The sequence below is a fragment of the Lepus europaeus genome, chromosome 2, assembly GCF_033115175.1.
Source record: "Lepus europaeus isolate LE1 chromosome 2, mLepTim1.pri, whole genome shotgun sequence".
Classification (NCBI taxonomy): Eukaryota; Metazoa; Chordata; class Mammalia; order Lagomorpha; family Leporidae; genus Lepus; species Lepus europaeus.
Window position 1 is genome coordinate 3474719 of NC_084828.1, and position 136221 is coordinate 3610939.

At 61.6% G+C, this 136221-nt stretch overlaps 3 protein-coding genes across 4 annotated transcripts; 2 read left to right on the top strand and 1 right to left on the bottom strand.

Annotated features, from left to right (window-relative positions):
• The first annotated feature begins 15769 nt into the window (after window positions 1-15769).
• Window positions 15770-28075, top strand: TFF2 (trefoil factor 2). The gene is made up of 4 exons (XM_062174758.1): window positions 15770-15848; window positions 16413-16562; window positions 17475-17621; window positions 27960-28075. Exons 1-4 carry the CDS (start codon window positions 15770-15772, stop codon window positions 28073-28075), a joined length of 492 nt encoding a protein of 163 aa, XP_062030742.1.
• Window positions 28076-33174: 5099 nt separating this feature from the next.
• On the top strand, window positions 33175-34798 carry TFF3 (trefoil factor 3). Its single transcript, XM_062174766.1, has 3 exons — window positions 33175-33256; window positions 34287-34433; window positions 34794-34798. The coding sequence occupies exons 1-3, from the start codon at window positions 33175-33177 to the stop codon at window positions 34796-34798; spliced, it is 234 nt and encodes a 77-aa protein (XP_062030750.1).
• Window positions 34799-43660: 8862 nt separating this feature from the next.
• ABCG1 (ATP binding cassette subfamily G member 1) lies at window positions 43661-96432 on the bottom strand. Of its 2 annotated transcripts, none has more exons than XM_062175160.1 (15): window positions 96350-96432; window positions 89145-89388; window positions 66549-66666; window positions 64545-64677; window positions 63503-63553; window positions 60146-60291; window positions 58822-58945; window positions 58170-58284; window positions 57046-57194; window positions 56840-56941; window positions 55515-55683; window positions 53687-53787; window positions 53424-53582; window positions 50975-51093; window positions 43661-44886 (listed from the first exon to the last, which is right to left on the bottom strand). In XM_062175160.1, exons 1-15 carry the CDS (start codon window positions 96389-96391, stop codon window positions 44658-44660), a joined length of 2001 nt encoding a protein of 666 aa, XP_062031144.1. In that variant the 5' UTR covers window positions 96392-96432; the 3' UTR covers window positions 43661-44657. The 2 variants fall into 2 exon arrangements, with proteins under 2 accessions (XP_062031144.1, XP_062031142.1); XM_062175158.1 differs by having other exon boundaries at window positions 57025-57194.
• Window positions 96433-136221: the final 39789 nt, after the last annotated feature.

A 136221-nucleotide genomic window follows, 5' to 3' on the forward strand; every position in this document is an offset into this window, starting at 1 on the left:
CAGACCCGGGACATGCTTCTGAGTCTCCCCCTGGCCTCCGGGGAGATCGGCGGCTCTGATTCTCAGTCCCCACAATTGGCCTCAAAGATTAAAAGAGACGAACGTTACTCTGTGGCTTTCGCTCTTGAGCGGCGAAGGGCGAGGTTCTCACCCCGTTTCCTGCCCTGGGACCGGAGCTGTGTCAGCCAAGGGGCACAGGAGAGGGTGGGGAGCGTGCTCAGTGCTGTGCAGGGCCTCGGCCCGCTGAGCTGGCGGCGGTGGCACACAGGGGTGGGGGACGGCGGGCTCATTCAGGGACTGGGGACGGCGGGCTCATTCTGGGCAAGCCCTGGTCTTCAGCCCGCGAGTGCCAGCCGCACTCTTGTCCCACTGTGAAGTCACTGTGGGTGCCCAGGGACCCAAGGGTTAAAAAATATTATCCCTTTCCTTCCCCAAATGGGAGCCGCCCTGGGAGATGGAATCCTGGCAGGGTCTGAATACATTAGTGACAAGGATCACAGGGGTGGGGTGAGCTCCCCTCGACCTGGGGGAGGGAGGGGAGCCGAAATGTCACCCTATCACCGTTGTGGGCGAGGCAGAGGACAAGGAGCCCATTGAAGCCGCCAGCTCCGGCCCGGTGTCAAACAGACACCTGCAGGTGCAGCCCTCTGGGAGGAGGCACGGGCACCCTCTGGGCAGGCAGCGCCAGCCCTGCACCCCCGCCTGTGGGCCAGGAGCTCTGGTCCGGACCAAGAAGAAGGCAGGTGCTGAGTGGGGTGGGACCGGGTCTTGGCAAATTAACCGGCCACACAAACTGTCCCTTAAACCTGGGGCCTCCAGGGTCAGGAGCTGGGAGGCACGAGAGGCCGGGGGGTACCCCAGGCACGAGGAGAAACTTAGGAATGGCGATCCCCCGGGCTGTGATGACATGGGTTACGTTACACGAGGTTCGTGGAGGTGCACCCGATGGGAAACCCGCGCAGGGGTCTCACGACCTCCGTGGTTCCAGGGACGCCCTCCCCGAGGGATCTGGGGCGCCCTCTGCTCTGCTGAGTATCTGAGCCCGCGCTGTCTGTCTGCCAAAGCTGAGGACGCACCGACTGCGTTCAGTCCAGGCTGGGTGCCCATGGCCGGGGGGAGCGGCCACCCTGGCTGTCCCAGGAAATGCTGGCTGGCCGGCCCCAGTGACCACCAAGCTCCCTGCTCCCCCACCCCGGGCCACACCCCCTTTCTTCCCCTCCCCCACATCATGTCCACTGTGGGTGTCCCCTAGCAGTGACCGAGCTGTCTCTGGGGAGGCCCTGCTGGTCTCAGAGGTTCGGGGACCTTCCAGGAAACTGACCAGGTGTAAGGTCCCTCAGCCCCACCCCCTGGAGTGGAATTCAGTGGCCAGACGGAGGGGGGCGGCCAGGGATCAGTGAGACCAGACCCAGTGAGGAGCATCATGGGGGAGGGGGTGTTAGCTGGGGGTGATGGGGTTAGTGCTGCAGTGCCCGGGGGCTAGCCGTGCAGGTACCCGGCATGAACGCCCTGCACACGGAGCCCTCAGCAGCTGAGCCCTCCCTCTGCCCAGCCCTGGGGAAGCCGGGTTCCAGCTCTGTATGTGCTGTGATTTGGTGCCAGAGCCCCCGGCTCCTCCAGCCGGCCAGGCTTCTGTCAGGGAAGGGCAGCCTCACTTGGGACCGTCCCACTTGTGCACGTGGCTGGGAGGATGGAGCAGCTGGACTGTCCACTTGTGCACGTGGCTGGGAGGATGGAGCAGCTGGACTGTCCACTTGTGCACGTGACTGGGGGTGGGGGAGAGGGGATGGACTGTCCCATTTCTGCACGTGGCTGGGGGCATGGGGGAGAGGGGATGGACTGCCCCACTTCTGACGTGGCTGGGGGAAGAGCAGCTGGACTGTCCACTTGTGCATGGGGCCCTGGGGGAGACGCTGGTTGGTGGAGTTGCATGTCAGTCCACGCTCTGCTCACCAGACATGACGTCTGGATGCCCGTCTGGCCAGCTCAGGATCAGCCAGCGACAAACAGCCCTTGACCCCCCTCCCCACCATGCACACCCTGCCCTTAACCACCAGCCTAGGAACATTCTAGAACTCCCATGTCCTTGAAGTGTTCTTCGGCGATCGTCCCCTGCAGACAGAAGCTCAGGAAGTCTCCCGGGAGAGAGCTTCACTTTGGGGCAGTGCGGGGTTTTCTGGGTGCGGGAGAGATGGGGTGTGCCTGCCTCGGCCTGGGCGAGCAAGGTGGTCCTGTCCCCGGGGGCTGAGGCTGGCTGTGCTGATGCCCGGGCTCTCAGGACACGCTCTCCCGTCTCTGTGGCTGGTTGGCATCGGCCAGCTTGGGACCTCGGACAGGTGCCACCCCAGACAGAGTCTCCTGGTGCTGGGGCTGGAGGTTCAAGGCCGAGGAGGTCGGGGCTGGTCTCCCTGGGCCCCTCCTCAGCGGGCTGCCCTCCACCCCGCTGCCCCTCCGCAGCTCTCCTGTCTGCAGATTGGCGGGGGCCTCACACGACCTGAGGAGCTGCAAACGCCGGCTGGTGCTCAGGCCCCAGGCCAGGACGTGGTCTCAGACCCCGAGGGCCCACAGCTCAGCCTGGGACCCCAGCCCAGGAGCCCTCCTCCTGGGTGCAAGCTGCTGTCCGAGACCAGCCACTTCCACTGTGGCTGGGAAGGAAAGGGTGGAAGTGCAGATGTACCAGGCACGGGGGGGGGGGGGGGTTAGGCACAGAGAGGGGGGAGAGGGCCAGACACAGAGGGGGGAGAGGGCCAGACACAGAGGGGGGAGGGCCAGGCACAGAGAGGGGGAGGGCCAGACACAGAGGGGGGGAGGGCCAGGCACGGGGGGGGGGAGAGGGCCAGGCACGGGGGGGGGAGGGCAGGCACAGAGAGGGGGGAGGGCCAGGCACAGAGGGGGGAGGGCCAGGCACGGAGGGGGGGAGGGCAGGCACAGAGGGGGGAGAGAGCCAGGCACAGAGGGGGAGGGGAGGGCAGGCACAGAGAGGGGGGAGGGCAGGGCCAGGCACGGGGGGGGGAGAGCCAGGCACAGAGGGGGGAGGGCCAGGCACGGGGGGGCCAGGCACAGAGAGGGGAGAGCCAGGCACAGAGAGGGGAGAGCCAGGCACAGAGGGGGGAGGGCCAGGCACAGAGGGGGGAGGGCCAGGCACAGAGAGGGGGAGGGCCAGACACAGAGGGGGGAGGGCCAGGCACAGAGGGGGGAGGGCCAGGCACAGAGAGGGGGAGGGCCAGACACAGAGGGGGGAGGGCCAGGCACAGAGAGGGGGAGGGCCAGACACAGAGGGGGGGAGGGCCAGGCACGGGGGGGGAGAGGGCCAGGCACGGGGGGGGGAGGGCAGGCACACAGAGGGGGGAGGGCCAGGCACGGGGGGGGGAGAGGGCCAGGCACGGGGGGGGGAGGGCAGGCACAGAGAGGGGGGAGGGCCAGGCACAGAGGGGGGAGGGCCAGGCACGGAGGGGGGGAGGGCAGGCACAGAGGGGGAGGGGAGGGCAGGCACAGAGAGGGGGGAGGGCAGGGCCAGGCACGGGGGGAGAGAGCCAGGCACAGAGAGGGGAGAGCCAGGCACGGGGGGGCCAGGCACAGAGAGGGGAGAGCCAGGCACAGAGAGGGGAGAGCCAGGCACAGAGGGGGGAGGGCCAGGCACAGAGGGGGAGGGCCAGGCACGGGGGGGGGAGAGCCAGGCACAGAGGGGGGAGGGTCAGGCATGGGGGGGGAGGGCCAGGCACAGTTGGGGAGGGTCAGGCACAGTGGGGGAGGGTCAGGCACGGGGGGGGAGGGTCAGGCACAGAGGGGGGAGGGCCTGGCACGGGGGGGGAGGGCCTGGCACAGGGGGGGAGGGTCAGGCACAGTGGGGGAGGGTCAGGCACAGTGGGGGAGGGTCAGGCACGGGAGGGAGGGTCAGGCACCTCTATGCCCACAGCTCCGTCCCCCCAAGCCCGCAGTGACCCCATCGCGGCCCCAGGGCGGCCACGCATCCAGGACCCTCGTCATGGCGCAGCTGGAGCCCTGTATGCTCAGCCCCAGAAATGCAGAGTGCACGGCTGGAGGCTCCGTGGCTGTTCTTGGGGTCACAGGCCTTGGCCCCCAAGTGCCTGGGCCTGGAGCGAGAGAGGCCTCCAGCAGCCTCCTTCTCCTGGCCCCGGCTCACAGCTCGATGCTGGTGGTCCCGTCAGCAGCCGCCGGTGGGGAGGGCAGAGAGAGAGCAGGACCTGGGACGGTTTCACGGCCCCTCCACGCCCCGTACCCCGCACATAGTGTCCGCCCCTGCAGCTCTCGCGCCTCTGCTCCCACCGCGCTGTGAGCTCATTTAACACCGTCCGGGCCGAGCACCGTCCGCCCGAGCACTGCCACGTGGTCTGTCCGGCGTCCGCTCTGCAGCCGGGCGTGCCTGTGGGGTCACGGTGGCTTCCAGTCGTTCCCGCACAACAACAGAGCTCTGTTCAGAGCAGGAACTAAGTCTCCACGCGAAGGGTCAGTGGGAAGGTCGCTGCTGGCCCTTCCGTTGGGAGCGCGAGACGCTTCCAAGGTCCGGTGCCCGTGAGGCCGATGGAAACCCTGAGCTAACAAGAAAGGGGCATTGGCAGATGCCTGTGCGCGCAGCTCACTGGCAGGGACGCGGGAGGGGAGTGCTCGCGGCCGAAAGGCCCAGGCAGACAGAGGACTGCTGGTGACAGCAGGATGAGCGCCGTCACGGCGCAGGCGTCTGTCCGTCATTCTTAGCCTAGCTCCGCGCTGGACACGTCCGCCAGGCAAAGCCGCAACGCGTGCTCGTGTGTGCACCACCACAGGGTGAGGCAGAGAGGGTGGATGGGTCGACAGGTGCGGGGCAGCTGTCCTACCCATCAGAAGGGGTTCCTGCATCCTGGCTGGTCTCGCTCACCAGGGCTGAGCCGGCCAGTCTAACTCACCAGGGCCGAGCACAGGGTGGCGCTGAGGTTTTACCCTCCGTGCAGGCTCACCCGCCGTCCAGCACAGCGTCCTGGGAGCTCCCCGGGTCAGAGATGCAGGACTGTGCAGCTCCCAGGGCGCTGTGGGGCTTCCCTGCAGGGCTGTGCGGAGAGAGCGCCCCTGACCTCGTGGGCTCAAGGTGCTGTTCCCTGTGGCAGAGCTGTCATGCCCGGTGTTTGCTGCACAAACATCCCGGGAGACAGCCTGGAAGAAGGGACTGTTTTCACTGCCTCCCACACTTCCCATTGGTGAGGGCCAGGAGAACAATGGCTGTGTGTGCGTGGTGTTTGCTTAGAGCCGGGAGGGAGGACAGGCCATGCACACCCCAGGGGAGCGGGCCAAGGCTGCTGCGGTGGCTTTGTAGCCCCGAGGGGGGTCCAGGGGGCCGTGGTTCCTGCAGGAGGATGTGGCCCACTGTGTAAACAGGGCTGTGGGCTGGCAGGGAGCTGGGATCCGCCACACAGGGACCAGCAGGCACTGTGCCTGCTCCTGGGTGAGAAGGACTGTCTGGCCAGGGGACTTTCTCCACGGGGAGCGGGGGAGGGTGTTACCGGTGAATGGCAGGGTTCTTGTCTTCGCACAAAAAAGAATTCAGGCGTGAGGCAGAGAGTAGTGGAAAATAAAATAGCAAGGTTTATTAGGGCAGGGACATCCGAAGAATGGATGGGCACCTCTCCAGACAGAGCCTGAGAGAGTGCGCAGTCGCAGTCGCTCAGACTTGGGGGGGTGGCGAGCGGGGTTACATGGCTGAGTGGAGAGAGTACACCTGGACAGGCCAGGCGGGGGTCAGCAGAGAGCAGAGGGCTGAGCGCGCCGTCTGGTTGAAGCTGAGGGTTCTTAAGGGGATGGGCCTTGCCTGCCCACCTCTGCTCCTCTTGGAACAAAGGACTTCTTTGATGTAAATAGAAAAACTCCTATCTGAGTTTTCCCCTGAAGTTATCAGAGAGGAGGAAACCTGGCTGGCGCTGCCCTGGTAGAGGAAGGATGGGCAGGACCCACTGGAGGATTGCAGATATCGGGCAGAAGGGGTGGGGACCCCCACCTGGCAGGTTATCGGGTAGAAGGGGCAGGGCAGGACGCAAACACTGGGCTGCCCCTGAAACGTTATGGGGATGACTTTGAGATGCAGATGCTGGACCCAAATGTCTCCTTAGGCCTTGGTCACGCACACATAAGCTCATATCTGACTTCCTACCTAACATTCCCCCCTCAAGAGGGAATACCCAAAATTCTTCTTTGGGATTATGGATGGAGTTCCGTTTTCTGTAACTTCTTTGAAGCTGGCTAGAGGCGTCGAGGGGGATTTGGGTATTTCCTCTTGCTATCTGTCTTATGGTGTGCAACAGTGGCCTTGGAAAGACCGTCTTGCTCGGTCCAGAGGGCTGCTCAGGTCATCCAATGGGATGGGCTGGAAGCTTTGTCTGATGACCATTTGGAGTTTGACAGCTTTTAGTCTGTTAGAGACAAAACAAACAAGGGCATTAAAAACACATGGTCCAAAGATAAGCAGCAAGATTACAGACGTTATTGGGCCAAGGAGAGGAAATAGGCAGGATTTCCATGACCAGATGTCAGGCCAGAAATCCCAGCCCTGCTTGGCCTGGTCCTGGAGCTGTTTGGCTTTGTCCAGGAAAAGTACGAATTTGGATTTGTACCTGTCCAGTCTGATTGACCCAGAGACAACATTCTTCCTGGAGCATGGCACAGATACCCCCCGGAGCAGCAGTTAGCATGTCCAATATTTCTTTCTTTCATAATCTTTTGTGACTTTCATACACCCTCTTCAACTTACTTGAAACATTCCATCATTTCCATTCCAGTCTAGAGTAAACTAGCCATCAGGATGAAGTCATTCTTACAAACCATGTCCTTTCCTTATTAAAAAAACTCTTTCCTTCTGACCTTCCTTACCAAGAAGACTCTTTTCTTTTTAACCTTCCTTACCAAGCACACATTTCTATACTTGTGATGTTTTCCATAGAGCCTGGTTGGCTCTTTCTACCTTACCGGAAGACTGAGGTCTCCATGCAGAGTGAAGGGGCCAGGTTATTCCTAGGGCCTTACAGATCCCTTGTGTAACCTGGGAGATGAAGGAAGGCCCATTGCCACTTTGTAAAGATTTTGGAAGACCAAAGCGTGGAATAACTTCCTTCAGGAGAGTTTTGGTCGCTTCCTGAGTTCTCTCGGTTCTGGTCGGGAAGGCGTCTAGCCATCCAGTGAAGGTGTCTGTAAGCACCAGCAGGTACCTATAGCCTTGAGAGGCTGTGTAAAATCTGTTTGCCAGCCTTCCCCGGGGTAAGTTCCCTTTTGTTGCATCGGTTTAATTAAAGGTGGAGGTTGAGACCCCTGGGAGTTATTTTCTCGTGTCCTTACCCAGTTCTAGAGCTCTGGTTAGGGTGATGAGTTCTGCTAACTGAGCAGAAGTTCCTGGGGGCGGAGCACGCTTCACTAACGTGCTGTGCCGTATGACTTTGCACACCTGAGAAGCTGACAAAGCTGCTTCCGTCTGTGAACCAGACCTCATCTGCGTTAGTAGGGGGCTGTCTTTTGGGTCCCTTCTGCTGGCATAGATCAAGTCTATAGTCTCAGTACAGGAGTGGAGGGGACCACTTTCCCTTGGATCTGGCATTAAAGTAGCTGGGTTTAGAGTAGAGCAATGCCTTATTTTTACCTGAGGGTTTTCTAGAAGGAGGACCTGATATTTTAGTATTCTACTATCTGTGAGCCAGTGAGAGCCCTTTTGCTCTAATAGAGAATTTATTGATGTGAGGTATAAAGGGCGATATCTTTCCCCAGTGTAATTCTAGATACCTCCTCTGTCAGCAAGGCAGCTGCTGCCATTGTCTTTAGGCAATGAGGCCATCCTTGTGCAGCCATGTCTAGGTTTTAGAATGGTTGCCCACAGGTCGCGTAACAGGTCCCAGATCCTGAGTTAACCCTCCTAAGGTGACTCCCTGCCTCCCAGTGAAGTACAGCTGGGAGGGTTTCTCTGGGCTTGGCAGTCCTAGCACAGGGGCTTTAGTCATAGCATCCTTTAGCTGAGCAGAGGCTGTGGTTTGCTCTTTCTCCCAGAGGAGGGGGCTCTGCTTTGGCTGCCTGTCGAGAGCCTGGTTTAGGAAGTGTGCTATTTCCCTGTATCAGGAACCTGTAACCTGATAGAGAAAAGCTGGGACTGCCTGAAGTTTGCAGAAGTAGGAATCTGCTGCATGGCCCGTATCCTCTCTGGGGCTGGTTTTCTCTCCCCAGGGGTGAGGATAAGGGTTAAATAATTAACACTCTGATGGACTAGCAATGCTTTGTTTTCCTCCAGATACCTAGTAGCTAGTTTTGCTAGGAAGTTAAGCCAATGTACAAGACTAGAGTCTCAGGCTGGGAAAGGAGACAGACTAACAAATTGTTTACAATTAATCATCTACATTATGGATTATTGTGCACCCCCCTCAAGAGATAGGCCCTTTAAGTCCTCAGTGAGGACCTGTCCAAATAGGTGCAGGACTACCTGAGTTAGCTGTTACTGAAAGCCCTGTTTTTAGGAACTGGCAGGGAGGACTTTCTCTAAGCTTAATACTATTGGATAGATGTCTAAGGCCTGGCTGGGTGTGTGAGGCCCAGACCTATCCAGGGGGTGCTGGAAGAGAATTGAAAGAGACGCGAATCTCCTTTAAGGGAGGCACCCTGTTGACTTGCATTACCTGGCTGGACTAGGAGGAGAGCTTTAATAGGAGGCTGGTAGAAATAGGCAACTTGCGTTTCACTGACCCTAGGCCATCCCCTCAATAGCAGTGGCTGGAGCTGGAAGCTGGGCAGAGGCTGGGCAGAGCCAAAGGCTTTTTAGCTCGGGGGCCACAGGGTCTGCGGTTCTGAACCAGGAGTCCTTCGACACCCTGGGCAGTTCCGTGTCCAGTGGCCATGCTCTTGGCAGAGCTGACAGAAGGCAGTTTCTGTTGCGGCAGCTGCTTGCCCAATGCCCTGGCTCCTCATATCAGCAACAGGTGCTGTTTGGGGTGCACTGGCCTTGCTGGGTCTCCTTGACGGTAGATCACCGTGCAGAAAGCCATAGATTGGCCTGTTGCCTATCCTCTGCTAGCTTGCTCCTCGTTCTCCTGGTCTCTAATAAAGTAGACCAAGGAGGCAGCCTCTATGATGTCAGTCAAGGGGGTGCTCAACCCATCCCTGATTTCTGAAGATTTCTTTAATATTACCAGGGTGAGCTAGAAAACCTATGGTCATGGGCAAATTCTGACACTTAGTATTTCCCTGCGAGTTAAAACTGTGCCCATGAGGAGAGCTATGACCTTTTGGGTAAGACCCACTGTGGTGACCCGCTTGCATACTTTGAGGTCATCAGTACAACTTCCTATCTATCCCTCAATTTGGTTTAAAAGGGGAGTTCTGCCCATTTACCACGTACACTGGAAAATCAATCTAGCTGTCACGTTATTTCATAGTTTAACCTCTTTTTCCAGCTATGCTATTTGGTGCCCTATACTGTGGCCAGACATTGTTACAGAAAATGTCAGGCATCCCTTACATGAGGTCTGGGGATCAAACCGTACATCACAGTGGAGAGTCCTGCAGAACTGTAGTGACTTCCCTTCTGGAAGAGAAAAGAGGAGAAGTGAGACATCGAGTCGGGTCTCTAGCCTGACTCCCTGGGCCTTCAGATTTAACCGGCGTTTAACCTGCATAGCCTGACTTAGAGGAGAAGTTGTGGCAGACGTCTCTGCCATCCTTTGGCTTCCGGATTATTTACCGTGTAGCCAGTGGGTTATGGGCCTGGGTTTCCGGGTTTAACTAGTCTTACCGTGTAACCCATAAGTTTTTGGGCTTCCAGGCTTTCACCGTGTAGCCTGTGGACACTAGAGCTTTCTTGGGCTCCTGGAACCCAGTTCTCTAGCATCTGCCACATAACCATCTCCCGTTGTCTCTAAGTCTCTTTTGGAGCACTTTCTCCCTTTTGGCTAGACCTCCATTTGATCCACATTTAAACTAGCAATACATTTGAACTAGCAATGCCTGGTTGTTCAGCGTTAGCTGGACAGAGACTCTGTCAGTCCCTCTTTAAAGGATCTGGCTTCTGAGCCAGAGACTGGAGCAGCTAGAAAGAAACACGTTTATAGCTGAAGTTTAGCATCATTTCACATCTTGGCACCACTTTTTATCTAAACAGCCGATTGGTTATTATCTCTGCAAGATGAGAGAGATCTCTTTTGACATCTCCAGGGGCCCTCTGGGGATGTCAAAAGTCCGGAGAATTTAGAACTTTGATTTTCAGAACGTCTGTTAAAGGTGCCAAGAGAACTTAGAGTATCTGGTCAGAATAGAATTCCCTAACATCCTGAAATGACAGCCATTCACTAGTCAGGGTGATTTTAACACTTTCAGACCAGATCTAATCATGATATGTAACAAAGCTTTTCATCAATATGAACAGAGACAGTAGAGCACACAATAGATTACTTGGGCAGAACATGAATTCTATGTCTCTTATTGTTGACTTAACCAGAAATAAAAACCTTGAACATAGGAGTTAGCACACAAAATCATCACATAACTCAGAACTATTTAACAGATTCAAAAAGAGCTCACACGACATAACTTTAGGAATGGCAGAGCAACCGATTAAGCAGACACTGTTAAAAAGAGACATTGCAGTTTTTGCAAAAACAGATTAAGATTTACGATTGAGACCATTTCCAGATATTTACTAACATTAGTACACATTAAAAAACAAAACAAAACCATAGTTGCAACAGAAGATCAGACTTCAACTGTAGGTCAGAGTAATTTCAGCATTAACACTCAACTTATAGAAAACTCTGTAAACAATACTTTACAATCGTAAACTTTTCTTAAACTTTTTGTGCCTTGCTCACACCTTCTGAAACTTAACTCCCGTAGTTACTTTTACATAGTCTTGAATTGTCATGTATGGACAACCTATGAGTATACATGCTAACACACTCAGTCTCTCTTATCGAATTTAAGATGTGAAAAGTACATCCTTTGCCTGCCATGCTCGTATTAATCGGGTTTTGATGGCTACCGTGAAACACCTGGGACAAGGAAAGCGAGGTCTCCCGGGCGCTGGGTTGTGAGGGTTCCCAGGCCCCGGCTGGGGTGGGGGAGGGGCTGCATGGGGAGCCCGGAGGCAGACAGGGGCTGGGCCAACTCCTCTGTAACCAACCCTCTGGTGAGCACGACCTCCTCCAAGGGCAAGCTCCCAGGGCCCAAGCTCTTCCCACAGCTCAGCCCTAAGCTCCCACCTCTGAGTGCCGGTAACTTCCGCAGCTCTAAGGTCCTCCCTGGAGTGGTGGGAAGGGCAGGAATTTGTCATTTGTTTACCCTCCACGTTTAGGGACACCGAGTGTGACACAGCTGACGCCAGGCTCCTCCCCTCCCTCCCGCCCCATGATGCGGTTCCAATGAGGCAGCAGAGCCCTGAGGTTCTCGGAGGCGGAGGCGAGCTGATGCCGAGAGTTTGGCGCAGATGAGAGTCATCCGAGATGGGGAGATGGGGATGTTACCGGAGAAGCTAGAGTCCTTGTCTTTGCACAAGAAAGAATTCAGGCGTGAGACGGAGAGCAGGGGAGAGCAAACAGCAAGGTTTATTAGGGCAGGGACATCCGTAAGAACGGAGGGCACCTCTCCAGACAGGACCTGAGAGAGTGCCCAGTCGCTCAGACTGGGGGGAGCGAGGTTACATGGTCGAGTGGAGAGAACACCCCTGGGCAGGCAGGCGGGCGGGCAGCAGAGAGGCAGAGAGAGCACGCTGTTGAGGCCGGAGTTTTTATGAGGATGGACCTTGCCTTCCCCTCTTCTCCTCCTGGAACAAAGGACTTTTTGGATGTCAATACGAAAAATTCCTTTCTGAGTTTCCCCCTGAAGTTATCAGACAGGGGAAGCCTGGATAGCGTTGCCGGGTTAGAGGAGGGACGGTTATCTAGAGGAAGGATGGTTATGGGGTAGAAGGGGCGGGGCGTTTCAAGTGCAGATGCTGGGCTGCACCTGGGAGGTTACCGGGATGACTTTGAGATGCGGATGCTGGACCTGGATGTCAGCTCCTTAGGCCTCTGTCGCACACACAAGCTCATTTCTGTCTTGCTACCTAGCAGGGAGGGGCTCGCCTTTCTCATGGGCTCGGACCCACATCTTCTATGTGCGGATACCACCTTGTCAATTTCCAACGGTACTTTGGGTGAGGGGCATCCCTAGGTGGGCAATCTCATTCCCCTAAGTCCCGGGGTGCCCACCACCCCCTCCTCCACTCCACTCCTCCTCAATAGGTCACACTGCTGGAGACCACACTAAACGGAGTCCCCGAGACGCAGTGTGAGCGGGGCGCAGGCCTGGCTCCAGCGTCCGCGCTGCAGTTCCCTGCTGTGTGACTGGCACAGTATGTCATTTGTTTAGACCATTAAATGGGGGGTGGTCATGGCAGCCCCTCTGTTGGGCTCTCGTGAGGACTGAGTGAGGTGCAACACGTGGAGTCCTCAGACTGTTGCCTGACACAAGGAAGCCTGCAGCTGCTAGGTAGGAAGCCAGGCGCCGTCTGTTGCACTCCTAGAACTCTCCCTTGGTTCACGTTTAGTGTCCGTCTCTCTGCTGAGGTTCCTTTTCACACCTTCTTTCTATTTTTTTTTTTAAATCTTCGTGAACACTTTTCACAGGCCTGTTTCCACTCATAGACATTTCTGATGGTTGTCGGACGTGCCTGCCGGCTGCTCCGGGCGCCTAGAAGCCGGCGACTTTATGCGGAGCACCCGGCCGCTGTGTCGTCGCCGGGTCTTGTCTGTCGCCCGATCTTGTCTCCCCTGGTGCAGTGCTACCCTTCGTTCTGTCCACGGTGCTGCCGGCTAAGCCCTGTCCCTGCAAACTCACGAGCTGAACCCTAACCTCCGGCCCTCGGAGTGGGCCTGTGTTCGGAGACAGAGGCTCCAAAGGGGTTTGAGTGACACCGGGGCTGACTGCTGTCCTACAGGGGGCACTGCACACAGAGGGACGGCTGTGCGAGGACACAGGGAGAAGACGCCATCTGCAAGCCCGGGGTGGGGTGGGGGGCCTCGGGAGGAGCCAGCTGCCTACACCTCCGTCCCCGGTGCCTGCACTCAGAGCCGGGAGAAAATGCCCTGGGCCGGGCGGCCCTGGGGGGCGCCCGCAGATGGACAGAGGCAGGGACGGTGCCTGGTCACCTTGGTCCTCAGGACCTGCTCCACAGCCTCCCGGGCAGGGGTCACGGGCGCCTTCCCTCCACACCCGAGGTGGTTGGCCAGCCTCCCCCACCGGCCGCTCAGGATCCCGGGGATCCCAGCCGAGCCGCTGGGTTCCATGCAAGCGATCTTTCTTCCCCCTGGGAACGGTTTGGCCCACCTGGAGGGCCTGGGGAACTCTGTATTTGACTAAAAACTCAAGGGGCTACTATTCACATTTCTGGAACTCCCTTCTCTTCCCATAAAACTCCAGCCACCCCAGTTGCTTCCAACTCACGGCTCTGTGTCTCCTCTCCACACTGTCCCCTGAAGGGTGTCTCCAGGTGGCAAACCAGGGCGGGCAGGGGACCCTCCTCGCTCAGTTCCTTCTCAACACTGTGGGCACTCAGGGTGAGGGTGCCGCTGTGGCCGCAGGGACTCCGCAGTCAGACACAGAGGCGACACAGCGGGCTGTGAATGGATGGACAGCGCCACCGCAGAGTGGGCACCATGGCAGCGGGAAGGGGGGAGGAAGGAGAGAAACACACAGTGCCTCCACGGAGGGCGGGTGATGGAGGGCAGGTGATGGAGGGCGGGTGATGGAGGACGGGTGGGTCCCGCACCTGCACTCATGGCGAGGGGACTAGTGGTGGGCATTAGTCACCCTGGGCAGCGGGTGGAGGAGCAGACGTAGGAAGTGGGCAGCCCGGCTGCTGGGAGAAGTGGACACTGTGGAAGTCAGGCAGGACAAGGAGCCAGCGGCAAGGACAGAGGCGCAGGCTGGTGCTCAGCGGGGGATCGTGGTGGAGCAACAGGGAATGCGTGGTGCTCACAGCGTCCTGGGCAGAAGGACGGAGCTCGAGCCCTGAACGGGGCCGTCTGCCAGGAGTGGCGGGATGCAGCGGGAACGGACGCTCCGGGACACGCGAGCGCGGCTGTGGATCAGGGGAGACGCTCTCTGGAGTGCTGAGGTTGCCTGGGCACCAGAGGGGCGCAGTGCGAAGATGGCACCTCCAGGGCGCGGAGGTGTTAGGGCAGCAGGGAGGCCAAGGCCCAGCCAGGCTCAGCCGTGGAGGGTTTGCACTGTGCACAGCTCTGCGTTGCGGCAGGGTGCTGCTCACGTGGTGACGTTGTAGGAGGCGACTTCAGAGGGTGCCTGGGAAACCTGGACATTAAAAGATGCTTTTATTTTGGTTCAAACGCTTTTGAAATCCGTGCAGGCAGGGAGCCTCCGGAAACTCCTGCAGGTGGAGCATCCTGGGAAACCCGCACGGTTTAAGGAATGCTTTCGCCCAAACAGGCGCCTCTTCGGTTCCAGTCTTCCTTGGACTTCTAGAGGACCGTGTGCCACAGTGACCTCCCGGCGGGCAGAAGCCACTTCCCCTGAAGTTCCTCGAATCTCCACAAACGCCCAGGGCGAGTGTGGTGGGAGCCGGAGCACCCCCCCCCCCCCGGCCACGTATGAGCAGAGCATCTCCAAGAACGCAGCTTCTGCCGAGGCCAGGGAGGGTGCGGGGGCCCTGGGCGGGACCAGGAAACCCTGGTGGGGCAAGCGTGAGCTCTCAGACCAAGGGGGGAGCAAGAGGGGAACAGGGGAGAGAACGGAGGGCTGGGCCACCTGGCGCTTGGTGGCACTGAGAGTGACAGGGGTGCAGGACGGGAAACCGGCCGCCTCGAGGCTGCCCTGTGGGGTCTACAGGGGACCGCACAGAGCCCGCTCTCTTGATCCCACCAATGGCGCTTGCTGGCGGACCAGGGGTTTGGGTCCTGTGCCTCTTTGGGTCACTGCTCCACTCCGCGGCGACAGCCGGGCAGCTCTGCGGGGTTTCCTGGTGGCAGAAGTCTTAGGATCCTTAGCGTCTCCCTTTTCCTCTCCGGGGCGTCTGCCCTGGCTCCCGTCCCCTCTCTGTCCAGGGCGTCCCTGCCTGGGCAGGGCTAGAGGCCGAGGCCATGCCTGAGGAGATGCAAAGACTCTCCCCGGGGGGACACTGACCGATCTCGGGGTTGCTGCCCGTGCGCTGATTCAACACGGCCATCACGGGCTGCCCAGGTACCTCGTCCACCTGGTCCCTGTGAGACGGGACGGGGGGACACACGGGGTCTCTGCACTGCTGACCCAGCACCTGGGGGAGCTCTCCTGCCCTCCCCCTCTGGGGAGGGGTCTCCTCTGTGCTGCCCTCTAACTGCTCATTACCCCCAGAAGTCTCAGCGGTAACATGTAAAAACATTCCTGCGGTAGCCACGTAAAGTCCCGGGACAAACACACAGCTAATCCCTTCCTGGGTGTGACCCGGGGTGTGCCCAGCGCCAGCCGCGCACGTGGCCCTCTGCCCACGTCAGCAGCCCGGCACCTCCCGGCTCCCGGCTCGGGGCTGGGGGCAGCCATGCCGCGTGGCCACCCGGCCCCCAGCCGAGGGCCTCGCCCGCCTGCACCGGGCACAGCAGCCGCCGGCTCCTCTTCTCCATGTGGACCTAGCTCGGCTCCTTCCCCTAACAAAGGGTCCCGGGCGGGGGCCATGGGTGGGGCGGGGGAAGCCATCTGGGCTCGCTGGGCAAACAGGGAAGATTATAAGAGCACCCCCGGCAGAGGGAGCCACGCATTCTCCAGGTCGCCCTTGGCGCAGCCGGCCACGGACATGGACACCCGCGGCCCCTGGCTCCTGGCGATGCTTCTCCTCCCAGGGCTGTGTGCCCTGGCCAGCGCCGAGAAGCCTTGTAAGTGGACCTCCGGGCCGCGTCTCCCGTCTCCGCAACGGGGCATGCGGGCCAGGGAGCCTGGAGTGTGTGCCCGGGTGTGAGGGTGGGAATGAGGCTCTCGCCTTCTGCAGCCCCCAACCCAAGCTGGTGTCTGCTCCCTCCGGTCTCCTCGGAAGGGAAAAGGCAGGTGCACCTTCGGGGTGGGGGGCAGGTGGGGAGTAGCTACAGCAGCATCCTGAGATTGGAGATGGGGTGGGGTCTTCATCTCCAGTGGCTGGGAGTGGGTGGAGAAGGGCAGCAAGGCTCTGTGCAGGGCCAAGGGTCAGCCCCACCCAGGCCCTCGGAGAGGCCGTTTGCCAGCTTCACCTTGGACTTTGCCTGCACCCATCTGTACCCTTTTTCCCCCATTAAAGGAATCAGATGTTTAGCAAAGGCCAGTGAGCTCCTCGGGAGGAAACAGCACACGCAAACACAGCCAGATAAGGCTCTGGGTGGCCCTGGTGGCAACAGGACAAGGATGGGGTCCCTTGGATCCCCTGAGCCCAGGGGCTCTGAGCAGGGCTGAGGGAGGTCTCCCCACAGCTGCCTGCCGCTGCTCGAGGCTGGAGCCCAAGAACAGGAAGAACTGCGGCTACCCCGGCATCACCAGTGAGCAGTGCTTCGAAGGCGGCTGCTGCTTCGACTCCAGCGTCCTCGGGGTCCCCTGGTGCTTCCACCCCCTCCCAGTGCAAGGTAACCTTTGGGGGAAGCTGGGCCCTCCTCCTGGGCTGATGGTCAGGAGCCCGGGACCTACTCCACAGGAAGAAGCCAGAGCAGGTTCTCGGCCACTGGGCCAGAGCGAGCCCAGGGCTGGTCTGGAGCGAGCCCGGCCAGCAGAGAGGAGGCGATGCCCCCAGCTGCACGCCCACAGACGTGCTCCCCAGACTTGTGTGAACCCTCGGGCTTGCTGTCTGTGAAAGAGGGAACCCCAGGGCCCCTCTAGCTTCCGATGTGGGGCTGAAGGAGGCTCCTGGGGCGCGGGCAGGGCCTTGGCGACATCACGGCTGGCCGTCCCCAAAGGAGAAGGAAGTGAGCTAGCACCCCGAGGTCCTCTGGAGGGTGGGCTTCATCCCAAGGTGCAGCACCTTGATGCCTGGAGTGTGCACAGACCTTGGCCGGATCCTCCCGGCCACGCTCCCCCCCGGGAGCCATCTCTGCCCCGCACGTGGCTCAGCAGCTCCTGGGCTCTGACGGGCAGCTAGGAAGGACTTAGCGAGGGCCGTCCACTGAGACGCCATCTGGGCATCAGCACGTCGACGAAATGCTTCATGGCCTTAAAACTGTTCTCGAACCTCTTCTCCTGCGAGAGCATCGAGTCCGGAGAGGGACAGAGCGAACTTTCCAGGGCCCCGCCCAGCGGATCTGACTGGTGGTGACCCCAGCCGCTGGGTCACTCCTCCGGGGAGGGCTGGCCAGCTGACCACAGGCGCCGGCCCTTAGCAGCCTCGGGGTGTCTTAGTCCCAAGCAATGCCACCTCCATGCAGCCCCCCAGGATACACCGAGGCTGGGAGCCCAGCACGTTCCCGGCGGGAGGCTGGGAATGAGGGTGTTCTTGAGGCTGCTGGCCTAACGGAGTCTCCTTGTCACTCCTTTCCCGCGGCCAGATTCGGAGCAGTGTGTCATGGAAGTCTCAGCTCGCAAGAACTGCGGCTACCCGGGCATCAGCGCCGCAGACTGCGCCTCCCGGAACTGCTGCTTCTCCAACACCACCCCGCAGGTGCCCTGGTGTTTCTTCCCGCAATCCGTGGAAGGTAAAGTCCGCTCAGGACGGGCCCTGCTGGCTCCCGCACACAGCCGGTGTCTCGGAGGTGGCGGCGCGGGGCCCTCAACGCGGGGGATAAGCGTGTGCTGTGTGGCCAGCCCAGAAAGCAGGGTCAGCACGTGGCCCACAGCGACAGCAGCCTCCCGCCTGTGCGCTGCGCCCGCACTGCCTGCCTCGGCGTCTGAGGGTGTGGACGCAGCAGCGTCTCCACAGCCCCGCCCCGGTCTCTGCAGAGCCGGGGGCGTTGCCTATGTTGTTGCAACTTCATTACCATATCTGGATGCCGCCGAGTGCGCTGGCTGTGCCAGGCTCCAGGGCTGGGCTGGAAAGAAGCAGGCTTGGTCCTGCCGCTCTGGCCTCACCCCCTCCCCCAGGTGCACACGTGTCACCTGGAGTGGATCTTGGGAGAGCCCCGTCCCCAGGTGTGCACCTGTCCACCTGCCCGTCCCTTAGTAGTCGTGGGTTCCCGACACAGTTTGGCAATGGAAGGAGAAGACCAGTCACCTCCAAAATGCAGGCAGAGCGTGTGCCTGTGCGTGGTGGGCGCCACGCCCCGTCTGTGGGATCCCGGTGCCCCCAAGGCACCGCAGGAATCGTGGGAGTTCCTGGGACCTGAAGGTCCCCCTGGGAAACAGCCACCTTTTGGGGGAGTGGCCTCACAGAGCACCCTCCGGCTGGGGCCTCTGTCCCCGCACCTGGTGGGGCTGAGCTGTTAGGGCAGGGACCCAGCCCCTCCCCTCCGTGCTGACCTCATTGCTCTCCACCCTAGACTGCCATTACTGAGGCCGGGCTGCCGAGACCCCGACCGGCTCTCAATGTCCCGAGACACTGGAGCAAACCCCGCGTCCTGTCGGCTCCACGGCTCGTGAACCCCTTTTCTGTCTTATGCTTTTCAGTGGTATGACGTCTTCAAATAGAGACAAAGTTTAAAATCTGCTACATTTCACTCTGGTTTCATTGGCACCGAGGTGATGGTAGTGTGTGTGCATCCGTGTAAATGTGTACACGTGTGCACATGTAAGTGTGTGTGCATCTCTAACTGCGTGTGCATCTGTGTGTGTATGAGTGTCCATCTCTGTGAGTGCACGGTGTGTACTTGGGCCCCTGTGCACACATTAGGAATCTCAGTGGCCGAAGGCTCCAAGTGCCCCGTGGGGCTCCGGGTTCCTGGTTGCAATGCGGAGGTCCCTGAGGCTGCTGGAGACAGCGGTGACCGCAGTGCAGGCTGTGGGCGACCAACGCCCGGAGACCCTGTGAGGCCATGGGGCCTGGTCCAGCTCAGGGCTGGGGCGTAGCGTCGACCCGGCCCGAGGTCCCCAAGTCCACACCTGCAAGCCGCTGCCACAAAGGCTCGTCCCGTGGCCACATCAGAAAGCCCCAGCCTCCTCCCAGGGCGCGGAGGGCCGGAGCTGACCTGGCCTGGGGGCTGAAACCAAGGGCGGGTGGGGCTGCCTCCTTCCCGGTCCCTCGCTCTGAGAGGGCTGCAGCCAGCACAGGTGCCCACTGCGTCTTCACCCAGCTGGCGGGAGGCAGGGGCTCCAGGGGACTCAGCCCACTGCGGGCGGGCCCGCGCGCCCACCCTTTGCTCCTCCACGCCCGCAAGGGTCCGGCCCGGGGTCGCTCAGCGTGTTGGGTGGCTCGGGGCGCCCTCTCACCTGGGCTCCCAGCGACGCCCCTCCTCCTCCTCCTCGGAGACTCCGCCCCCTCCTCCCGCCCCGGGAGCCCCCTGGGACCGAGGGCGGCAGCGCGGGACGCGGGCTGGGGGCTGGGGGGCTGTCTTGCCTGGACTCAGGGGCTCTCGGGAGATGCCGTCCCCTCCCCTTCTCCTTCGGGGGTTTCCGGAGGCTTAAACCCACCCCCCTCTGGCTCCTCACCTCGCGTTCCGTTTCCTCTTCCTCCCTGGCCGGGGCCTCCCCTGCCCGCGGTGCCCCCAGAGGCACCCACGGTCCCCACACAGGGTCCCAGGCTCGGTGGTGTGTGTGGGTGTGTGGGGGGGCGGAGCCCTCAATCCACCTGCGCCGGTCTCTGCCACGTGAGCTCAGGTGACAAAGGCGCCTTGAGCGATCTCCGGACAGGGTGAGGGGACGACAGGGCGGAACTTGGGGTGGACCTTGGGCAAAGTCTTTCCTGGCGGGTCCGGTGGGAACTGGGGACGGCGCAGGTGCGGTGCCCGGTGCACGCGGCCGCCACCAGGGGGCGCTGCTGCCGCGCGGGCCTCCGCCTCCCGTGGGCCTCCCGCGGGCAGGTGGGGACGTTGACCCACCCCGCACGGCTGCTCCCCGTGACCCCTGGCTCGGTTCCGCAGAGCCGCTGCCGGCCCTAAATCCCGCACGCACATGGCTGGCGCCTGGAGGGGGTCGCCGTCAGGTGCCTGCGGGCGCCGGCCGCACCTGCGCCCACCGCGACGAAGTGCGGGCTGCTCGGGTTCCCAGTCGACCCACCCAGCGGCTCTCCCCGTGGGTCTCCGGCCAACAGCGCGGCCCAGACAGCCTCCTGCTGCGAGGCCGGAGGACGCGCCTTGCACCCCGGGGTCACCCCGCGCACGCCGGGCGCAGCTCAGCCTGGCCACGGCGGGGGACGGCGGGGCCACACTCAGCTGCGGGGCACAGACCGGGCGCCGGGGGCTGCGGCTCGCCGCTCCTCTCGGCCTGGGAGCTGCACCGCTTCGGCTCTTGGCTCTGGCGGCTGCACACCCAGGTCAGCCCGATGTCCACCCGTGTCCACGCAGTAGAGCTGTCTGCCACCCACCCCACCCACCTTCACGCGCGTCTCCCTCCTACGCACCCCCGGGGGGTCCCCGGCTCCAGGAGCGCCGGAGGGGCCGCCCAGCCCCTGCCCACTCCTGCCCAGCCCCTGGACGCTTGGGCCGGATCTGCTGACCGCCAGGAGCGCTCTGGGCTCGGCGGTTGGCGGGCTCCGCGGTTGACGGGCTCTGCGGTTGACGGGCTCCGCGGTCATTTCCTGCGATCCCAGGCGTCACGGGCGGGAGTGCGGCTTGGGGAGGACGGACCCTAGGTGGACCCCGAACCTCCGCGGGGATCGCTCTCCGGCGCCCTCTGCCGGCCTACCTGGGCACACACACACCACCGCACCACCACCTGCAGCCTGGGTGCTGGGTGGTGGGCGTGCGTCTCCCTGGTACTTCGCACACCGAGCGGGGCGGGGGTCGCAGCCCTGTGCTCTGGGGCAGCTCCCTGCTGCACACAGGGAACGCGGCCAGCGGTGACGGGCACGCTTGAGATGTTTGAAAACCAGCGTGCATAGGGCTACCCATGTAAACAGCTCAGTTCAGCCAGGTGTGACAGGCGCGCGGTTTGGCCAGCGTGAAGTTCTAGGTCTTGGGTCTCCCCACCGCCGCCCCCGAACAAGGATCCCCTTGTGGGGCAGATGTCCGGCCCGCAGTGAGGAGGCCAGGAGAGCATCCCGCTGTGTCCGGGGACCTGGGTCCACTGAGCTCCATCCCCTGGCGCTGGCTCCCTGCCACGGCAGTGGGGGGGGGGGGGGGAGAGTCACATGAACACGAGTGACGGCTGGAGTGGGAGATCTCTACCCATCTACCTCCCCTCCATCCATCCAGTGATCTATCATCCACCTGTCATCAATCATCTATCTATCATCTCTGTCATCCAGCCAGCGACCTGTCATCTGTCTGCTTGTCTACTCCCATCCATCCAGCCAGCGATCTGTCACCTAGCCATCATGTATCTGTTTATCACCAATCATCTCCGTCATCCATCCAGTGACTGTCACCTACCTGTCTGTCACTATGTATCGTCTACCACCATCTATCACCTGTCTCTCTGTCTGTGTATCCATCTGTCATCTACCCATCGTCCATCCATCTGTGCACCATCTGTCCGTCACGTCCATCTCAATCTCTCTCAGCAAAGCCCCTCGGTGCCCTTTGGCCTCCAGCGCCTCCCCCGCAGAGCTGCAGGTCTGGTTTCCTTCACCTCCCGCAGACCTCGCGGGTTTTATTTATTTATTTATTTATTTTTTATTTTTTGACAGGCAGAGTGGACAGTAGAGGGAGACAGAGAGAAAGGTCTTCCTTTGCCTTTGGTTCACCCTCCAATGGCTGCCGCGGCTGGCGCGCTGCGGCTGGCGCACCGCGCTGATCCGATGGCAGGAGCCAGGTGCTTCTCCTGGTCTCCCACGGGGTACAGGGCCCAAACACTTGGGCCATCCTCCACTGCACTCCCTGGCCACAGCAGAGAGCTGGCCTGGAAGAGGGGCAACCGGGACAGGATCGGTGCCCCGACCGGGACTAGAACCCGGTGTGCCGGCACCGCAAGGCGGAGGTTTAGCCTAGTGAGCTGCGGCGCCGGCCTGACCTCGCGGGTTTAACCACACAGCGTAGAGCAGAGCCCTGCCCCTTCACTGGGCGGGCAGCTCAGGCTGGGAACGGGGCTAGAACTGGACGGGAACAGGACGGGACCTCACTCCTTCCCACTGCCGAGTCAGTCCTCCCGTGATGCGTCCACTCACCAGCTGCTGGGGTCTGGGCTGTGTCCAGTGCTTGTCCCATGCAGGGTGCTGCCACAAGCAGCCGTGTGTGGTCTTCGAGTGGATGTGGGCAGATCCATGTGCAAATAGCTTCTCCATAGTGGAGTGCAGGGTAGTGGGCAGGGGGCACACTCGCTTCCTAGGACATCAGGGCTCTTTTACTTCACAACCCCCAGTGGGTGAGAAGCACAGGTCTGTGCACACCTGCTCCAGGGGAGACCACAGGGTGTGCACACCTGCTCTAGGGGAGACCACAGGGTGTGCACACCTGCTCCAGGAGAGACCACGGGGTGTGCACACCTGCTCCAGGGGAGACCCCGGGGTGTGCACACCTGCTCCAGGGGAGACCCTGGGGTGTGCACACCTGCTCCAGGGGAGACCACGGGGTGTGCACACCTGCTCCAGGGGAGACCACGGGGTGTGCACACCTGCTCCAGGGGAGACCACGGGGTGTGCACACCTGCTCCAGGGGAGACCACGGGGTGTGCACACCTGCTCCAGGGGAGACCACGGGGTGTGCACACCTGCTCCAGGGGAGACCACAGGGTGTGCACACCTGCTGTAGGGGAGACCACGGGGTGTGCACACCTGCTCCAGGGGAGACCACAGGGTGTGCACAGCTGCTCCAGGGGAGACCACAGGGTGTGCACACCTGCTCCAGGGGAGAGCACGGAGTGTGCACACCTGCTCCAGGGGAGACCACAGGGTGTGCACACCTGCTCCAGGGGAGACCACAGGGTGTGCACAGCTGCTCCAGGGGAGACCACAGGGTGTGCACACCTGCTCCAGGGGAGAAGTGTGGGTGTTTTAAATAAAATAAATAAATAAATCTTTAATAAATAAATAAATCTTTAAAAAATAAGTAAATATTTCACATTTAACAGAAGAACTGGTATTGTATTTGTCCCTGCGCTGCATTTCTCGCACCTGCTTCGTTAATTCTCCCTTTGCTGCATTTCCCTGCTGTCCGTCTCCCCCAGCTCAGAGCCGGCTCCCTTCCTGTTCCACTGACGAGTCTGGGCTCTCGGCTTCTTCCAGCCAGGATTTAATATCCCCACAGAATCCAAAATGTGGGCTTTGATTATCTGTTGTTCAGACTCCACAGTTTGGATTGTAGTTTATCCCTTAGCCACAGTATTTAATAGGAGATATTTGGGCCGGCGCCGCAGCTCAATAGGCTAATCCTCCACCTGTGGCGCCAGCACACCGGGTTCTAGTCCCAGTCGGGGCGCCGGATTCTGTCCCGGTTGCCCCTCTTCCAGGCCAGCTCTCTGCTGTGGCCAGGGAGTGCAGTGGAAGATGGCCCAAGTGTTTGGGCCCTGCACCCCATGGGAGACCAGGAGAAGCACCTGGCTCCTGGCTTCGGATCAGTGCGGTGCGCCGGCCGCAGCACGCCAGCCGCGGCGGCCATTGGAGGGTGAACCAAAGGCAAAGGAAGACCTTTCTCTCTCTCTCTCTCTCTCTCACTGTCCACTCTGCCTGTCAAAAAATAAATAAAAAATAAAAAAAAAAGGAGATATTTGGATTTCCGTGTTCGAGTCTTTCTAAAACGTCAGTATCTTCTAGCTTGATTACGGGGTGACTGTAACGTTGCTGCTCTGTGGGACCTGCTGCTTCCTTGTGACCACGCGTGAATTCTGTGAGTCTTTCGTGTGCACCTGAGAAGTTGTGTTATTGTCAGGATTTAAGGTGTGACGTGCGTATGCCTGTGTGTTCGCCGTAGGAGCTGCCTTACTGACTACATTTAATTCTGTTTTCTTACTTTTTTGTTCACTTGTCCTATATTCAGCATAGCGTTCCTGTTAGCAGGAGGGCTTGGTTTTCCCTTCCTGCCTGGGTCATAGGTGGGCACGCTTGCCCGTCCCCTGTTGGCAGGAAGATTATTGTCACAGTCACAGCTTTGCTGAGAAGGCTCCTCCCTCGTGCTGATGCACAGGTCTGGATGCCACTCTGTCGTCAAGGTCACAGCCCCCGCCCTGGCTCGCATCCCAGCGGCTTTAAAGTCTATTTAACCAATACACCGACTCATTCTCTCAATGGCTGCTGGTCGGATGCAGAGAGCAGGGAGTGTGGACAGGCGTGGAAGGAGCTGGTGACAACAGCGCTCACAGGAGGGCGGTGCAAATCGCCTTCTTCTCCAACAGGAAAACAGCTGGCTGCATTAGCGATCTTACAGGGCGCCACTGCCTGCGACGCCAGCATCCCATATGGGTGCTGGTTCCAGTACCACCTGCTCCACTTCCGATCCAGCTCCCTGCTGTGGCCTGGGAAAGCAGTGGAAGATGGCCCAAGTCCTTGTGCCCCTGCACCCACGTGGAAGACCCGGAAGAAGCTCCTGGCTCCTGGCCTGGCCCAGCCCCAGTCATTGTGGCTATTTGGAGAGTGAACCAAGAGATAGAAGACCTCTCTCTCTCTCTCTCTCTCTCTCTCTCTGTCTCTGTCTCTGTAACTGTGCCTTTATGATAAGTCAGTAAGTCTTTAAGAAAAATCTTACAGAGCACATCAAAATCTCTCCAAGAATTAAAAACAAGTTAGAGTAAAAAATATGGCTAGTGCAGAAACACCTAAAATAAAACCTGCTTGTAGGACCTCACTGTACAACTTCCTACCAATGGCGTTTAGAGGCGTCTGGGGTTTGAGCTGTGTTGTTGCTGTCTACATGGTGAAGGGGCTCACCCCTGCCTGCTCCCCCACCCTCAGCTCATGCGCCTCGGGATAACCCAGGGGTGCTGGGTGCTTTTATGGCTGCCTTGTTCCGCGCACAGAGTACACTAGATCGCGATCAGATAACACACTAAATAAAGCCAGCCCGGGCCCTGCCTTCTGCCTGCCTCACCTGCCTGCTTTAGTGGGGGCCCATAAAAGAGAGATAAATGCCCGGCCAGCCTCTGGGCTGATGGTTCTCATCATCGAGTGGCCCTTGGACGCCAGCCCAGAGCTGTGCAATTTGCTGGAGGACCAACTTCCGGCCCCTGAGTGCTGCAGGGTCCCGCACAGTCACAACACCTTTATCCGTCCCCTTCCACATGCACCTGCTGCCGAGACCCCATCCCTGTGTAGTCGGCGTGCCGGGGAGGCGAGCAGCAAGTGTCAGCCCAAGCCGAGGAGCCACGCACATGCTCCAGGGAGGGACCGTGGGGCGGGGCAGGCGCCCAGAGTGGATCAACAGTCAGGGAACATCCAAGACCCAGAACGTCCCCGAGGAGCATCTTGGGGTGGCCAGAGCTGCCTGAGGCCAGCAGTGGTGCAGGTCTCCTAGACTGGCAGCTGCAACATTGTTGCAGGTCCACAAGGGGAGGGGGGCACGTGAGCCCCTGGGCCGCACTGTGCAGCTCTCTCGGCCATCTCCAAGGACACCCTTTCCTGTCGCTAACCCCTGGGGCCCTCCCTGTCCATCTCCCTCACGTCAGCAAAGACGGAGGCGCCATGCCCAGCCGCGCCGCTGGCATAAGGATGGTTTTGCGCTGAGCTCGGCTGAGCGGCACCAAAGGCGGAGTGCGCTCTGTCTCCCCACCTGACTCAGCAGGACAGCAGCTCTCCTTCCGGGAGGGATCCCCGTCCCTGTCCTGTACCAGCAGGACAGCAGCCCTGAACGACCCCCGATGAGATAAGCTCCATCGCAGCAGCCCTGGTGCTCCCCAGCCTAGAGGCCCCATCCCTTTCTCTTTATCTTATTATCTCCCCCGTCTGATGCCTTTCGCTGAGATGACTCCTGGCGGCCCATCTGATGCCCTGTGAGTCATCCCTCTCTACGAAGGCCCCCGTGCATGCAAAAATGAGAATATTAACACTCAAAGTGGATCCTCCTTCCCCCTGGTTAGTTTGCAGTCCCCGGCTTCAAAACACAAGGCAGGGGCCCGGCACTGTGGCGCAGCGGGTTAACGCCCTGGCCTGAAGGGCCAGCATCCCATATGGGTGCCGGTTCTAGTCCCGGCTGCTCCTCTTCTGATCCAGCTCTCTGCTGTGGCCTGGAAAAGCAGTGGAGGATAACCCGAGTGCTTGGGCCCCTGCACCTGCGTAGGAGACCCGGAGGAAGCTCCTGGCTCCTGGCTTTGGATCGGCGCAGCTCCAGCCACTGTGGACCTCTGGGGAGTGAACCAGCAGATGGAAGACCTCTCTCTCTGTCTCTCTCTCTCTCTCTCTCTCTGTCTCTACCTCTCTCTGTAACTCTGGCTTTCAATAAATACAATAAATCTTAGGAAAAAAAATAAAACACAAGGTGTGGGGGGGAGTATAACGGCCACTGTGCCATGTGAAGCCCAGACCCTGGGGTAGCAGCCTGGGCACCGCACAGGGGTCTCCTCCCCTCCCTCAGCTATCGACCTCGGGGCTGTGGGTGCTGCCTGTGATGAGCTGCCGGAAGGCACTTCCTTGCTGTCTCTCCTTGTCCCCAGTCCCGGCTCACACGTCCGCATGGACCCAGGGCCACCCCGGCTCAGAATCGCCCTTTTCTTTGAGATGCTGTGCCGGGGTCCAGACACCCACACTTTTTCCTCCCGGACACCTGCGTCCGGCTCGGTGAGCTTACTGGGGGGAGGACTTTCTCCACGTCTCATTGCTTCTTGGTGTGGTCAGCCACGGAGGCCAGCTGCCCTGCCAGTGTGAGGTCCACCACACCCGGCGATGACGGTGAGCACGTGGTCTCACCTGGGGCCGGCCCACAGCGCCGGGCTGAAGGTGGTGCATGCAGTGGCTGCTTCATAAATATTGACCGACTGCTCCCCTTTCACTTCCACCCTTAAGACCTCAACAAATATTAGCTCTGGTGGACTCACAACGCAGAGAAACAGGGCAGCACCTGCTGGCTCCGTAGGGATGAGCTATTGATTAATGCACCTTGGAAATCAGCCCGTGATAACGCAGGGCGGGGTTGTCATGGCCGTGAGCCCGGAGTGGCCTTGGTGTGGAGGCAGGCCCTTGCCCGGGGGTGTTCCCCGCTTGGCGATCTCACCCTCTGCCTTCGGTGCTCCGGGGTTGACTTTGGAAAAGCTGATAGGGCGGAGAGAAGCGTCAGCTGGGACATGCACCTGGTTCAAGCCCAGCCGCTGTCCCCGCCGTGGCACCTTAGCGCAGCCCACCGGGACCTGGGGGCAGCAGCCTGGAGAGGCGGCCAGCGGGCAGCGCTCCCCTCCACACAGACGCCTGCCTGACCCCAGATGGGTGCTCCGTGCCTCGCCTGCCAGGGCTGGGGTGCCACGGACAGGCGGCGGGTTGTTCCGAGTCATCTCACGCATCTCTGCAGGCTTGATGTCCCCGGTACATTTTTGGGTTTTGCAACAACATATTTGTAACAGATTTATTTACTCACTTATTGGAAAGACAGAGGGATAGAGAGGGAGAAAAGGAAGGAAGAAGGAAGGAGAGAATTGATCTTCCGGTCACTGGTTCACTCCCCAGGTGTCTGTAACAAACAAGGCTGGACCAGGTGAGGCCAGGAGCCAGCTCCCTGCTGTGGCCCGGGAAAGCAGCCGCAGACGGCCCAAGTGTTTAAGCCCCTCACCCACGTGGGAGACCCGGATGGAGCTCCTGGCTCCTGGCTTCCGCCTGGCCCAGCCCTGGCCCTTGAAGCCGTCCGGGGAGTGAACCAGCAGTTGGAAGATCAACCTCTCTCCCTCTCTCTATGTTTCCCTGACTTTCAAATAAAATAAATACATTTTTAATTAACAACAGAGGCTCTGGCAGCCCGGGCTGCAGCGCTCGGCCGGCTGCTCCCAGGCCCCTGCACCGTCTCAGCCCGGCTCCCTCCTTCCCACACCACCTCACCTTGTGTGAAAGGTGCAAACAGCCAGATTGCAAAACCCCTTCCTGCTCTTATCCCCAGCCCCCAGCGGGGGGCTGTCCACCTCGGCCCCCGCCTGCAGCCTGCACGACCGCCGCTCCCTGACCACCGCGCGGCACTGCCCTGCAGGCGGCGCCTCGTCCCACGGGGATTCCTGAGCAAGCCGCCGTGGCGTGTGCTCGGCGCTTGCCGGGTGATCAGCCGCGATGCCCTAGCGCGCACCCTTCCCTTGGGTTGTGCGTGTAACTGCTGAGGCGCGTCCACCCCAGGGAACCAGACCTGGGGCTTCTGATTCACACGTGTGTCCGAGCCCTGGTGAGGCAGGGAGCTGTCATGCCCAGCCGCTCCCGGGCCCAGCGCAGAGACTTCTCCCGCTGCCCAGGCGCTGCCGGCTGCCACGGGGGCTGTGCCGGGACCCCTGGCCGCCCTGTGTGAGGGCTCTGGTTCCTCCACCCTTGCCAACCTGTGCTCTCAGGGCGGCCTGGGGTCTCTCTCAGTGAGGTTGGGGCTCTGTCATGTCTTTTGGCTCAGCTGTCGCGTCTTAGGGACAGACCCGTTCACTGTGGTTGAGCCGGGTTTACCGACCGTGCCTTTTTGATTGAAGCTCAAGTGTCAGAGAAAGTGCCAGCGGTGTCTGCCTCACGCAGTCTGAGAAGCCTCGCGGTTTGGGCAATGCCTTGCCCTCGGCCTCTCTCCTGGGCTCCGCCTGGACCTGGGCTATGAGCCCAGCCCTCCAGCCCCATCAGGAGGGGAGAGGACTGCACCTGCCACCCTCCCAGTGTCGTCTCAGCCTCCCCGACACAGGAAATGGGAGTAAAACACGCGTGGGGATTAGGCTGGTGACGTGCGGGGGCATGGGAAGAGATGCAGCAAATACGGTGATGGCTCAGAGCCGGGGAGTCTCATGTCGACAGTCACATGGGTCCAGGGTTGGAGGCCAGGGAGCAGTGAGGAGCCCGGGCATCCCCGAGGAGGGGATGGCAGGCAGGGTGACCTTAGCTTAACTGATTAATCCACCAGGACCCCACACAGGGCCGCGTTCTGAGGTCCTAGGAAGGCTTGGATTCCAGGGAGCCGGAATTCGCTTGGTGACAATGACGTGGTTGTTCCCCGTGGCTGTGGGGGGACCTGGTCCCCGGGGGCCCCCGTGCCGTCTAGGGCCAGCTCTCACCCCTGGCTTCGGGAGCAGCAGGTGCGCGTCCCAGGTCTGGCCAGGGCGGGGCTGCAGCCTGGAGCTCCTTGTGGGAGGGCGAGGCAGAGTCTGGCCTCTATGGTGCCAGCGCCAGGAACCGTCCCCGTGCCAAAGGCAGGGCTGCCGGGGGGGGGGGGAGGCGGCCGGGTCCCAGCTGCCAGCTGTGCCTGGGTGACCCACCCCGCTCGTCAGCTGCTCCCGGGGCCCTGCCTGGCAGCAGCAGCCCCACAGATACCACCCAGAAGCTCCGCCCCTCGCGGTCACTGTGGCTGCCTCTCAAGACCCACGGCTGAAATGCCCCGTGGCATTCCTTCAGCGCCCATTGTCCTGCTGCCCGCCGCCCCTCCCCCAGCTCCCAGGGCTGCCATGGGGCCTCCCTGGGTGGGGCAGGTGGCAGCTGGCCCAGTGCTCAGGGCTGGAGGCCCCGGGCACTCTCCATCCTGCGCTCACGGGGACCCCTGGCTGCCAACCCTCCCCTTCCGTGCACCGAGCCCCAGAAGATGGCACCGCCCAGCCCCGCTGTGTTTGCCTCCTTAATCAGCCAGGCCCTGATGGCTCCGGGAGGTAGCGAGAATGCTGAGTGCAGGGAGGCGCCGCGCCCGGGGCAGCTGCAGAGCGAGCGACAGCTGGCCAGCAGCACCCTGGCCCTGGGGAGGCTTCAGCTGCGACTGGCCACCTCCCTCCTCCACGGGACTCTGAGTGACAGTGCGAGGGACGGAGATGCACACCGGCTGTTCCCTGTGGGTGCTGAGGGGTCGAGCGCTTGGCAGCGCAATGCATTTCTGAGCCCGCTCCTCTGGTGAGCTCCTATTCCCGCTCAAAACCCTGCTGGACTTGAGCCCGTTCTGCCAGGTCTCACCCCGCTGAACGGCAGCCCGTGCCTTGAGGCTGATCCTTTGTCCGGCCATGGGCTGTCCCGAGGCCCCGGGATCCACAGGCTGAACGCCTGGCCAGGGTCCCTGCACAGCCTGTGCCTCTGACCACACACCCTGGAGCTAGAAGGCCGCAGCCCGCCGACTCGGGCCCACTCCAGCCCAGGCTGCCGGCTTCCTGGGGCTGTGCAGGAGGCCCTGCCCTACCACACCGGCCCACCAAGCCCAGGGCAAGAGGGATGTGCAGGGGACAGCGGGCAGAGGTGTGTCCAGGACAGGCCACACTGCACGTGGCTGCGGCCACCACAGCGGGGATGTGGCCGGCCACTGAGGAGGGAGAGAGCCTCCGGCAGAGCCGCTCTGCCCTCCCTCGGGGCTCAGGACCCCCACGGCAGCGACCTGTTGAGGGAAGCCTAGGCCCAGGGACCCTCGTGCCTGTAGCCCTCGGCCAGAGAGGGAGGCCAGGGGAGGCCGCGGGATGGCAGGCTCTGGGGGCAGGGTGGGTGCTCCTGTCCCACGCTCTGCTCCTGCGCCCAGGGCTCCTGGGCAGGGCCGCGCTAGAATAGAAGGAAGGGGGTCCACAGTGAGGTCTTCCTCTCCCCCCCCAGCATGAGCTCCAGGGCTTCCTCCTCCAAAGGCCCTCCCCTGGCCCCCTCTCCCCGGGGAGCCCATGCTGTGTCCACCAGGGCGAGTCCGGCTCTGCCCCCACCCCTCCCATGAGAGCCCTGGGACCTGCGGATCTGGCTCCTTGGCTGCACCACGCCTGGCGGGCACCTTGGGGCAGGTGAAGAAACCGAACCACGGGGAGCGTGATTTGCACAGAGCCACGCAGCCCAGGGCTTGGGCCAGGTGTCCTGGCGTCCCCATGTTGGCATGACCGCTGGCCTCCCGGGGCCTTCCCACGCGGGCAGCACCGTGACCCCGAGCAGCCGTGGTAGGCGTGTGGTGCACGCTCACTCTGTCCAATGGAAGGCTACACCAGCCGGGCAGTGGGACGCCTGCCTGGGGAGGGCCTGGACGTCACTGTTTCCAGCTCTGCAGGTGACTCTGGGTGTGGCTGGGTGGGGACCACAGCACTGGCAGGTGCTTCTTCCCAGGCAGCCTGCAGAAAACCACCCCCCCCCCATTCAGGCCACAGAGTGAGGGCCACAGCTGGTTCCTGGGGTGTCTGCAGGTCCCTGGAACCCAGCCCAGCTCCAGCCCAGCCTGGCCCCTGGGGGCTGTGACCATCTGTCCCCTAACATGAACCCCCAGTGTCCCTGGTGAGCCTCGGTGCCCTCTCTCTCCCTCAGCCCAGCGAGGGCCCTGGGACGGAGCAGGCAGGGCTCCGCCTCTCTCACTCACCCACAGGGGGCCACCCAGCTGCCCACGGAGGGCTCTCTGGGCACGAGGAGGTTCCTGGCTGACTCCCATAAGTCTCTTGGTGAGGGACAGCTCTGCCAAGGCATCAGGGCCCTGTCCAGTCCCTCAGGTGTCCCACCTGCAGGCTAAGTTTGAGCAGGGACGGTACACAGAGTGCCCCCACCCCAGAGGTCCCTACAAGACCCCTAACTAGCCCAAGATGCCCCTGCCATCAGCCGGCGCCAACCGCACGAGAGTGGCCGGATCCCGATTGCTCGAAGCAGCCACTGGCTGCAGGGGTGGGAGCACCAGGAACAAACACGAGGGGCTGAAGGGGGTCCCCTGGATATGGGTCCCCAGCTGCTGCAGCCACCCTGGGCAGGAGTCTCGAAGGTGGAGCCTCGGTTTCTCTCTCTGGAAAATGGGTACAATTTTCTGTCTTATCCAGCCCGGCTGTTGGATCAACTTCCAATACACGCCGTCCAGTGAGGACGGCCGGGCAGGCAGAGGGCGTTCTCAGCCAGAGGACCGCCTGCAAGGGTGCGGATTTAAAAATTCGGACGCATAAGGGCCGGCACCTGGTGCAGTGGGTTAAGCCGCAGCCAGTGACAGACATCCCACATCACAGCGAGATTCAAGCCCCAGCTGCTCCACTTCCCATCCAGCTCCCTGCTAAGGCACCTGGACAAGTGGTGGGAAGCACCTGGGCCCCTGCCACCCACGTGGGAGATCTGGATGGGGCTGCAGGCTTCTGGCCTGGCCCAGCCCTGACCTGGCGGCCACTCGGGGAGTGAACCAGCGGATGGGAGATCTCGCTCCCTCTTTCTCTCTCTCAGTAACTCTGCCTTTCAAATAAATAAATCTTTAAAAAATATTCTAAAAATCAAATGCATTCTATTTTTATTAAAATGTGTTGAATAAATTTATTTCATACATTTTATTGAAGTGCAATTAATTAAAGCATTTCTGCTGGGAAGAAAGACACAAGAGGGGCCTGCGCTGTGGCATAGTGGATACAGCTGCTGCCTGCAGTGCCGGCATCCCATGTGGGCGCCAGTTCAAGTCCCGGCTGTTCCACTTCCAATCCAGCTCTCTCCTGTGGCCTGGGAAAGCAGTAGAAGATGGCCCAAGTCCTTGGGCCCCTGCACCCACATGGGAGACCCGGAAGAAGCTCCTGGCTCCCTGGCTTTGGATCGGCAGAGCTCCAGCTGTTGCAGCCATCTGGGGAGTGAACCAGCAGATGGAAGACTTCTCTCTCTCTCTCTGCCTCTCCTTCTCTCTCTGCATAACTCAGCCTTTCAAATAAATAAATAAATCTTTAAAAAATAAAAGAAGAAGGAAAGAAAGCCAGACGAGAGAAAGGGCTTTGTGTCTTTCCGGAGTCCAGTGAGAGGCAGAGGAGGCTGGGTCTGGACTCAGTGGCCTGGGGCCAGGGTCTCCGCTCTGCTCCAGGGGTGGGAGGGGCTGAGCATGGCCCCACTGATGTCCTTGTAGGAGCCATAGCCCCACGCTGAGCCCCCATCCTTTCCTGCAGCCAGGCTGGTGTGGGGTAACACAGCCCTGCTGCCTGTGCAGACACAGCCTGGGGCAGGGAACCCACTGTGCTGCTGCTCCTGGGGCAGTGGGGGCTGGGACACACACACACACACACACACCACACACACCACACACACACACACACCTCACGGGCTTCTGGGGGCTTCCAATGGCATGCAAGAGAGAAACAGGCGGGGCTCTGGCGGGACTCCGCCCAGAGCAAACAGAGTCCCAGTGGCTGTGTCAACACAGGGGTACAAATGGGCCCGGCGGCGGGCACCGGCACTCCTCTGTGCCCACGGCCGGAGCGGTTACCATGGAGATCCGAGCGCTCTGGCTGCTGCTGCTTATCCTGGCCTTGGGGTCCTCGGGCTCTGTCGGGGAGGACCTGGGCCTGTGTGAGTACTGGCTCCCGGGGGAGGTGGACAAGCTCCGGGCCAGCGGGTGGGATCCAGGCCGAGGGCGCCGTCCTGGGCTCAGAGCGGCGAAGGTGGACACATGGCATCCGCTGTGCCGTTGGTCACAGACGGGCTTTCTCTTGCAAAAGTCCTGCCAGGAACCTGAGGCCCAGAGCAAGGGCAGGGCTGAGCCCAGGCTACGGGGCTCGTCCCTGCCCCCACCACCCAGCGCCGTCCTACCAGGGATTTCTGGATTACTCTTTGCTTTGGTGCAATTGCAAAACAAACGGGAAAGGCAGGAGGGAAACCAACCTCCCAGAACACTTTTACTTTTTTAAAGATTTATTTATTTATTTGGAAGAGTTGCAGAGAGAGAGAGAGGATCTTTCAACTGCAACAGCCAGGGCTGGGCTAGGAGCTTCTTCCAGGTCTCGCACGTGGGTGCGGGGACCCAAGCGCTTGGGCCATCTTCTGCTGCTCTCCCTGGCACCTTAGGAGGGAGCTGGGTCTGAAGTGGAGCAGCCAGGATTCCAGCCGTACCCATGTGGGATGCCAGCGCTGCAGGTGGCGGCTTAACACACGGCAAACACCGCCCAGGAGGCCTCTTTTTAGGCGTTGATGTGGAAAGCCCCTCTCCTAGGGACAGAGCCACCACTTGCAAAATGGAGCACACAGAGGCTGGGGCTGTGGCCCAGTGGGTTAAGCTGCATCTGTGACGCCGGCATCCCATGTGAGCACCTGTTCCAGTCCTGGCTGCTCCACTTCCGATCCAGCTCCCTGCTGTGGCCTGGGAAAGCAGCGGAAGATGGCCCAAGTCCTCGGGCCCCTGCACCCGCATGGGAGATCCGGAGGAAGCTCCTGGATCCTGGCTTCAGATTGTCCAGCCCCAGCTGTTGGGGCTATTTAGGGAATGAACCAATGAATGGATACTCTCTCTGTGTCTCTTCTGTAACTCTGCCTTTCAAAAAAAAATGAAGCAAGAACACGCCAGCAGGGGCTCTAGCAGCTAACTGGGCTTTGTCTGGGACAGCGGCCAGCCAGTGTGTCGTCCCGGCCCAAGAGAGGGTGGACTGCGGCTACCCCCAGGTCACCGAGGAGGAGTGTAAGAGCAGGGGCTGCTGCTTTGACTCCAGCATCACGGGGGTGCCCTGGTGCTTCAAGCCTCTGCAGGACACAGGTGAGCCCCAGCGCGGCCCCGCGTATGACCCAGGTCCCCAGGCAGCTGCCCACAGGCCTGGGTCCTCAGCCGGAGGCCCAGCTCCGGCGCCGTCCACTGGAGGAGGCCTCCCGGTACCGGCCACGCCCAGGGCATCCGCGGCCGGTGGCTGTCCCCTTTCTGTATTATGTCAAAGCCATGGCTTCACAGACGTGCTCCGAGCGAAGGCTTCAGGCGGAGGGGCCCAGGGTAACAGGCGTCCCAGGACAGGGCGGGCACGGAGGCCTGGCCGCCGGGAGATGGCAGCAGTGGCTGAGCGGGTAGCAGCCCTGGAGCTGCCCCACCGTGACGGTGTGGCTCTTCCCTCCCTTGGTGCTGCAGGCTGAGCAGGGCAGTGCCCCTGGGGACCCCTCCTGGGAGGGGTAGTGGGCCCCGGCCCCACCCACCCACCTTGAGTATGGCTGATGGCCCTCAGCCAGGTGCCATTCCCACAGAGGACGTTCCCAGGGGGACATCTCTGGCCACCAGCATCGTGAGGGGCCACCCTTGGTCTTTGTGCTGGGATAACAGTGAGAGGCCGAGTCCCAGCCCACCCCGATCCCACGCACTGAGGGTGGCCCCAGCCCCTGCGCCCTGCCAACAACTCTGGGGAGAAGGCGAGACCAGGTTGCCTCTTCCCCGGCTGTCCCCTGTCTCCTGCTATCCCTGCTGGAAGCCCCTTCTCCCCTGAGCACTGGCCGGTGGCCCCGCCCACTATCACCTGCGCTGGCCACCTGCATGCAGGGACCTTAGCGACCCCGAGGTGGGTTGCGAGGCCACCCCCTACGAGCTCCCCACTTCCTTGGGGACCTGGGGGCAGACGACCCAGCTCTAGGCATGGTCTGGGAGCCTGCTCTGCCTTGAGGAGCCAGGCGGCTGTGCGCGGAGACCAGCCACTCAGCACACTGTCTCCACGTTCCTTCCAGAATGCACGTTCTGAAGCGAGCGCAGCTGCTGCCGGACCCCCGGGGTGTGAGGCCCCGAACCGCCGGCTCCCTCCCACCCTGCTCACCCCGCTTCTCTCTGCCCTCCTCCTGCCCGCTGCGATCGCCAGACCTACTGCCCGGAGCCTGATGTCTTAGACAATAAAGAACCCGTGCCCGGCACGGACCCTTCATCACCCCGCGAGTTTCCTTTCTCCCACGGCACTCGGGGGCAAGGAGGGTGGGAGGGGCTTCCACTGCCTGGGAGAGGGGCAGGGAGGGCGGGAGGGGCTTCCACTGCCCGGGAGAGGGGCAAGGAGGGCGGGAGGGGCTTCCACTGCCCGGGAGAGGGGCAAGGAGGGCGGGAGGGGCTTCCACTGCCCGGGAGAGGGGCAAGGAGGGCGGGAGGGGCTTCCACTGCCCGGGAGAGGGGCAGGGAGGGCGGGAGGGGCTTCCACTGCCCGGGAGAGGGGCTGCTCCACGCCACGGGGCAGGAGAGCTGGTGTGGCGTGCAGGGACCCCTCTGGGGCTGCTTCCTCACGCAGGTTGAGAAGAAAACATTTCAAGTGGGAGTCCTACCAGTCACCGCGGATGTCAGCGTAGGTGTTAGCCAGAGGTTAAGACACGTGGGCCCCACAAGTTCCGGTTCTGGCTCCTGGCTTCAGTTTCCTGCCCCTGCAGACCCACAGCAGGTGACAGCTCAGGGGTTGGCTTCCTGCCAGCCAGGCGGGAGACCCGGATGGAGTTCCCAGCTGCTGGCTTTGACCTTGGGACGGCCCCCGGAAGCTTCATGGGCTTGGGGAGTGGGCCAGTGGGTGGGAGCGCTCTCTGTCTGTCTGTCTGTCTCTCTGCTTCACAAATAAATAAGGTTTGTAAAACCGCTTTAAGGATTCATTCTGTGTTGGTGAAGAGAGTGGGCGAGCAGCAGCCTTGGACAAACCCTGCTGTGTGTTTGCAAGTCGGGGTCACACCTGCCCCCCGGAAGCCCCCACTTTCATCCTCTTGATAGATGAACCAGGGCCACCGAGCTTCAGACGGGGACTCAGAACCAGCTCCGTGGGTGCCTGGTGCCTGGAGAAGGAGGCAGCACCACGCGGGCAGCCCAGTTCCCACCACAAGGCCCCGCCCAGCCCGACAACCTCCAGGGGGTCCCAGCCTCCCCCAAGAAGGCGCCCAGGAGAGTCCTCCCTGCCCGGGGGGCCAGGTGGGCTCCAGCCTGACAACCTGGGCACTGAAACTGTGGGGGGGGATTTTCCCCATTCCACACCGAGCAGACACTGTCCAGGGGAAGGGGCGGGGCGGGAAGAGCTGGACCCCTCCCCGTGGGAGCCCAGGCTGAATTTCCTGGTCTGAGCCGCTTCTCCCCTCCTGGGAGTGAGTCGCGGGCTCCCCTAGACAGCAGCCTTCGCTTTTGGACTTGCACTTGGTGGCCGGCCGACGGCTCCCAGCACCCACCAGCGAGGTAGCCTTGCCTTCTTACGGAACAGAGAAAACCCTTGTTAAGCAAGGCGTCCTGAGGCCCGGACAGCACGGCCAGGACGTCCTGGGCTCGGGGTCTGACGCCCTGGGTGTCCTCCTGCTGCCCATCACGCCGTCTGCCAGACCACGAGCACCTGCCCAGGTCCCTCCGGCCCAGGAGCATGCGCGACCCTGACAGAGCTCCGGCCTCCGATCCCTCTCCCCCATCACAGCCCACGGCCAGCCCGAGAGGCCGGCCTGACCCCAGCGGCTGGAGAGACCTAAGTGCCACCCCTGCTGCCACCTGTGCCTGGCTCAGGCCTGCAACTCAGCTCTGTCACCCCGCCCTGCTCCCCTGTACGGAGGCCTGACCTGGGACAAGGGGACGGGGACAGGGGCTTGGCTGCCTTCCTACAGCGAGAGCCGCTCATACGTCTCCAGAGAATTCCTCTGCCCCCACCCCAGCCTCCCCTCCCACCCCCAGCAATGGCCGCCTCTGCGGGGCAGGCACAGGGGAAAGGGAGGCGGGGCCCCCCGCAGGCAGTCACCCCTGCAGCCAGGGTTCGGCTGGGAACCAGGAGCCTTGGTGAAAACCTGCAGGAGCCACTGGAAGCTGTAGTTCACTCACCGCCCCCCCCCCCCCCCCCCCGCCGGGGCCATGGGGCAAGAAGACCAGATGCCGGGGGCGTCTGCCGGGTTATGGCCCCCGCCGGGCTCGGCGGCAGGGATGAGTGAGGGTGTGCCAGCACGCAAGGTGTGGACCAGGTGCGGGCTGCTGGGAGGGCAGCCTGAGGGGCCGTGCTGGGGACAGGCAGGGCCAGGTGAGGCAGGGCGGGGGGGGGGGGGGGGCGCAGGTGCAATGTTTAGGGGTTTTCCATCGGCTCAGCCGTAGAGAGAGGCTGCATTAAATACAGAATTTCTAAACTCAAGTCTCAAGCCCCCCTGTAGCCTGACCCACTCGTTTTTATAAGCAAAGTTTTATGGAAACGAGGGCCAGGGTTAGGGTGAGTGAACAAGGCAGAACTGTGCAAGTGCAGGACCTTGTCTGTAGTTCAGTCCGATATTTTGTTCATCATAGTTTTGTATTATTTTTGATTTTTAAACATCATGTTGGGAATATTTATCTTGATGATGGAGTTGTCCAGTAACCCTTGGGAATCTGGGCTGGTGTCGTGAATCGGGGGTAAGCTGCTGCTGCACCCGGCATCCCGTATAGGAGCGCTGGTTCAAGTCCCACTGCCTCCCTTCCGACCCAGCTCCCTGCTACTCTCCTGGGAAAAGCGGCAGAAGCAGCCCAAGGGCTCGGACCCCTTCCACACACGTAGGGGACTGGGATTGAGTCCTAGGATCCTGGCTGTGGCCTGGCACAGTCCTGGCCGTTGTAGCCAACGGCAGTGAACCAGTAGGTGGAAGATTCATGTTCTCTCTCACTCCGCCTTTCAAATAAATAATTTTTAGAGTTTGCATCCGAGGTGAATGCCTCACTGGCCTCCCCTAGCTGACCCTTTGAGCTGGGGATGTACAGTGCGTCCGGCGGTGGAGCCCTGGCTGCACCTGCCCTGGCTGTGCCTACCCTGGCTATACCTGTCTTTGACTTCACCTGCGTTCCATTAAATGAGGTCATCAGCCCTGTCTTGGCCGAGGCAATGATGTCACCGAGGTCAGTGCCCTGTGGGGGTGGCATCCACTCTCACAGATGCTGCTGGGTCAGGGGCAACACTTGTTGGGGCCCCTTGCTCTAGCTGCTCACAGCCTCACAGGTGCCTGTAATCGGATTTGCACCGGACAGGGAGGCGTGGAGTGCGTGCCCTGGAGGCCCTGAGAGTGGGAAGCCCCCTCCCCACCTGCTTCCTCTGTCTGTGTCCTCCCTGTGAGTTTCCAGTGGCTTGAACCATAGGCTGTAGGGACGTAGGTGTGAGGATGGAGGGACGGCCTCTGTGTCCGTCCAGAGGGAAGGGGTGAATTCTGGAACACTCTGTGACCTCGTGCCACTCCGGTCTGGAGTGGGAGGGGCACTGCAGGTGATGGCAGGGTGGATCTACTTTGAGAAGGGGTGGGTGACAGCCCTCTGGCTGCCCACGGGAATGACCCAGGGTTGCCTCACGGGGCAGGGGGTGGGGTGAGGCCATTAGCTTTTCTACTCTGCTTCATTAACTGGTAGAACATTTGAAGTTTTAAAATTATAAGAGAGCTTTGGAAGAGGTGGAGGGATGGGGAAGATGGCAGATGGGTGTGGGGCACAGGAGCAGAGACCTGGGCAGGGGCAGGGGTGGGGAGTGCAGGGCAGGAGCAGAGACCTGGGCGGGGGTGGGGGTGGGGGCAGGGGTGCAAGGCAGGAACAGGGACCTGGGCAGGGGCAGGGGTGGGGAGTGCAGGGCAGGAGCAGAGACCTGGGCGGGGGTGGGGGTGGGGGCAGGGGTGCAAGGCAGGAACAGGGACCTGGGCAGGGGTGGGGAGTGCAGGGCAGGAGCAGAGACCTGGGCAGGGGTGGGGGCAGGGCGGGGGGTGCAGGGCAGCAGTGGGGACAGTCGGCTGCTTGTCTTCAGCTGGTGACAGACAGGTAAAGGGGTGGGGCCACGTGCCAGGGGCCAGGGCAGCGGCCTGCCACCTGTCCCGTTCCCACACTCACAGCTTCCTCTGTTCCTGCAAGGACAGCACCAGTCCTCCTTCCCTCCCGGAGTGAGCCCTGGGCCAGCCAGCAGAAGGACCCCTGGGGCCGACCCTGGACACACAGCATCCCAGCCCTTAGCAAAGTGAGGACATGAGCTGGGCTGCGGCCCCGGCTCCTGGGGCACGGTTGAGGACGGAACGCCGCCTCCAGCAGAGCTGGCCGGGAGGCCCCAGAGCCCTGTGTGCTCCTCGCCTATGATCGGAGGTCACGGCTGCGGGGACCACGGCGGTGTTCGTCAGCCTTGCGTTGCTACGAGTGCCGTAGCCGGGGCGGGCTGCTCTATAAGGAAGACGGGTTTATTGTGGTTCCCAGTCCTGGCAGGCTCTGGCGAGGCCCCGTGGCCTGAGACCCCCGTGGCGGGAGTGGCTGTGTCTGAGTGTCTGTGTCCTTAGAAAGCAGCCAGGATTCTAGCCTGGGGCCCCGCTCCAATGCCCCAACCCCACGTAGTCATCTCCCTGGGCTCCACCTGACCACGGTCGGCTGATGAGGTTTGGGGGCTACCCCCCGGCACGAGGCTGGGGAACAAGTCACATTCAGACCACAGCAGCGGACAAGCGAGGAGCCGCAGGGACAGCCCCTAACACCGTGCTCTCTCCCAACAGGTGCTCAGGAGACGCTGGGTCCTCGGGCACCTCCAAGGCCACCCGGCCTTTCCTCCCACTCACCCATGACACGTGCGTGGGAGCCAGAGAGCGCACCAGGCCTCGTCCTCCCCGCAAGTCTCAGAGCCGGGGCTGCTGAAAGCAAAAGCAGAGAGAAGTGGAAATCTGAAAATAACGATGCTTTATTTATTTCCCATCCCCACACAACATAGCTAATTTAAGAAACAAAGTTCAAGTCTGCAAAAATCTAAGGAGCGAACTCTGCAGACGTCGACACGCGGCCCGGGCTCTGCAGGGCGGAGTTAGGAAGCTCACAGGCGGCCCTGTCCAGGCTCAGTCTCCAGGGGAGTGACGCAGCCGCAGGAGCGAGGCCCCGGGCGCTGATGGGATTTCTGCATGTATGTCCATGTATGTTCACCTACAGCCGTGCACCTCTCCCAGCGCGCAAGCAGCAGCGGCTCCTACAGCGACACGGCTGCCCTGGTGGAAGGTTGCCCACACGGTATTATAAAAAACAGACGCTGTATAATCACACAGTAGACATACAGGTAGACGCAGTGTGCACGCTGATTAAAGTTACTTGCATTGACGTTTGCTTTGGAAGAATAACAAAGGGGACACCCTGGAGAATCCTCGCCAAATAAAAGGTAGCGCCTGGTGACGGGTTCGAGTGTGGTCGGCCATGGCACCGCTGTCTGTCCACGGAGGGGAAACTCGAGTGGGGAGAGCGGCGGGTTGGGTGATGCCATTCATTTTCAACACGCACCAGCCCCGTGGAGAACTGGTTCCCGTTCAGCGCCTTCCAGGAGGAGCTTCAGACCACAAAGCAAAAAGCCCGTTGTATGTGTGGTGGGCTATTCTAATCGCAACCTTTCACCGGCCAAGGACTTAACAATGGGGACACTGGACGAAGCCCAGAATGTTCCCAGCGTCATGGACAAGGCACCCAGGTGCAACAGGACCGAGCCTACAAAATGCAAAGGAATGAAAGCCAACCCGTGCTCCCCCGACAGCAGGGGCCACCCTGGGACCACCAGGCACCCAGCACTGTGGATGCTCTGCCTTAAACTCTCATCCTGTGCGACTTCCCAGCCCTTCCCTGCAAGGCCTGAAACATCCAGCCCCAGCAGAGGGGACACCCAGGGCAGCCCCGGGAGGGGAGAGTGTTCTGGAAACTTCCCCAGAGGGGGAGGAGCCTTCTGTTCCCGTGGCTGTAGCTCCCTCCAGCTGGGCAGGCCCCGCCAGGCAGAAGGGCCTTGGGTGCGCACTGCATGGAGCAGGTAAAAGGCCGGGTGAGGGCCCGCCCAGTGCAGGCAGTGAGGGCTTGGCAAGGCCTCCTGCAGGGGAGACTCCTGGGGCAGGGGACTAAGAGCTGCCACACCCGGGCCATTAGGGCTCCTGTCCTCACTGCCAGATGACAGGCAGGGCAGCAGGTGCTTAGAGATCGGATCTGTCAACGCCAGTGAACTTGAGGCAAACAGAACTTCTAACCGTACATAGATGTGTTCAAATCCACGCACAAGCTCCGGCCTCGGCAGCTCAGTCTCATGATTGTTGGGTGCAGCCTCACAGCAGAGGAGGGAGCCCAGGCCCAGTGGGACATCACTCCTGCCCCGCAGGGAAGCAGACCCACAGGGGCCCATGGCCATGGCCTTGACGTGCACCTCACAGGCGGTGGCTGTGGGGGCGGCTCCCTGGCAGAGGGGAGCTCATTGGATGAGCTCCCTGGCTGGCGGATCCTGGCCCCTGCCGCAGTCCTGCCCATGGCGTGGGCCAGACCGGAGCGCTCTGTGCCTTCCTCGTGTGCCTGCAACCTCACAAGCGTCACTGAGGGGATGCGCCCCAGAGCAGGGCTGCTGCCAGTGGGCCCTCAGCCGGCAGCTCCGGGCTGGCCCAGTGCACACGGGCGCTTTTCTCGTTCTGATGCCAGGCACAGGGAGTGTTTCTGAGGCCGGGGAGGCATCGGCTCCACAGGCCAGGCCCACGCTCACACGCGTTGCACACACAAACCTCATGCTGCTCCCATCTGAGGCTCCACTCCACCCTGACCTGGGGACAGTGAGCCTGAGGACAGGGTGATGCCCGCCTGCCACCTGTCACGAGACCGTGGGCCACTTCTGTGGCCCCCCCACAGCCACTCCTTGCTTGAGCCCTGGAGGTGGCAGGGAGGCCCAGTTGGACAGCTGGACCCTGGGGAGCCGGTGAGCACATGTAGCATCCGATGCACAGCCCTTTCTCACCCTGCCCATGCCAGCTTTGGGTGACACGGACCTGGTGAGGGGCTGTGTCCCCCATTAGCAGCTGCCTGGCCTGAGCAAATTTCCAGCAAAACCAAGCAACGAGCAAGGGCTGTCCCCTGCTGGGGCTGCTGCCCGAGTGCCCGCGTCCATGGCGACCACTGGAAGGCAGGGGAGGCTGGGCTGGCCCCTGCGAGCCTCGTCTGGGCCCTTTGGGAGGTCTCTCATGGCTGAGAGAATGGAGGAAGAGACAAAGCGTGGGTGTCCTTGAGAGAGCGGGCGGAGGTGGCTTATAGCCAGGAGTTGACCCATGTGCCGGGCACCGGTGCACAGATCCGCCCCTGGCACCCTACTCCGCCTGGCTTAGCAAACTCACACAGGTTGCTCGAAGCATCTGACACCGGACGCAAGTGCGAGGTTTTATATGAAATATTTATTAGCGGGCTCGATTTCGGAGGAGTGCCTGGCTCCAGATTCGCACGCTCTGCACCTCCCCGGCCGCCTTGGCTGCTGGCTGTCCTGAGCAACTTTTGCTGGCGTTTGGCTACAGCCTCGATGGGTTTTGACCATGTTTGTTCCCTCGGCACCATGGGCACAGAGAGCTTTTTTCTCCCTTCTTGTTGAGGAGGGTGATTGAGGTCTGCTACGGAGATGGAAGAAATCCGGGCACAGGCACACGTGTGTGTGTGTGTGTGTGTCTAAGACACAGCTGTGTGTGCCAGCCCCCCTGCACCTGGGCTAGCTCAGACCACCCAGCGGCCCAGGGACAGCCTTGTCCTCTGAGACCACGGTGAGACCCAGGCCAGCCGCCCCCACCTGGCAGGATGCAGGCTCAGCGCTCCACCTTACTAAACCCTAGCGTGTTTACTAAAAACGATCTTGAAGTGCAAAAAGAATCTCTAAGCATTTGCAAACAAAATCCATGTAGAATGGGGACTTTTCCTTCTCTGAGAACAGGGAGAGACAGCCCCGGAGACACAGCCGGGGCACTGAGGAATCTCAGACGGCCGGCTTCGGCTCTGGTCCGTGTGCGACGCCTGCCAGGCGAGAAAGCACGGCCCCCAAACCGCAGTCTTTCATTGGGGACCCTCTGCTGGGTAGTGACACCGGGGAGGCAGAGGTTGCGTTTTCCTTACAGGTGGGCTCCTTTGGCCGGGAGCACCACCCATCCTAGCCCGGAAGCTGCCCCTGGGAGCCAGCAGGTTCGGAAGGGCAGAAGTTGCTTAACGCTGCGCAGTCGCTCACTCCTAATGGCGCTGTCGGACCAAGCAGCAACCCCCCCCCCCAACACCCCCCCCCCCGCGCGCCTGCCCTGGTCATCTCTGCTACCTGCAGACAAAGCTCCCAGATGCCACCGATCCCTCAATCCCTCGACATCTCGTGGGCGTCCCAGCCCCTCGCTCGGCGGCTGCTCTGTAGACCCCACCCTCCAAGGCCACACCTGACGCTTCTGAACAGGCACTCGGCTTCCCAGGCTCAGTGGAGGTAGCTGATGTGATATGCGACAAAAGATTTAAAAAAAAAAAATCAACAGAGCTGACCTAGACACTTTGGGCAGAATGAAGGTGGGCAGGAAGCCGGGGACACAGACACATTTTGTTTAAAACTAAAAGCAACAAGCCAGCAGAAAGACAAAAGCTGGAAGCTCTGGCCGATTCTGTTGCGTGACTCTGAGTCCCCTCCAGCCACAGCCTGCACGGGACGCTCCCAAGCTCGGCCTGGCAGTGAGGCCAGCTCAGTGGTCAGGCTGCGAACCGCCCAGGCTCCTGACGAAGTCGGTGCTGAGCCTGCAACCAACAGGTACTCAACAGTTACAAACAGATACAATGTATCAACTCTCGGCTTGGAAAAGTGACTTCTGGGGAGAGAGACAACCCTCACAAAGATGGAGCTAGCAAAAGTCATCAGAGGGGATCGCTCCACACGGGGGCCTTCTGCTCCAGACCCCTACCCACACAATGGCCAACTGAGAGATGGCACGGAACGCCCGGTCCAGGACAGGCGCCCCCTGGTCCCGGGGAGAATCTCGAAGCCTCCTGTCCATCACCAGCCAGGTTGCATGGTGGCCCCAGGTGTGGTACGCCTAGAAAACCCTGCCTGCAGCTTCCTAGTTAAAGCTAGAGAGGGAACCGGAGAGGGTATCTGACCTCGCTGGGCACAGAAGCAGGGCTCCAGGGCCCCACAGACCACACGCAGAGTCCAGGGTGGGTCGGGAGGGTCTCCGTGTCAGCAGGGGCGTGGGCTGGCCGCCGCCATTCCAGGAGCACCCTTGGCCGAGCAACATCTACTCATCCCGTGTGCTGGCCCCCGGGCTTCTACCTCTCGGCCCGGATCTTGTACCTCAGGACGAGGTAGGCAATGAGGCGCAGGGAGACGAAGAAGACGCCCAGCACCAGGAAGTCCAGGTGCAGCTTGGCGTTCTCCACGTCCAGCTCCCGCAAGATGGCTTCCGACTTCTGAAAGTGGCACGTCTCGTCCGTGTCACAGTGCAGGTCTTCCCGGTCCAGGCCGTAGATGGACAGGATGACCCCCTCGAACCCATACCTGGGGCGGAAGGCACAGGCGTCGTGAGGAGGTCCCGCGGTGGCCGCTGCTCGGGCCCTGGCTCGAGGACGGGGTCGCCCACGGTGCCCGGCCTGGCTCCCTCCCTTCTCCCCAGCACAGGCGAACCTTGCACCCAGAGCTCGGCCGCAGGCTCCCCAGCCTTCCTTCCCCCAGGAGACCCCACAGTAGGCGCTCAGAGTGGGGGAACTGGATCTGAATGCTCTGCATCCTGCCCACAGGGCCACGCGCCTGTTGGTGGCCAGAGATAAGGGCGAGACCGACGGCTAGGGAGCATTTAGGTGACACGTGTCCATGGCCCCTGTCCTCCCAACCCAGGACAAAGCACGCTGGGGTTTTGAAGACCACACATGCTGGCTTCTGACTGCTCAGTGTGGGCGGGCACAGGTGTTTGGAACCCCGGGCAGGCGCCTTGCTGGCTCCTAAACAATGTACCTGGGTCTGATACAGTGTAGACCAGGGCTCCTGCCCCTGTGTATCTGGTCTGACACAGTGTAGACAGAGCTCCTGCCCTGTGTACCTGGTCTGATACAGTGTAGACCAGGGCTCCTGCCCCTGTGCACCTGGGTCTGATACAGTGTAGACAGAGCTCCTGCCCCTGTGTACCTGGTCTGATACAGTGTAGACAGAGCTCCTGCCCTGTGTACCTGGTCTGATACAGTGTAGACAGAGCACCTGCCCTGTGTACCTGGGTCTGATACAGTGTAGACAGAGCTCCTGCCCTGTGTACCTGGTCTGATACAGTGTAGACAGAGCTCCTGCCCTGTGTACCTGGTCTGATACAGTGTAGACCGAGCTCCTGCCCCTGTGTACCTGGTCTGATACAGTGTAGACAGAGCTCCTGCCCCTGTGTACCTGGGTCTGATACAGTGTAGACAGAGCTCCTGCCCTGTGTACCTGGTCTGATACAGTGTAGACAGAGCTCCTGCCCTGTGTACCTGGTCTGATACAGTGTAGACAGAGCTCCTGCCCTGTGTACCTGGTCTGATACAGTGTAGACAGAGCTCCTGCCCTGTGTACCTGGTCTGATACAGTGTAGACAGAGCTCCTGCCCCTGTGTACCTGGTCTGATACAGTGTAGACAGAGCTCCTGCCCTGTGTACCTGGTCTGATACAGTGTAGACAGAGCTCCTGCCCTGTGTACCTGGTTCTGAACTACAGTGTAGACAGAGCTCCTGCCCTGTGTACCTGGTCTGATACAGTGTAGACAGAGCTCCTGCCCTGTGTACCTGGTCTGATACAGTGTAGACAGAGCTCCTGCCCTGTGTACCTGGTCTGATACAGTGTAGACAGAGCTCCTGCCCTGTGTACCTGGTCTGATACAGTGTAGACAGAGCTCCTGCCCTGTGTACCTGGGTGTGATACAGTGTAGACCAGGGCTCCTGCCCTGTGTACCTGGTCTGATACAGTGTAGACAGAGCTCCTGCCCCTGTGTACCTGGGTCTGATACAGTGTAGACAGAGCTCCTGCCCTGTGTACCTGGGTCTGATACAGTGTAGACAGAGCTCCTGCCCTGTGTACCTGGTCTGATACAGTGTAGACAGAGCTCCTGCCCCTGTGCACCTGGGTCTGATACAGTGTAGACAGAGCTCCTGCCCTGTGTACCTGGTCTGATACAGTGTAGACAGAGCTCCTGCCCTGTGTACCTGGTCTGATACAGTGTAGACAGAGCTCCTGCCCTGTGTACCTGGGTCTGATACAGTGTAGACAGAGCTCCTGCCCTGTGTACCTGGTCTGATACAGTGTAGACAGAGCTCCTGCCCCTGTGTACCTGGTCTGATACAGTGTAGACAGAGCTCCTGCCCCTGTGTACCTGGTCTGATACAGTGTAGACAGAGCTCCTGCCCCTGTGTACCTGGTCTGATACAGTGTAGACAGAGCTCCTGCCCTGTGTACCTGGTCTGATACAGTGTAGACAGAGCTCCTGCCCCTGTGTACCTGGTCTGATACAGTGTAGACAGAGCTCCTGCCCTGTGTACCTGGTCTGATACAGTGTAGACAGAGCTCCTGCCCTGTGTACCTGGTCTGATACAGTGTAGACAGAGCTCCTGCCCTGTGTACCTGGTCTGATACAGTGTAGACAGAGCTCCTGCCCTGTGTACCTGGTCTGATACAGTGTAGACCAGGGCTCCTGCCCCTGTGTACCTGGTCTGATACAGTGTAGACAGAGCTCCTGCCCTGTGTACCTGGTCTGATACAGTGTAGACAGAGCTCCTGCCCTGTGTACCTGGTCTGATACAGTGTAGACAGAGCTCCTGCCCTGTGTACCTGGTCTGATACAGTGTAGACAGAGCTCCTGCCCTGTGTACCTGGTCTGATACAGTGTAGACAGAGCTCCTGCCCTGTGTACCTGGTCTGATACAGTGTAGACAGAGCTCCTGCCCCTGTGTACCTGGTCTGATACAGTGTAGACAGAGCTCCTGCCCTGTGTACCTGGTCTGATACAGTGTAGACAGAGCTCCTGCCCTGTGTACCTGGTCTGATACAGTGTAGACAGAGCTCCTGCCCTGTGTACCTGGTCTGATACAGTGTAGACAGAGCTCCTGCCCTGTGTACCTGGTCTGATACAGTGTAGACCAGGGCTCCTGCCCCTGTGTACCTGGTCTGATACAGTGTAGACAGAGCTCCTGCCCTGTGTACCTGGTCTGATACAGTGTAGACAGAGCTCCTGCCCTGTGTACCTGGTCTGATACAGTGTAGACAGAGCTCCTGCCCCTGTGCACCTGGGTCTGATACAGTGTAGACAGAGCTCCTGCCCCTGTGCACCTGGGTCTGATACAGTGTAGACAGAGCTCCTGCCCCTGTGCACCTGGGTCTGATACAGTGTAGACAGAGCTCCTGCCCTGTGTACCTGGTCTGATACAGTGTAGACAGAGCTCCTGCCCTGTGTACCTGGTCTGATACAGTGTAGACAGAGCTCCTGCCCCTGTGCACCTGGGTCTGATACAGTGTAGACAGAGCTCCTGCCCTGTGTACCTGGTCTGATACAGTGTAGACAGAGCTCCTGCCCCTGTGTACCTGGTCTGATACAGTGTAGACAGAGCTCCTGCCCCTGTGCACCTGGGTCTGATACAGTGTAGACAGAGCTCCTGCCCCTGTGCACCTGGGTCTGATACAGTGTAGACAGAGCTCCTGCCCTGTGTACCTGGTCTGATACAGTGTAGACAGAGCTCCTGCCCTGTGTACCTGGTCTGATACAGTGTAGACAGAGCTCCTGCCCCTGTGCACCTGGGTCTGATACAGTGTAGACAGAGCTCCTGCCCTGTGTACCTGGTCTGATACAGTGTAGACAGAGCTCCTGCCCTGTGTACCTGGTCTGATACAGTGTAGACAGAGCTCCTGCCCCTGTGCACCTGGGTCTGATACAGTGTAGACAGAGCTCCTGCCCTGTGTACCTGGTCTGATACAGTGTAGACAGAGCTCCTGCCCTGTGTACCAGGTCTGATACAGTGTAGACCGAGATCCTGCCCCTGTGTACCTGGTCTGATACAGTGTAGACAGAGCTCCTGCCCTGTGTACCTGGTCTGATACAGTGTAGACAGAGCTCCTGCCCTGTGTACCTGGTCTGATACAGTGTAGACAGAGCTCCTGCCCTGTGTACCTGGTCTGATACAGTGTAGACAGAGCTCCTGCCCTGTGTACCTGGTCTGATACAGTGTAGACCGAGCTCCTGCCCCTGTGTACCTGGTCTGATACAGTGTAGACAGAGCTCCTGCCCCTGTGCACCTGGTCTGATACAGTGTAGACAGAGCTCCTGCCCCTGTGTACCTGGTCTGATACAGTGTAGACAGAGCTCCTGCCCTGTGTACCTGGTCTGATACAGTGTAGACAGAGCTCCTGCCCTGTGTACCTGGTCTGATACAGTGTAGACAGAGCTCCTGCCCTGTGTACCTGGGTCTGATACAGTGTAGACAGAGCTCCTGCCCCTGTGTACCTGGTCTGATACAGTGTAGACAGAGCTCCTGCCCCTGTGCACCTGGGTCTGATACAGTGTAGACAGAGCTCCTGCCCTGTGTACCTGGTCTGATACAGTGTAGACAGAGCTCCTGCCCTGTGTACCTGGGTCTGATACAGTGTAGACAGAGCTCCTGCCCCTGTGTACCTGGTCTGATACAGTGTAGACAGAGCTCCTGCCCCTGTGTACCTGGTCTGATACAGTGTAGACAGAGCTCCTGCCCCTGTGTACCTGGTCTGATACAGTGTAGACAGAGCTCCTGCCCCTGTGCACCTGGTCTGATACAGTGTAGACAGAGCTCCTGCCCCTGTGTACCTGGTCTGATACAGTGTAGACAGAGCTCCTGCCCTGTGTACCTGGTCTGATACAGTGTAGACCGAGCTCCTGCCCCTGTGCACCTGGTCTGATACAGTGTAGACAGAGCTCCTGCCCCTGTGCACCTGGGTCTGATACAGTGTAGACAGAGCTCCTGCCCTGTGTACCTGGTCTGATACAGTGTAGACAGAGCTCCTGCCCTGTGTACCTGGTCTGATACAGTGTAGACAGAGCTCCTGCCCTGTGCACCTGGTCTGATACAGTGTAGACAGAGCTCCTGCCCTGTGTACCTGGTCTGATACAGTGTAGACAGAGCTCCTGCCCTGTGTACCTGGTCTGATACAGTGTAGACAGAGCTCCTGCCCTGTGTACCTGGTCTGATACAGTGTAGACAGAGCTCCTGCCCTGTGTACCTGGTCTGATACAGTGTAGACAGAGCTCCTGCCCTGTGTACCTGGTCTGATACAGTGTAGACAGAGCTCCTGCCCCTGTGTACCTGGTCTGATACAGTGTAGACAGAGCTCCTGCCCTGTGTACCTGGTCTGATACAGTGTAGACAGAGCTCCTGCCCTGTGTACCTGGTCTGATACAGTGTAGACAGAGCTCCTGCCCCTGTGCACCTGGTCTGATACAGTGTAGACAGAGCTCCTGCCCTGTGTACCTGGTCTGATACAGTGTAGACCGAGCTCCTGCCCCTGTGTACCTGGTCTGATACAGTGTAGACCGAGCTCCTGCCCCTGTGTACCTGGTCTGATACAGTGTAGACAGAGCTCCTGCCCTGTGTACCTGGTCTGATACAGTGTAGACAGAGCTCCTGCCCTGTGTACCTGGGTGTGATACAGTGTAGACCAGGGCTCCTGCCCCTGTGTACCTGGTCTGATACAGTGTAGACAGAGCTCCTGCCCTGTGTACCTGGTCTGATACAGTGTAGACAGAGCTCCTGCCCTGTGCACCTGGGTCTGATACAGTGTAGACAGAGCTCCTGCCCCTGTGTACCTGGGTCTGATACAGTGTAGACAGAGCTCCTGCCCTGTGTACCTGGTCTGATACAGTGTAGACAGAGCTCCTGCCCTGTGTACCTGGTCTGATACAGTGTAGACAGAGCTCCTGCCCCTGTGTACCTGGTCTGATACAGTGTAGACAGAGCTCCTGCCCTGTGTACCTGGTCTGATACAGTGTAGACAGAGCTCCTGCCCTGTGTACCTGGTCTGATACAGTGTAGACAGAGCTCCTGCCCTGTGTACCTGGGTCTGATACAGTGTAGACAGAGCTCCTGCCCCTGTGTACCTGGTCTGATACAGTGTAGACAGAGCTCCTGCCCCTGTGTACCTGGGTCTGAACTGCAGTGTAGACAGAGCTCCTGCCCCTGACTGAGTCTTTGAGGCACCTGTAGTGATTGCTGCGTGGGTGGGGACTGTGAAGCCGGGCACCACCCCAGGGACCAGTACACCCAGGACAATGCATGTCTGTGTCACTTGGTGACATCGGCCCGTCTGAACCTGGGCTATTCCCCAGGGCCTCTGACCATGGCTTTCCGGGCCCCACGCACTTCCAAGAGAGCTGCAGCTCCTGAAAGTGGGAACCCACAAGGCTCCCAAACCTGGCCATGGGGAGCCCCCTGGGATCCTGGGCGCTCATCGCCCACAGCACTTTGTCATCGCTGTGTGTGCGCTGGCGAGGAGGGAGCACAAAGCTAGGGGACAACAAGGCCATGCGTGTCCCGGGGCCGTGCCCAGCGCTTGGCCACAGGTGACGGTGGGCGTCTGGGTGCGCGTCTCTCCCACCCGCCGTGCGGGCTACCTGACGTAGGAGATGTAGGACATCCACTGCAGGTACGTGGGGATGGTGTCGAAGCTGACGAAGAACCCTGAGAACAGCAGGACCGGGATGGCCGTCACGGGGCCCACGAACGTCGCCACCTGGGATGGGACACAGCGCAGCTGACTGCAGGCCCCCACAGGCAGCCCGAGTCACCGTCAGCAGGACAAGGCGAAGGCTGGGAGGTCATCAGGGCACAGAGTGGGGAGTGCAGAGGTGGGAAGAGGAGCAGGGCTCCCAGGCCAAGGGCGGCAGGGGGCCTTCAGGGGCCAGGGGTGCAGCTGCCCCCAGGAGCTGCCCATGGTGGGGTGTTGCGACACCTGGGGGCTGTCCGGGGGCAAAGGTGCAGCTGGCCCAGCCGTGACCCCAGCCATCTGGGCTGACAGGAGCCCTGTGGGGACCACCAGAGTCCAGTGTCCTGCAGGCCTAGGGGCTGAGGGCGGGGCCGCCCTGGGCTGGGCGTGGCTGAGCTCACTCCACTCCTGACGGAAGGGGCTGATGCAAGGCGGGGCTCCTGACTCCCCCCCGGAGTGCAAGTGGGCCCAGGACACAGCAGGAATTAACGACCACAACTCCTGACTACACCAGAGCAGAAGTGCAGGGCGGACACTGGGGGGGAGAGGGGTGTACGTATTTGGTGTGTGGGGTACCTGTGTGTGGTGTGTGGGGTACATGTGTGTGGTGTGTGCAGTACATGTGTGTGGTGTGTGGGTACATGTGTGTGGTGTGTGCAGTACATGTGTGTGGTGTGTGGGGTACATGTGTGTGGTGTGTGGGGTACATGTGTGTGGTGTGTGGGGTACATGTGTGTGGTGTGTGCGGTACCTGTGTGTGGTGTGTGCAGTACATGTGTGTGGTACCTACTTGTGTGGCACATACGTGTGGGTGTGGTGTATACATGTGTGGTGTGTGGTACACATGTGTGTACCATGTGGCACATATGTGTGGGGTGTGGTGCATACATGTGTGGTATGGGATGTATGTGTCTTGCAGAGTAAATATGTATTACCTGGCACGTACGGGTGTATGTGTACATGTGTGGTGTATGTGCACATGTGTGGTATGCACGTGTATGTGGTATGTGTGGTGTATGTTGTGATATGTAGTGTGTGGGATGCATGCTGTATATGATATGTGGTGTGCACGGTGTGTATATGTGGTGTTTGTGTCGTGTGTGTGGTAAATGTGTGTGTGTAGTGGACATGTGTGTATGGTGGTTACGGTGTGCATGTGTGGTGGACGTGGTGTGTATCTGGCACGGGTGGCATGTGTGGTGCGTGTATGGTTGTGTGCTTACACGTGTGTTGTGTGTGTGGTGCATGTGTGGTGTGGTGTGTGCAGGGCTCTAAGAAGGCCCCCAGCCTGTGCTCTGTCCAGGGAGCCCTGAGGAGGCTGAGGACATGGGGTGGTGGTCAGCCTGGGGAGGGCCTGAGGGGCCGTGGGCTGATCTTGGGGACAGGTGCGCTGTGGGGGAGGGGAGCCCCGGCGAGTGACCCTGCCCGTGGGCTCGTGAGCATCAGGCGGCGCTGTGAGGCCGGTGTGGCCCAGGCACCGCCACAAGCTGATGGCCTGGACAGGAACGCACGCTCAGCACAAGGCGGGCACGGCCGGGTGTGCGGGCTGGGGGCCCACGAGGCGCCCCACTGGGGCAGGGCCTAGGGGGCTGAGCAGCAGGGCGGAGACACCCGACGCTGGTTCCGTGGAGCCAGCACAGCTCATCCAGTGCCCATCTGCCCCGTCTCCAGCGTGAGGTCAGGCTGGGAGACCCTGCTCTGCGGGAGGCCGCTGGGACCCAGGGCCCTGGGAAGGGCGGGGCATACAGGAGGGGGTGACAGGTGCGACTCCCGGGGCTCACCTGGGGTTGCCATGGCCGGCACCTGCTGTGGGTGTCGCCCTTCCCCGGACACCCTGGCCACATCTCGCTACGGGCAAGGAAACAGGCCCAGGGACAAAGCAAGGGGTGGCAGGTGGACCCTGGAGGTGGGACAGTGGAGTGCCGGGCCTGGGACCACAGTGGCCCCACAGGGTCTGCCCACGCCTCGGTTTGTCCGCCGGGGCCGGGCTGCAGTGGCCTGTGGGGCAGGGGCAGGTGCAGGCTCCTCAGAGACCACGGGGCGGCTCAGGGCTGGGGAGTACAACCAGGGGATTCCCGAGAGGAAGCAACAAGACTTGGGTGCTGAGGGCCTTGGGGCCCCCGCAGGTCACCTGCCTGCTGGTCTTCCCACCTGCAGGACGGGGACAGCTTAGCACCGAACTTGTGCTGGGCGAGCTGAGGCCGGGGACGCAGCGCCCAGCACATGAGCAGCTCTGCACTGCCTGTGGGCGCGACCTCTCGGGAATTCGGGGGGGAGGGGGAGGGGAGGAGCAGGTGCGCCGACAGGGCCACAGGCCACGGAAGCGGGGGCCACAGCGCGTCCTTGGCGGCGGCTACCTGCAGGGAAGTGGAGGCCGCTCCGATCAGCAGCCCCAGGGACTGGGCCACGAGCGAGGTCATGGTGCCCAGCGCGGCGAACAGGATGAACCGCACGGCGTCGGACGGCTGAGAGGTCATCCAGTACACGATGCTGCAGTAGGCCACGGGGAACAGGACCTGGCAAGGCAGAGCCGCCCCGTCACCCCGGGGCCGGCGGCATGCGTGGCTCCGCCTCTGCCCTCCGCAGACCCGGCCCCTCCCCCGCCGTGCGCCCGACCTACCTGGAAGGGGACGTCGGCCATGGTCTTGGCGAGGTAGTAGGCCTTCAGGCTGTACCAGTAGTTCAGGTGTTCCCGGAGGAAGACCCCCATCTCCAGCGGAACTGCAAGAGAGGCCGATGCAGCGGTCAGCGGGCGGGCGCACCCAGCCACGAGGTCGAGGGCTGGCGGCCTGACTTGGCTCCAGCGTGTGCCTGCACTCCCAGTGCTGAGAGCCTGCGCGGGCCCAGCTGCCCCTGTGAGCTGCACGGTCGGCGTGGGGAGCACCTGTTGAGCATGGAGCATCACCTCCGTGACCACACAGGTGCCACCTCCAGCCCTTCTCGGCCTGTCTGCCTCGGCTCCCCCTGTACTGCGAGCCCCTCCCCCCCACGCACACTGGTCCTGGGAGTCTGAGGGCACAGAGAGGGTGGTGGGTCCTGGAGGGGAGCCCTCCCTGCTGGACTCTGGCAGAGCCCTGGCTGCCTGCACTGCCCGCCCAGAGCGGCCGAGGCTGCCCCCTCGTGGGCAATCCCGGGCTGCACCAGATCTGTCGGCAAGAGCTTGTCCACTCCCCTAGTCGGCCACAAGGGGGCCACCCTAGTATCTGAACCAGGACACGCTTGCCCAGGGAGACCTGGACCGGCTGGGGGCCGGCAGACCGGAGCAATGTCCCTCCCATGCACCTGTCCCGGGCTGACTGCTGCACCAGGGATTCAGCCCTGTCAACAGTGTCGGCTGTCAGCCCACAGCGGGCCCAGCGCGGCCCCCAGCCGCACAGCGGACCCAGCGCGACCTGTGGCTGTCAGCCCACAGCGGACCCAGCACAACCTGCGGCCGTCAGCCCACGGCGGACCCAGCACAACCTGTGGCTGTCAGCCCACAGTGGGCCCAGCACAACCCCCGGCTGTCAGCCCACAGCGGACCCAGCACAACCCCCGGCTGTCAGCCCACAGCGGACCCAGCACAACCCCCGGCTGTCAGCCCACAGCGGACCCAGCACAACCCCCGGCTGTCAGCCCACAGCGGACCCAGCACAACCCGTGGCTGTCAGCCCACAGTGGGCCCAGCACAACCCCCGGCTGTCAGCCCACAGCGGACCCAGCACAACCCGTGGCTGTCAGCCCACAGTGGGCCCAGCACAACCCCCGGCTGTCAGCCCACAGCGGACCCAGCACAACCCCCGGCTGTCAGCCCACAGCGGACACAGCACAACCCCCTGCTGTCAGCCCACAGCGGACCCAGCACAACCTGTGGCTGTCAGCCCACAGTGGGCCCAGCACAACCCCCGGCTGTCAGCCCACAGCGGACCCAGCGCAACCCGCGGCTGTCAGCCCACAGCGGACCCAGCACGACCTCCGGCTGTCAGCCCACAGCGGGCCCAGCACAACCCCCGGCTGTCAGCCCACAGCGGACCCAGCACAACCACCGGCTGTCAGCGAGAGCAGTGGGAACAGCAGGTAAAGCCACCGTCAGTGGTGCCGGCATCCCATATGGACGCTGGTTCGAGTCCTGGCTGCTCCCCTTCCAATCCAGCTCTCTGCTATGGCCTGGGAAAGCAGTAGAAGATGGCCCAAGTGCTTGGGCCCCTGCACTCACGTGGGAGACCGGGAGGAAGCACCTGGCTCCCTGGCTTCAGATCAGCCCAGCTCATCTAGGGAGTGAACCAGCGGATGGAAGACCTCTCTCTCTCTCTCTCTCTCTGTCTCTCTCTCCCCACAAATAAACAAGTCTTTTATAAAAAAAGCAAGACTGTGTGTGCAGAAAGCCCATGTGCTGGCCGAGGCGCCCCGGCCCCCGTTCCTGGGTGGAATCCAGAGCGGGCAGGAGGCGGCTGTGGCCGGGCACTCACACGTCAGGACCGTGGGCATGAGGGCGGCAAACATGAGGAAGAGCATGGAGAAGAAGAGGAAGCCGGAGTTGCTCAACACCTTCTTGGCTTCATTCCCGATCCCCAGGTAGAGCAGGCCGATGAGGAGGCCGATCCCGATGTGCGAGGTGATGCGCAGGTGCGTCAGGACCTGGGCGCAGGGGAGCCAGCGGTCAGAGCGGGAGGCCTGGCCTCTGCGGCGGCCCCACTCAAGCTTCAGCCTCCCCTCCCCTCGGCCAGCTCAGACCCACAGCCCTGCCATGTGCACACATGCACACATGACATATGTGTGCACACACATACACCATGCATGCAAACACGCACACACCATGTGTGTGCACACACATGTACACCACGTGCAGGCACGTGTGTGCGCACACACAGCAGGCTTTGAGAATAGAAGTCTTCGCTGCTCTTTGTTAAATCCTCTTCAACTACAACAAGCAAGGAAAGTCCACCTTCAGCAGGGAGAGCAGCAAAAGCAGTGGTGGGATAGTGAGGGAGGGGCTGGGTGGGAGGCGCAGCCCTCAGGGCTCCCGCCTGGGGGGTCACGGGCAGACCCCTCTGTCTGCCTAGCCCAGAGCCAGCAGCCGCACTGCGCACGCCCCCTCCCAGCAGGTGGCCAGTCACCTTGCCTGGGCACCGCCTTAGCCATGGGGTTGGTTTGGCTACCACCTGTGAAGACGAGGGCCTGGCTGCCTGCTGCCTCCAGAGGCGGGGAGGGCCACCATGGGTGCTGCCCCTCATCCCTTCCCTCCGCCCTGTGTGTGGCCTGCAGCTGCCTTCACACGGAGCCCCAGGACGGGAAGACAGAGGGGGCCGAGCCACGACCCGACCCACGGCTTCCAGCGAGGCACAGACACCAGCCGTGGCACACACACGCGCGTGGCGGATCATCTGTGCCCACAGCTGGCGGTGCAGGCGGTGCAAGGCAGACAGCAGGGCGAGGAAGGAGCGAGGGGCCGGACGAGCCGCCCCCCCTGCAGCCATGGCTTCCAGCGAGGCACAGACATCGGCTGTGGCACACACACACACGTGGCGGATCGTCTGTGCCCACAGCTGGCGGTGCGGGCTGGGCAAGGCAGACAGCAGGGCGAGGAAGGAGCGAGGGGTGGGACGAGCCGCCCCGCAGCCACGAGCTGGGGTCAGAGGCACAGACACCGGCCGTGGCACACACACACATGTGGTGGATCGTCTGTGCCCACGGCTGGCGGTGCGGGCTGGGCAAGGCGGACAGCAGGGCGAGGACGGAGTGAGGGGCGGGACGAGCCGCCCCGCAGCCACGGCCTGGGGTCAGAGGCACTCACGGAGTCTCTCATGATGCTGAGGAACGTCCTCCGGAACAGGATGCAGAACTGGGTGAGGCAGCTGGCCGAGAAGCTGTGGCAGCCCTCCACGGAGGCGGAGTCCTGCGGGCACACGCGCCGGCGTGAGTGGACGGGGCGCCGCGCGCGGCAGGCGGCTCTGCCCGGGGCGCGCGGGTCCACATTACCTGTCTCAACCCCTGCTTTACCTCCTCAGAGGGCCGGTGCCAGAGGAAGGGGTTCACCTCGGCTTCGCCCCCCAGGTCCCGCTTGTAGTCCGAGTCACACATGCCCTCCCGCACCGCTCGAACCAGGCGGCCATTCTGATCGCCGTACTCGCCGGACGCGACCTCCATGACTGCCAGAGACAGGGGTGGAGGCAGCATCAGCCTGGGGCTCCCGGGATGGGGTGGGGTGGGGGCTGGGACGCTGTCACCCGGCAGCAGCACAGTCACGACTGGTGGGGACTTTGCAGCCCATGACACAGGGGCTGCCTGGCGATGACAGCGGGGTGGTGCCAATCATTTATCAACCAGTGTTTGGCCCCTCCCCCGGGCGAGGTCTCCTGTCCAGGCAGGAGAAATACACAATGCTCCGTGACGTCAGACAGCCTGGGAAGCCATCAGTTGCCCCAGCTTCCAGCCCCAGGGCTTCTTCCGGCTGAGGCTGGGGTGGGGAGCAGAAGGGGGCGGGACCTCTCCACCAGGGCTCTGGGAAGGGAATGCCCACTGCCACATGGGGGTCCTTGGCAGCTGGGGGACACCCAGGTCTTGGACCCTCGGCCTGCACCTGGCAGACCCCAGCGCGTGAATGCTCGCCTGGCCTCCCTCCCGCCCATCCTGCACCCCGAGTCAGCTCCTCTCCACTCCAGGTCTCCCTCTGTCCCGCCCCCTCCTCTCCAACACAGCCTGTTTCCTGTGAGAGAGAGAGGTCTCCCAGGAGCAACGTCCCAAGGATCACAACTTGGGAACTGGTGTCCCGGGAGTCACCTGCCCAGAGACAAAGGCCCCCGGGAGCCTCGGAACGGGGCCTCCGTGGGGAGGGGTCACCACACCCATGACCTATCTTGAGCTGAGTTCATCCTGGGTTAGAGCGGATCCTAAATCCAGTGACCAGTGTCTTTGTGGAGGGACAGGCCAGGCCCCGCAGCGACATAGGCAGGTGTTTGGGGGAGCCGAGACCTCTCCCTGCGTCCTTTGTAAGCTCCGCCACAGGGCGGCACCTGAGCCCCTCCTGGAATATTCTAGACCTTCCTAACTTGGGTCAGATAAAAGTGGGAGCCACAGAGCAGACAAGAGTCTGTTTCTTCCCAGCTGGCCAAGGCTCTACTCACCGAAGTCGGCCGGGTTGTGGTAGGTGGGGCAGCTCAGCCCCAGGTCCCTTAAATACGGCACGAGGTTGGAGACCTTGCCCCGGTACACACACTGGCCCTGGCTCAGCACGTAAAGCTGGAGAAAGGGAGGAGGGGAGCATCAGCACCCGCCCCCAGGGGCCATCAATCAACCAGCCGGCCCCGCCTTCCTCCTAGAACACCTCCCCTACCCCCCCCCCCCGCCACAGGACAGCTCACGGCCCCCGCTGAGGTTCCAGGAGAAACCCACGCATCGTGGGGAAGACGGACAGCAGGGGGCCAAGCATCATTTTACCATTTGACATCACTTGCTTTTTATTTCACGCTAACCCTTGCTCAGGAAAGAGCCGGGGCTGTGGGAAGACACGTTTCACCTGTGTGGGACCTGGCTGTGGTTAGCACCAGGATCTGAGGCATCGTGGGGTTGCTGGAGCCTGGTGTTAACTGTCCGCAGGCGGCCCCACTTCAAGGTGGTCAAGCACCAGCGAACTTAGTGATGGCCCCGATCCCAGGCCCCGCCTGCAGGGGCCCAGCGGGCTCCGCCCAGCACTTCCTAGCCCCGCCCCCCGAGCTGCTGAGAGAGTGCAGTGGGCTGGGCACTCAGGGGTGGGGGCGGAGGGCTGGGCCCGCCTACCTGGTCGAAGAGCTCGAAGAGCTTGGCGCTGGGCTGGTGGATGGTGCAGATGATGGACCGGCCGCCCTGAGCCAGGCCCTTCATGAGCGAGAGCACCTGGAAGCAGGAGGCGCTGTCCAGGCCACTGCAAGCAAGGGGCACCGTGAGACGCTGTGGGCAGCGGGCAGTGGGCAGCGGGGACGTGCCCACGGCCCCGGGGGCAGGCTCTGCTCCAGCCAGTGGGGGCTGTGGAGGTCAGGCTGGCTCCTGCTGGGTCCAGGGGTGTCCAGGATGGGGATGGTGGGAGCTCCGCCCATCTTGGGGGAGGGGCTTCAGAACTGTGTGGCTGGGCAGCGGCACTTCCTCCCCAGGACATGAAAAGGGCCAGGGGGCACAGCCTGGGGCTGGCGCCGGGGGTCACCAGGGGCCGAAGCTACGCCCCGCGGGGGTCTCACTTGACATGCGTGGGTGCCTTTCCTGTGGATGCAGGCTCCCGGGGTGACCGCCCTTCCCCCCCTCCCTCTCCAGCCACCCCTGGCCCTCATGCCCACAGCCAAGGGCAAGGGTTTGGGCGTGTGGGGACAGATCTCCGGGGCCGCGCCCCCCAGAGTGCGTGCAAGGGCTTCGCTTTTGCTGAAACAGGTACACAGGGGCTGCACAGGGTCGAAGCAAACCCAGCAGACGCGCCCCTCCCTGGAGAAGGGCCCAGTCCAGCTGGGCTGTGGAGAAGCGAGCGGACAGGGAAGACGGACAGTGGAGCATCGGGGTCAGAGGTCACTACAGCACCCCACCTGCTCCCCCGGGTGGGGAGGCGGTCAGGAATTAAGTGAGCGAGGCACAGCCGTGGGCACCAGGGCAGAGCTACGTGACTGCTGCCAGGGACCCTGGATGCAGGGGGCGTCCCTGGGAGAAGGTCAGGGCCTGGGCAGGGGTGGAGAGACAAGGAACCCCTAAAGACGGTTCTGTCTGGGGACCCCTCTGAGCCTTAAACATGCGGTGTTTCCAGAACTTGTGGGGCACCAGGCCCCCTTCCCAGGGCTCCCAGCGCTTGCTCCAGGGTGGCTGTGCCTTCGGGGCCTTGGTAGTACAAGCACCGAGAAGGGGCAGTTCCCCCAAACCACACCCCCATGATGAGTGCACACCGGCCCCTGCCCCGTATCCCAAGAGAGAGAAACGGGAAGGAGGGGAGCAGAGCCCATGCCCCCCGAGGCCGTGCAGGGGGTCAGGGCCGGCCCACAAGTTCAGAGGACGCCCATGCCCCCCAAGGCCGTGCAGGGGGTCAGGGCCGGCCCACGAGCTCAGAGGACGCCCTCACCCCAGACCCCAGCCCAGACCCCCTGCGTACCTGGTGGGCTCGTCAAAGAACATGACGGGCGGGTTGTTGACCAGCTCCAACGCGATGGCCAGACGCTTCCGCTGCCCGCCCGACAGGCTCCCCGTGCGGGTGTGGGCGCAGGTCAGCAAGCCGAGTGCCGTCAGGATCTCCTTGACCTGTGGGCGACAGAACCAGGGTCCCCATCAGGAACTGCGTGCCCACCAGGGCCACGTGGAGAGCCCTCCAGCCTCCCCGCGTCTCCCAGGGGCCACCTGGTGCCAAGCAAGACAGGCACTGCTTCCAACTCCTGACCCGGGCCACGGAAGCAGCACTGGAGTCAGACCCGAGGACCCTGGCTGGAGGTGTGGGCGTGGCCCTCGCTCCCAGAGACAGAGGAGGTGCCGATCACTAGCTGATGAGTGGGCGGGCGATCAGTTTGTGACCAGCACATGACCGGATCTGCAAGGTGCCTCCTCGGATGCCAGCCCACAGGAGGCGGAGGCTTGGTCGGCTGTAGCCTCCGGGCCAGGCTCACCACCACGTGCCTTAGGGCTTCCTCCAGAATCCATGCAACCTTAATCTCCTTGGGCTGGGCAGCCCCAGGTGGCCAGAGCCAGCAGACCTCAGGGCATGGCCTCGCTGGGGAGTCAAGGTTCTGTAGGAGGGTGGGGGATTCACAGGGGTGAACGTGTCCACTCCGGGTTTTTCAATCATTCATGCACTATGTGTGCAAGGTGCAGCGGGGTGACAGAGGAACCGGCACACTCTGCCGGCAGGCGGGGACAGGTGCAGTGTGTGGGAGACAGGTCTGGGGATGGAGCCTGTGCTGCCCCTCTCTGCTGGTGCCCCCACCCCACCCCGCTGCCCCCTTCCAGAATATCTTGTCTCTGAGACAAGGAGGCAGCTGTAGGGAGACGGCCCGGATGCCCAGCAGGGTGGGCGCAGGTGGGCTGGGATCTCCTGGTGTTTTCTCTCCTGTGTAGACCCAGGATGAGGTCCATGGGGTCCCCAAAGCCACTCGCTGACAGACTGGAACACCGAGCAGCTCTGATGGATCTGGGCCCACTCTGGGTGCCTACACAGACACGGCACATAGCTGCTTCCCCGTGCACCTGCAGCAGGGACCGCCAGCATCCTGAGCCCCTCCGGCTGCACCTGCCCTACCACAAGGCCGGCCCCGCCGCTCCAGCTCGGCCTCAGTGATGAGGCTGTGCGTGTTGGTTTGTTTTGCTCCTCCTCCTCCTATGTCCTCCTGGGCCTGGTGGCTCTGGCCTCCCTCCTGAGGAAGGAACCACTGGGAACAGGGCCGACTGGCAGGAATGGAGGCACGCGGGAGATCAGTGGTGGGTTTCTAACCACGGCGGGGCTGGGTGCTCGGAGGCAGGGATGTGCACTGTGGCCGACCCAGTGCTGCAGGTGAGGCGGGAGCAGGACGCAGCCCACCTGCTGCAGGGCACGGCGAGGGGCCAGGCGTGGTCCAGAGGCCACTGTGGTCCTGCAGCCGCACACAGGGAGATGGGGCTCAGGGCCCAGCAACCTCTGCCTGGGGCTGTGGCTTCCTCCTCTCGGGATGAGGGTGGGGTCGGGGGGGAGCTGACCTTGAACATGGAAGGGGGAGCTGACAATGGACATAGGAGGGAGGAGGGAGCTGACTGTGGACATAGGAGGCGAAGGGAGGGTAGCTGACCTTGTGTGTGGTGGGGGAGAAAGGGGAGAAGGGAGCTGACCATGGACGTGTTGGGGTGGGGGAGGGAGTCGACCCTGGGCATGGTGGCAGGGAGGAGGGTGTGGCCTTGGATATGAGAGGAGGTTCCACTAGCCCAGGGTGAGGTTGCTAGGCCACTGACCCTGCATCACCAGGCTGCTGACCTGGAGCTGCCTCTCAACCACCGCGGAGAACCGCCGTCCAGCTGGATCCCTGCTCTGGGGATGTCAGGAGCTCTGGGGCAGGGCTGGGGGAGCGGTGGTCTGCAATCTCCATAACACGGTGCCAACGTGGCCAGGGGCTCCCTGCTCCCAGCCCGCACCATCGGTCACAGCCCGGGCCTGCGCCTCCAGGGGGCAGAACCACACGCAGTCCCCACTGTCCCATCTCAGAGTTCTGCAGGAAGCGTTTCCATAGCAACAAGCAGCTGTTTGTTCCTCCCAGGAACCAGACTGAGCGGGGGAGGGGGGGTGTCCAGTGCAGAGGTTATGGTGGGTGCTACCTGAGACGCCTGCATTTCATATCTGAGTGCCTGGTTCAAGTCCCAGCTTCTCCACTTCTGATTCAACTCCCTGCTAAAGCCCACCCCGGGAGGCAGCAGACGATGGCTCAGCACTTGGGCCCTGCCACTCAGACCCGGCGTGAGCTCCTGGCTCCCGGCGTGGGCCTGGCCCAGCCCTGGCTGCTGCAGGCATTTGAGGAGTGACCCAGCAAGGGGACATCTGTCTCCCCATCTTTAATTTTAAAAATAAAAAGGAATTTCCTTTCTCGAAAAGAACTGAAAGAAACAAGGTTCTGTCTGCCTACACTTGGCACTGTCACCCTGAAACGGGCTGGATCCCAAGAGATTTCGAGGGTGCAGTGGCGGGGAGGGGGGAGCCCCAGGCTGCCGACCACCGTGTGCCGAATACCAGCGTGTTTTAAACCGGCTCGAGATGAGCCAGCCTGCGCAACGAGGGACGTGAAGTGCGGTGACGGGAAGCGGCGGACGCCCCATGGCCGGTTCAGCCACACCCTGCTGCACACTTGTCCCCCACCTCCACGGCAGGAGCCAAGGGTACCTGGGGCACGCACCCCACCCATCCCACGCTCTCCACAGGGGCCAGAGGAGACAGACTAGCACTGCAGGGCGGGCCTGCCCGAGCGCCAGCCCCCCGAGACTCCCAGCAGCCCCCGCCCAGAGTGACGAGGGGTCAAGCCCCCTCCCCGTGCGGCCTTCTGGGGGGCTCCCTCTGCACCTGCACCCCTCACTCTCCCTGGTGCCTTAGTTTCTGTGTTTAAAGACCAGCTAATAACACCCCGAAGCCAGATTGCTTCTTGCCAGTGTGTGTGTGGGTGGAGGGTGGTTATTTTTAAACGAATGACTAACCATCTTCATTGTCAGTATTTAAAGACAAACAATTGAATATAAAGTGTATTAAACACTCAGAGGCACAGAGCGCCGGGCCAGCCGGGAAGGGGGCGTCCTCCATCCGCCCACGCGGGCCAGCCGTTGGCTCCTGGATCTGAGAGCAGAAGCCGTGACTCTGGCCCCAGCGCAGTCTCTCCTGGACTCTGGCTGCGCAGCCCAGGGTGTGCCCTCACCAGTCCCTGCCTCCTGCGAGAAGGAGAGGTGGAAACAGCCAAGCCACACACAAACCAGCACCGCAGAGCCCCGCACTCTGGACCCCCTGGGCACTCACCATCTCCCTCCTGCCTTCGTCTTTCTCCTGCAGCTTCAAGTGCGCAGACACCTGCGGGGACAAGGGGGACGGTGTGGAGCAGAGGCATGGCTGCCGCACGGCGGGCCCCACGGCCACCTGCCACAGAAAACCCCAGAAGGCCTCGGCCCCTGCCCTGGGGATAACCCGGGCCGGGCTGCGGGCGAGCGCTGCGTGTCCCTGTGCCTCCACCCTCTCGTGGACCTGTGAGACGTCAGCTGTGGGCAGTGTGGAGAAATTAGGCCCCCAGCATCAGGAGCCCAGGACCTGCCCAGCGGGCCTGGGAGGTTGGAGTCAGGGCACCCAGGCCTCAGCCACAGGCTCGCGCTGCACCCGGATGCTGCTCCTGGCTGCGCTGGGTTTCCCTGAGACCCCGTCCACAGCACAGCACTGGGCCCCTGACCCTGACCCCACGCCTCTACCGACAGCAGCGGTCCTGGGCAAACAGGGAGCCCAGTCCTCCCCGGCACAGGGGTGAGGTCACAGCCTGCCCACCTCATGGTCTAGGGCGTGGCTGCAGGGGCAGAGGGGAGGGGAGAGTGGCAGTGAGGTCACAGACCCAGATGGCCAGGGCTAGGCCGCCGGGACCGGACGTCTCCACAGCGGAAGACACTGGGAGTGAAAGGAAGCAGTGACTGAGCACCTGCTAGATGCCCCCGCCTTCCGTGCAGCATCCCCTCGGGGGGAGGGGCCTGCGGCTGGGGGAGGTGACAGCTGCATGGCAGGGAGGCGGAGCCCAGCACTCAGAGGGGCCTCCAGGTCCCCGCGTGGCCACGGGCAGCCCTAGGACCCTGGCTTGCGGCTCAGCTCTCACAGGGCTGTGTGCGCACGGCTGGGACCCGGCAGGTGCTGGCCAATCACTGGCAGGCAGGTGGGTGAGAGAAAGAGGCCCTCTTGGCTCCAACACAGGCTCCAGATGAGCTGAGACTTGGGCCTGACACACAGAGGGAAGAAGTCCCGGCACGACCCAGGGAGCAGGACCCTCCCCGCTGGCTGACCTCGGGGGCGGGGCGGGGCGGCTCACCATCATGGCCTCGTGCACCGTGAGGTGTGGCAGCAGCATGTCGTCCTGCATGATGTAGCAGGACACCTTCCGGAAGCAGCGCAGGTCCCGGGGCGTGCCGTTGATGAGGACCGCCCCCTTCATGCCCGTCTCCCTGCACAGCAGAGTGGAGAGGGAGCCGTCAGCCCCAGGCCCGCCCGTGCACCACACAGACAGGGCCCCGGGCTGTGCCTTCCCCAACCCAGCAGCGACAGGGACGCTCCTGTGTGCAGCCTGGAGGTGGGACGTGCCCGCCTGGCTCTGCGGAGCTTTGTCAGATCGGCTTCTGGAACGCTCTGTGTGCAGCTCAGGCTGTGCCAACTGCCCCCCACCCCCAGGCCAGTGACAGCTGGTGGTGGGGGGCTACAGGCACTGAGTCTCCAGCCATCCCAGGACCTGTCATGGCAGCTCTGGTCCCAGGGGCTCCCGGGGTTGTGTCTGGTTCCAGCTTCGTTCACCCATTGCTGCGGCTGCGGGCCTCGTGGTGTCCCGTTCTCCACCCCGGGCAACAGGCCGGGACCCACTGGCTCACCCCTGGGTACCCAGGCCTGCAAGGGCCAGCTCCAGGCTCCAGGCTCTGCAGGGATTAGTAAGGGTGGTGCCTGAACTGACTGCTGTGTGACCCGCTGAACGGTGGGGACCCCACAGGAGACCCTCGGTGCTGAGCACTGGGCTCTAACCTCGAGACAAGAGTGGAACAGGCAAGGATTTGTCCTAAGTGGGATTTCTAAACGTCTTAACTCCTTGGGGCTGGCGCCGTGGTGTAGCGCATGGAGCCGCCACCTGTGACACTGGCATTGCGTGTGGGTGCTAGTTCCTGTCCCAGCTGCTCCCCCTCCAATCCAGATCTCTGCTAATGGCCTGGGAAAGCGACAGAAGACAGAACTACCTGGGACCCTGCCACCCCGTGGGAGACCCGGACGAAGCTCCCAGCTTCGGTTTGGCCCAGCCCCTGCCGTTGTGGCCATCTGGGGAGTGAACCAGCGGATGAAAGCTTTCTCTGTCTCTCTCTCTCTCTCTCTCTCTCTCTGTCTCTCTCTCTCTCTCTGTCTCTCTCTCTCTCTCTCTGTCTCTCTCTCTCTCTCTGTAACTCTTTCAAATAAGTAAGTAAATCTTGTTTTAGGAAAAATGCTAAATCCTTACATTAAACATAACTCAGAAGCCTTAGGGCAAGTGGGGATGGTGGTCATTTTCTCAGGAAGTGGAGTGATTAGGACAGGGGTCCCCTGTCATCAGCAAGGTCGCTCCCCAAGAGGTGCTGACCCCTGTGGATACCAGGCTTGCTCCCTGGGGCACACATCCACGACACCTCGACAAAGGTCAATGTCTGCAGCAGCCGCGGTGCATGGCAACAGAACAGAACAGTCACAGCACCGGCTGTCAGCTGACCGCCAGCGTCACCGCTCCTGCGCTTTGGGGCGTTACTAAGAGACGCAAGGGGGAGCTTCCCCTGAGAGTGAGCCTCTAACTGACAGGTGCCGAGTGAGTGACGGGCGGGAGGCGACTCTCTTCCCGGACGGACGGGACACAGCAGGCGGGCAGGAGGCAGCACTGTGCCGCTCAGAAGCGCTAGGAGCCGCGTGTTGCAGTGACTGTTCAGTGACTGTCTGCAGACTGCGCTTCACCACGGGTGGCTGAAGCCTTGCACAGCCGAGCCCAGAGGCAGAGGAGCCGCTGGGTTATTTCGTCTCTGTTTGCTCAGTGAACCCAGGGACCCATGAGAACAGAAAAGAACTGGCTTAGTAAACACTTGTGAAGGTGCGGCTGTCTTGTTGTCTACAAGCAAACCACACAACCGTCCCAAGCCCTCCACTGCCGCTGTCTTCCTGGGCCCGGACCCCCTCACAGGCTGCAAAGCCCCCTGCTGCTGAGCCCCACCGGGGCCCGGGTGTGCCGAGCCTGGCGGAGCTGCGGGCGCCAGCACTGTCCCCGGTGATGGCACAGATGGAGGGGGCGCTGCCGACAGCCGCGGCGGGGTGTGCTCACCTGTATCCGGCCAGAATGTTCATGAGCGTGGATTTCCCGGCCCCCGAGGGGCCCATGATGGCCACCAGCTGTCCGCTGTTGAACTTCCCAGAAATCCCCTTCAGAAGGGTCTTGTACCCTGCAAAAAAGCAGCGCGTGCTGGTTCCCCACTGCCACAGGCTTCGCTCTGCCGTCCGCGGACAGACGCCCAAGGCAGCATCCCACGCCCTGGTGCCCAACGTCGCCTGTGATGCGATCCCATCTCAAGTGCTGGTTTGAGTCCCGACTACGCTGCTTCTGGTCCAGCTCCATGACACCTTGAGTGCTTGGGGCTGTGCCACCCACATGGGAGACTCCGACGGAGCTTCTGACACCTGCACAGCTCCAGATATTGTGGACATCTGGGCAGGGAACCAATGGATGGAAGATCTCCCTCCCTCCCTCTCTCTCTCAAGCAGATGAAAATAAGTAACAAGTGCTGTGTCCTAGGTGAGAAACGGCCCGTGTCTTTTCGATGCCCCCTTTCACATCCTCGCTTGCGTCTGGCTATAATTTTATCAGCAAATGCACCATGCTTCAGAGGCGACAAAGCACTTCCCCACGCTCCACCCAGGCCGTGAGGAGCCCCCCGCTCCCATTTCACAAGGAGCAAGACCTGGCCCTGCAGCCACGGTGAGCAGACCCCGCTCGGAGCCGCGCCCTGCCTGGTGCTCCCCTCCCCCGCCCTCCATGGCCCACTCGTGCCCAGTGAACTGAATTCACTGCCCTTCGCTAGCAGGTTATTTATTCTTATCGGTTTATATAAACATAAATTTGCATGCAATTTATTTATAAATCGTTTCTCTGATAATGATTACATTATCTATTCCTTAGTTAATAATTGAGTTTGCCGTCTTGCACGCACACCAGATCGCTTTGGCACCTCCGCCAAGCACCAGCGGGGGAACCGGTCCACCCCCGGCGAAGCCCCTGACTTTCCAAGCCGACCTGTTTGGGGCCCCGTACACAACAGAGACCTGGGCCGGCACCACGGCTTAACAGGCTAATCCTCGCCTTGCGGCGCTGGCACACCGGGTTCTAGTCCCGGTCGGGGCGCCGGATTCTATCCCGGTTGCCCCTCTTCCAGGCCAGCTCTCTGCTATGGCCCGGGAGTGCAGTGGAGGATGGCCCAAGTCCTTGGGCCCTGCACCCGCATGGGAGACCAGGAGAAGCACCTGGCTCCTGGCTTCAGATCAGCGCAGTGCGCCGGCCGCAGCGGCCATTGGAGGGTGAACCAATGGCAAAAAGGAAGACCTTTCTCTCTGTCTCTCTCTCTCTCACTATCCACTCTGCCTGTCAAATAAATAAATAAAATTTTTTAAAAATTAAAAAAAAAAAAGATTAAAAAAAAAAAAAGAACAGAGACCTGGACTCACAGGAAGGACGCCCGATCCAGAAACGTTTCTCCATGTCGATCAGACCAGGATGACCCTCCCTCCCGTGATCGAGAACCGCGTGTACACACGGTCTCAGCTCCAGCACATGTGCTTACAGGGACCCCGTGGCGCGAGGGGCAGGAGGGCCCGTGGTCCCTGGTTTAGGCTTTGTCTGCCTGAGCCTGGGTCCCCGGGGAGTTTGCTCCCCGCCGCCCTCCCTCCTGCCTTTCACAGACGGGACTCTGCAGACCCAGAGCTGTCACAGGAGCCACCTTGACTTGGACAGGAAGTCCCTGAGGCCTTGTCTAAGGGAGGCAGAGAAGCGGAAGCCACAGCCAGGAAGCTCGCAGCCCCGTGCAGCTGACTCTGTCCGGAGGCGCAGGCAGCTGTGGCCCTGGGGGGGGCTGAGAGTCATCCCAGGTTCTGGGGCAACAGGGCAGGGCCTGGCGGGCAGCTGCAAGCTGCACCGGAATTCAGCTCCCGCGGCCGGGGCACCTGTGACGACAGCAAACACGCAGCCCGGGCATGAGCTGGCGCAGCTGCCCCTCGGTGCACAGACGGGCGGCAGAGACCATTCCTTCCACAAGGCCACGCCCTGCACAGCGGCTTGTCACAACAGAGCCCTGTGGCTTGGGGCTCGGCACCTGGGGACTGTGCATCCCAAGGGACCCACATGACATCATGGAAAGAGCGCTAAATACCAGGCGCCTGCTCACGCGGCGTCTCACCTGTCCTGGCTGGAATCGGGCCTGCTCCAGAGCAAACCCTAAGTCACGGCCTTGAGAAGTTCAGAGCTGCTCCCCACAGCCCAGGAACCGCCTGACGGTGCAGAGAGGCCACAGAAATGACCGTGGGCCTTTAGGAGCCGAAGCGACCCGTACACGGGCGTCCCCGAGGGCAGCCTGCACCTCGGGCTTAGGCAGGGCCCTTCCCCTGTCCAGGACAGAGCCCGCTGCTCCACTCGGCCACAGCGTGAGGCCGTCAATCCCAAATGTGGGGCCACGTCAAGGAGACGCAGCCCGGGCAGGATCTCACACAGCCCAGCCAAAGAGAGGAGGACCCCGTGCGCTTACAACCTCTCCTGCTCCCTGGAACGCTGCGGCCACCCCTCCCGGAGGATGCTGCCAGCCTCCTGTTGTGGCAGCACCTCCTCAGTGGCCCCCATGGTGGCACCAGGGCCAGACTGCAAAGTTGCATTTGGGTCCTAAAGAACAAGACATCTGTAGCCCGTGAAATGGGCAGCTGCCCCCAGCCTGTGCCAGGGCCCATGCGTGGGCAGTATGGCCTGCAGGAGCTGCCCCGGCCAGCGCTGGGTCCACAGTGGGTTCCGGAGGTCAGCGTGCCCCACTGGAGGATAGCCACAGCGAGCAAGGACTGTGCCTGACCAGACACAGGTCCCACTGTGCCGCAGAGGGGCCTGGGAGAGGGTCTCCGGCACAGCCAGCCCTGCCCACCCGTGCCATGGAATCGCCAGCTTGTGCCCCTTGTAGAAACCCACACGGAGCTGAGGCTGGCTAGGGCCGTCTTGGTCCCTTTCACAGTTAGTCCCCACGGCTGTGCATATGGGAGAGACCAGCGTGCGTGGGTGCTGGTCCTGTTCAGAGCCGCTCGCTGTGGAAACAGCAGGCAGAGTTGTGACCCAGGACCCCTGGGGTCTCCTGCAGAAGCCCCCAGCTGCACCCAACGCCCCTCAGCTGACTCCATTCTGCAACCTGCAGCCAATCCACACAGCCGGTCCGCCTACTCAGACCCACCCTGTGCAGCGTGGGCAGACCCCAGACCCATGTGTCTCCTGCAGGCAGAAAGGAGCAACTGATGGTGTGGCACGAGCGGCTGCCCCGGCCGGGGCGGTGGCCACCACGTGTCAGATGCCACCAAGCACGCAGGTGCAGCGGCCACCACGCGCGCCCTCCCTGCCACCTCAGTCCAGCAGAGTGGCCCAGAGCCACACACCCAGCGGCTGTCGGGCGGCCCCGGTGGTGGAGTCCTGTGGTGCAGCCACAGCAATGGCCTCCCTCGCGGAGTTCAGTCAGGGCCAGCCAGGGCCGCGCTCACGCTGCGGGCTCTGGGGAGGGTCCTCCCTGCCCCTCCCGGCTCCCCATGGCCCTGGGCATTCCCTGGCCTGAGGCTGCCGGGCCCCAGCCTCTGCCTCGGCCCCCCTGCGGCTTCTCCCCTGTGTCTGTGACGCTGTCCGATTTTCCCTCTTCTAACGAGGACCCCAGCGCCTGGGATCGGGCTACCCCACTCCAGGCCGGCAGCATCGTAACCAATTCCCTCTGCAGGGCTCCCACTTCCAAGTACTCCCGTGTTCCCAGGTTCCCTTGGAGGACACACCTGCCCCCACAGCAAGAGGCCCACCACTGGGAGGGATGAGGCCGCCCCACCCGGCTGCACACACAGGCTCCTGCAAGCCCTGAGCGGGGCCGTCTGGAGTGGGGGCCAAGGGCCTGCAGGTACCCCTGCAGCACCAGCACCAACCAGCCAGCTCTGGTCCCAGGAGCTGAAAAGTGAGCCTGCGCAGGCCTCCAGGCTCTCCCAGGTCACGAGAAAGAAGGCGCCGATGTCAGAGCGAGGCCGCGGACCCGCAGCTGAGGCCTGGCCCGAGCCCCACACGCATCGGATTCTGCATCTCAGCTTCATGAGGACCCACAGGGCGGCTTCCACGTCCCGTGTCCCGTGGGTCTGGCTCACGGGCTGAGGATAGTGTCCGTGGAGACACCGGGGTGAGGCAGGCTCTTGGCACACGTGACCCCGTCGTCCTGGGTGTCACCACGGGCCCTGGCGCCCTGTCCAGGCCTTTCCTCCTCAGAGGACCGAGGTGTGGCCCAGAGCTGCTGTAGGTCCAGCTGCCGGGCTGTCCCTCAGGTCTGTGTGGGCTCCACGGACTTCAACGCCGAGCCGCTGGTGCCCTGCCTCGTGCTGGCTTCCCCAGGAGCCTCGGAGAACAGCGGTCAGAGCACGTGGACAGCACAGACGGCAGCCGTGGCCGCCTGCACCTGCTGTGCTTATGGACGAGGGCTCTGCCCCCACGCTAGCACCATGCCCCTCAGCTCCGCCCCCACGCTCCCGCTGGGCCCCAGGCTCCGCCCCCACGCTAGCACCATGCCCGTCGGCTCTTCCCCTAGGCTCCCACAATGCCCGCAGGAGCCACTTCTCTCCTATAAATGTCCACACAGGGGAGGCCCCGGGCCTTGTGGCAGAGGCCAAGGGTCCCTGCGTGGCCGGCGCTGGCTTTGCTCCTGTCACTCACCGCAGAACGCTGACAGCAAGAGCTCAGAGAGGGTAAGTGAGCTGCCCGTGGCCACACAGGTCAGCAAGGAGCCAGGACAGCAACACTGCGCACGATGGAGGCAGCTCTTGACCCCAGGCCAGAGCAGCTCTGCCAGGCCGGGCAGAGCAGATCACGGAGCCAGGCAGCCCCCTCCCCCTATGAGTGGGCTCCTTTCCACGAGTCCACACAGCCAGCTCACCCCAGGAACGTGCATGCAGCCTGCTGCAGACGAGGGGGCAGTGACAAAGGAGAGCCCCACTGGGTCCCCCCAGGCTGAGGACGGCCCCAGCAGTGCCAGGGTCAGAGGGTCTGGAAGCCAGGACTGGGGGACCCCCACCCCAGCCCCCTGATGGCCGCCTTGCATTCCATGGAGATCCTCCAGAAAACACCACGCATCCTGCCCGGGTGTGGGGCGGCGGCTGGCCTCCAGGAGGGCCCAGCCCTGGCCACCCTGGGGACCCCTCACTGGCACGTCTGCCAGGAACTTACATCCCCGGCCCAATGGACGCTCACGGAGCTGCTGTGACCAAAGCCCCATGGCCGCCTGCAGCCCCACACCGCCCACACAAGGCAGCCGAGCAGACGGGAAACCAGGGCCTGTGGCCGAGCCCGCGGGGGCCACTGGACTGCACCCTGCTCACCTGCAGCAGTGGCCGGCTGGCAGCTCACCCGCTCGGTGCTGCTCCGAGTCCCCAGGGTAGGCGGGCGTGGGGCCGGATTTCCCAGCTACACCAACAAAACCAAGCTGTCTGCATCCCACCAGGCTGGGGGCAGGTGAGGTGGGCACCCCAGAGAAACGGGGCCTTGTGCTATGCAGATGGCAAGCCCCACCCTGAAGACCCAGGGCCCTGGCCCCTCCCGAAGTTCAGCTCGCCATAAAGTGCCCGTGGGGAAACGGCAGGGACAGAGTGGCTTCTATCGCTAAAGCCCTGGAGGCTGGCCCCGGTGCCCCCCCTCAGCCTCTGTCCTCTGCCCACAGGCTCCGCCTACTCCACGTCTCATGGTGACGAGACGAGGTGTCTCGGCACCACGGGAGTCCCAGGCCAGCACAGGGAAGCCGAGAGGGCGTGAGACCCAGCTGCCCACAGCCCCGTCTGCACCTGCTGCCCCCGTGCACCTGTGGCTTCACACCCATTGCTCCTCACAGTGGGCGAGGTTCTCCCCTCCCCTCTGAGAGACGAGGAAGCAGCTGCCCCACTCCCCCCACTCCCACCAGCCCTGCCGCCATCACTCCGCCACGCAGGCGGCCAAGGGCTGGGCTGGACGAGAGCTGCCAACCCACCCAGCTACCGGGAGCCCTGGAAGCCCCTACGGCATTCTGGGAGTTTCTCGTCCAGTCCAGCGGGCACAGTGCCTGACCACAGCCTGTCGCCAGCACAGACTTTTCATAACGAGTCTAAATCACAGATCAGGCGGGAGGGTGTTGGGCAGCCGGCACTGTGGTGTAGCAGGTTAACCTCTGCCTGCGATGCTGGCATCCCATATGGACGCCAGTTTCAGTCTCTGAGGCTCCACTTCTGATGCAGCTCCCTGCCGATGCACCTGGGAAAGCAGTAGAAGATGGTCCAGGTACTCAGACCCCTGCACCCACGTGGGAGACCCAGAGGAAGCTCCTGGTTCTGGCTTTGGCCTGGCCCAGCCCCGGTCACTGGGGCCATTGGGGAAGTGAACCAGTGGACAGAAGATCACCAGTTCTCCTGGGGTTGGTGGGGAAGGATGTGCACAGTCCCACACCCTGCAAACTGCCTCCCTCCAGGTCCCGCTGGCTGCCGGGGCCTCTGCAGGGGCTGGCTGCCGCACTCCCTCCTCGGCCTGGCCCCCAGGTCTGCTCTGGATGCTTTGTGAGTGCTGCTGCCGGCCTGGCCTTCGTCACTCCCTCCCCTTGCCTCGTGTGCTGGGCCAGCAGGTGCACTCCCAGGGGAACAGAGCATCTTCTATCAGCTGCCCCAAGGTCAAGCGCTGCCCACTGCACCCTGGAGCTCCGCCTGTGTGCATCCGTGTGGCAACGTGACGTCCTGGCGTGCCCAGACTTGCAAGGCCAGGTGCCCCTCCCAGGTGCCCTGCCAGACACCGGGCAGTGGCAGCTTCCCCAGGCAGGACCCCACGCGCCCCCACACCACCTGGCTCAGGTTGGCGTGGGGAGGGCGGCTTCCCTAGCGCTGTCGCCATCGCCCAAGCAGGGCTGAGAGCCCAGTGGCAAAGCTTTGCAGAGGAGTGTTTTCAGGTGGGCAGGGGGCAAGGCCAGGCAGAGGCGGTGCCCCCACCTGCTGCCACCAGGCAGGGGTGCCTCACGCCTCTGTGCACATCCTCTGTGGATAAATCCTCATCCAGGACACACTTCAAGCTGGGCGACGCCACCTGGAAGCCATGGACCCTCAACACAAGTCGCAGGGCACTGGCGCACCGGGCAACACAGAAGTTAGGCTGAGCATCCAGTCCAGGCGAGCGTGCCACGCCCCTCGCACACGGGCACGCAGCAGCCCCCACGTCAGAGTCACACGGGGCACCTCCCCACTGACACGGAGGAGCCTGGGCCGGGTTCGTGACACAGCTCACAGCTCTCTGCAAATGCTACTCCGTAGCCCCGACTGGAACATGACGGAGGACACAGCTCGCTCTGTCCAGGTAACGGCGCAGATCCAACACCGGCCGCCGTGCCTGGCCGTGATGGACAAGGACTCGGCACTGAGCACTCGGTGAGCCGCTCAGGCGGTGACCTGCCTCTAGCCCTCTCTAATCCCTTTGTGATGTGGCCAGAGGTCCCCAAAGCCTCAGGTCAGTGCCAGCCTAGGCCCCTGTGGCTGCAACAGGCCATGGCACCAGCAGCCAACTGGAGCCAGCACAGGCCTCTTTCCCTGTGTCCCCTCTTCTCAGTGGCTCCAAGCCCTCCAGGCCCGGCCCCATATGCTCACATGGACACCACATCACACACATGCACGCACATACACACACATGCACACACCTGTGCCCTCGCCTCATCCCGCCTCTCACCCTCATCCCTTCCTGCTTCTGTGTCTCCTCTGTTCTCTGTGCTTTCAAACTGCTTTACAAGCTTCCGGTCCAGCCCCCTGCCGACTCCCCGTGAGCTCCCACGTCCGTCCCAGGCCAACCTCAGGCTCCAGCCTCCACAATTTTGTCACTTACGGTGCTTTTTAGCCAAGGAGAGAAATGTTCTCTTTTAGCAAAAGAAGAAGAAAGTTACAGGTTGGAGCCGCACCCCGCTGGGCATCTCTGTGTGGACACTGCCCGGAAGCCACGACAGGTGCATCTCCACTCACACCAGACCCTTACGCAGCCCCTGGGCAAGGAGCTCCCCCCCTAGAGTGCACGGGAGGGCGGGCGGCGCAGGATCCAGAGGACAGTGGGGGCCGAGTGGCCTTCCTGCAGGCTGGAACAGGTTTTACAAATTAGCAGACAGAAGCCCTGCGGTCTTTATCCTGCCCAGGTGATGCCGCAGCCAGCAGCTGTTACAACACGGCCGTGTGGATCCGATTAAACACACATAAAACCTGCACTCGCTTAAGGGATGACAGGAGCCTCTGGATCCAGGCATCTCTGCCGGGGCTCCAGAACCTGCCGTTCCTGCGGGGACGCCCTGGGGACGGTGAGCTCTCATGAAGGTCCCTGTGCAGGGAGGGGACCTGCGGGATCCCCAGGCTCACAGCAGGGTCTCCCGGGACAATGCCCCACTTCCCACCGAAGCAGCTGCCTGCCTCTGTGCCACCCCCTCCCGGTTCACAGGCAAGCTGGCTTTGAACTTGTGGGAGCTGCTGAGAGCCAGAGGGCCCGAGTGTTTAGGGGACAGCCCCATGTCTTGCCGGGCCTCTCCTGCCTCCAGGAGGAGTGTGGGCAAGGCCATTTCCTGAGCAGCATTTAAAGGACCCGGGCGACCCCAGGCAGCCGTCCGGAATTCAGTGGTTCTTGAACTGGGTCCCCGAGCCTGTAGCAGCAGCGGCAGGTGACACTTGATGGACAGGACTCAGAACACGGGGCGGGCTCAGCCGCCTGCACTTCAGAAAGCCCTGCGGCCACGCCGGGCTCCCCAGGGTTGACGTCACAGCCTCATTTCACCCTCGCGTCTGGAGCCGCAAACAACAACACACCACACCAGCCCCGCGGGTCACTTTGTCAGGGAGGGAGGAAGAAGGACCCAGAGTGGAGCAAGTGGGTGTGCCGGCCCGGACCCTCCATCCCCATCCCCACGGCTTGGTTCTGGATCCCCCACACCTGTGCTCCTGGCTGGTACTGCGCCCGTCTAGTGGTTATTGAAAAGCCAGCATTCCCGCAGGAAAGCTGCTGAAGTCAAGATAGGGCAGTCACAGGACCTGCCCTGTGTGAGTGTGTGTGACATATGTGGCCATGGCAGGCCAGAGACTCTCCGTGAAGATGGCGTGGAGTGCGTGCAACCTGGGCCAGGCCCTGAGACTCGCCGGGCAGCCTCCAGCATCGTACAAGCTCCCAGCTCACCACCTTCTCCACAATTCGCCGAAAGAGCCCACACATGGGGCAGTCAGTGTTTCAGGTCACTGAAACTGGCGCTAGCCCTGGCTGTTCCACATGACCTTGAATTCAGAGCAAACAGGAAGAACATGGGGGCCTGGGGCTGGTGCTGGGGTGCACCTGTCACTAGCAAGGATTCTGAACATTGGCCTGCAATGGTGCCTCTCATGGGTGCCGGGGACACAGTGTGGCAGGCACCACCCACCCCCGGCCCCCCACCTGACCCAGGCCTTGCAGCCTAGAACGAGCCCATGCAGGGCTCCCAGCACCCTGCAGAAGGCATGGTGAGCCCTCAGAGCCCTGGCACAGGGGTGAAGTGGGGTCCCTGTGACCTGAGAAGCTGGAAGCCAGGCAATCGCCAGTCCCCCCACCCCATGACCAAAGAGGAAGCTTCTGGAGCTTGGCCCCATGACCCCAAAGATGCTGAGTGACAAAGGCCCGTCCCTCACGTGGCGCGATCATCTGCCCACAGCCAGCTGCACGGGGGCAGGGTAGCCAGCGGGTTAGCAGGGGGCAGGCGGAGGGGCTGCTCCAACACCGGAAGCCATCTCTCGGGAGCCCACCACCCCAAAGACTAGCACGGCCTGGCTGGGGGTCGGGCGGGGCTCTGGGTCACCTCCCTGCCCTGGGTTCCACCCTTGCAGCTCTGGGACTTGGGGCAAAGCCCACTCCCTCCCTCTGCCTGGCCGTCCCCTCCCCCCACCTCAGGAAATGCTTCCCAAGTCAACACCAACCATGAACTTTCCCTTTGATTTGGAAAGCCTAGGATTCTGTGGCAAACTTGCTTTTAGAATGATAACCAGAGGGCTCTGAGCCACCTGGCTGGACCTCAGCTGTTGTTATATGGTGTTAGGTAGCATGCGCGTAAGAATTGCGGCTACTGCTCAGCCCACAGGTCACCCGGGGTGCAGAGCCGATGAGCGCCCAGCTGCTCAGCCCAGTCAGGTGGGACTGTGGTCACCAATGCCGTCTTCTACAGAGAGGGTAAGTTACTCCCCCAGGTGCCCAGCCTGCTGGGCAGAGCCAGGCCTGAGCCCAGACGCCCTGGCCCTGGAGCCCACGGTCCTGCCTGACCCGGCACCATTTCATTAAAACATGTAGAGAAAGACACTCTACATCCTGTATAGACTTCTACACGTCTTAACCTCCTCTTTGCTACATGTTAACGTAGACCTGCGACATGTTAACTTAGAGCTGCTACAAGTTAACTTAGAGCTGCTACATTGTTAACGTAGAGCTGCTACATGTTAACGTAGACCTGCGACATGTTAACATAGACCTGCGACATGTTAACATAGACCTGCTGCATGTTAACATAGAGCTGCTACATAAAAACAGAGGAGGCGTTCTCAAAACAACTGCACCCTTCCAGCTTTGCACCAAATGTCTACACTGCCAACAAGCTCCCTCCTGCCCCATTCACGTTCACACAGTCCCCACCTATCTTCAGAGACCTGAGACCCGGGCTCACGGCCAACGCCTAGGCTGCCGCTGTGCCCACAGCAGGCTGCCCGTTGGAGCAATGGGCATGACACCCTTAACTTGTAATCACGAAAATCTAGCCACAGGCCTGATAAAATCTCACACCCTCCTAAGACAACCTACATCCACCAACTCCGAAGTGTCATGTTGCTGGCTGAGCTGCGTCTCGGGGCGGAAATTTCCATGGGGTTGCGGGTAGCTCTCCAAGGTAGGTGCGTCTCAGGGACGCAAGACCTCCCAGAAAGAGTGAGACCCGCGCCTGCCTTGCAGCAGCTCTGAAACGTCAGGGTCCATTCACTCCTCGCCAGAGCCAGGGCTCAGAGAGAGAATAAAATTCCCCTGGAGAACAACTGCGGGGAGCAGCGCGCCCACTTTCTACGCTGGGAGAGCAGACAGCTCAGGGAACAGGGGTGAGGGACCCGGGCGCGGTACGGCGGCTTGTGCCGGCTGCGCAAGCTACTGCACTGCTCCCAGCCTCACGAGAGAACACGGTAAGAAAACCTGCCCCACAGTTCCCGTCCACGACACAGTGACGAATCATTACTCTTATCAGGAGCGGTACTGAAATCCTTAATCAAGCCGAGAACACAAACTCCCGCCCTCAGCAAAGCTGGAGCTACGACCCAGAAATGCGTGAGCACTACCAGGTGCTGCCCCAACCCCATGCAGGTGAAGCTCGGCTCTTCCCTGCATGACCCAGGCCTCGCACCCTGACCGCACATGCAGAAACAGGCCCAAGGCCACACGGCCAACAGCGGCTGGAGCAGGCTGTCTGATCCCAAACCCAGCTCTCGCCACCTGTGAAGCTGTGAGTGTGGCCGCTGGTGGCACCCAGGAGCCACCTCCACCGGGGCCCGCCGGTGAGCTCGTGGGCCAGGCACAGCCTGCAGCGTGCAAAGCACGCCCTCTCCCGGAGGCGCCGGCTTCTTCTCTCTGCTTCTCCCAAGCTCTCTCACGGGTTCTTGCTCTTCTGTTCATTCATTCATTCGCACGCCCACCCCGAGCCAGGCGCCAGGCCGGGCAGCTGGGATGCAGGGAGAATGACACAGTCCATCTTTGGAAGCTCAGATGACAGACCCAAGGTCACACGCTGAATGCCAGATCGTGGGGACACAAGGATGCCAAGGTGCCCGGAAAGGACCCTCCTGGCCACGGAGGAATGGATGAGTGATGGCTGGCTCCCCGCAGCCTGGGGGATGTTGGGGGAGAGGGTGCAGCCCAGGCAAGAAAACACAAGTGCTTGGAGAAGACCCCCACCCTGGGAGCTCGGCTCAGCATGCCCACCCTGGGAGCTCGGCTCAGTGTGCCCACACAGGGAGCTCGGCTCAGCGTGCCCACCCTGGGAGCTCGGCTCAGCGTGCCCACACAGGGGGGCTGTGGGAGGCAGGGGTGGGAGAGGAGCAGGGAGGGCTCCGGGAGAGAGAGGCCCCGTCCAGGCTCAGCACCGGGAGATTCCCAGCGCAGAGACGTCTCCTGTTCCGCCACCAAGGAACGGCTCTCAAGCAGGGACAGAGAGGGTGACCGCGCGGTAACAGGTGCCCTGGCCTGTTTCTGAACCAGATGGAATCGAGACAGGGAAAGGTTGCCGCTGGCCCAGGGCACACGGCGCCTTCACGCCCACCTAAGGGGAGGACGAGGAGCCCGCGGCCGGACGGCTCCCGGCTCCCGCCGTTTGGGACACGGCCCCTTCCTGGACAGACTCGTCTGTGGCTCTTTAGAAACGAGGAACCCACAAGCTTCCACTGCAGAGAACACAGGCAAGATGGGACGTTAGACGTTAGGGCTCCGGTCTCCCACCAGACTCCTGCAGAGAGCATGGGCTCCCGTCAACAGCAAGGCGACACGTGACAGGCGACATGTGACACGTGACAGGCGACATGTGACAGGTGACACGTGACAGGCGACATGTGACACGTGACAGGCGACATCTCCGTTATCACTGGACCCTTCCTTCCTGCTGCCAAGGGTTTCCGCCTGCCTCACGGGCAGAACCTCAGGACGACCTCCGCGGCGCTCACGGCCCCTCTGGCTTCCTGCGCCCCAGCGAGGGCAGACTTGAGAGGCGGAATCTACAAGGGCTTTAAAAAAAGCACCACAAAATCACAACTGCAAGCCAGCGACGGACACGCGGGTACAGAACCACCAAGCGCCTTGCTCGGCCTGCCTGTGAAGAATGGCGGTAAAGCCAGCCCCCCGGAGCCGGTGCAGCCGGGGTCCGGGCCAGTCCTGGTTCCCCGCGGCCACCCAGGCCATCCCAGGCCTCCCAGAGGTGCGGATGGAGCCGGGCAGCCACACCTGCGGGCTCCCAGCCAGCCAGTGAGCTGGGGCGGGGCTCACACCTGGCAGCCGGGCTGTCACTCATCTCTGCCGCCCCACGTGCCGGGGTGGAGGTGACTCAGGAGGGAAGTGCGACCTGAGGTCCAGCTTCAGATTCCTAAGGGGGAATTCCAAGGTTCCCGACACTCCCTGCTCCCCTCCCAGGGGAACCACAGGCAGCGCCGACCCCCCCCGCCCCCCCCCCGGAGCCCTGCCTTTCCGCACTCCCACCAGGCTTCTCCAGCGTCCCAGGTGCCCCCAGGAGGGGCTGCGAGGAGCCGGCGCCGCCCCTCTCCTGCCAGCCACGTCCTTTCCCGGGAAACCTCCCAATTAAGCTTAATCAGAAGGAGCCGGGCCAGCGAGGGGCGTCTAGCAAGCGCCTCCCGCTCCCCGGAGAGGGTGTTCCTCCGACAGGAGCAGGCACCGAACCCTGGGGTTGCGAGGCCAGGGCCCGCATCCGCCGCCCTGCATCCCCCGCTCCTCAGCGCGCAGCAACAGCGCCCGCGCAGCCAGCCAACCCTGCGGCTCCTCGCTGCCGCCGCCGGGGTTACCCTAGACCATTGACCGACAGTAACCCCGGCGCGGGCGGCGGCGGGCAGGCACTGCGCACGCGCAGCAGCGCGCACCTGCCCAGCCCGCACCTGCGGGCGCCCTGATGATGGGTGTGTGTGTTTCTCCCAGTCATTCAGAATTCAGAGTTCCCAAAGAACACGGAAATCCTGCAGGCAGATCCACGTCTGAGCAGAAGGAAACAGGTGCCTGGGATGGGCCCCAGGCCTGCAGGGCCATTGTCTGCACCAGGCACAGAGAGGAGGGGTTTTCCGCATTGTTTAAAGGCTACCACCCTGCCAGGCAGAGCCTCGGGTTCCGGGGGAGTGCGAGTGACAAGGGACCCGAGTGAACTCGAGCCGAGCACAGGTGGCTCCTCCCAGGGGGCACAGCTCTCAGGGCATAGGGGTCCTTCCTCTGCCCGATGGAGGCCGCGCCCACCAGCAGCCCCTGAAGGAATCCCTGGGGAGGAGCGGTGTTCTGTGGCACCCCCACCTGTCACCAGGCTGAGGTTTGCTTCGTGTCCTGGGCAGGAGCCACTGAGTGCAGTTTATGGCAGGTGGGCCTGGGGAGTTAGAGCGGAGAGGCAGGCAGCCTGCCTGAGCCCTGGGCCTGCCCCTTCCCCGAGAGGGGTCCTGGGCACCGGCCTCTTCCTCCCTGCAGGCCTCCGGGCTACACTGGGACGCTGCTGTGTCTCGGATGGGGCTCCCCTAAGCCGAGGCAATGTAGTAGAGCCAACAGCATCGGCTCAGCACACACCACTTATTTTTAGTTTTTTAAAAAAGCACTTCTCCCAAAATCAAGTGGGAGGGGAGAAAAGCCGCTGAGAAATCCCACAAACTCATGCCAGAATGTTTACTCGCAAGACAGCAACAGGGAAGTGGGAGCGGAGCCCCAGGGCGGGGGTTCCCTGGTCAAAGAGCACCCAGCTGCCTCCGACCATGCAGGACACAGCGAGGGGCCCAGGGCCTGCTCCTCCACCCGCCCCACCCTTATCAGAGACAGCCCGGCCCGGGGGTGCCACTGAGATGCCCACCGCCCGCAGCAGGACCCCGGCCTCCTGGGCTCCAACGGCCGCCCGCCTCTCATCGGCCCCTTTCTCGGCAGCCCTCGGCATTATTGGTTTGCACTTTGCCCGGCTTTCCCCCCACCCAGTCTTAGCTCATCTCGAAACCGGGGCGCCTTACCCTGCAGAGTCCGGAAAGCAGAAGTTGGGTAAGGAAAGCACGTTACTCAAGTTCAGACTTCAGTCCCCAGACAGAAGCATTTTCTAAGGATGGGAGTTGTGTAAGTACAGCCCTGCTCCCTGGGGGTGTCGAGGGCCGGCTGGGGCTGGAGGCCACACAGGGTGGGGGTAGGGGGACAGCTCCGGACTCTTCATCCAGGCCTCCGTGGGACACAGTCACAGCCTCAAAGCCACTGAATGCCATTTACCCCACAGAGAACACAAAGCTGGCTAACGACACACAGCTGCCCAAGCGGGTAGTGGCGCTCTGGGCTGCCGGCCAGCCCGGGGCCCAGCAGGTGCACCAGCTGCCAACCTTGACTCTGAACACCCCCAGCGCCTCCTCACAACGTGAGCAAAACCACTTGATGCTGCACGCATTTTATTTGAGGGCAAAGCTTTCCTCTGCGGGTTCCGGACCTGCGGGGAGAGAGTGGCGCTCTACTACAAACTCCCAGGCTGCAAATGCATTTAATCTGCCCCACGTGGTCAGCTTTGCTCCTTGGAGAAGCAAATCTGTTCATTCTCGCACCGACCTCCAAGGAGCAGGCGTTGGGTTACCAAGCGCTTTTCTGGCTGCCAATTAATAAACAAAAGAAACCTTTCGTGTTCAGCAGCAGTTCTTGGACTTGGTGAATTGGGTTCGGGCTTAACGGAAGGTGAACTCGACCCGTTCCCAGCCTGCTAGCAGCTGTTAGAGGCAGGCGGCGGGCACCCGCCATGCCGGTGAGAAGGACGTCCTTGGGAAGTTCAGCCGTGACATCGGTGCCCGCCGAGCAGAGCGTGGTCCTGCAGTCTCACCACGGTGCCGAGCTGGCTGAGGAACAGGACCACCTCCTGGAAGGGACGGCCAGTCGGGGGGCACAGGGCGAGGGGGAGACGCCAGGGCCAAGGCCGGCAGGGCCCACAAAGCCGTGTCCGTGGCTTCGCTGTCTGCACTTTGCAACCACAAACCTCCAGCTCCAGGTCCTGGCTGATGAAGGATTGGCTCCCCACGCTGCAGGGGAGGGGGTGTGCGGGCTGCATGGGTAGGAGCTGTGGGCTCCTCGAATGCCCGGGTTCTCCCAGTGAACTGACAGGGCCCTCTGCCTGGGGAAGTCACACTCAGGCTATCTCACGGGAGGCAGCCGCGAGTCAGCCCTGTCCCAAAGCCTCCGGGGAGCCCCCAGGTGGAGGAGCCCCCCAGGTGGAGGAGAACTGTCCCCCGCCATGGCCCTGAGTGGCGCCCTGGCCACCCAGTACTGAGACCCTAAGAACTGGACACCGCGAGTTCACCGAGGTGACGCAGGGCCACGAAATCGCCGCGCCTACAGCAAGGAATCCCTGGGGGCAGCCTGGGGCCCCCACCCTGCACTGAGAGAGGCAGCCAGTGAAGCTCCAGCCCCGAGGGGAAGCGCTGGAAGCTGTATCCTGCCACACCCAGTGAGGGCCCGAGGTGGCACGGCCATTCACTCATCCTGCTGGGGGAAGCATCACGCCCCCTATGCACTCCCAGCTGCCTTGTGAGACCCTCTGCAGCCTCACCTAGCAGGCCCCCTTCCTGCTCCATGGGGCCACCCCGCGCTCCCCTGGAACCCAGTCCCCTTCTCGGAATTCCCAAAGGGATGTATCATGACGCTCCTTTGGAGCAGCCTGCCGCCCAGGCCCTGTGAAAGCGCCACAGAACTGAAGAGAAGGCAGACTGACTCTGAGAAGGGTGTTTACAGCCGAGAAGCACACCCACACGCATCACGTGAGGTGCGGCCGCCTGGGGTGCTCACCTCCCTGGCTCGGCGCGGGTGAGGCTGGAGGGCTGGTTTCTCAGGAGGAGGGAGGCCCCATGCCACGGCCAAGACCACGTCCAGACAGGTGAAGCCACATTCCACGGTCCTCGACGTGTCCAGACAGGTGAAGCCCCGCCCCATGGCCAAGACCACGTCCAGACAATGGGCAGATGAAGACTGGAATCTCTCTGAAGGGCCAGCTATGGTTACTTTGGAGGCACAGTGGGCACACCAGCCTCGCACACTGGGGAGGAGACTGGACTGTGCACGGCTCTCCAAAGGGACAGCTAGGCAGGCCACTCAGAAGGAAATCAAGGCTGAGGCCCAGTCACGGCCATGCGCCCTCATTCCAGCCATGTGGTGGGTGGGGGTCGGTGTGCTGCCCGCCACGGGCCTAGGCGGTTCCTTGGGGGTAACTGACCCTGGCCTGCCATCCCATGGGCCTGGTCTCAAGTCCCGTTGTCCCTGGGCCCTTGGGTGACCTTGGGTCATCTCTGAGCCTCATGGTCTCCTGGGGTGAGCAGGTGCACGGAGGAACTGGGACGGTGTGTGGCCAGCAGGGGTCCATCTTGGTGGACATGGGGGCCATTCCGAGTGTCTTAACTGATCGCCGGACCACCATTCCGGGGTCTGGGAAGATTCCTACTGCCTGACGCAGCCCTGTGGTTTAACTTGGTGGGGCCTCTCCCGGCAGTGAGAAAGGACACATATTCCCACGAATCCGGTTCACATCTCAGTCGGCACCCATCTCAGACGCAAACCTCAAAACCCGGAAGACGGACCCCGAGCCCCCAGAAAGGATCTCGTCAGTGTGGCTTTTGGTGTCTTTAACAGAAATGAGGCGTTAAAGGCCCAAAAAGAAAAAGAAAAAAAAAACAGCAAACGCTGGTCTCCTTGGCCCACCAGGTGCCTGGAAAAGCAAATCTCAATGCCAAGAAAAACGAGCCACCAACGCCCCGGCGGCTGCTCTCCTGGGCAAAGGCCTGGCCCAACCCCGGCCTCCCACAAAGAAACCAAACCTAACCGAATGAGGAGGCCAGGGTTCCACAGTCCCGCCGCCAGCGAGCCCACGGCCCCAAGGCTTGGAAATCAGTCCAGTGTGGCATGCGTGGAGAGATGCCTGGGAGCTGATAGCACAGAGACTTAAGCCGGAAGAGAGATAGAATCAGAATTTCACCTCTCATCCCTACAGCCTTGGAGACGAGCGATAGAATCAGTTTTACCTCTCATCCCTACAGCCTTGGAGAAGAGAGATAGAATCAGTTTCACCTCTCATCCCTAAGCCTTGGAGAGGAGCGATAGAATCAGAATTTCACCTCTCATCCCTACAGCCTTGGAGAAGAGCGATAGAATCAGTTTCACCTCTCATCCCTACAGCCTTGGAGAAGATAGAATCAGTTTCACCTCTCATCCCTACATCCCTTGCAGCCAGTTCAGCCTCACACCCCATGCTGTTCTCCACCCCACCCTCTGCGCTCTCACCCAGGGGGCCTGTATGAAGGAATGCACCTCCGCCTACTGCCCCTCCCCTCCGGACCCCCTAGCCCACCTAGGAGATGCAGCGGCCCGGCCCCTGCTCTGCGCCTCCCTGACACATTTTTGCTGGGTAGATTCGGTCTGTCTCCTCTCTGGTCGGCAAGCCTTTTCCTGACAGAAGCCGCTGGGACCTCCTGGGCGCAGGCCGTGGGCAGAGAGCCCCAAGTGCTCCATTGTTCAATGTGGCCACTCCCACCCTAATAAAAAGGAGACCCACAAACTCTCCTCATCACCCTGTTCCCTTCACCTGGGAGAATCCCATCTCTCGGGCTCTCTTCTTCTTCTTCTTTGAAAAAAGATTTATGTATTTATTTGAAAGGCAGAGTTACAGAGAAGCAGAGAGAGAGAGAGAGGTCTTCCATCCGCTGGTTCACTCCCCAGATGGTTGCAATGACCAAAGCTGAGCCAATCCGAAGTCAGGAGCCAGGAGCTTCTTCCATGCAGGTGCAGGGGCCCAAGGCCTTGGGCCATTTTCCACTGCTTTCCCAGGCCATAGCAGAGAGCTGGATCGGAAGTGGAGCAGCCAGGACTCAAACCGGCGCCCATCTGGGATGCCAGGACCACAGGCAGCGGCTTTGCCCCCTACACCACAGGGCCGGCCCCGGGGACTCTCTTCTTAACAAGCATCCACCGGACAGAAGGCAAAGTCCACTTTCAAGAGCGTCGCACTCGGGGGAGCGGGAGCAGAGCTGAGCCGCTTCGTCAGGCTACAGCTGTCCCCTGACACGCCGGTCTGTGTGACGGCACCGGAGCCAGCAGGGTTCCAACCCCCGGGTCCCATCAGCTGGGGCCGCGCCAGGCGCCCCCTTGGGGGAGAGTCATTACTGCAAGAGAAGCCGGTGGCACATCCCCGGTGGCACATCCCCGGTGACACATCCCCGGGACGCACTGTTTTTCCCCTGAGCACGGCTCCTGTCACCATTACGCTCTACCAGGAATCTATTAGGTGGCCTCTCTTCCTTCCAAAGGCGTCATTAGTCACCGGGAGAATCGCAGCGGGGACGGGAAGCGCGAGGCGTCCGTCAGGTGCCGGCCTGGCACTCGGCGAGGCAGAGGGCTGACTCGGTGCCTGGCGACTCCCCTTGAGGATTCCGCCGTGGATCCATGCGGCGCCGTCTGAGCCTGGTACACGGCCCCTCTTCTCTGTCTTCCCCCGTTAAAATAACGATGCGAGAGTTCACGACACACTGTGGGCACGACGCCCGGCGTGGCAGCCACTCCCGTGTGGGGCTTGCATCCTAGCCCCGTGTCTGGGAGATGCCGTGGGAAGAGAAGGCTTGCCTGGAAGCCACGGCGGGGCCACGGCCTCCCTAACACAAGCAAACTCGTCCTGGGAGCGGGAGCCCCGGGTCCCGGCTTCAGCTCTGACCTTGAGCAAATGACTTGCACTGCCAGGCTCCTCGGGTGACACGGGGGGTGGGGGGGCAGGCGCTGTCCAACGTCTTCTCTCCCCGTCACAGAGGCCCAGCCCGAGCCCCGCCACGATGCCTGACCCCAGAGCTGGCTTTTAAAAGTTGAATGCGTGATACTGACAACAAAGCTAGTTCAGGTCTTACTCTCACTCATATCATTGCTGGGAACGGTCACCAGGTCACCAGCCATGGGAGGGGCGACAGTGGTGCCGGGAAGAATCCCCGTGGTGGGCCAGAGACGGGCACGGAGGGAGCAGGGCAGACAGACAGCGGCAGGCAGCCCTGACCCTGGGCCCAGACCTGGCGCACACTTCTCTGTTCTGTCCCGGGGCGGCTCTAATTGGGGAAATACGGCGCCTAAGCTCAGCGTCCCCAGGACACAGCACTGCAGGGCACCTGGTGGGGAGAGCACCTGCCCGGCTCCCTGCACTGGGGAAGGCTCTCGGTTCCCAGCTGGGCCTGCAGCCCACAGGGCCCCGGGGGGCCCCCGAGCCCCAGCAGGAGCTCTGCTTCCCGGCTGCGGTGTGCACCCTGTGCTGGGTGAGGCATGGCCCCCACACTGGACAGCACACCGCGGGCTCATAGCCCCGGCCCCGGGCCTGCCCTCACTCCAGCTCAGGCCTCGCCCGGCCTTGGGTTCCTTCCACGTCACTGCCTCGGGTTCCTGCCGGCTGCAGTCATGAACCTTCTAGATTCTGATCTGCAGGTCTTGGAACAAAGGAAGGGCAGGGGAGAGAAGACAGCTCCAGGGGCTGCCCAGGAAGGGGGTGGGGCCGGGGAGGAAGCCGGCAGCCAAACCACGCTTGGCTGTGATGTTGAGAAACTACAGATGGCCGACCTACGAAGCCTGCCGTGCCCTCTGCTCCACCGACTGACTCATGGGCAGGTCCCACAAGGCCACTTCCTACTCTTCCCCGCCCGAGCCCACAGAGGTTACTGTAGGGCAAATGCCAGGCCAGGGCCGGCTGGGGCCTCCCCCTTACCTGCTGGCTGACCGACGGGAGAATTCAGGCCCCGGAAGCCACCCGCCGGCGAGGCTGTGACACACTTCACCGACAACCCCCGTGCACTTACACAGTGGCTTCAGCCCCACTGCCCAGGCTTCTGCACAGCCGTGCACCTGCGTTTCACGGCACACCCATCCTGGCACTGCCATGGCCGTGTTCCCCTCACGTGTCTGCCACACCTCGTCTCGGTCGCCGACCAGCACAAAGCATCCAGACTCCGCCGCGTCCCCGGCGCGTTTTTCGGTGAACCTTCCCTTTCGCTGAGGTGAAAGGTGTCGCCCCAGGATGAAATGCCAACAAGCACCAAAGAACGGGTGCCAACCTGAGGCCGGCACAGCCCTTCTTCCTAACGAAGCAGGCTGGCAGGCTCCGAGCGGCTCAGGTGGCCCTGCTACCTGCCTGGCCTTGAGAGGGTACGGGCTCTGCTCCCTGGGTGCAAACAGACATGAAATCTACAACAGCCCGGGCTGCCGGGCTCCCAGCTCCCAGGCTCGGTCCCTCAAGGTCCTAAAGCTGTGAATACAGCCGCGGGCGCTGCCTGTGCCACCCGTCTCAGAGCCTTAGCTCCGAGAGTGGCAAAACCAAGCAAAGGGGCAGAGGAAGACGCAAGACTTCGAAGGACAAGGCAACGAGTCCCGGCTGCTCTCCTTCCCAAAGGCGGAATCTGCAGGGAGCCAGCGGAGCGTCCTAAGAAATCATCCCATTTCTGGCGACACCTGAGTCACCTGTGTCACCAGGCTCCTCCCAAGTTTTCACCAATTCAGCAGGCGCCAGCGCCCACTGTGCCTTGGTGATGTCTGCCCAGGCCCCTCTCCCCAGGAGCTCCCCCTCCCCAGCAGGACCTGGCCGAAGTCGGTGCCGGGCGCGTGGAGAGAGGGTGGTGAAGAGCTTCCATGAGCTACGACTCCCCGGTGTGTGGTGACTCCACGCTGAAAACCGGAGCTGGGAAAACGCCAGGTGCCCAGGCCCGGGCGCGCCCCCCCCGCCCCGTCCCTGCCCCCCCCGCAGCTCTCCAGGGGCCTCTGGGTCCCGCCCTCTTTGTGTTGATGGGGCTCCTGTTACAACAGTTAATTTTTCTTTGCAGACAAAGAGTTCTTCCAAGATCCTTGAGCAAACACCACCGGTTCTCAGAGCCCCACGCTAGGTCCCTGGCTGCGTTTTCACACCCGCGCTGGGGAGGCAGTGCCCGTCTTCCTCCCAGCTCTGCACAGGTACAAATACTCTGGTTCCATCTTGAAAGACCGCCATCACCTGCGTCCACCCACTGCACACCTCGATGCCCGGCAGCCCTCCAGGAATTCCCCCCAGGGCTCCAGCATCCCTCTCCCAAAACTCCCCAGTCCCAACCGCTCCAGCGCGGGAAACTAAGTGAGGCTGGAGCCAGCATGCAGGTGCACTAAAAACACTGCACGGGGGGCCGACACAGTGGCCTAGTGGGCTGAGCCTCTGCCTGCAGTGCCGGCATCCCACATGGGCGCCAGTTCGAGTCCTGGTTGCTCCACTTCCGATCCAGCTCTCTGCTGTGGCCTGGGAAAGCAGTGGAAGATGGTTCAAGTCCTCAGGCCCCTGCACCCATGTGGGAGACCTGGAAGAAGCTCTTGGCTCCTGGTTTCCAATCTGCCTGGCTCCAGCCGATGTGGCCATTTGGGGAGTGAACCAGCAGATAGAAGACCTCTCTCTCTATCTCTGTAACTCTGCTTCTCCAATAAATAAATTTTTTAAAAACTTAAAAAAAAATACACTGCATAAGATCACCCGGCCTCTGCACCCCCATCTCCACGACACATAAACGGATTCAGCCTCTGGATTTGTGGGCCCCATCCCGGGCCCTCTCGTGGAGTATACACCCGTATTCCCAAACTTGACAAGACACAGATCCGCAGCACCGCTGGCCTCGAGCATTTGGGATGAGGAAGAACCAACCTGCGCCAGCGCCTCTGGCTGTCAGAGCCAAGGCAAGCCCCGAGGCCACCTAACGCACCCGGCCACTTCACGGCGGGAAGAGCCACACGTCACGCAGGTAAAGGCAGTGGCCGAGCTGAGCCGAGACCTCAGCTTCCCAACTTACAGACCAGATTCTTCCCGAACCACCTGCAGCTTCCCGCGCGGCCCCTCCCGGCCGCCCCTGCGCCAGCCCCTACCTTTCTTCCTCCACCAGGGCCCCTCGGGAACCGAGTAGGAAAGGTCCTTGAATTCGATGTTCACGGCCGCCCTCCGCGGCAGTGAGGAGAAGCGCTGGGCCTCCGTGAGGCTGTTGTCCACCTTCGTCAAGTGCCCGTTCATCAGCTCCGTCTCCGCGGAGTCCATGTTGCCCGAGAACCCGTCGTCCACCGAGACGCACACGGACGTGGGCTCGGTCATCGCCGCAGAGTAGCCACTGGTGTTCTGGAGAAACAGAGAGGATGACGGGACCCGTGAGGAGCTGCCCCGAGCACTTGAGTGAGCAGCGGGCGAGCCAGCGCTGGGCTGGGGCGCAGACTGCACCCCGGAAGACAGGGGCTCCCGGGCGGGGGCCTGGAGCCAGGTGCTAGGCACGGCATCATTCGCTGGCCACTCAATCCGAGCAGTCCCGCCTGCGGGTGCCCCCCAGTGATCGTGTGGGCCTGACTGGGTCCCCAGCCCTGACCACAGGCCTGACGTAGTCCCCAGCCCCGACTACAGGCCTGAACGGTCCCCAGCCCCCACCACGGGCCTGACGCGGTCCCCAGCCCCGACTACAAGCCTGACATGGTCCCCAACCCCCACCACGGGCAGGACTCGGTCCCCAGCCCCAACTACAAGCCTGACATGGTCCCCAACCCCCACCACGGGCAGGACTCGGTCCCCAGCCCCCACCACGGGCCTGACGCGGTCCCCAGCCCCGACTACAAGCCTGACATGGTCCCCAACCCCCACCACGGGCAGGACTTAGTCCCCACCACAGGCCTGACTCAGTCCTCAGCCCCCACCACAGGCCTGACATGGTCCCCAGCCCCAACCACAGGCCTGACACGGTCCCCAGTCTCCACCACGGGCAGGACTCGGTCCCCAGTCCCCACCATGGGCCTGACCCTGTCCCCAGTCCCCACCATGGGCCTGACCCTGTCCCCAGTCCCCACCACAGGCCTGACGTGGTCCCCAGCCCCAACCACAGGCCTGACTGTGTCCCCAGTCCCCACCACAGGCCTGATGTGGTGCCTAGCCCCGACCACAGGCCTGACCGTGTCCCCAGCCTGACCACAGGCCTGATGCAGTCCCCAGCCTGACCACAGGCCTGATGCGGTCCCCAGCCCTGGCCTCCAGGGCGTCATTGTCTCTGGCCACCCTTTTTCTTCCTTCCATTGAAGATGCTCCAGATACAGTGTTGCACCGGTCAGGGGGATGAGGCTTCCTGCATCACAGTCAGGGGAGCACCCAGTGATCTGTTCACGGCCGCACCCCACAACGTGAACTGAAAACGTCCAATCCTTCCCGCGGAAGCTCACGAGAACCACGGCTCCCACCGCCTGAGCAGCGGTTGTGCGGCTGCTCTGGGATTTTCCTTGAAAAGTGTCCACCTTGCTGAGGACGGCGTTGGCTCATCGTGACTGCAGACCCAGAAGGAGCTCCTGGCTCCTGGCTCCTGCCGGGCCGTTACCGCCATCTGGGGAGTGAACCAGCGGATGGAAGACCTCTGTCTCTCCCTCTGTAACTCTGTCTTTCAAATAAGTAAAATAAATCTTAAAAAAAAAAGAATGAAAGAAATATCGATGTTTTCCCCCTCTACACAGACAAGGAAGCTGACACACAGGGGCTGTCGGGAACTGGGTGAGGGGCAGGAGGGACCCCTGCTGGTGCTGGTCTCCCTGCGCCCCGAGACAACCCGGCGAGTGAGCCGCGTGCACACACCAGGCCCCAAACACACCTGTGCAGAGAAAGACCCCACCCTCGCCGAGGAGGCTCAGGGACGGCCGAGGCACGGGAGGGCCCTCGGGAGCGAATGCTGTGCCGCACCCGGGCCGGCTTCTCCTGAGCCGGGAGGACGCCCACGTGGCCACAAGCACAGCCCCACCGTGCCCCGCTCACGGCCGACCGGGGCTTGCGGTGTCTGAGGGTGGGGGCCAGCCCCCTGCCCCAAGAAGGGGGACCCTGCCACTGGTCCCAAGGAGGAAATGCGTCAGCCTGTGTGTGCCCCCGGGCCTATTAGCCGTGTCCCCAGGGCTGTGGGCCACACACCCTGCTCATTACTAAAACCAAAGTAGTCCCGCGAGTCCCCACAAACCCGGCAGCTCAGGCCGGCACAGCACCGCACTGGAGGCCTGGCCAGGGAGTGGGGCGGCTCCGCCTGCGGCCGAGAGCCCACACGTCTCAGCACACACACATCACACACACAACACCATACACACCACACGCCACACACACACACATCACACAAACATAACACCATACACACCACATGCCACACACACACACATCACACACACAACACCATACACACCACACGCCACACACACACACATCACACACACAACACCATACACACCACATGCCACACACACACATCACACACACAACACCATACACACCACATGCCACACACACACACATCACACACACAACACCATACACACCACATGCCACACACACACACATCACACAAACATAACACCATACACACCACATGCCACACACACACACATCACACACACAACACCATACACACCACATGCCACACACACACACATCACACACACAACACCATACACACCACACGCCACACACACACACATCACACACACAACACCATACACACCACACGCCACACACACACATCACACACACAACACCATACACACCACATGCCACACACACACATCACACAAACACAACACCATACACACCACACGCCACACACACACACATCACACACACAACACCATACACACCACATGCCACACACACACATCACACAAACACAACACCATACACACCACACGCCACACACACACATCACACACACACAACACCATACATACTACATGCCACACACACACATCACACGCAATACATACATCACACATCGCAAACACACCATACACACCACTGCTACATACACACAACTCACATCTACAGACCACACACACAACATAAACCACACAGCACACACATCACACACACAACACACATATCACAAACACAACACCATACACACCACATGCTACATACACACAACATACATCTACAGACCACACACACAACATAAACCACACAGCACACACAACACACACAGCACAACACATCACACACACATCACAAACACAACACCATACACACCACATGCTACATACACACAACTCACATCTACAGACCACACACACAACATAAACCACACAGCACACACATGACAACACACATCACGTACCACACTACAGATGCACACACGCACCACACCAACCACACACACACCACATCCCACACCCTCCCAGGCAACTCGTCCCTCTGAAGTCTCAACCAAACCAACCCCTAGCTCACTTGGGGGGGGGCTTTAGAGCCCCCAACCAAACCAACCCCTAGCTCACTTGGGGGGGCTTTAGAGCCCCCAACCAAACCAACCCCTAGCTCACTTGGGGGTGGGCTTTAGAGCCCCCAACCAAACCAACCCCTAGCTCACTTGGGGGGGCTTTAGAGCCCCCAACCAAACCAACCCCTAGCTCACTTGGGGGGGCTTTAGAGCCCCCAACCAAACCAACCCCTAGCTCACTTGGGGGGGCTTTAGAGCCCCCAACCAAACCAACCCCTAGCTCACTTCGGGGTGGGTTTTAGAGCCCCCATCCAAACCAACCCCTAGCTCACTTGGGGGTGGGCTTTAGAGCCCCCAACCAAACCAACCCCTAGCTCACTTGGGGGGGCTTTAGAGCCCCGACGGAGTTGCAATTCGGGGCGCCCGCGTCCTAATCCAGCTTGCTACCAAGGCACACCCTGGGCGGCAGAAGGGGGTGGCTTCTGCTACCCACACCGGAGACCCAGATGGAGATCCTGGCTCCTGCTGCGGGGCATCCACTCCTGTCCCCAGCGGTCCCACAGCGAGGGGACACTGCTCCTCTTGTTGGGGACAGGGACAGCCTCCGTTCCAGCCGCCCACATACCGGCTTTCCCTGGGACGCTCCTCTCTCTAGCCACTGTACCCACTCATCTGACAAAGAGCAGCAGGCAGACGGACGGACAGGGCCTCTGGTCTCAGCAAACTCAAGAAAACAGGCAATGATGACAGTGAGGCGAGAACCGGCAGAGACTCTGAAGGGCCGTGGAACGCCACGCAGACGTGGGCGGGGCAACCGGCCCCAAATAAAATCTCAGCTGAGACTGGCGAGGGGGGACAGCAGTGCCGGGTCACGGCGCTCCCTGCAAGGGAACAGCGTGTGCAGGGCCGCAGCAGCTGCACAGGGGCGCTCAGAGACCTGTGGAGAGGCACGGGCTGGAGCGCCGGCGGGGCCGTGGGCAGGGCAGGGGGCAGGGGCTTGACAGAAGATGAGACACACGGGGTCCAGCTGGTGCGGGCTCGCAGGCATTGTCGAGGTGCGGAGGCCAGCGCTGGGAGCCACGGACCAGGGTTGCAGGATCCCAGCACGAGCACCTGCTGGGCTGGGACAGGCGGGTGGGGGGAATGCAGGTGAGATGAGTAGACGGGCCAGCAGGACACAGCGGGGTGACTCAATTCATTTGCAAGCCAGAGAGACTTACATTATAAAGTGTTGAGACCGCTGCCTCCTACAAGCAAGGTGACTATAAACAATAGTGGCCATTGATGTCGCAATTACAGCAGTGCCTGCTAAACTCCAGCCCGGACAGATTGCACAGCTTAGCAACAGATCCACGGGCGGAGCAGGCGGAGGAACACAAACACAGCATGCCTGCCTCGCCCAACTCCCCAGGGACGGCCGAGCAGCCCCAGGCCTGAGCCCCAGGTGTCCCGCCCAGCGGCCGAAGCTTGGCATCCTGCAGCCAGCTGTGGGTGTCTCTGGGCCATCAGTTGTAGGAAACCCAGCAACAAATGAGGAAATCGCACAATGCAGGACCCAGCGCCACACAGGTGAGGACCCCCCTTCCTCACAGGTGGGCTACGGCCTCATCTTATGAGCAGAATCCCGGAGGCCACGTGACCCACGGCAGCACCCTGGAAACATTTTTGGTGAGCAGCCGTGAGGTTGCCGCCAGCTTCTCCCAGCCTCTTGCACCCTTTAAAAACAACAAACACCTCTCCCCTCCCACTTTTCCCCTTTCATTGCTCTGGTCTCTGATGGCCCCCTACACACGCACACACATGCACACACACAGACACACACACACACAATTTGTGCTATGAGGAAACCACAAATCACAGCGCGCTCACTCCTGGGTTGTCCCGGCGGCCGCTGTGTTTTCCTGAGCAGAGTGACAGGGTGCAGGGGTCTCTAACGGCAGCCACCCCCCGGCTCGGGACAGGACACAGAGAGTCGGAGCGAGAACACTGCGGCCAGGCTGTGCCCACCCGGAGGGGGCCTCCCTGTGTCCTGTGGACCGATGATCCTCACGGCGACTGCCCACAGGAAAATTATCAAAATGTCACACCCTTGGGGCAGGCGGCACCATCCCTCGGACACCTGCCCTGGGTGCCTCTCTCCTCGGGCAAGCCAGCTTCTCCGGACTCACAGCTCACACGGCCAGCCCCTGCTGGACGCCAGGGCAGGGAGGGGACCCGGGGATCTCTTAGGACTAAGAGTCAGTTTTCGTAAGATTTAAAACTTGTTTCCTTCTGAGCGCTCAGCATGCGGGATTCCCAAAAGCCTCCCATCCAAGCAGGACCCAGGTCCAACCCTGCTCGACCACCATCAGATAAGAGCCAGGCCCCACCCGACCGACCCTGCTCACTGCCGTCAGATAAGACCCAGTCCTCAGGGTGATAAAAGGTTTCTGTTTTTTAAAACCTTTAGGATTTTCAGGGAGAAAAATTCTTTTTTAACAAAACAATCTCCCCCCTGGGGGAGGAAAAAAAAAACCAGCCCAGCCATTAGCGCCAGCGAGTGAGAAGAAAACAGGTGGGCTACATCAAGCCACAGCGCGGATGAAAAGCCGTCCCTGGAGACCCTGGTCCCACGCGCACTAGCCACCTTTGCCACTCTAGAACTGGGCGACCCAGGAGCATCCAAGAGGCGCGAAGCTCTCTCTGCCCGCAGCTGACGTCAATCTGATTCCTCCACTGTCAGCAAGCGTCCCCTTGGACGGACCCCAAGCAGAGGGATCTCCCCAAGTGGCCGCAAACCTTCGGCCAGACAGGCGGGGGTCGGCGGTCCCCTTCCCGTGCCGGGGTTTCGCCGCTTTCCCTCGCTGCGGGTCCCCCCGCCCCCGCGCTGCTCCCAACACGCGGGCGGCCCCATTCTCTCGGTTTACACGAAACCATTACATAATGAGCCGGAGCCCGCGTGTGTTCGACAGTAACCTGTTTGGAACCAAGAGGGTGCAGCTGTCAGAACCGAGCATGCGCAGAAACACGGCCACTTTTTTTTTTCCCTCTTGAGCTCAAGGCAAGAGGTAACTGTCGGTCAAACCCTGCAGCGCCCTGCTGACTTCAAACACAGGATGCTAAAAATGAAATCGGGTGGGGGTGGGGGTGGGGGAGCCGGTGCGCGCCCCGCAAGCGCCCCGGAGGCCGGGCATAGAGGCAGGAGAGGGGGTACTGCCTACCGGTCCTGCCGGCGCCCCGAAATCCAGCCCTGGGCGCCGAGCTGCGAGGTCGGCGCGCCAGGCGGACGCGGAGGGCCCCGCGCGCCGTGCCGGAGTCGCGGAGCAAGGGGACAGGGCGGTAGCGGGGTCAGCTCCGAGCCCGCCCGCCCCCCTACCCGCTCCGCAGCCCCAGCCCCCAGAGAAGCAGGATGCGCGCCTCTCCCCGCGCACCGCGGCGGCCGGCAGGTGTCCGCTGGCCGTCGGCCCAGCAGGTCCGGAGCTGCTGTCCCCCGGAGCCGCTCCTATCCCCCGAGCCTGGCTCTCCCAAGGGTGGCACCAGAAGTCCCCGCTCAGAGGGACGCGACCTCCTGGGGCCCGTGCGCCAGCCCCTCCCCAGCGCGCCGCGCCCCCCCCCCCCAGGCCTCGCGTCCCCCACCGCAGGCGGACGGGGTCACGGCCATCTGTCCCCTGCTGGGACTGCCTCCCCGCCCGCTCCCGGCTCCCCGCGCACGGCGCACCCCCGGGCGCCAGGTGGCCAGGGCGGCTCGGCCGGCGCCCGGCTCCGCTCCGAGGGCGCCCCTGGGTCAGCGCGCAGAGGACGCGCTCCGGACAGCAGGCGTCCGCGCGAGCTTCCCGCTCTCGGGGCAACGCACCCCGCGCCGCCGCGGGGAAGGACGCGCGCACTCACCATGGCGGTGCCGACGGAGAAAGCGGCCATCAGACAGGCCATGCCCCGGGGGCGGCGGCGGCGGCTGGGACGCGGATGCGCTCGCTCGGGGCTGCGCGGCGGCGCCCGCCCGGCTCCCGCTCGGCCCCGCCCCGCCCCGCCCCGCGATTGGCCCACGCCGGGGGCCGGGCCGCGGCAGGTGCGCGTGCTCCTGTTGTGCGGCGCGGGGGGCGGTCCCGAGCGGCTCCGGAGACCACCGCTCCCTGCCCGCCTGTGCGGACGGGCCCGGGTGGGGGGGGGGGGGCGTTGGGGAGGCAGGGGACGCCTGGCGGCTGCTTGTTCAGCTTCCTCGTTGGGCCCCTCCCCGCCGGATGGATGCTGAGAACCGAAGAGGGACTCCCCTGCCCCATCCGGGACTCCGCCGAGGCTGTGGCGCGCGCGCTCACGCGTGGGACAATCCGCGCGGGGCCCCGCAAGCGCGCGGTGGCGATGTCCGGGCCCGGTCCTCCCGGAGCCCCACAGATAGAGGCGGCGCGGGGGCGGATGGCGGTGGTTCCAGGGCGGACGCAGGGCTGTGTCCTGGCACCGTGGTGGTGCTGCTCGGGCACCCCCTCTGCGGCCCCGGACTACAAGGTCGGGTGGCCTGGTGGTCGCTGCAACCCCCACTATAACAAAAGTAAGTGCAGCCACTTCCGGGGACCGTGGCGCCAGGCGCGCTTTAGCCCCAGCCTCAGAGGCCAACCCTTTTGTTCTGCGTGTGGGGACCAAAGCCAGGAACGTGTTCTCACCTCAGCACACCTGGGTCACCGCCCCACCGCGGGCAGGTGAGCCAGGCCTCTGTCCCTCTCCTAGCTAGCAAGAAAGTAGGCAGGTGGATGGCTGGGGCCAGATTCTCCCCTCCAATTGGAGGAGGCGACGGAGGCGGGGCTAAAAATCTAAGGTGGGGGTGCCAGGTGTCAGACCCAGGAGGCCTTGGGGTACCTCAAATATAGGGAACAAGGAGGCCAACACGGGGTGTTCTGGAATGAAGATTCAAATCCACAAACCACCCAGGGAGAGTTTAGACCAACCCCCCCCCCCCACACACACACAGAGGGACTGGACACTTGCGATGTTCGGGCTGGGGCCCACCTGCTGCAGGGCAGATGGGACCCACACCACCGGGGAGACATGGGGGGAGGGGCAGACAGGAGCCTTCTCCCTGGGACCAGGGTGGTGACATGATGTCATCATTGGGCATCCAGCTGTGTCCAGCACCCATGCTCCTCACTGCCCAAGGATGCGCCCAGAACTTTCTCCTGGGGAGTCCTTCTCCTCCGCCGTGGGGTTCCGGCACAGGCCAGCTGGGGCACGGGGCTGGGCCCACGGCAGGCGCCGACCCTCGTTCTTGCCGCTGTCAGCTCTCGTGCCCACTCGGGGAGCGGGTGAGTGGTGGGGTAGGACAGAGCTGGGTGTCAGGACGCGTGGCTGTGGTGACAGAAGTCAGCTCCCAAGCAGGAAGGTTCGGAGGGCCCAAGGCCCCAGGCTGAGCGCTCAGCCCCGGGTGGCTTGCTCCCTCCACAGCTCCGCCCCCACCTGCTGCACGGCCCTCCCGCCAGCCCCCAGCTTGCTCCCATCAACACAGAGAACCGGGGGGCGCCTACCCCTGGGAAGCCCAGCGTGGGTCATGCTGGGGGAGAGGGAAGGGTTAACCGCACTGGAAACACAGAGAGCAAAGGTGCTTTCCTAAGGCCACGTGGAAGCGCTTGGCGCAGGTGGGGGTGCCAGGCAGACAGGCACAGGAGATGCCCACCACGGCGAGCTGGTGCACACCAACCCCGACAGCAGTCTCGGCCGAGACGTGACGGCCGAGCAGCTGGACTTGGAGTGTCCACTGAGGGGCCACAGCCAGCCTCCACAGACAACCACCCATCAGCGCTTGGGGCCCCAAACCCCGGCCCCCACGGAGGCTCCGTCCCTCTGGGGCGTGGTCTTTGTGCACACTTCCCTTGGTGTCCACACCACGTAGAAAGCCCAACACCATCAACTGTGCATGAACGGCCGCCCCCCTGTCTTGTTTGGCCGGGACAGGTTCTGTCCAGGCTCAGTGTGGACGTCACTTTTACACACGTCTTCCCTGCCAATGTGCTGAACCCACAGGCTCACTGAGGACGCGGGGGCCTATGTGGTTGTCACTGTTAGAAGCTGTCCCCTGCCTGCTCGGAGCCCCGAAGCCAGTCCGTTAGCTCCTCGCCAGACCACGATGGCTACGCTGGTCATCCAGCCTTCGCGTCTCCGGTCCCGAGCCTCCAACAAGGCTTCAGAGAGGCTGCCCTTTCATCTTCATCCCCTTGGCTGGTTCGTGCCCAGTTCCCCGTGTCCACCGTGCAGCACCCCTTCCAAGAGTGTCTGATCAGGACAGAGAGGCCGGGAGGGCCAGCCCCTGGCCCTGCTCACTCCGTTCTCTCAGCTCAGCCCAAGTCCGTATGAGAGGGAGGCGGCAGCCTGGCCCAGCACCAGGAGGGATCCTCCGACTCTCTTGTCTGAGTAGTTACCAGCATATGTGCAGCCTGCCCATGTAGACACACACCTGCCTGTGTGGACACACACCTGCCCACCCGTGTGGACACTTGCCTGCCCACATAGACATATACCTGCCCATCTGGACACACGCCAGCCCGTGTAGACACACCCCTGCCAGTGTAGACACACACTGCCCATGTAGAAACACACCTGTCTGTGTAGACACACACCTGCCCGCCTGTGTGGACACACGCCTGTCTGTGTAGACACACACCTGCAGACGAAGAGGCCAGGCCATGCAGCAGGTGGGGTGGGGCCGGCACAGCAGGCAGAGGCCTGCATTAGGTTCAACACCACGTGGCCTCCTGCTTCCCAGTGCTGGAGACCTCAGTGGCATCCCCGTCTCGGGGGTCCGGCGCCCCTCACAGCTCCTGGCCCCGATGCGGGACACGGGGATGGGGGGTGTAGGTCGGAGGGCAGCAGATGCACTGTGCCCAGAGGCTGAGACGAGGTGAGAGAGGGCCTTTTTCTGGGAAAAGGGAGAGTGAACAAGTGGTTCCTGAACAGAGTTAGCAAGAGGCAGGCTCCGTGCTGCAAACGGAGCCTGTTCTGCCCCAGTGTGAATCCTAGGATGCCGGCCACAGGGCCCAGGCAGGGACCTGGGCTGGTGGGCTGGTGCCTTTCCCACCCGCACCTGCCAGACACCTGCTGAGCGCGCAGGGCAAGCCTGCTGCGGATGAAGGATCTGCCCCACACCAGCCCAGTCCGGTCAGAGCCACAGGTGGGGCTTGTGGCAGGGCACGGGGGACCGGCTCCTCCCCGTTCCCCCTCCAAGCACGGTGGGAAGCTTGGGCCCCCATGAAGCCAGCGTAAGGAAACTGAGGGCCGTGGAGAAGCAGGCAAGGCAGCTGGGATCTTTGCGACCCAAGGAGCCGCACTGGGGGTCTCTCTATGCCTCACCCACATCTGTGCCACTTAGCTGAGAACCCGGAGTTGCCCAGTAGCCCAGGCTAAGAGGGAATCCCAGCGAAGCCTGCTTCCCACCACCCAGAGAGCAGGGGCAAAGCCCCCGGAGGAGGGGAAGCTTCGGCCAGCGTCTGCTCAGCTCCAGACGCCCAGACCGAACCACGTCCCAGCCCCCACCCCGGCAGTGAGAATCAGGGGGGAGCCTGGATTCCACCCTCCTCGGGCTGCCCCGCCCACCCCAGCCATACCAGTGTAAACACGGCCAAAGTCTGGCTCCCCTACCGCCCCAGCCGGTGCTGGCGTGGAGACAGGGGAGAGCCCGTGGCACCACCACCTTTCCCAGTGCCCAGCGGTGGCAGGGACGGCAGAGACCACGTGAGGGGTGGCAACGAGGTCTCCACCTCCCGCGGATAGGGAGGTGTCAGTGAACCCCCGCCCGGCCTTATCGAGGAGGCGAGGAGGCTCTCCCCTGGGGGAAGCAGGCAGCACCCCTCCCTCCCCCACCAGGGTGAGTCAGAGACAGAGGAACAAGGTTTAAATGAGACCTACAGTGACATCCTACCCAGAGGTCTAGGTCTCAGCTGGAAATCGCTGGCCAGCTCGCTAAGGAGTGTCCACAAGAAATCCAGGCTAAGATCTGCCGAACAGACGTGAGTGGTCCCCAGATGGAGGCACAGGTTCAACACAACGCCTGTTAAACTCCCAAGGGGCTGGCGCTGTGGCGTAGCGGGAAAAGCCGCCACCTGCTGGTTGAGTCCCAGCTGCTCCACTTCCAGTCCAGCTCTCCGCTGTGGCCTGGTAAGGCAGTAGAAGATGGCCTGAGTCCTTGGGCCCCTGCACCTACGTAGGGGACCCAGAAGAAGCTCCTGGCTCCTGGCTTTGGATCGGCCCAGCTCAAGCCATCTCAGCCATACGGGGAGTGAACCAGCAGATGGAAGACCTCTCTCTCTCTCTCTCTCTCTCTCTTTCTCTCTGTCTCTCTCTCTCTGCCTCTCCTTCTCTCTCTCTGTAACTCTGACTTTCAAATAAATATAAATCTTAACAAAGAAAAAAGGAAAGAAAGGCTCGAGCCAGGTTTTCCTGTAGACAAACACAGGACTGGTCTGAAATGCAGGGAACAGCAGAGCAGTGGGAGCAGTCAAAGCGATTCCGAAGCAGAGGAGTCACGGATGCACCAGTCCCCCTGATTTCGAGACTGTGTGGTCCCTCGTGTTTGCGAGAGAGACAGAGAGCTGTGGCGTGCGGTGGAAAGGCCAGACCCTTGCCCACAGAGACACAACCCTGGGAGGGACAGCCTCCCCTCGCGCCTCAGATGAAAATTACCTCGGAAGAGATCACACGCTGAAAAGCAAAGCCGTGAATCTCTTAGGATAAACACACCAGGAGAAAACCTTTAGACTGTGTGGCCGAAGAGTTCTTAACCTGACACCAAAAACATAGGCCCTAAAAGCAGAAGTTGGTAAACTGGACCCCTTCAGAGGACAAAAGCTGAATCTGGGAGAGGCCTGGTTAAGAACACACATTGTAGACCACGTGAAATTATTTTCAAAACCTCGCCTCCAACCAAGGATTAGGACCTGCACACAGGAAGAGCCCTCGAGCTTCAACAGCTCCAACCGTCCAGCTGTTGGCAAAAGGCAACCGGACCCTCCCCTGGGAAGCTGCACGGACGGCACATGAACCCTCTGGTCGCTGCAGGACAGCTGGGAGGCCGGGGAGCCGGGGGCTGCAGGCAAAGTCGGGCCAGCCTGGGAGGCAGCTGCGCCAAGCGTGAGGGTCAGGAGGGGCTGCTCACACACTGCCGTGGGAAGGGGAGCGGCGCAGACACCCTGGAAACGGCTCTGCTGAGAAGACCACTACCTCCCAGCCCACAGCTGGACATTCCACCCGGGAGAAGGAAGCGCGCATAACGGGGCCCGCGCTGTGCCATAGCAAGTTAGGTCTCCACCAGCAGCACCAGCACCCGCTATGGGCACCGGTTCGAGTCCCAGCTGCTCCACTTCCAATCCAGCTCTCTGCTGTGGCCTGGGAAAGCAGTAGAAGATGGCCCAAGTCCTTGGGCCCCTGCACCCATGTGGGAGACCCAGAAGAAGCTCCTGGCTGTGGGTGATCCTGTGCCTGGCTGGGAGACTGCCTGCCTAGCCCACGCCGGAGGTTAAGAGGGCATGGCACACCATGCCTCCTGGGAAAGACCCTGGTGGAGGGCTCAGCACACTGAGACCCGCATATGACCGGACTGCTGGCAGGCGGCAGGGGCCCCAGGCACATTTCCCCCACCCCCACTTCCTGCTGAGGAGCCTTGTAATTGTCAACTAGGTGAACAGCTCCCAGGTGTGGCCCAGACTCATAAGACCACCTGGAAGGCTACGTGGGCTACGTGAACTTCAAGCTGATTGGAGAAGTGTAGAGGTGCCAGTATCAGTTTTATCCTATAGAATGTGTTGTCTTTAGCTACTCTCCTTTGCCTGCCCTCCTGTTAATAAACAGACATGTTCACCAAAGCTGTCTCTGGCGCTTCTTGCTGAAGAACACCATCGCCACACCATCCCAACAGTGTGGGCCTCACAGGATGAGCCCACACCTAGCTCCTGGCTCCTGGCTGTGGATCGGCTCAGCTCCAGCCATTGCAGCCACTTGGGGAGTGAACCAGCGGATGGAAGACCTTCCCTCTGTCTCTCCCTCTCTCTGTCTGTAACTCTGCCTCTCAAATAAACAAACAAATAAGTCTTTAAAAAGGAAAGAAAATGTGCATCCACACAAAAGCCTGAACACAAATGTGTGAGCCAGGAACTGGTCAGACCCACATGTCCTTTGGGGTGGACGGTGCCCCTGCAGCCCACGCCGTCCATGCAACACTGCTCAGGGATAGAAAGCAGGGAGCCACTGATATGCGTTACGGCCTGGGGGGCTCCATCGGATTCTCCCAGAAAAAGCCAACCCAGAGAAGACAGGTGCTCATCCCTCGGTGCTTTTGGGGTTCTGATTCCATGACCCCCGGTACCCACAGCTGTGAAGGCCCGAGTTCCTGCTACAGATCGGTGCGTCTATGCACAGAGCCCACACACACCTGGAGTGCTCGCGAGCCCATGCTCTGTAAATATTTATTCCACCGTGTTGTTCAGGGCGCGCATCCCTCAACCCCAGCCACACACGATGATTCAGGCCCTATTTTAAAATTGACGTGATGCAATCGCGTGTGTAACCCTGTTAGCTAACAGAGTCATTAGGGCAGCCAACAGGAACCAACAGAGGTTACTAAAGGGCACGGCCGGGTTCCTGGCCATGAAGGGGCACCTGCCACCTGCTGTGCACAGAGACCCCCGAGTGCCTGTGCCCACTCGGGTCGGACACGGGTTATGTGTGCGAATATGGAGGACACTGGAGACAGTCACAGCCGAAACAGGAGCTGTAGGGCAGTCAACAGGGGCAGGTGGCGTTTTGCCCCGTGGCAGGCGAGAGCCACTTAAGCAGCCTCGCGTGGAGCTGGCTCTGGCGAGGAAGATTCTGGCTGCAGATGGGGATGGCCGGCTGCTGGAGCCCTGGAGAGAGCGCCGTGGTCACTGGTGACGGGGGCACCACCACGGAGGCCAGAGGGGCCCGGGTCTGTGCTGACAGCTGCGCTCCAAATGCCTCCTCACTAGTGCCACGAGGCAGGCGCTGCTGTGCACGGGCTGTGAGGCCCTCAGGGGCCACCTCACTTCCCCGGGGCGATAAGCAGGCAAGTGACCATCTCAGGTCCGGAACCGGCCGCTCGGCTCCTGGAGCCTTGGGGTTTTCTTCCCGTAAGAAGGCTTCATTTTATGTAACACATACAGACCTGAACATTAGGCTTCCCTTTCTACAGCTCTCTGCTGTGGCCTGGGAAAGCAGTGGAGACGGCCCAAGTGTTTGGGCCCCTGCACCTGTGTGGGAGACCTGGAGGAAGCTCCTGGCTCCTGGCTTCGGATCAGCCCAGCTCCGGCTGTTGTGGTGTTTTGGGGAGTGAACCAGAGGATAGAAGACCTCTCTCTCTCTCTCTCTCTCTCCCCCTCTGTCTTGCTCTCTCCCTCCCTCTCCCTCCCTCCCTCCCTCCCTCCCTCTCTCTCTCTCTCCCCCCCCTTGCTCTCTCCCTCCCTCTCCCTCCCTCCCTCCCTCCTTCTCTCTCTCTCTCCCCCCTTGCTCCCTTCCTCCCTCCCTCCCTCCCTCCCTCCCTCTCTCTCTCTCCCTCCCTCTCCCGCCCTCCCTCCCTCCCTCCCTCTCTCTCTCCCCCCCTGCTCTCTCTCTCCCTCTCCCGCCCTCCCTCCCGCCCTCTCTCTCTCCCCCCCTCCCGCCCTCCCTCTCTCTCCCTCCCTCCCTCCCTCTCTCCCTCTCCCTCCCTCTCTCTCCCTCCCTCTCTCTCTCTCCCTCTCTCCCCCTCTCTCTTGCTCCCTCTCTCCCCCCCTCTTGCTCTCTCCCTCCCTCTCCCACCCTCCCTCCCTCCCTCCCTCTCACCCTCCCGCCCTCCCTCCCGTCCTCCCTCCCTCTCTCTCCCTCCCTCTCTCTCTCTCCCCCCTGCCCTCCCTCCCTCCCTCTCTCCCTCCCTCTCGCCCTCTCCCTCCCTCCCTCCCTCCCTCTCTCTCTCTCTCCCCCCTTGCTCCCTCCCTCCCTCTCTCTCCCTCCCTCCCTCCCTCCTGCCCTCTCTCTCTCCCCCTCCCTCCCGCCCTCCCTTTCTCTCCCTCACCCTCCCTCTCTCTCTCTCCCCCCCGCCCTCCCTCCCTCCCTCTCTCCCTCCCTCTCCCTCTCTCTCTCTCTCTCTCGCTCTCGCTCTCGCTCTCTCCCCCCCTCTCTCTCCCCCCGCCCTCCCTCCCTCCCTCTCCCTCCCTCTCTCTCTCTCTCTCTCTCGCTCTCGCTCTCGCTCTCTCCCCCCCCCGCTCCCTCCCTCCCTCCCGCCCTCCCTCTCAGGTTCCGTCCCATCGTCCCATCCGTTCTGACGATGCCCCACCCACCCCAAGAGGCCTTGCTACTTTGCTGACCACTGTTCTCCGTGCCGCGTCTGAGTTCTCTCTTGCGTGAAGACAAGAACCCCACACTGCGATCTCCGCTAACGTATTGATCCTATTGATCCGCCTTGGAACTCATCGATTGGACGTTCTGTTGTGAGAGCATCGGAAATCCCCTCCCCGTCTGTGCTTCCAAACGATCCTCGCTGACGGCTCCTGCTTGGCGCACACTCGCGCCATGGTTTGTAAGCTGCTGACTCCACTCTGCAACCTCCGGACGCTCAGCGGGGAGCCGTGAGACCAGCCACTGCCCTCCTCGTCGGGGGACAGGGACCTCTCACCTCCTCCGTGGCTCCCCGTGCACCCTGCTTCCCCGAGCTCGGCTGCCGCGGACGCTGGAAGTGGGCCAGGGCTGGCTGTTGCAGCCGGTCTTTGGCAGGGACACGGCACAGCCCCGGTGGTGGTGAGGTCACTGCCGGCGGCCAGAGTCAGATCGGTCTCCTCGTCCCCAGGAGCAATGTGGGAACCGTCTGGGCTGTCCCAGATCTCAGCACAGAAGTCATTCTCATCACTTCCCTGGAATTGTCCCGGCCGCGTGGAAGACGGCCAGCTCGCCCGTCACGCCCACAGTCTGAGCAGAATGTTCCTTAATTTAAAGAAAATCACATGTGGGCTGGCGTTGCGGTGCAGGGGTGAAACCGCCGCCTGCAGCGCCAGCATCCGCTATCGGGGCGCCGGTTCCAGTCCCGGCTGCTCCTCTTCCGATCCAGCTCCCTGCTGTGGCCTGGGAAAGCAGTGGAAGATGGCCCAAGTGCCTGGGCCCTTGCACCCATGTGGGAGACCCAGAAGAAGCTCCAGGCTCCTGGCTTCAGCCTGGCCCAGCCCCAGCTGTTGTGGTCATTTGGGGAGTGAACCAGCACATGGAAGACCTCACTCTGTGTCTCTGCTTGCCTCGCCCTGTAACTCTGCCTGTCGAACAAGTAAACAATAACTTGAATTGATCTTTTTTAAAAAAAAATTATTTATTTGAATGCCAGAGTTACACAGAGAGAATTAGAGGCAGAGAGATTGAGAAAGAGAATCTTCCATCTGCTGGTTCACTCCCCAATTGACCACAGCGGTTGGAGCTGGACCAATCAGAAGCCAGGAGCCAGGAGCTTCTTCCAGGTCTCCCATGCGGGTGCAGGGGCCCAAGGACTTGGGCCATCCTCTACTGCTCTCCCAGGGCACAGCAGAGAGCTGGATCGCAAGAGGAGCAGCCGGGACTAGAACCAGCACCTGTATGTGACGCCAGCACTGCAGGCGGCGGCTTCACCCACTATACCACTGTGTGTGCTGGCTCCTTTCTTTGCCTTTTTAAAAACGTTTGTAATAACATATTTTTAATTTACTATGCATCTCAGATTAGTGCTCCACCAAACACAGAGTTCCACAAGGAAAAAGTAGGAATAAGACCAAGGTCGTAGACGATGACTCCCAGGTGTCCATAGCACTCATGTCCGTGACCTTGTTGTGCTTTATCTATGAGCTACACGGGTCTGGGGACACGCGATGCTTGCCTTTTGGGGTCTGGCTGATTGCGGTAAGCCCCCGTTTTATCGTGATACGGGATTCCATCCTTGTTGAAGGCTGCGTAGTCGAGCACCGTGTGTATACACAACTTCCTTACCCAGCCGTCAGCTGATGGACATCTGGATGGACTCCGTATCTTAGCTGTTGTGAACTGCGCTCCAATGAACGTGGGGAAATGGGTTAACGTCCACGCGGCAGGAGTGGGCTCCTGATACCGGACGGGGGGAGACCCCCGGGGAGACTCCCCACCATGGCACCCCTCACCAGGAGATGGCGCAGTGAGGGGCCGTTCCAAGGCGGCTCCTTGCTCCCAGAGCTCGTAGCTCCCGGCACTGGGCGGAGGGGGACAAGTGTGCATCCCAGGGCACTGAGACCCCGCCCCACCCTGCCCCCATAGACGTGCGCCCTCCGCACCTCCTCCCCTGTCCCTGCCTGCTCGGTGCCTCCAGGACAGGGACCCGGGCTCAGGTTCCTCGGTCCCTGCAGGAAGATGTGTCCCCAGCCTTGCTGAGGGCCTGCGTCCGGCCTCTGATGCCACACTAGTTCTGTCACCCCGGACCACGGGGCTCCCCGAGCAGCCTGCCTGTGGATCTCTCCGTCCAACTCCTCAGCAGGTGGCCCCGTGTTCCTGTGGCTCTCAATCCTCGTCCAGCTCATGGCCTCTCCCCTCTGAGCCGGGTTGGCTGCAGGCACCACTGTCAGATACAGCGAAGCCTGCCAGAGGCGACTGGCACAGCTGACCACACTAGCTCTCACCGACACCCTCGGGAGTGGCGCGGGGCCAGGAAACGGGGCCTCCTGTGTGGCTGCTGGGCCTGGGGCCCGGGGCTAGGCCGGTCATGGAGTTACAGAGGGAAGACAGCGTCCTCATCCCTGGCTGCCCATCTCCATAGTCGGTGACGGCGGATGCCCGTCTGTCTGTATCTGTCTGTCCGTCCACAGGCCCTCCCAGGCCCAGGTGTGTGGCTCCCATCTTCCCAAACCCCACCGCCCACCCCTCATCAATGGCCTGGCCCAGTGGTCTCCAGCTCCCAGAACCTCCTCCCCAGGGACCCCCGGCCCTACCTGCTGCTCTGTACCAGGGGCTGCAGCCTGGGGGGCCCGGGAGCACCCAAAGCCTGGGTACCTCCCCTCGTGATTCACCCAGAGCAAGAACAACTCCACGCCGGGCCTAAACGCAGCCATGCCCGGGAGGGTCCTGGGACCGGCCAGGGACTCGGCGGCTCAGGACCGTGCCGTTCTAACCAGCTCTCGGACCCAGCAGCCAGCAGCACCTCTGTGGGCCATCCTGAGGTCTTCCCACAGTGAGCTTGCTGGCTGCTGGCCCATCATTGTCATTGAGGCCTAAACCCCCATCCCTGCCCTGGGGACGTGACATGGTGGTTCTGGACCCAGGCTGCCCACAGATCACCCGGGCCAGAGCTGGTTAAAAACCACCCTGAAAATCACCCCAAGAACCCTAGGTGTAGGGTCCAGGGGTGGGACTCGAATGGGCCAGAGCTGAGCCCCTGTGGCCCTGCCTGCCCCCACACGCTAGCACCCCCTGCTGGAAGTGGCTTCCTTCTTTCTTAGCTCCGCCCCATGCCGGCCCTGCTGGCCGGGCAGCCAGAGGTCACTAAAGGGCAGAACTAGGGTGCATGAGCTCAAGCCCACGGGGACCCGAGGGCCGGGGTGTGGCCTTGAACCACAGACAAGAAACGAGAAGTGGAAGCCCAGACCGACTTCCTCGTTAACTTCAAAAAAAGAGAAAAAACGGCCATTTTCCCAGCGTGTCGAGGTCAATGGGCCTGAGGAGCTGCACCAGGCTCCAGGGCACCAAGAGGAACGAGGCAGCGGTGGCCTGGCGGGCGGCTCGGAGAGGCGAGGCTGAGCCCTCCCTCCCAGGCGCCCTGGCCCCATCGGGAAGGGCAGGGCCGCGGCCCCCGGGGGCCTCCCTCCCCTGCCTCGCGTGGGCCCCCGTCACCTCCAGCATCGCCTTCTCTGGTCACTTCCGTGGCACCTGCTGGCCTGCTCCAAAGCAGGGTTTTCAAACCATTGGGCTGCTTTGCCTGGTTCCCCGGACATGCAGGGCAGGAGCAGACGGCCGGGCACCTGCAGATGCTTCTGGGGGACAGGGCTGGCCTGAAGCCGGCAGACGAGAGCTGGAGGTGGGGGTGGGGGCGCCCCTTTACTTTAACAGACACCAAAGTCACCGTGAGTGAGCGGGAGAGGGGTCCAGGGCCTCCCAGCTGGCCAGCAAAGCCGCCCTCACACAGATGCCTGCTGTCCGGTCCGGCTGCTGCCCCTGTCCTAACAGATGTCTGCGACTCTGGTGGCCGAGACGTGCCGGGGGCCCCACGGCTGAGACCAGCGCCGTCTGCTCCAGGGCAGGGCCGCCAGGGAGAGGCCCAGCCACAGCGAGCCAGGCCAGCACGGGCTCCATGCAATGCAATGACGACCATGGTGACCCGCAAGACCAAACACGAGGGCCAGCGTGTGACACAGAGAGTGAGGCCGCCCCTGCCACACAGGCATTGAGGCCTGGCTGCTCCACTTCCGATCCAGCTCCCTGCTGTGGCCTGGGAAAGCAGTGGAAGATGGCCCAGGCCCTGCACCTGCGTGGGAGACCTGGAAGAAGCTCCCAGCTCATGGATTCGGGCGGGGCACTTGCTCCCCAACACAGGAACAGAGGTCCTGAGGTGTCCCCAGCTGGCAGTGGAACATTCTGGTTGTGTTTTTTTAATGTTTATTCATTTTTATTTCTTTGAAAGGTGGAGTGACAAGGAGAGAGAGAGAAAGAGAGAGAGAGAGAGAGAGAGAGAGAGCTGTCTCCCATCTGCTGGTTCATTTCTCAAATGTATGCAATGGCGCAGGCTGGGCTAAGCCAAAGCTGGGAACCTGAGACCCCATCTGGTCCCCATGTGGGCGGCAGGGACTCAGCCATTGGAGCCTCCTATCCGGCTGCCTCCCGGGAATCTTGGCAGGAGGCTGGCCAGGCAGGGGGGTTAACGGTGCTGGAAGCAGGCACTTGGACACGGGGTGTGGGCGCCCAGGCAGTGGCTTCATCTGCTGAGCGACCACACTATCCCAGCGTGGGAGACTCCCACGGCCACCTTGGCCATTCAGGAATTTCAGGACACAGACAACGGAACGCTCCATGTGTCCCCCAGGCCGGGACTGGAAGGGGTCCAGGTCGCAGGCTGCTGTTCGGACGGACTCGCACGGATGCCGGCCCAGCAGCTGCAGGAACGGCCATCGGAGCAATGCAGGTGCACAGAGGAAAGACGGCTGTACCCCAGGAGGTGCCTCCTGGGGCCGGAGGATTCTGGAGGCACAGGGGCAGGCAGCTGGGGGCCCCGGGCGGGTGGCCCTCACGGGACGTGCTACAGTGGTGTGGACAGGTGTTTGTCACCGTCAGGTCTCCCCAGGAGACGGGGAGCTGAGAACATAGGGCAGAGCCCAGTGGGCACCCAGGGCTGCAGAGAGCATGGGACAGCTGGTGGGCGGGGCCACGGACAGCAGGTGCGGTGTCTGGAACCTTGACCATCGAGCAGAGCCCACCCTCCCTAGCCAGGCTTCCTGCAGCCTGGGAATGGAACAATGTGTGTGTGTGTGTGTGTGTTGGGGGGGGGGGGGGGGACATGGCCGCTTCTGTACTGGACACGTGGAGTTCTCCCTGGTTGCTGTTCCCTACACTGCGCAGGAGAACTGTTTGCCTCTGCACGCGCTGGGTGACAGGAGATGTCTGGAGACGACCCACAGTGTCCAGGGCCGCGCACTTTGCTTGCACGCAAATACGTTTCATGTAAGGGCCTCTAGCAGGCGTGGACCATGGTGTCCATGGGGGTCTGGAACCAGTGCCCGCCATTCCCTCATCGGCCGCACACAGGGAAGCCTGCCAGGTCCCGGCGGGATGGAGCTGCGGGCGGCTGGGGACTGGAGAGTGTGATTCCAGCTCAGCCGCCGGGGTCCTGGCTGTGAGCCCCTGAGCCAGGCCACGGACCCTGACGGCGATGAGCCCTGCTGTTCGGCTCACCACGCTGAGTGTTAGGACCCCCTTCCAGAATCCCGCTGGGGGTCCTGGAGACAGGATGCTTTGTGTTGCTGTCTCGAGAGCTCAGCTCCGGCCAGCCGGACCGCTGATGCCCCCGCAGCCCCCCTGCACCCTGGGGACGCCCCATGGCCACCTCCTGAGCACAGGCAGCCCCCAGGCCGATGCCCCAGTGTGACCACGGGTGTCCTGTGCAGAACGTAGACTGCGTTCTTCCCACGGATGCAAGAGCTAAGTTCCCAGCTCCAGGCCACCAAAACCTGTTCTTGTTTCTTCTGTGGGTTGCATCGCTGCCATTCTTCATGGTACGAAACCGTGGTGTTCAGTGTGGAGAGCCCTGTGCAAGGCTGCATGGGCTGGAAAAGCCCCCACGTTCAGCCTCCTGCCTCCAGGAGGTGGTGGGTAGGTGTGCCCCCGCCCCAGGATCCGTCCGCAGGGACACAGGCACCGGGAGCCACCTGCTCCAGGTGGGGTTTAGTGCCTGGGCCAAGGGGGCCCAGCAGCACCTACAAGGTGGCCCCCAGCTCTGGTGGCAACTCTGAGGACCAGGGAGATGCGTGGGGGAGGAGAGAGGAGAGGAGCTGAGAGCCGGCCAGGCGGCTTTGCAGGGAAAGGATGTGGGCGAGTACAGCAAGTTCTGAAGGTGGAGACCTGAGTGCTGCGCTGGCTTCCAGCGGGGCTGGTGCAGGGAGCCATCCAGAGGGCCCTGTCAGCACCAGGCACCTCCGGAGCAGGAGGGGCAGTTAGCGTCCAGCGCGCCAGCCCAGTGGAGCCATCAGGGTGGCTGTCATCGGAGCCGGGGCACACTCAGCAGGACCCGATGCCCCGATCGATTAGTGATGTCTGCCAGCGGCAGGGCACGGGCAGTGTGCTGGTTCCTCGCCAACCCCCAGGCACCCTCCCTGGGAGAGTGAGGACCTGCCACGGCTTTGGAATTCCCATGGGAAGATGTGCAGGCAGACGCTGGGCTGTTTGGGGAAGCTGGGTAAAACTTCAATGACTGATTCGCACCATGTGCCACAGCAGTGCTGTCTCCACCGGGCGATGGTCTGTGCATCTCGTTTTTAAAGGCTTTGCAGCTGTAACTGCCCCAACGCGTTCCGTGTCAGGGTCTCTGGGCAGCAGAGAGAGCTCAGTGCAAGCCCCCAAACAGCCGAGGGTCCTGGGTGGTTCTGACGCCCATGTCCACCAGGGGCTGGCGTCGGGGTGCAGTGGGGTAAGCCACAGCTCCTGGTGCCAGCATTGCATTTTTTTAAAGATTTATTTTATTTATTTGAAAGGCAGAGTTACAGAGAGAGAAGGAGGGAGAGACGGAGGTCTTCCATCTGCTGGTTCAGTCCCCACATGGCCATAACAGCCAGGGCTGGGCCAGGCGAGGAGCATCTTCTTTCTTCCTTCCTTCCTTCCTTCCTTCCTTCCTTCCTTCCTTCCTTCCTTCCTTCCATTCTTTCTTTCTCTCTCTCTCTTTCTCTTTCTCTCTCTCTCTCTCTTTCTCCCTCTCTCTCTCTTGCTCTCACTCTCGCTCTCGCTCTGCCTCTCAAATCTATCAGTCTATCTTCATGACAGCAGGTTGTGGCCCAACAGTTACGGCACAGCCCAGGACACCCACGTCCCACATCAGGATTCTGGGCTCAGGTTCCAGCTCTGCTCCCGGCTTCAGCTTCCTGCTAACAATGTTCACCTGGGAGCAGTGAGCGGTAGCTCAAGTAGCTGAGTCCCTGTCGCTCACAGGGGAGACCTGAGTTGAGGTCCCAGCTCCCGTCTTCAGCCCGGCCCAACCCTGTCCGTTGCAGGCATTTGGAGAGTGAACCAGCAGGTGGAAGACCTCCCTCTCTTTCTGCCTTTCGGGTAAAATAACAATGAATAAATAAGAACTTTAAAAATTCATGATGCCCGTGGCAAGAGTTGGCTTTAAGATGCTGCACACACAGCTCCATGCTGAGATGGCGCCGCTGGCCGAGAAGCCTTCCCCGGGGCCTGCAGTCAGCTCTCCGGGGGCTGCGTGCGCTGGGCCTGGAGTTTGCTGGGAGGGGCCGGCCCCTGACCCTGTGGTGTTAGCTCGCCACTGAAATCCACCACAGACTTCGATACTTCTCAAAATAAAAGGTATCTTGTTAGGAGGCCACCACACTGGGCGGTCCCTTTGAGGACAGAAGAGGGAATGACGGGCGATGGACAGACAGCCAGGGTTCAAGCCCAGGCCCTCTGATTCCTGCTGGGGAGCAGGTCCAGCCCACAGCCCAGCTCCCGAGTGCACACGGACCCTGCTGCCTGCTGGCCACGGCCGAGGCCACGTGATGGCACTTCCAGCCCTGCTGCTGCTTTTTTTATTTGCTTAAAGATTTGTTTGCTTATTTCAATGTTAGAGTCTCACGCAGAGACACAGACACACATGGGGCGGGGAGACCCTCCATCTGCTGGTTCACTCCCCAAACGCCCACAACAGCCAGCACTGGGCCAGGCAGAAGCCAGGAGCCCCAAACTCCATCCAGGTCCCCCCAGTGGGTGGCAGGGGCCCGAGCACCTGGGCCTCCACTGCTCTCCCCAGAGCACCTGCAGGGAGCTGGATTGGAAACAGAGCAGCTGGGACTCGAACCAGCACCCCGCAGCGGCTGCACCTGCTGCCCCCAGCCCTGAGCACTGGGCCCCTTGCTTCCTGCAGGGGAGACAGACGGAGCTTCCGCAGTGTTCTCTTCAGTCGTAAAGCAAGCAAACGTGTGTGTGGAGGGGGTGGTGCGTAGGACATGGTTTCTTTCAAATCAGCGTGGCGCTGTTGTGGCCACGTCAGCTTTCCCGTAACACGAGAAGCTCTGCACGGTGACATCCGGAGAGCGCGTGGCTCCCGGCGACTCGTAAGTGCCGTAACGTCCTCAGCCATCGAACGCCGCGTTTGCTGCAACGTTTTTCCCGGTGCGTGCAGGCAACCCTGGACTCTTTCTCTCGGCAATAATATCCCTTCTCCATTGACAGGATTTTCCCTTGACCCGGCGCCGGTTCCCAACGATGTGGGCGGTGTATATTTTGCACCGACTCCCTCCCGTGTCTGTCATTGATCACTTTGGTCGCCCTGTTTACCTGAGATGCTAAGAGCGGGCGTTTCCCGTGTTGCTAAGTAACCGCTCTGGCTGACACGGAGTGGAAAGGCGAAGCCCCAGCTGCACGCAGGGAGCGGTGCTCGGTGCAGCCGGCTGCTGGCGTCGGAACACCGCCTTGGAGAGTCTGCCAGCGTCCACGACGCGCTTGCTCCCCGCCGCCGACCGGTCCCGGGCTCCGCACACGGCTTCCCTGGACAGGGATCAGGAAGAGGTACCCAGGGCTGACGTCTTCCCCGAGGCACGCAACGTGAGCGCCCTCCAGAACACGGACAACAGGGAATGTGAGAAACGGTCGCCAGGCGGTGAGGCTGGAGCACTCAGCACCGGGCTGTGCAGCTTGGAGCAGAGAGGGGTTTGCGGGCTGGCTCCCGTCCACTGCGGAAGCCGACCCCGGGGTCCAGATCCCCAGCAGCTGCACCGGGCCTCCACCCACGGGGCCTCGTCGGCTCCTCCCCCTCTCCAGCCACACCGGCCAGAGGTTTCCCAGAGCAGGAACCCTCACTCCTGAGCACACCACAGCCCACAGGCCGCACACAGAGATCGCTCAGGGTTTAAGAAGCCGTTGTCCCAGCTTCTACCCGTTACGGCTTTTTCAAAAATGAGGCTCCATCTTCCTGTGATAACGTTGACCCGGGGCCGCATTCGTTTTCCCTGGACTTGCAGACCCAGACACACACAGCACGCATACCACACACACAAGCACACACACAGGCTACATACCACACACACAGCATGCACACACACAGCACGCATACCACACACACAGCACATACACAGGCTACATACTACACACACCACGTGCACACACCCAGCACGTGCACACACCACACACACAGCACGCACACACACACAGCACACACACAGGCTACATACTACACACCACCACGTACACACCCAGCACATGCACACACCGCCACACACACACAGCACGCACACACACAACACACACACAGGCTACATACTACACACACCACGTGCACACACCCAGCACGTGCACACACACCACACACACAGCACGCACACAGGCTACATACTACACACACTACATGCACACACCCAGCACGTGCACACACACCACACACACAGCACACACACAGCACACACACAGCTACATACGACACACACCACATGCACACACCCAGCACATGCACACACGCCACACACACCACAGCACGTGCACACACAGCACACACAAGGGCTACATACTACAGACACCACCACGTGCACACACCCAGCACGTGCACACACGCCACACACACACAGCATGCACACACACAGCACACACACAGGCTACATACTACACACACCACATGCACACACCAGCACGTGCACACACGCCACACACACACTCAGCAGACGCAGCACACACACAGGCTACATACTACACACCACACATGCACACACCCCAGCACATGCACACACGCCACACACACACCAGCACGTGCACACACAGCACACACAAGGCTACATACTACACACCACCACGTGCACACACCCAGCACGTGCACACACACCACACACACACAGCACACACAGCACACACTCTGCTGTGGCCTGGGAAAGCAGTGGAGGATGGCCCAAGTCACTGGCCCGTTGCACCCGCATGGAGACCCAGAGGAGGCTCCTGGCTCCTGGCTTCCGATCGGTGTGGCTCTGGCCGTTGTGGCCATGTGGGGAGTGAACCAGCGAATGGAAGACCTCTCCCTCTGTCTCCGCCTCTCTCTCTCTTCTCTCTCTCTCTCTCTCTCTCACTGCCTCTCCTCTTTCTGTGTATCACTGACTTTCAAATAAATAAATACATCTTTTTAAAAAAAACTTGTATTGGAGGCAGGCGTGCTAGTGCAGGGGGTTAAGCCACAGCCTGTGACGCCAGCATCCCATATGGGTGCCAGTCAGAGTCTGCCATGCTGCGCTTCCAATCAGCTCTCTTCTGTGGCCTGGGAAGACAGCAGAAGATGGCCCAAGTGCTTCAGCCCCTGCACCAATGTGGGAGAGCCAAATGGAGTTCCTGGCTCCTGGCTTTGGCCTAAGCCAGCCCTAGCTGTTGTGGCCATTTGGGGAGTGAATTTGAATCAGTGATGGAAGAACTCTCTCTCTCTCTCTCTCTCTCTCTCTCTCTCTCTCCCTGTCTCTCTGTCACTCTGCCTTTCAAATACAAAGCAAAAAGGAAGAGGACCGGCACTGTGGTGTAGCAGGTAAGGCCACTGCCTGCAGTGCCAGCATCCCACATGGGCACCGGTTCAGTCCCGGCTGCTCCTCCTCCGATCCAGCTCTCTGCTGTGGCCTGGGAGAGCAGTGGAAGTTGCCCAAGTCCTATGGGCCCCCTGCATCCATGTGGCAGACCCGGAGGAAGCTCCTGGCTCCTGGCTCCTGATCGGCGCGGCTCCGGCTGTTGCGACCATTTCGGGAGTGAACCAGCAGATGGAAGACCTCTCTCTGCTTCTCTGTAACTCTGTCTTTCAAATAAAAACAAATGACTTTATTTTTTAAAAAAAGTTTATATGTTAAAAAAGCAAGAGAAACTAATAGGAAACTAGTAACCCAAAATAACTATTAATTATTAATGCCAGAATAAACCAACCCGAGGCAGCACATGTCTCTCTGCAGTGGTAAAGATCCCAGTCAGGACACTAAACCCCACGAGACCGCAGGCAGGGCGGGCGCTTCCCCAGCCCCCAGCCCGTGGCCTGGGAGTCGAGGGCTGTCCATCGCCAGGCCCCCTGCGCCACTGCCTTCCGCAGTCCAGGCAAGGTCTCGGAGCCAGACAGGTGGACTCCGGTCATCAGCAGCTGGGCAGAGCACCCTAGACGGAAGGGCCCAGGCGCAGGGGGCGCCAGCAGCTTCGGGGCAGGCAGAGGGCACGGGTGTTCTTCAGGCAAAAGCTTACCTAAAACTGGACACGGAGCAAGTGCACCCACATTGCACAGGTTTTGGTGCTGTGAATATCACATTCTTCGTCTGTAATTAAGTTAATAATTAATCGCAAAAGATAACCCAGGAGACAGGGGAAGATTTGGGAATTGCTACACTCTCACTCAGGAGTCAAAAGAGAGATCTCTCAGCCACTGGTTCACACCCCAAATGCCCACGGCCGCTGGGGCTGAACCAAAAGGAGACCAGGACCCGGGACCCGATCCGGCTCTGCCACGCGGGCGACAGGGACCAGTGTCAGCCATCACCGGCTGCCTCCCAGCACGTGCGTCAGCAGGAAGAGAGACAAACCCAGACACAGGCTGTGGGGGCCCAAGTGCTGCCGACCGCTGCCCCAGATGAAACACTTCCGAAAGAGATACTGAGAACTCCAAAAGACTCCTTGAGAGAACAGCAGATGCTGGAACAATTATGAGTTCAGCCTCCAATGTACGAGGTTAGGAAAGAACAACCAAGGAAGCAGAGAGGAATAAACACAGTCCAGACACAGCCAGGAGCAAACAGCAGGCGCCCGGACCCGCATGACACCCACAGGTGCCTGCGGGCTGCTCACCTCCTGCACAGAGACTCCTAAGAGAATTGCATGTCCCCCCACCCCAGGAGGCCCCAGCAGGTCCAGGCACCAGGTGCCCAGGGCAGTGGCCAACATTCTTGCATCCAAGAAAGAGAAAATGCGCATTCTTCCCAGTGCACGCAGAGCCCGGTGAAGTCCTTCTCCATGAAGCTTTTCAAAGAAAAAGCTCCCGCAAATGTTAAACACTGCTGTCCCCCAGAGCTCCTTCTCGGGTCTCAGCACGATTCAGGGGAGGATCAGTGACCTGGGCGCTGGACCAAGGCTTCAGGGGCACCCTGAGAGGGGACAACGCTCCCCATGCGCTCGGGGGAGAAAGGGCAGCAGCGGCGCCAGCCCCACCTGAAGCGCGGCTGTCGGGAACGCGGGGCTGTGTCACCACGGGACACGTGCCCTAAGCCACCTTCAGGAGTCAGCAAGCTCTGTACGAACGGGAAACGGGCACAGGACTGGCACAGGTCTGGCCAGAGTGACCTGGGAGGGGGAGGGGGAGGGAATAAACCATGGCTGACAAAAGTGCGAATGACCCTGAAAAACTTCATCCAGGGAATCTGAAAACCGCAGAGAAAGGAGTGGCCTTTAGCAGGTAAAAACCCCCAAAACGGGACCAAGAAACCAAAAGCCTGAATAAACCTACAACGGCTGCCTGAACTGAGTGGCCGGCCACACAACCCACCTCCCCCACGAGCCCAGGAAGGGTTTCCCATGAGACTCAGCAAACCTTTGTGCACAGGATGCGTTGGAAGGATAGCATTTTTAAGCTGCCAGTGTACGGTTCAGATGCAAGAATCGGCTGGGTAAACTGAGCCCAGGGAGAGATGGACGCACGACTCGGCTACAGAGCCCTGCTCTCTGCCCTGCAGAAGGAAATCCTACAGGCCAGTAACAAAAAGCAGCCTGAAACTTAGAGCGTGCGAGGTACATGAACAGGAAGTTCACAGAAGAAACACACATCCAATAAACACACAAGAGGGTGTTCAAACACGTCAAATGTGGAACTAGAAATGACAACAGTGGCAGCTTCTCACACACATGCACACGCATGCACACACATGCCCACATGTGTCAAGTCAGCTGGTAACTTAGTGTACCTCTCACACACACGCCCACACATGTCAAGTCAACTGGTAACTCAGTGTACCTCTCACACGTGCCCACACATGTCAAGTCAGCTGGTGACTCAGTGTACCTCTCACACGTGCCCACACATGTCAAGTCAGCTGGTAACTCAGTGTACCTCTCACACACACGCCCACACATGTCAAGTCAGCTGGTAACTCAGTGTACCACTCACACATGCACACACACGCCCACACATGTCAAGTCTGCTGGTAACTTAGTGTACCTCTCACACGTGTACATACACACGTCCACACATGTCAAGCCTGCTTGTGACACAGTGTACCTCTCACACATGTGCACATACATGCATATACATGTCAAGCCCACTGGTGACAAGTGTCCCCATGCATGCAGATCAAGGACACTGGGGCTGTCAGAGGGCGGGCACTTTGGGCAGCATCTGGGGCCAGGAGGCTGAGCTGCTGAGACCTGACCTTTACCTGGTGAGGGAGGGCCAGGGTCACACGGTCCAGGGGTCGTGGTCAGTCCCCGGAGCTGCCGGCCCCTTTCAGGCCATCCTGCCTCTGAAAACACAAGGCTTCGTCATCTGATGGTGTATGGATGGCTTAACAAATCTAGGTTTTTTTTTACAATGATGATTTTTCCGAAACTTAAAAAAATCTTTCAAAATGTTTAATCCAGAGAGAAAATCCAACCATCAAATGTCAACTGCTCGTGTGTGTCAGTACGAGTGACGTCAACACTGCACGTTGAGAAGGCAGAGGGTGTATTTTTAGCTGCAGTGCTGGGTGCAGCCACGTGAGCGAGCTCCCGGCCACATCTCAGCCACGCAAAGTGGCCGGTCTCCTAGACAGAAGCCCAGTGCGGTGTTCCGGAGAGAGCCTGGGTTTTCAGGACAACAAATCGGGTTTTCCCCACATGCACAGGACCAGAGCACAGAAGGTGCTTTGAGACCCACCCCCCCCCGTGGAGCCCATGCACGGGGTGGGGCCCCTGCATAGGGAGCTGGAGCCGGAGGGGGCGTGGCGAGCACAGCGCCGCCCACCTGGTTCTACAGAGGACATTATCTGGCACAGAGGTCTCCAACCTCGCTTGCCTCTGGCACCAGGGTCTCCCCGGCTGCCCTGAGGCCTCCCCCGACTCTGGGGAGACTGTGGTCTCCCTTGGGAAGAACGCTGCAGAGGCCCCGAGCTCATTGGAGAGGCGCTGTGTTCCCTCGGGGCTGGGCTTTGCCTGCTCAGGGCTGGGATCCTAAAGTGTGCAGTGCTCTGTGGCTGCAGAAACAGGGAGGGGCTGGCGCTGGGGCGCAGAGGGTTAATCCTAGCCTGCAGTGCCGACATCCCATGTGGGCGCCGGTTCCAGTCCTGGCTGCTCCTCTTCCCATCCAGCTCTCTGCTATGGCCTGGGAAAGCAGTGGAAGATGGCCCAAGTCCTTGGGCGCCTGCACCCATGTGGGAGACCTGGAAGAAGCTCCTGGCTCCTGACTTCAGCTCAGCCCAGCTCCAGCTGTTGCGGCCATCTGGGGAGGGAACCAGCAGGTGGAAGACCTCTGTCTCTGTCTCTCTCTCTGGAACTCAGCCTGTCAAATAAAGAAAGAAATCTTTTCTGAAAAATGAGGCAAGTGCCTTCCGTGCAATGGAGCAAAGGGAAGGGGAGTTAAATTCGCAGCCGTCGCACACCTGTCGTGCAGGGAAGAAGCCCAGGTGACCAAGCACGGCCCCTCAGTTTAAGGCTCCGAGCATCTGTCTGCGTTCACACGGCCAGCTTCCAAACGGTGCCCCGCGGCCCCCTCCTCTAGAAATCATCAGAGGAACGCGTGCAGGTGCACAGGGAGAAGGCGCTAGGCATCGAATTGAGGGGCTGAGGGGGGGTCTCGGGGGACCCGAAGGCTCCTGCCCCCCAGCTGCGCCCACCGCCCCACGGCTCACAGCCCCCACCATCCGCCTGAGAGCCCAGAGCTGCCAGGAGACATGGGAGCCACGCAGGCTGCTTCTGGATACTCAGAGTGGTGCACACTTTAAAAAAGAACTCATTCATTAAATTGAATTGAAAGAGCGGCACAGAGAGAGGCAGAGAGGCGGATCTTCCGTCTGCTGATTCACTCCCGAACTCCTTCAGGACGTGGGGCTGGGCCAGGCCCACGCCAGGAGCCCGGAGCTCCGGCCAGGTCTCCCATGTGAGTGACAGGGGCCCAACGACTTGACCTTTCCCTGCTGCCTCCCTGGATGGCCATCGGGAGGAAGCTGGACAGAAGCAGAGGCGTGGCTCAAACCCAGACACTCCAGCGTGGCTGTGGCGTCACAGGTGGCAATGCAACCTGCCCGGCCACGACGCCAGCCCCGGGACTGGTGCACGGCCCAGCACGGAGGAGCCACAGCCTCTCCCACAAGTGCGCCCAGGGCTTGGGTGAAGGCGGCAGATGGGCGAGGGCCGCTGGGAGCAGGAGCGTGCGTGGACACGTTCAAGGCCACTGCCGGGAGGCGCAGGGACCTCCGTGGACCTTCCCCTGCAAAGGGCACTGCTGGCGGGCGGAGGCCACTCTGTTAAGACGGCCATGGACAGCAGGTGCAAGGGACGCATGGCAGACATGTCCGAGTGTTGAAGTCTCACGCTCAGAGGCGCCGAGAGACAGCTATACTAAATCTCTCCGAATCCGGGTGATCGGGTTGGAGCCGAAGGATTACCCCCGGGGAAACAAGGGCCGGCTCTGGCTCAGTGGCAGAGACCGACCACAACATCCCGGCTTCGTTCCAGCAAGGCTCTGGCTGCTTCTCGTGGGCCTAACAACAGGAAGTCATCTAAGAGACGCTGAGGGCTGGAACGCAGGGGCGGGCCCTTTCCTGTCTCCTTCCAGCCACCTGCTCCAGCCCGGACCAATCAGAAACTGCAGCTGCCACGCTGTTGGGTGGGCCCCACTCCTGTGACTCGGGCTGGGCCAATCAGGGTCTGTCCTGGGCCTGTCCCTGGGGCCAGTGGGAACAGCCGTCTCCCTCTGAGGATGGGGTCATCTAGGGGGGCAGTGCCCAGGGCCCACAGCCTCCTGGTCAGCCTGGCCCTGTGGGAAGAGGGGCCGGGGGGAGCCGGATGGCAGAGGAGCCAACCAGGGACCGCCCCCCTAGGATGTTCCCTGCGTGGCAGCCTGGGTGGGGGTGCCTGCAGTGTGGGGAGTCCTAACCAAATCAGCTTTGTTGTCAGGGGCTGTAAATGGAAATTTTTTAAAAATCACAGCTAATAATTCCTGATATAGAAGTGGAGCTCTGTGCTATTCAGGCCGCTGAGGGAGAGTGAGCCACCCTTCAGAGGCTCAGGAAGCCCCTGCGTGTGTGTACATATGTGTTACCTCCCCAGTCTCCAAATCTCTCTGTCGCGCGCACACACACACACACACATACACATTCCGAGATGAATCAGTGGCCCCGGTGCTGGGCTTTGAACGACCCGCGTGGTGACTCACCGAGCGCTACCCAGTCACTCGGGGGGAGTTCATGGACCTTCTGAAACAAGACCTGGCCCGCCCTCTTGGCGTGGCCTCTGGATTGGTTGCAGGGAGCTGACTACTTCCAGAAAATTCTGTGCCCTGGTGCGCCAGCCTTCCCGAATACAAGGCAGATACTGCCACTTCCTTCTGTGATGGGGCCCTTGGGGGTCTTCGCTGGTGACCTGGACTGTGCTGCCCCACCGAGGGAGCCCAGGAGCCCTGCCCAGAGGCCCCCCCCCCCCGCTCCCCGAGGATCTCCGGCCCCGACGACCCCCAGACAAGAGGCCCCCACCCCTGCAGCCTCCCCTCCCCACCAGCTCTCCACACCAGTGGGGCCACGTGGACTCAGAGCCGGCGCGGCTTTCCTGTGGATCTGGGCCTCTGCCTTCAGGTTTAGGGAGGTCCTCATTTCCAAGGCCCCTGGGGGTGCTGGGAGTCGCTGCCACTGGTGGCAGCCGCCATGGCTGCAGGTCGCAGGCCTTGCCCGATGCCCAGAGGTGCCAGAAGCTTCCATGTCAGCCAAACACCCCGTCTCGTGGGTCACAGTGGGATGACGCTATGAGCTGAGATCTAAGCCCACGGAGACCATGCAGGGCTGGCGGCTGAGGCCCTGGGGGAGGCCAGCTCGGTCTGGGGCCCGAGAGACCCCTGGAGCATCACCAAACCAAACCAAAGCCGTGGCTGCACACAGGAGGGGTGGGCCGGGTGGTGTGGCCGTGAGCCTCCCGCACCCTGGACGCGCTGCCCAGCAGGTTCCTTGGCTGTAGAACGCGTCTGGAAGCCACCGCCAGGCAGGGCCCTGGAGCTCCGTGACGCAGGGAGGCTGCCGCTGAGCAGGTGCGTGGGGAAGACACAGGTACCAGGAGTGACTCGGGCGCCACGGGCCGCGGGACCCGGCCACCTTCCACCAGCGCCACGGGGACTGACGGGGCTGTGCCCACGCCACGCTGGGACACAGCTGCTAAGCAGGACGCCGGCCGAGCTCGCTTCTCCATCCGGGAACTTCCCTGGGTCTCTGAGGTCAGCTCCCGGGAACAAGCGCTCCCTCTAACCCGAGACCCCGCCCAGCTGGAAGGGGAAAATGTTGTCTTTGATTTTTATTTATTTACAGAGAAAGTGTCTTCAAGCACATTCCGAACATTCCCAAGCAGCCCGCCTGCCCCAGGGCTGGGAACGACAGCTGGCTCAGCGAGGCAGGGGAAAGCACAGGCCTGGATTGTCCCGATGCCTGCCAGTGCTGGAGGAGCCGCCCGCACCCTGACAGCCCCTCGACGCCGCCCGCGCCCCAGCCGCTCGGACAGCCTGGAGAGCTCCGCCCCGGGCCCTCGCACCAGCCCCACTGAGCAGGCAGCACGCGGTTCCCAGGCAGAGAGCTCCTGGCGTCGGTGGGAGCGGCCAACCTGCCTCTGCTTCCCCCACGAGATCAGCAGGGAAGATGGGGCCCGGGCCTACATAGCCGTGACCCACGCTGCACTCCCAGCCCCCCCCCCCCACGCCCAAGGCACACACACGTGACACAGCCAGAGCCCACCAGGGACTCGTCTGTGACTTTTTAAAGTCAGATCTTTTTATTTATTTATTTATTTTGACAGGCAGAGTGGACAGTGAGAGAGAGACAAAGAGAAAGGTCTTCCTTTTGCCGTTGGTTCACCCTCCAATGGCCGCCGCGGCCGGCGTGCTGTGGCCGGCACACCGCGCTGATCCGATGGCAGGAGCCAGGTGCTTCTCCTGGTCTCCCATGGGGTGCAGGGCCCAAGCACTTGGGCCATCCTCCACTGCACTCCCTGGCCACAGCAGAGAGCTGGCCTGGAAGAGGGGCAACTGGGACAGGATCGGTGCCCCGACCGGGACTAGAACCCGGTGTGCCGGCGCCGCAAGGCGGAGGATTAGCCTAGTGAGCCGCGGCGCCGGCTATTCTTTTTATTTTTAAAGCGCATGTATTTTATTTACTGAGCGCAATCTCCTATCCACTTGTTCACTCCCCAACAGCCAGGTCCAGGCCAAGCTGAAGCCAGGAGCCCAGAACCCAGTCCAGGCCCCCGCGGACCCTCGCACTTGGGCTGTCACCTGCTTCCTGTCCCGCTGTGCATTCGCAGGGAGCAGAGCCGGGGTGCAAACCCGGCACCCCAGCGCCTTAGCCAGGAGAACCTACAGTCGGGGACCTTGGCAGGTGCTCGGAAGCCTGTGGCTCCTCGCCCTGCGGCCGCCGAGGGTGACGGCGAGGACCGGGAGGCTGTGCACACAGGTCTCGGGCCCCAGCCTGCGGAGGGCCGGCGATCCCGCGGCTCCTCCTCCCCTCGGTCAGCAAGTCCGGCGCCAGGGCCCAGCGCTGGCTGAGCTCCGGCCGAGCGCCAAGCATCTGGGAAGGGTGTGCGATGAATAGCTGTTGTTTCCGCCTTCAAGGACCTCATTGTCCGGCGCAAATGTGCAGGGGCCGCCTTGCCAGGGCACGCAGCACAGCTGGTGCAAGGGGGCGGGCCCCGCGTGCTGTCCGTCACTCCGCCGACGCCTGCTAGGAATGGCTGTGCCGAAGACCCGCGTGCACCGTGGGGCTGCTGGTGTGCGGGAAACCTGAGGCAGGGGGGCAGGATGGGGAGGGGCCCACGGCTGCGGCTGTGAGGTTCTGCCCCGCGCATGTGTGATGGGCTCTGAAGGCGCACGGTGACAGGTTCAAGACGCTGCTAAGCACAGGGCTCGAAATAACCGAGCAGCCACTGAGCCACCCGGCACGGGGACGCGAGGAAATCGTGCTACACGCGGCTGGGTTTCCATTTTATGTACGTGTTACCAGCAGGCTGAGCCCCTGCTCGCGATGCCCACGTCCCATGTCGGAGGCCCTTACACGCAGGCTGCTCGCTCCGGCTCCTGCCGCCCACGTGGGAGGCCCCGACGGGGCTCCAGGCTCCGGGGTTCGGCCCGGCCCAGCCCTGGTGGTTGTGGCCAACTGGGGAGTGAACCAGCCGATGGAAGACCTCTCTCTCTCTCTCTCTCAATCTCTCTAACTCTGCCTTTCAAGGAGACGAAAAACAGGTAAATGAACATTTAAAAATACTCAGTGCTTAACTGATTTTTAAATACAGAAAAAAGAAACACATAAATGGTGGGAACATGATGCCAGTTCCAAGGGGGTGGACGTAAATCCAGCCACAGCCCAAACGGTCTCAGCTGCCCAGAGGCTTAGGGCCCACGGAGAGGTGGAGGCGGCGGCAGGGCCGAGGCCAAGGTGGAGACCGAGGTCAAGGCCAAGGCAGGTCCAAGGTTACCCAGAGATCGGCACACGGGCCAGGTAAGCTACGCCATGAGCAGGCCTGTGTCCGCGTAACCTTGTTCGCCGATGCGAAATTTGAATTTCATATCATTTCCCGCGTCGCAAAAATGTTTTTCTTAGTCGGATCGTTTTCCAAACACGTTAAAATGCACACACCCTCTCGGGTCTAGTCTGTAGGGAAGTGGGCGGTGGGGGAGATGGAGCCGGGCCACCCTCGCCGACCCCCTGACCCCGGGGTGGACGCGCAAGTCTCTCAACTTTTCTGTGCCTTTCAAGCTGTGTTTGGTAAAAGTTTGGGGGAAACGACGCTTAGCCATGAATCGTCTCCGTCCCGGTGCCGTGTCTCCCGTGGCTGTCACCCCCTGCGCGGGGAGCTCATCCCTGGGCCGTGAGCAGTGGGCTGGGGGGAGGGGCTGCAAGAGGCCCGTGCACAGCAGGGGGCTCTGGATACCACCGGGCCCTGAACCTTTTTTAAGCTGGAAGAAGGAATTTTGAATGATTTCACCCTGGGAGATGGCGCAGCCTGGAGGAGACAGGGGCTGTCAGACTGTCCGCCGTGTGTTACCCGTGTCAAGACGTCACACGGTGCCCCTGGTGACACACAGACTCACGGGTCAGAGTTACAGAGAGACAGAGACAAAGGTAGAGAGAGAGAGAGGGAGAGAGGTCTTCCATCCACCAGTTCACTCCTCAAATGGCCACAGTGGCCGGAACTGGGCTGATCGGAGGCCAGGAACCAGGAGCTCCATCCGGGTCGCCTGTGTGGGTGCAGGCCCAGGCACTTGGGCCAGTTCCGCTGCCTTCCACCCTGGGTCGTTCTAAACTCGCTTCTCGGGCTCAGGCAGTGCCTTCCTCCCCACATTCAACTTCCCCTGACCGGAGCCCAAGGGACCCGCTGTCCCCCCCTCCCCGGGCGTATCTGTGTGCATGTGTTTGCCTGTATGTGCACCTGTGCCTGTGTGTGCTTGTGTGTGTCTGTATGTGAGTGTGTGCCTGTGTGTACACCTGGCCTGTGTGTGTGCCTGTGTGTGAGTGTGTGCCTGTGTGTACACCTGGCCTGTGTGTGCCTGTGTGTGAGTGTGTGCCTGTGTGTGTGTGCCTGTGTGCCTGTGTCTGTCTATGTGTGTGCACTGTGCCTGTGTGTCTGTGGTGCATGTGTCCCTTTGCATGTGTGCCTGTGTGTGTCTGTACATGTTCATGTGTCTGGTGTGTCTCTGTGTGTGTTCATGAATCTCCCTGGAGGCCTCTGTGTGTCTGTGTTTTCCTCTGTGTGTTTAAGTGTATGTTTCTCTGTGTGTGTCTACATGTGGGTCCATGTTTCTGTGTGTTTCTGTGTGTTCTGGCATGTGTGTCTTTGTTTTTATCTGTGTTCCTCTCTGTGTGTCTATGCGCATATTTGTGTGTGTTTCTGTTCATGTGTCCATGCATGTGTGTGTCTGTGCCCGCATGAACATGTGTCTGTGTGTTCATGTGTGTGTTTCTATGTGTCTGTATCTGCGTGTTCCACTGTGTCTGTGTCTATGTATGTGTGTCTGTATATCTACACATGTGTGTGTGTCTGTGGAGGTATGCATGTGTGTCTGTGTGTGTCTGTGTGTGTCTGCCTGTGTCTGTGTGTGTCTGTGTGTGTCTGTGCATCTACACATGTGTGTGTGTCTGTGCGTGTCTGTGCAGATATGCATGTGTGTCTGTGTGTGTCTGTGCATCTACACATGTGTGTGTGTCTGCGCGTGTCTGTGGAGGTATGCATGTGTGTCTGTGTGTGTGTGTGTCTGTGTGTGTCTGTGCATCTACACATGTGTGTGTGTCTGTGCATGTCTGTGCAGGTATGCATGTGTGTCTGTGCATCTACACATGTGTGTGTATCTGTGCGTGTCTGCACAGGTATGCATGTGTGTCTGTGTGTGTGTCTGTGCATCTATACATATGTGTGTGTCTGTGCATGTCTGTGCAGGTATGCGTGTGTGTTTGTGTGTGTGTCTGTGTGTGTCTGTGCATCTACACATGTGTGTGTCTGTGTGTGTCTGTGCATCTACACATGTGTGTGTGTCTCTGTGTGTGTGCCTGCACATCCATTTGTGTGTCTGGAATTGGAAACAACTGAGGTAAGAAAGCAAACACTGGAGGGGCCGGCGCTGTGGTGTAGCAGGTAAAGCTGCCGCCTGCAGTGCTGGCATCCCATATGAGCACTAGTTCAAGACCCGGCTTCTCCACTTCCGATCCAGCTCCCTGCTGTGGCCTGGGAAAGCGGTGGAAGATGGCCCAAGTCCTTGGGCCCCTGCACCCACATGGGAGACCTGGAAGAAGCTCCTGGCTCCTGGCTTTGGATCAGCTCAGCTCTGGCTGTTGCAGCCATTTGGGGAGTGAACCAGCGGATGGAAGACCTCTCTCTCTCTCTCTCTCTCTCTCTGTGTGTGTGTAACTCTTTCAAATAAATAAATAAATCTTTAAAAAAAAAAAAAAAAAAAAAAGAAAGCAAGCACTCCGGGTGGCCCCTGCCCCTGGTGACTGCACGTTGCCCATCGCTCCTGCCATCAGGAGTCAATTTTGTGGATGTGTATTTACTTCTGCTTGAACGGCAGGGCAAGAGAAGGTTGAGGGAGAGAAGAGGGAGAGGGAGAGGGAAAGAGAGAGGGAAAGAGAGACAGAGACAGAGAGAGATCTTCCGCCTGCCAGTTCACTCCCCAAATGCCTGCAGCAACAGGGCTGGGCCAGGTTCGTGCCAGGAGCCAGGAGCCAGGAGCTCCATCCAGACGCGGGAGCCTGGGCCACAGCTTGGGACGTGCGTGTCCACATCCGAGTGCCGCCTGGAGTCCAGCTGCCCTGCTTCCCCTCAGGAGCTGTCTGAATGGTGCTATGCATCATTGCCCGCCCTAAGCTCCGAGAACGGCCCTCGCCCCCAGCTCTCCGTCCTGGTGCCTCTTGGTGGAGGGGCCTGGGCGGCCCCAGCAGGAGTGCGAGGAGGGGGTCCTGGTGGATTCCATGCAGCCCGGCCTGCCCTCTGCCCCCTCCCCTGGCCACGACCCACCTTAGGCTAGAAGGTTTCTGGCGAGCACATGAGGCCAGGACTAAGTCCACACCTGAGCGCTGAGGGCCTTGTATCATGAGCCCGACCCTCAGCTCCGTTGCTGCCCCAGCCTGGCCCGTGGACAGCCCCTCACCTGACAGGGAGTCTCCCAGACCCCACCAGGTCTCTCGGGCCTCCTCTTACCCGCCGTCCCCTGTGAGGTGTTGCAGGGAAAGAGTCCCCGAGGCCCCGCTGCCTTTGCCCAGCGCCTGAGCCCTGGCTACGCGGCGAGCGGGCAGCCCCGTGTCTGGCCGCTCTGCCCGAGGGCTGTCCCCTCTGCCTCACCTGTCCATCGGAGCACGCCTGGCTCAGCTGCGGGGACCCCGTTGGCCGGCAGGTGCAGCCTGCCTGGGTTGCTGAGTCCCCTGCCCTCCCTGGCCTGGCCAGCAGGGTGGCGCTGTGTGCATGTCTGCCTCCATCCTCCACCACGTGGGAGGGAGCTAGCCTGGGTGCAGCACAGCAAAGGCCCGGTTCCTTGCAGGGGGAGGGGTGGTGGCAGCCCCCCCCTTCTCTCTGTCTCCATCTCTCATCCCACGGACAGGTCACAGGAACCGTTGGGCAACACCCACACTTCGGGGCACCAGAAGCCCAGTAGCTCCCAGCCCAAACCTGGGGAGACAACCTTGTCACTCTGCGTCCCCTGCCCAGGACGCTGGGCAGGGCCTCGGGGATCCAGCCTGGGTCCAGCGACCGCGGCCACTGCTGTGGCTCAGATGTCGGAGGCTGCGGACCCCTGGAGGAAGTCGGCACTTCTGGCCCCGACTGTGGAGGCTCCAGATTGGTTCTGCCTTTACTGGAGGCCCAGGGCACACATGGGGACCCCCCTGCGTGCTCCTGAGGCCAGCTCCACCCAGTGCTGAAGGTCTAGGTCGCAAGGCGGCTGTGCTGGCTGCTCGGATGGCTGGGGGGTCTCGGGCAGCAGCGCCATCCCCCTCCAGGGGAGCTCACGGTCCGTCCCCAGCTGAAGGCAGGGACTCCTGCACTGGGGCTCCCTCGGCCTCTGGTCCTGCTCCAGCCGGTATCTGCTTCCCCGGGGGTGCAGACACGCACGTCCCCAAGGGCTGGCTCGTGCTGGGTCCTGGGATGCAAGCTCTAGGTCCTTGGGACATCTCGCCCGACAAGAGGGCCTGACATGGGGGGAGGCCTGGCTTCCTGTGCCTGTGGTGTGGGCCACACAGCATCTGTGTCATCTTGGGGCTGGAGGCAGAGCAGGGTCATATGGGTGCCCCATGCCTGAGAGAGTGGCCCCCAGTAAAAGCCATGGTGCTGAGACCTGGTGGCCTTTCTGGACGTCAGAGTCCCTGCATGGGGTCCCCCGAGGTCTGCGCGAGCCAATGACCCCCTCCCCGGGAGAGGAGCTAGGAGCTGTCATGTCTGTCCCTGGCTGGACCCCGTGTGTCAATGTCCTTCGCAGTTTCACCCATGTAGGACACATGTGTGTGACACACTTGTGTGTGACACATGCGTGTGCCTCTGGGAGAGGCTTTTCAAGGAATCGTGGCGTTTCCTTGGGGGACGTGTGGGTGGTAAAGTCGCGGGGTGGCGGAGGAGCTGTCGGGCAAGGGTCCAAGGGCAAAGGCGGAGGATTACACAGGAGGGCCCTGCCAGTCTCCGGCCTCCATGCATGATGACCAGGGTGACACCGGTCCGAGGAGGGGCAGACGGTGGCCGAGCAGGTGGCTTGCAGAAGCAAGCTACCGTACAGGGCTGTGCCGGGGCTCTGTGCAGCACTGTGGCCCTGGCAGAGTGTTTTGTGAGAGCTGTGATCACGAAATCGTGCGCAAGAACCCAGCCTCGGGGCCGCACTGTGGCGTCATATGTTAAACTCCCAGCTGCGGGCCATCATCCCATGTGGGTGCTGGTTCATGTCCCGGCTGCTCCTCTTCTGATCCAGCTCTCTGCTATGGCCTGGGAAAGCAGCAGAGGACGCCCATATCCTTGGCCCCTGAACCCATGTGTGAGACCCAGAGGACGCTCCTGGCTCCTGGCTTCTGATCGGCGCAGCTCCGGCCGTTACAGCCATCTGGGGAGTGAACCAGAGGATGGAAGTCTCTCTCTCTCTCTCTCTGCCTTTGAAATAAATAAATAAATCTTCAAAAAGTAAGTAAATAAATCTCTTTTATAAAAAGGTTCCAGACTTCATAATCCCCCCCCAGCTTTAGTTTTTTTCAACATATTTTTCAGGGTTGGCTCAAGTGACTCCGTTTGGATTCTGACAACTTTCACAGCGTGGACTGACGGGGCGGTGAGTCTTGGTTCCGAGCAGGCCAAACGTTCCTAACATATCCCAGATGCACGGGAACCTGGGGTAGCAGCCCAGGAGAGGCGGCTGGACACAATCAGCGAGCAGGCAGCACCGTTATCCAGCGTCCACGCGGCAACTGCAGGGCTGGGAGAAACACCAGACCCACAGAGACCCACCTGACGGGAGCACAGCCCTCCTGTGGGTGGAGCTCCAGAGTCACAAAGGGCGGAGTCGGGGAAGCAGAGACGTTGCCTCCAACCAGAGCTGAAGCCGAGGCGCCACGCCACAGCGCCGGCCCCAAATTGCGGATTTAAAGCTCAACTTCTGTAACTGACAGATAAAACATTCAAGTCCCCAGGAAGGACGCTGCAGCACAGCTTCTTAAGGGGATCGGTCAGCCCTGGGCAGGTGGCCAGAGCCCAGCAGGGCGCCGGGAGCCGGGGCAGCGGGGTGCAGAGGCCCAGGGAAGCCACTGCCTCCCGCAGCCTCCATCTTCTGCTTCCCCTGGCCAGCGTTGGCCGGCTGCAGGCAAGCAGGTGAGGGAGGCACCGGCGGAGGGGACATCATTGCACACCCTGGCGACGGGCCACCACCGGCTCCCTCTGGCAGGGAGTGGGGCGTTACTGAGCGCACTGTGACCTGAAAAGCTGGGGTGCCCAGGCACCTGCGTTGCCCCAGAGGCGGCCCCCGGCCCTGCCGCCCGGACGAGGAAGCAGAAGTCAAGCCGGGCAACCGATGGCCGCTCTGAGCAGGGTTCCGAGCCGGTGCCGGGCCCGTGCGGCCAGCGCCTGTGGATCCAGAAAACGACAGATCCCGAGGATCTGACCTCCCGTCCCAGTGGGCCCAGCCCTGTGCTGCCGCGCACGGCAGACCTGTGACGACTCGTGGTGCCAGGCAGAAACGGGCGCGTGCGGTCCCCTGTGCCCGGACTCTGCTGCAGCCGACGGTCACCACCACTGTCCGCTCTTGGGCCTCGCTCGGGTCACAGCCCGATCTCGTGCAGGCCCCGCGGTGAGGACTCAGCCGGCCAGGGCTCTGCCCCTGCCCCAAGGCCCCACTCCCCGGGCCAGCGCCCCCGCAGTGCCCTCTGCTGGCGTGGCCATCTGACACCTGCTGCCCCTGGTCCTGGCTCGGCTGGAGGAGGGGAGGCAGGCCCCAGGCCCACACAGAAGCCGCAGCAGCAGGGGGCGCACAATGATGAAGCCCCGTGCGCTGAGGGCCCCTTTCCCACTTCACCAGCCCCGGCGCTGTGCTGTGCCACGCTGACACCTGCCAGGAGCTGGGCGCCCAGGTCCCCGCCCCCTCCCCTCATTGGGCGGCTCAGGGGCTGCGTGTGCCGGTGACACATGGGGTGTGGCTCCTCTGCCAGCCTGGGGCGGGGGCGCTCGATGCAGGGGTGTGAGGCCCAGAGCTCGCAGGCACGGCCAGCGGCTGGTCCTGCACTGCCCGCAGCTCTGCTGGGCACGGGGTGGGAAGTCTCGGTCCGGTGCCTCGGAGTCGCGCTGTGCAGCGGGCTCTGCCTTCCTCAGGGCGCGCTTGGGCTTACCATGTGGCCAGCCTGGCGGACCCCACGCCCCACCGTGCAGGCGGCGTCCCCAGCACCCAGAGGCTCTGCAGAGCGCCCCGCTCCACTCCCCTGTCCACCAGGCACTGCCCTGAGCCCAGCTGTACCCCTGGGGGCCCAGCCGGGCCCAGGGCCTGCCAGGTCTGTGTCCAGCCACTCTGCCCAGCGGTCGCTGCCACCCAGGAACAGGAGGGGGAGGAGGGGTCACCTGTGGGGAACCCACCCAGGGAGGCAGACGTCCGTGCAGGGCCCAGACGTTTTAAAAGAGATCATTCATTCATTCATTCATTCAAAAAGCAGAGTTAGAGGGGCCGGCGCCATGATGCAGTAGGTTAATCCTCTGCTTGCGGCGCCAGCATCCCATATGGGCGCCGGCTCCAGTCCCAGCTGCTCCTCTCCTGATCCAGCTCTCTGCTGTGGCCTGGGGAAGCAGTAGAGCACGGCCCAGGTCCTTGGGCCCCTGCACCCACGTGGGAGACCCGGAAGAAGCTCCTGGCTCCTGGCTTCGGATCAGCGCAGCTCCGGCCGTTGCAGCCAATTGGGGAGTGAACCAGAAGATGGAAGACCTCTCTCTGTCTCTCTCTCCTCTGTTTCTCCCTCTCACTGCCTGTAACTCTCTCAAATAAATAAATAAATAAATAATCTTAAAAAAAAAAAAAGCAGAGTCTCAGAGAGCGAGGGAGAGACAGAGAGACAGAGCGATCTTCCATCTGCTGGCTCACTCCACAGTTGCCATAGCAGCCAGGGCTGGGCCAGGCCGAGCCAGGAGCCAGGAGCTCCATCCGGGCCTCCCGCACCTGTGCAGGTGCACACACTTCTCACAGCCGTTCTCTCTGACCAACAGGGCTCCGTCCACCCCGAGAGACCAGCCCTGCCCTCTGAGCCCTTCCCGAGCCCGGAGGCCCTGCGCCCCTGCAGGCCTGCGGAGGGAGGCCAACTCCACATTTGCTCAGTCCAGGGGGCTCACAGCAGGACGAAGGGAAGAGGAGGAACCAGGGCTGGGGTGCAGCCCGCGGGAAAGGCCCCATTGCCCCCCACCCCAACCCCGTCGTGGCCTTGGTGTCAGGTGCCATCTGCTGGCCAAGGTGGAGAGATGCGGGTAGGGGAGAGTCCATGATTGTCACCTCCCTCACCCCACCTCCCTCACCCCACTTCCCTCACCCCCACCTCCCTACCCCACCTCCTTCACCCACCTCCCTCACTCCCACCTCCCTTACCCCATCTCCCTCGCCCCACCTCCCTCACCCCACCTCCCTCACCCCACCTCCCTCACCCCAACTCTTTACCCTACCTCCTACCCCCACCTCCCTTACCCCACCTCCCTCACCCTCACCTCCCTCTCCCCACCTCCCTACCCTCACCTCCTACCCCCACAAACCTCACCCCCATCTCCCTACACCCACCTCCCACACCCCCACCTCTGTCACCCCACCTCCCTACCCACCTCCCTCACCCCCACCTCCCTCACCCCCACCTCCCTCACCCCACCTCCCTCGCCCCCACCTCCTTACCCCACCACCCTCGCCCCCACCTCCCTACCCCACCTCCCTCACCCCACCTCCCTCACCCCACTTCCCTCACCCCCACCTCCCTACCCCACCTCCCTTCACCCCACCTCCCTCACTCACCCACCTCCTTACCCCATCTCCCTCGCCCCCACCTCCCTCACCCCCACCTCCCTCACCCCACCTCCCTCACCCCAACTCTTTACCCTACCTCCTACCCCCACCTCCCTTACCCCACCTCCCTCACCCTCACCTCCCTCTCCCCACCTCCCTACCCTCACCTCCTACCCCCACAAACCTCACCCCCATCTCCCTACACCCACCTCCACACCCCCCACCTCTGTCACCCCACCTCCCTACCCCACCTCCCTCACCCCCACCTCCCTCACCCCCACCTCCCTCACCCCACCTCCCTCGCCCCCACCTCCTTACCCCACCACCCTCGCCCCACCTCCCTCACCCCCCACCTCCCTCACCCCACCTCCCTCGCCCCCACCTCCCTCACCCCCACCTCCCTCACCCCCACCTCCCTCACCCCACCTCCCTCACCCCACCTCCGTCACCCCACCTCCCTACCCCACCTCCCTCACCCCCACCTCCCTCTCCCCACCTCCCTACCCTCACCTCCTACCCCCACAAACCTCACCCCCATCTCCCTACACCCACCTCCCACACCCCCACCTCTGTCACCCCACCTCCCTACCCCACCTCCCTCGCCCCCACCTCCCTCACCCCCACCTCCCTCGCCCCCACCTCCCTCGCCCCCACCTCCCTCACCCCACCTCCCTCACCCCACCTCCTTCACCTCACCTCCCTCACTCCCACCTCCCTTACCCCACCTCCCTCGCCCCCACCTCCCTTACCCACCTCCCTCACCCCACCTCCCTCACCCACCTCCCTCACCCCACCTCCTTACCCTACCTCCTACCCCCACCTCCCTTACCCCACCTCCCTCGCCCCCACCTCCCTTACCCACCTCCCTCACCCCACCTCCCTCTCCCCACCTCCCTACCCTCACCTCCTACCCCCACAAACCTCACCCCATCTCCCTACACCCACCTCCCACACCCCCACCTCTGTCACCCCACCTCCCTACCCCACCTCCTCGCCCCCACCTCCCTCACCCCCACCTCCCTCGCCCCCACCTCCCTCGCCCCCACCTCCCTCGCCCCACCTCCCTCGCCCCCACCTCCCTCACCCCACCTCCCTCACCCACCATCCCTCACCCCCACCTCCCTCACCCCACTTCCCTCACCCCCACTTCCTCACCCCCACCTCCCTCACCTCCACCTCCCTACCCCACCTCCCTCACCCCCACCTCCCTCACCCCCACCTCCCTTACCCCACCTCCCTCGCCCCCACCTCCCTCACCCCACCTCCCTCACCCCCACCTCCCTCACCCCACCTCCCTCACCCCACTTCCCTCACCCCCACTTCCTCACCCCCACCTCCCTCACCCCCACCTCCCTACCCCACCTCCCTCACCCCACCTCCCTCACCCCAACCTCCCTCACCCCACCTCCCTCGCCCCACCTCCCTCACCCCCACCTCCCTCTGAGCCCCCACTGCAGTGTGAGTGACCTCCTAGAACCCTGACTGGAATTCTGGGTCCCAGGTGGGGCCTGAATGTGACCAGCACCAGGGACCCTGCAGGCGAGGCCAACCAGCCTGGGAGCCCCAAGCCCTCTCTCCCCATCTGGGGCTCTCTGAGTTCCTAGGTCCCCAAGGCCTAAGGAGGCAGGGGCTGTGCGGCGGACGGGTCTGGTTCCGGCTCCGGCTGCCCCACTCAGCAGCTGTTTCGTGTGGGGGTCACCAGCAGCGCCCCCCCCCCCGGCTGAGCACCATCGTGCGCAGGCTCAGGGAGGCCACACGAGAAAACCCTGCAAAGGCTGCGGCGTCTCCTGCGGGAGCCCCGGCCACCACGGACAGGAGGACCCGGGCCACTTGTGCTGTGCCAGGAGCCCCTCGGGAGACGGCCGACTGCAGAGCAGCCCACAGCGCCACAGCCGTCCCCGCCCGCCCGGGGCCCGGCTCCGCGCACTGGGGTGCAAGGCTTTGCAGGAAGGGTCGGGGACTGGGGCGTGCGAGCTTCAAAAACGGCACCCTCTGAGGCTGCGCCTGCCAGCAGCCACCGCACGGGGACTACTGAAGACCTCCCTCTGCGGCGACGTGAGCACACGTACACACATACACACTCACACACATACACACACACACACCACACACTCACACGCACACCACACACTCACATATTCATACACACACACTCACACACCACTCACACGCACACACATACACACTCATACACACACTCACACACACCACACACTCACATGCACAGCCCACACCGCACACACAACTCACACATGCACATACACACACCACACACTCACATGTACACACTCAAGTGCACACACACTCACACTCACATACACATGCACTCACATGCACACTCACACACACATCACATACATACACACTCACACACAACTCACACATACACACTCACACACATGCACAGCCCACACGCACACACCACACACATGCACACACTCACATGCACAATCACGCACACAATGCACACATACACTCATGCACACACTCACATGTGCACATCACAACATACTCATGTGCACACACAATCATGCACACACATGCACACATACACTCATGCATACACACACTCACGTGTGCACACACATGTACATACACACACTGACATGCACAGCCCACATGTACTACTTAAATACACACATATACACCACACACTCACATGAACACACTCACATGACTGTGTGCACACACACAGCCCACATACACTCGTGTGCACACATGTGCACACACAATCGTGCACACATAGGCACACACTCACACGCACAGCCCACATGTACTACTTACATACACACATGCAACACACTCACATGCACACTCACATGTACACACTCACACGCATGTGCATACACAGATACACATGCTTGCGTGCACACACATACGCACGCACACAATCATACACACTCACGTGCACACACTCATGTACACACATGCACACTCATGCACA

Excerpts from the sequence above, each read along its gene's own strand:
- TFF3 (XM_062174766.1), top strand. The coding sequence starts at position 33,175 with ATGGAGATCCGAGCGCTCTGGCTGCTGCTGCTTATCCTGGCCTTGGGG. Across the intron at positions 33,257-34,286 it reads CGGGGAGGACCTGGGCCTGT|CGGCCAGCCAGTGTGTCGTC; the intron begins GTGAGTACTGGC and ends TGTCTGGGACAG.
- TFF2 (XM_062174758.1), top strand. The coding sequence starts at position 15,770 with ATGGACACCCGCGGCCCCTGGCTCCTGGCGATGCTTCTCCTCCCAGGG. Across the intron at positions 15,849-16,412 it reads GGCCAGCGCCGAGAAGCCTT|CTGCCTGCCGCTGCTCGAGG; the intron begins GTAAGTGGACCT and ends GTCTCCCCACAG. Across the intron at positions 17,622-27,959 it reads CTTCCCGCAATCCGTGGAAG|CCCCCAGCGGGGGGCTGTCC; the intron begins GTAAAGTCCGCT and ends TCTTATCCCCAG.
- ABCG1 (XM_062175158.1), bottom strand. The coding sequence starts at position 96,391 with ATGGCCTGTCTGATGGCCGCTTTCTCCGTCGGCACCGCCATG. Across the intron at positions 64,678-66,548 it reads AACATTCTGGCCGGATACAG|GGAGACGGGCATGAAGGGGG; the intron begins GTGAGCACACCC and ends TCTGCTGTGCAG. Across the intron at positions 51,094-53,423 it reads CGGCCTCCACTTCCCTGCAG|GTGGCGACGTTCGTGGGCCC; the intron begins GTAGCCGCCGCC and ends GTCCCATCCCAG.